Source organism: Pristis pectinata, chromosome 31, assembly GCF_009764475.1.
Source record: "Pristis pectinata isolate sPriPec2 chromosome 31, sPriPec2.1.pri, whole genome shotgun sequence".
In the NCBI taxonomy this organism is placed as follows: Eukaryota; Metazoa; Chordata; class Chondrichthyes; order Rhinopristiformes; family Pristidae; genus Pristis; species Pristis pectinata.
In genome coordinates, this window is record NC_067435.1 from 1091557 (window position 1) to 1225364 (window position 133808).

The 133808-nt window shown below is 44.3% G+C and overlaps 6 protein-coding genes and 1 long non-coding RNA gene across 11 annotated transcripts in view; 5 read left to right on the forward strand and 2 right to left on the reverse strand.

Moving 5' to 3' along the window:
• The window catches only part of LOC127584926 (uncharacterized), a 6920-nt gene extending 1780 nt beyond the window's left edge, over positions 1–5140 (forward strand). The window contains exons 2-3 of the long non-coding RNA XR_007958446.1: positions 1354–1419; positions 5126–5140. This is a non-coding gene — a long non-coding RNA (uncharacterized LOC127584926). The remainder of the gene's footprint in view (positions 1–1353; positions 1420–5125) is intronic.
• The window catches only part of LOC127584859 (uncharacterized), a 51693-nt gene extending 37941 nt beyond the window's left edge, over positions 1–13752 (forward strand). The window contains exons 18-21 of the mRNA XM_052041826.1: positions 6744–6852; positions 8696–8816; positions 9736–9790; positions 11681–13752. Of these exons, the coding sequence (XP_051897786.1) occupies positions 6744–6852; positions 8696–8816; positions 9736–9790; positions 11681–12066 (671 nt within the window). The 3' untranslated portion in view covers positions 12067–13752. The remainder of the gene's footprint in view (positions 1–6743; positions 6853–8695; positions 8817–9735; positions 9791–11680) is intronic.
• Positions 13753–14475: 723 nt separating this feature from the next.
• On the forward strand, positions 14476–38306 carry LOC127584922 (glutaryl-CoA dehydrogenase, mitochondrial-like). Of its 2 annotated transcripts, none has more exons than XM_052041939.1 (11): positions 14476–15404; positions 22153–22191; positions 22457–22600; positions 23804–23866; positions 24069–24239; positions 24338–24467; positions 26353–26569; positions 28144–28247; positions 30018–30143; positions 30240–30400; positions 36043–38306. In XM_052041939.1, the coding sequence occupies exons 1-11, from the start codon at positions 15305–15307 to the stop codon at positions 36114–36116; spliced, it is 1329 nt and encodes a 442-aa protein (XP_051897899.1). In that variant the 5' UTR covers positions 14476–15304; the 3' UTR covers positions 36117–38306. The 2 variants fall into 2 exon arrangements, with proteins under 2 accessions (XP_051897899.1, XP_051897898.1); XM_052041938.1 differs by having other exon boundaries at positions 15116–15404; positions 22454–22600.
• A 1850-nt stretch (positions 38307–40156) lies between these two features.
• LOC127584924 (synaptonemal complex central element protein 2-like) lies at positions 40157–77953 on the reverse strand. 3 transcript variants are annotated; one of them, XM_052041941.1, is made up of 4 exons: positions 77594–77953; positions 47301–47413; positions 41619–41838; positions 40157–41042 (listed from the first exon to the last, which is right to left on the reverse strand). In XM_052041941.1, the coding sequence occupies exons 2-4, from the start codon at positions 47405–47407 to the stop codon at positions 40848–40850; spliced, it is 522 nt and encodes a 173-aa protein (XP_051897901.1). In that variant the 5' UTR covers positions 47408–47413; positions 77594–77953; the 3' UTR covers positions 40157–40847. The 3 variants fall into 3 exon arrangements, with proteins under 3 accessions (XP_051897901.1, XP_051897900.1, XP_051897902.1); XM_052041940.1 differs by lacking the exon at positions 77594–77953 and adding an exon at positions 49489–50030; XM_052041942.1 differs by lacking the exon at positions 77594–77953 and adding an exon at positions 48799–49036.
• Positions 49609–77570, forward strand: LOC127584925 (small integral membrane protein 44-like). 2 transcript variants are annotated; one of them, XM_052041945.1, is made up of 2 exons: positions 49609–49711; positions 76690–77570. In XM_052041945.1, exons 1-2 carry the CDS (start codon positions 49609–49611, stop codon positions 76836–76838), a joined length of 252 nt encoding a protein of 83 aa, XP_051897905.1. In that variant the 3' UTR covers positions 76839–77570. The 2 variants fall into 2 exon arrangements, with proteins under 2 accessions (XP_051897905.1, XP_051897904.1); XM_052041944.1 differs by lacking the exon at positions 49609–49711 and adding an exon at positions 71699–72248.
• On the forward strand, positions 59226–62924 carry LOC127584921 (neurofilament heavy polypeptide-like). Its single transcript, XM_052041937.1, has one exon. It carries the CDS (start codon positions 59663–59665, stop codon positions 61247–61249), a length of 1587 nt encoding a protein of 528 aa, XP_051897897.1. The 5' UTR covers positions 59226–59662; the 3' UTR covers positions 61250–62924.
• A 2682-nt stretch (positions 77954–80635) lies between the features above and the next one.
• farsa (phenylalanyl-tRNA synthetase subunit alpha) lies at positions 80636–120303 on the reverse strand. Its single transcript, XM_052042205.1, has 13 exons — positions 119956–120303; positions 116378–116515; positions 116118–116216; positions 113882–114000; positions 107326–107418; positions 102691–102819; positions 101013–101128; positions 99022–99106; positions 98223–98322; positions 94898–95066; positions 93148–93225; positions 85346–85460; positions 80636–81350 (listed from the first exon to the last, which is right to left on the reverse strand). Exons 1-13 carry the CDS (start codon positions 120100–120102, stop codon positions 81245–81247), a joined length of 1494 nt encoding a protein of 497 aa, XP_051898165.1. The 5' UTR covers positions 120103–120303; the 3' UTR covers positions 80636–81244.
• Positions 120304–133808: the final 13505 nt, after the last annotated feature.

Sequence of the window (133808 nt, forward strand, 5' to 3'; positions counted from 1 at the left end):
CTCACGAAACCCACCTGATGGCCAAGGTCCTCATCTTCTACCTCATCAATAATTTTGGCATGCACTACTATGTTGCCTTTTATCTGAGGGACCTGAAATTGTTGGCAGACGTCCTTTCTGCTCAGCTGCTCATCCACCAGGTTGTGGGACAATTCTTTGATACCGTGCTCCCGTACTGGACAACAAAGTACAGGCTGGTGCACTTAAACAAAAAGCTCCTGCCCCCTGCCAACACTGGCCTTCACCTGATCGAAACTGAGGCCAACCTCAAGGATTCGAAGGACGGCTTGCTGGAAGATTACCTAGAGCTGTTCATAAAGTTTGGCTTTGTGTCCCTTTTCTCAAGTGTTTACCCACTCGCTGGTTCTTTTAGTTTTTTGAACAACCTCCTGGGCATCAAGTTGGAAAGCATGAAGTTCAGCAAGGTATTGCAGAGGCAATTTCCAATTCCTTCTGCAAATATCGGGGCCTGGCGCCTAGCCTTTGAATACCTCACCAGCCTGGCGATAATCACCAACTGCGGGCTCATTAGCATGTCCCCAGAGTTCAGGAACCTCTTTGCTGACCTCCCTGACCTTCACTACTTCCTCCTCGCTGTGGCCTTGGAGCATGGCTTCTTCGGTATCCAGCGGGTGCTACACCTGGCTGTCCCAGAGATACCTGCCGACATGGAGATCAAGCTGAACAAAATTGAGCAGGAGTGCAGAAGAGCTATGTTCTACAATGAATCATGTCGATGAGGCTCCTTCAGAAGTATCTCCCAAATCTCAAAATCATTAAAGCTGTTCCCTTTTAAGCCACCAGCGGTGACTTGTTCACCTGATCACTGTACAGCCTCATCTTTCAAAGTTGGTCTTCACCGGATTCTAAAGGTCCCGTTTCACAGAACAGAAATGTGACTTTCTTTTGCCCCAGTGTCTCTCGCTCCTACCAACAACTTCCAAGCTCAGCCGTTATGGTTTTGTAGGAACACAGCAAGCCTTTCCCTCTAAATCCAAAGGTTGTGGGTTCAAGTTCCATTCCCGAGACATGAGCACACAAACCTGGGCTGACACCACGCGAGGTGTCACCTTTTGTATGAGGCATTAAACCGAAGGCTTGCCTGCTCTGTGGGTGAATGTAACGGTTTCTCTCACACTGTTTGGAAGAAGAGCAGGAACCATATCACTGTTGTCCTGTCAACATTACTAAAAAACAGATTATCTGTTCGTGATCACATTGCTCTTTGTGGGATTTTGCTTTGCTTTAATTGGCTGCCACATTCAAACGGTGACTACATTTCCGAAATGCTTCAATGGCTGTGAAGTGCTTTGGAAAAGGTGCTATGTAAATGTAAGTCTCCTTTCTTTTTAGCCATCCCCAGGAGTGTCTTTCACAAGCTTCGGGGAGTTGGTGGGCGAGAGTGACCTAGCAGTGGAGGTGAGTCCTCTTCTCCCTCACTTCACAACAGGTTGTTCAGTGGGAGAATTCATCAAGTTGCCCTCTGCCCTGGGGTCCATGGAATCCACCAACCCTCCCGCAGCGTCACCCCAACTCCCAGCTCCGACACACCCTCCACTGCCATCTTGGTGGAACTCATTTAACAAAGCACATAGACTTTTTGTTTTTAGCACCCCCTAAAAACAAGGGGGCAGAGGTCTAAGATCAGAAGCGAGAGATTTAAAAGTGACATCAGGGGCAGCTTCTTCACACAAAGGGTGGTGCGTATTTGGAATGAGTTGCCAGGAATCGTGTTTGAGGTGGGAATGTCAGCAACGTTTAAAAGCCATCCAGATAAGCACGTGGATAGGAGAGCTTTAGAGGGCTATGGGCCAAACGTGGGCAGATGGGACCAGCTCGCTGGGCAACACAGTTGGCATGGACGAGTTGGGCCGAAGGGCCTACTTCCAAGCTGTATGACTCTGTGACTCTATCTCATGGTAAGGAACAGAAGCAGCCCTTGGTGCCTGCTTCCCCATTCCATAAAGCCACAGCTGATTTTCTACCTCAGCACCACCATCCTACACTGACCCCATATCCCGAGTCCCTCAATAAATTTCTGTCAGTGGCCGAGCCCCCACAACCTCTGGGCGGAGAATTCCTGAGATTCACCACCCTCTGGGTGAGGAACCTTCTTCTCATCTCAGTCCTCAACGACTGACCCTTATTTTGAAACTGTGACCAGTGGCTCTGGACACCCCAGCCAAGGGAACCTCCAGCTCCATGTCTCCTGTCAAGCCCCCTAAGAACTTGGTATGTTCCAATGAGATCACCTCTCATTCGTCTCATCACTAAAGTGCAGAGGCTGAGTCTGGTGAATCTCTGCTGAACTCAGAATCAGACTTGCAGGTCCCCTGGATCAAATACATGCCAACTGACTGAGTTAGTCCCAAATTATGTTTCCATTAGTTCTTCAGTGATCCTGATGGGCTGCTAAAATGAAGGCAGCTCAGGGCTGACCTGGTGATCTGTGCTGGGTTTGCAGGGATGCTGATGGAGAAGGAGGAACAGACAAGCCTCTCTGGCAGAGACACAGAGACGGCAGATGTTGGAATCTGGAGAAACACACAAGGCGCTGGAGGAACTCAGCGGGTCAGGCTGCGTCTGTGGAGGGAACTGAACAGTCGACGTTTCAGGTCCAGTTGAAGGGCCTCATCCGGAAACGTCGACCGTCCGTTTCCCTCCATAGATGCTGCCTGACCCGCTGAGTTCCTCCAAGACTCTCTGGCAGACCTTTAGTAATGTTCTTGTGCATGGAAAGTCTGCAAAGCTAAATAATGAGCTGAGATTCACCACAATGCCAGAAGAGTTGAACAGTGCAGATACTGCTTAGACTAAGGAGACACAAGAGATGGCAGATGTTGGAATCTGGAGCAACAATCTGCTAGAGAAACTCAGGGGGTTGGGCAGCATCTGCTCCAGATTAGGACTGATGCAGGGTTTTGACCCAAAATGTCGACAATTCCTTTCCTGCCCCAGATGCTGTTCGACCTGCTGATCCCCCAGCAGATTGTTTCTTACTGCTTCGACTAATCCTGAGTGTGGGCCAGCCTGACAGAGGTGTCTACTACTTGGGGATTCTGTAGGGTAGATACAGAGAAACTACTTCCACAAAGAATGTTCCACAAAGGAACAAAAGTATGTCTCATAGCTCCAGAGACCGGGGTTCGATCCTGACCTCTGGTGCTGTCTGTGTGGAGTTTGCATGTTCTCCTTGTGATGGTATGGGTTTCCTTTGGATACTCCAGTTTCCTCCCACATCCCAAAGACATTCGGTAGGTTAATTGACCTCTGTAAATTACCCTTTAATGTAGTTAAGTGGCAAAAGAATAAAAGGGGTGTTGGTGGGCTACAGGGAAATAAGGGGGGGGGAATGGGATTGATGGGATTGCCCTGTTGGGAGCTGGCATGGACCCAATGGGTTGAATGGCCTCCTCCTGTTTTGCATCACCTTGAAGTTACAGCCAGGATATCTGTGGGTGACGTCAGGCAGTGTCCCTTCACACAGGTACTGAAAGCTGCAGTGGCCCTTGTAGAGTATTTGTCTCCAGCCTTCGCTGTGCCTGATTCCAGTGGTTCTGCGTTACCACCGGATAAAAAAAGTTGGAAGCGAGATTCCATTTCTCCAGACTGATATTCCCAGCACAGAAACACATGCCGTCGTCATCACACAGACAGGCCATGTGGTCAACTGGTCCATACCCCACTCAAGCTCGACACAAACCTCCTCCCTTCCCCCTTCACCCAAACCATCTCACCTCCTTGCTTGCTCCCTCTGTACTTGTCTAACTTCCCTTCAGTGAATCCATCCCTGAGCAGCACAAAACTAATCCCTTAAAAGGCAAGTTATAAATGTTTGTTTCAAAGGCACCTCAGCCACTTGAAACAATGTCATTTCTGGAAATGTGAGCTTGGAGTATGTTGCAGATAAAATGAACAAAATTAACACTAAATTAATATGAGTGAGATTGACAGGTTTTTGTGGTAAAGGATAACAAGGGATAGGGAACTGTGGTGGAGTGGGGATTCCAATTCTATCAGCCCTGATCTAACTGAATGGTGGAGGTCGCTTTGGGGGCTGAGTGCCTCTTCCTGCTCCCATATCACCACTGCCTCGCTTCACATCAAAAGCTGACATCATTAGGAATTGCTGTAGCAACTCGGTTCATTCGGCACAGATTAGAAGCCAGTTTGCACTGTTCAGTTTGCACTGTTCCACAGTACATTTGGTGGAAATAAAATTGCTCAGGCAGAGAGGCAAAATGTATTAACCATGCAGCCCAGATTTGGCTACACTATATGGTCCAGTTATAACGAGTACACCCTTCCATTTATTTTCAACAAATGTTTCAACACTTGAGACCCACCTCATCCTACAGTGGGTGCACTGAGGGTGGGACGTGTGACTGTATGTGTGGTGCACAGAGCCACACAGTGAGCTAAGAGATGGCTTCCATTGTACGCACACTGAGAATGTAACGTGATAAATTGATTTTGCTCTTTCCCTTCTGTGTCCAGTTAAAATGAGATGCAAAGGGGACAAAGTGGAGCAGATGGTAGTGTAGGGGCAGGCACAGTAGCGCAGCGGTTAGCATAACACTATTACAGCGCCGGCGACCCAGGTTCAATTCTAGCCACTGTCTGTAAGGAGTTTGTACGTTCTCCCCGCGCCTGCATGGGTTTCCTCCGGGTGCTCCGGTTTCCTCCCACATTCCAAAGACATACGGGATAGGAAGCTGTGGGCATGCTATGTTGGTGCCAGAAGCGTGGCGACACTTGCGGGCTGCCCCAGAACACTCTACACAAAAAGATGTATTTCACTGTGTGTTTTGATGTACGTGTGACTAATAAGGATATCTTAAAGTCTCCTCACTCTGCCAGCACTAAAAATTTACTGCCCTCCCTAATTTCCCTTGTGAAGCTAGTGGCGAGCTGCCTTCTTCAACTGCTGGAGACTTCTGTTGAAGGTGGAGGTCAAGGCCTCCACAACAAAGCTGTCCAGGAACACGTGTGATCCAGTATTTGAGGTCACAGTGCAGACAAAGAAAGTAGAAGCAGCATTGTCCGTCTAAAAGCGTGACTTTAGGGGAGATGAGATTGGGAAAAGCTGCTTGTTCTGTGAGAAAATAATAAAGCTGTTTTTCAGAACAGTGATGTTGAAAATGACACAGAAGACGGACTTTGGGGGATGCACTACTGGTGACCTCAGTCTGAGGAGGATCACATTGGACTAAGGACGATGGCCCAAAAAAATGTGGCAAAGTGAGGAATTAAGTTTCCCAGCGAGTGTTCAGGTAGCCCAAAATAGGAACAATATCCTGTACTCCAGGTATCTGACTGTACAGCATCTTTATACACAGTAGTGCTGAGGAATTTCTGGGCCAATATGTTTCTTGTCATCGGGAAGAAATGGAAACTAGTTTTCCTTAAGTTTTCAAGAGGAATCACCAAGTTCAAGTGCAATAAAGTTTGGAGGCAGGAACAAAAACCGAGCTGCTGGAGGAACTCAGCAGGTCAGGCAGCATCTGTGGAGGGAAATGGTCAGTCGATATTTTGTGCCCTTCATCTGAAGCCTTCCACGTGCTATGCTATCAGTACTAAACTGTTGGGTCAAATTAGGCCAGAGGCAGCTGAGCTGTCTCTCTAAAAACAAAATAATTATACACACAACTAAGCAGCAAATGCCCTGGGAGTGCATTGACTGCAGGTCACTTAACTTGATCAAGAAACAGTAGATGCTTAAATGGGAAGGTAGAGGACTGGTACCCAGGATCAGTTCAATCCAATGTGGTAAAGAGTTGGTTTTCCAGCCGGGGGTTGTCACGGTGAAGTTAGGAGCGCAGTTACAGAACAAATAGCTTTCTGTTTCTTGTTCAGAATCAGAGTGGAGAATGAGGGGGGGAAGGAGTGGTGCCCAGAAATAAACTGTTCTCCTTGAACAAGGTTGCAGCAAAAATATTTTAGGAATTCCTGGCTTATCATATTTCCCATGTTCTATTTCCTAATGACATAAGAGGGGGTCATTTGGCCCATCGAGTCTATTCTAGCTCTCAGAGTGAGCCCATCATTTCCATTCCCCCACTTATTTCTCTGTAACTTAATCTCACTTACATGTCCATCAAATCTCCACCCATCTACACCAGGGGCAACTTACGGCAGTCAATTACCCTGGTGGCCTGCACATATTGGGCTGTGGCAGGAAACTGGAGCACCCTGGGAAACCCACGCAGACACAGGGAGAATGTGCAAACTCCACACAGGCAGCTCCGGAGGTTGGGATTGAACCCGGGGTCACTGGAGCTTGGCTGTCTCAGGATATCTGAGGTGGGGACATTTTCTGTGCATTTGGTTGCTGATATAAATCCTAGAACTTCCCACTCAGCAGTACTGAGGGAGCTCCTTCATCACACCAACTGTGGGGGACAAGAGTATGGCTCACCACCACCCCCTCAATGGCAGGTAGGCATGGACAATAAATGCTGGCCTTGCCAGTAACACCATCATTCTGAAAATGAACTTAAATCACCTGGAAATTTCAACTTGAAAGAGTGCAGTAATGCAGAATCTGGAATAGGTTTTAATAGGTCAGGGAACAGGAGGGGGCTGGGATTAGGTGCTTTACTCTGAAACAGAGAACCATTATAGGCATGATGGGCTGAATGGTCTTGTCCTGTGCTGTAAAGTTTGATGATTATGATTTGAACCATGAAGTTTGAAAGCCTTTCCATGTTTCAGTGCATTTCATGCCTTGGAATGTGCCCTAGGTCCTCCTGGAGACCCATTCAGTGGTTCAAACCTCCACAGAGTGATGATGGGACTGGATGCTGACATTCTCAAGAGTTTTCTGAAGGAAGACATTCTAAATACCTACAGGTTCGTATCTCCTACCTTGCAAGGTCTCTCCTTCAGGGTGGCTGTCCACCATCAATCCAACAACCATTTTCAGAAGGAGAAGCAGTTTAACTGATTCAGACCAGGGAGCTGAGATTGACTTTGATGCTTCCAGCTTCTGGGAGGTGAGGTGTGCTGGGGCAAATCCTGCTCCTCACCACAACTCAGTTGAATTCCTTCTAGAGCTGTATGTGAGCAGATTTCAGTGTTAGACTTGCTCGGCAGGAAACAGCCGAATCCTAGCTTCTGGCTGCACCGTTCCTCTACCCTAAGTGACATTTGCTTTGCAGCAACTTCATTTACCGAGCTTCTTAAATGTACTGCCTTTGTTTTGTTATCCTTGCTCCGAACATAGGCAAGACCAGTATTTCATAGGATCAGCAATGGGAAGTCTTTGGTGGATTAAACCCATGATGGTTCTTTGATCGATCGGATTGAATTTTTCAAAGACATATTGAAGTACGTTGATGAGGGCAGTGCAGTCGTTGTAGTCTACATGGACTTCAATAAGGCCTTTAACATGATCACATACAGACTGGTCCAAAAGGTTAGAGACTTTGGAATCCAGGGCAAACTGGCTTGGTGATAGGAAGCAGAGGGTGATGGGAGGAGAGTTGCTTTAGTGGTTGGATTGGAAGCCTGTGACCAGCGGCGTACCACAGGGACTGGGACTGGCACCCTTACTGTTTGTCATATACATTAACAATGTGGATATAGTTCACAGATGACACGAAAAATCAGTGGCGTTGTTGATGGCAAGGAGGGTAGCTGTATGCTACAGAAAGATCTTGATTAGTTGGCAAAATGTGCATGGCAGATAGGATTTAATCTGAGTAAGTGTGAGGTGATCCATTTTGGGAGGATTAATAAACCAAGGATACACACAAACAATGGGTGGGAACAGAGGGACCTTGGTGTACATGTCCAAGGATCCCCGAAAGTGGCAGCACAGGTAGATACGGGATACCTGTCTTCACAATGGTGCTACCTACTGAAACAGGCTTCTCATCCATTTCTGACAAATTACTAACGAGCGTTTAACCAACTCACAACCCCACTGCAATGTTGCATCACCAATAAAACCAAAACATGTGGAAGGAGGGAGCGAGGGATGAGCTAACTTGAGGATGGCCCAGTGTATTGATAGGGTGGACGTAATAATTCCTCTTGAGGGAAAACCAAAACTATAAGCCCTAAACATAAGATGAAAACAGAAAATGCTGGAAAAACTCAGCAGGTCAGGCTACATCTGTGGGAAGAGAAAAAGAGTTAATGTCTCAGGTCAAACACCCTCTGTCAGAAGTTGTACCATCACCTCCCTGTTCTTACATCCTGTTCCCCAGCAAAGGAAGGCAAGGATCCTGTCCACCTTCTTCACACCATATCACCTGTGCTGCTACCTTCAGGCTTCCTTGGACAGGTGCTCAAAATCCCTCTGTTCCTTAGTATTTTCTCAGGTCCTCCCCAGTGTTAGACCTGAGACGTTAACTCTGCTTCTCTTCCCACAGATGCAGCCTGACCTGCTGAGTGTTTCTAACATTTTCTGTTTTTACTTTAGATTTCCGACATTGGCAGTTTTTTTTAATTTTTAGCTCTACAAATAAAACAGACACCAGCAGGGCAGTGGCAAAAAACATTCCCACCCAGAGAGTAGTGAGATTGTGAAGCTCCCTACCACCAGCAATAGTGTACGATGATGCAGGAAACCCAGGGGGGTGAGGAATGGACGGGCAGGCTGGGGAAGGCAGGTGGGACATCGACACTAGATGGCCTATTGCAGATACTATGTTAAATGTTCTCCTAACACATTTTCTCATCGGTTTAGGTTAGCAGCGTTGAAGTGCTTGATTGGTCCGCGCTATGACATCATCCCAGCATGCTGGCGAATGTTGCACAGCGCGGCCGCTCAGCTCGACTACCTCAACCGACTCAATGAGACCATTCAGGTCAGTCTCATCGGACCTGGGGAGTCTTTCTCCTCAGCCAGAGCAAAACAAAGTCCGTTAGCCCTTTCCTTCCTTAAAAATATCATCAGGAAATAATTTCAGGCCCAGACTCCCTCCCGTTCAATGAGTGAGTTCATGCTGTCGCCACCAGATGGGTCAGTTTTTCTATGATTTATGTGGATTCTGGGACCTCTCAAGTGCCTGATTGTCAATGGTCTCGTCCACCACTGGAGCAGTGTGACTGAGCCCTAAACCGTTCTCACCAGATATTCCATCAGGCAGTAGGGTCTTCACTGACATTTTCTGCTTCCTGATCTTGGGGCCAATTGTGTGATGAGAGTGGGACATTCTCACTGACCCAGTACAGGGAAGAATTCCACCAAAGATCTTCCAAGCCTGTAGAGCCAGCAACATCAGCAATACATTGACTTGCTGGTCCAATGAGCCCAATCAGCATATTTCACTGTGTGCCACACCAGGTAATTAGCAAACCAATGGGAAAATTTCCAGTGTTGTGTTTCAGAACTCTTCACCAGGCTGATGAAGGCAACCTGGCAAGTTTGGAAGGTTTCATTGCAATGTTCTCTCTGGAGAGAGGAAATATTTAGCATTGAGTGGCCTTCTGGTGAAATTGGTGATAGCTCTGTGATGACTGAAGAGGTGCAGAGAGGCACAGAGCTGCCCTGTTGCACATTGGAATGTGAACGCACAGCTGAGCTTCTTCCTGGTGAAGGTCTGCACCATGATAAAGTACCGCAGTATAAGTCTGATGCTGGTAAAGATCCCACACAGCAATTCAGGAACCACTGTGACCACTTTCTACTTCTGATATAAAGGTTTTGTTCCACTTCTATTTATATTGGATGGTGGAACATTAAGGGAGAAGTTGTGCATTGAGCAGATTTCTTTTTACACTCAGGAACTCCTATCAGTTGAAAACATGAATGACCTCGAGACAACTGGAGCAAGTCTGGGTAAGGTTATAGGTGGGTGCTTTTCCCTATTTGGGAACGCTGTTCCCTTTATCCCGCTGTGCATCATGTGACATATGCCTGGCCGGGAATGCCAAGCAACAACCTGTCGCAATGACTTCAGTTGGCAGCCGGTACACAACAACCCAACAGTCACATGATACCAGTTATGAAATGCTGTCACGTCCCAAATATAGGAAGTACAGCGGGCATGTTATGCATGGCAAGATCCCACGAGCAGCAATATGCTCATCTACTTTATTCAGGGTTAAATGACAGGAGAATTCCTCAGTTCCTGAAAATTGTACTGTAGGATCTTATGCATTCACCCGAGAGGATCGATAGAACTAGTGAGAATGCACCTGGAGCACCGCACACACAGTTTTGTCTCCATATTTAGGGAATGATAGACTTACATTGAAGGCAGTCAGAGAAGGTTCACATGGGTTGATTCCTTGGATGAAGGGGTTTACATCTGAACAGTTTGGGTCTGTAATCAATGGAGTTTAGAAGAATGACCGGTGAACTTAATGAAACATAAAAGACTCTGAGGGGGACTGACAGTGTGGATACTGAGAGGATGTTTCCCCAGAGAGGGTATCTAGAAGTAGGGGCCATAGTTTCGGAATAAAGGGTGATCCATTAAAGGTGGCTGTAGGTTCACAAACCTTTGGAGATGTGGAGATGGGCTCACTGAATGTACTCACGGTGGAGACTGACAATATTTAGACCACAAAAGAGTCAAGGGGTACAGGGGAGAGAGTGAGAAAGTGGTGTTGGATGAGAGAAGAATTAAACCACTCTTGACTGAATCAATCTGATGCTATTGAATGGTGGAGCAGGCTTGAGGAGCCAGTGGCCTGCTTGCTCTTGTTTCCTCTGTTCTATAACAACTTTTATAACCTGGACTCCCAAAGTGTTTTACTTCCAGTGAAGTACTTCTAAAATGTGATCATTTTGTAAAAATCAATAGGACAAGAATAGGCAAGGAACACTTAAAAAATTCCAAATATGACTCATTAACAAAAAGGAAAATTTTGTAAACAAACCAATCAATATGTCAGATTTACATTGGGCAAACGATCACAGAGATTTTAATTTCCTCAGACAGTTTCATGGTGGCTGTAGTGCAGAGGTAATGCTCTCACCGTCTGATTCGAAAGCCTCTGATTCCCCTTCCAGAGGTGCAAGGACAAATTCTATGCCAATGTGGGACTGCAGCAGTGGAAGATCGCCGCACGGTTGGAGGTGGTGCCTCTGATTGGGAAGTCCACCTCTCCGCATCTCTCTTACGAGGTTTTTGTGCTCAGTGAGTTCAGTTTTCTAAACTCCAGGGAGTATAGACCCATTCCATCCAAAAACTCCTCACAGCGGAACTCTCCAACTCCCGAATATCTCTGCTGAGTGAGTGGGGGGGGGGGGGGGGGGGGCGGTGGGAAATTGTACTGATCTGTATTCAATCACAGGAGCAAAAAACTGGAATCTGGTGCTAAAAACAAACTGCTGGAGGTATTCCAGTGAAGGGTCTCAACCTGAAACGTCGATAGTCCATTTCCCTCCACAGATGCTACCTGACCTGCTGAGTCCCTCCAGCAGTTAAACTCAGCAGGTCAGGCAGCATTTATGGAGCGAAATGGACCATCGACGTTTGGAGCTGAGACCTTTTATCTGAGGGAAATGGACCATCAACATTTCGGGTTGAGACCCTTCATTGGAATTCCTCCAGCAGTTTGCTTTTTGCTGCAGATCCTATATCTGCGGTCTTTTCTATCTCCAATCACAGGAGTTCAGTTCAGGAGGAAAGTACTTTGCCTCCACTGAGACTGACAGAAGATGTAAAGGGCAGTAACGATTGGTGTCCTTTGGTGAAGCTTTGCTTCTTTCTGATTGCAGATGAGGCTCTGCTGATGTACCAGCAAGAATTACAAACTGCACTAGAGAATCAAAGCTGCCCAGTACCAGCTGGCCTCCTGGACCTTGTCCTGAGTAAGATTCAAGCAGTTGATGCCAGAGCTGGTGGAAGGGGCAACCCCGATCAGTTGAGGGATGTTGCTGTGATGTGCCAGGCCGTGGCTGATGTTGTTGCCTGGGAGATTCATGCTTTGTGCCCTGAAATGGAATCGCTGCTTCATTCCCTCAACAGCAGCATGTTGCAGGCAGCCAAACTGCCACCACCTGCAGAGGGACCTGGTGTAGGAGCAGTGACCCCAGACGACTGGACCAGCCAGGAAACTCCAGTGTTGATTAACACTGGCAGGGAAGCACTGGAAGGCTGGTGATGACGGGAAATGTGCACATTACATTTCTTAAAGAGGCACTATTGCTAGGAATTTGTATTCTGCTGATTTACTTGGAATCACTGGAGAAAATGCAGGGAACTGAAGTAAATTCATTGCTAAAAGTTTTTCTGATGCACATTGTGACTGTTGTATATCATTACACACCTTGCACCAGTTTACTCCTCCTGGAGAGACTAAATCTGGCATTCTTTAGATAACTATACTGTACTTATAGATGCAGCGATGAATTGGATATCCTGTAACAATGCACTTATTCAGTTGCTATTTTACAATGCAGTGACATAGTACGTTATTCTGCTACTTAACAGATGTTGTCCACAGTACGATTAATGCTGTGGTGTTTAAAGGCTATAACTAGACACCTGAACAAAATTAGACCCATCTTGAGATTAAATAGTGCTTTCTTTTCTGTTTCTGAGGAAGTTTCTTCAAACCCCATAGACAAAGGCTAATTGTAAATGACTGACTTTCCTTTCCTGTACCTTACATGTTCATAAAAAAAAATGCAGGTAGTTAGACATCTCTATCCTGAAGGTGCCGAACTGCTCGGTGGGCTGTGACTTTTCTTGTATTAGTTCCTCTCCACTATCAGGCCTAAGTGATTATTCCACAGGTATTTCTCAATAGGCCATTCAACTGGAGGTAAACTGTTCCTGTATGTATACAGAGCAAGAGGGTCACTGGATAACAAGGCAGGAGTAAGGAGGTCTGCCTGGTCTTTTTAATTGTCTCCAGTCCAAGAACGACTGAAGCTAGCTGTAATATTCTGACCACAATGCCCTCGGACAGAAACTAGACAGCAGAACGGATCAGTCTCTGAGCTTTCACCTCTTCCAGTTCAGGGGGATGCCCAGCTTTGTCCTTGGACCAACTGGTGTTATCAAGATTCTTTCCGTCGGAGCCCGTTACCCTGTCTCCATCCACCTTCCTCTGCAGCTGGTATATCCCTCGGTGATTAAGGGATTCATTACGAAATTGAAAGAATTCTTAACCCTCACCACAACCCAAATGAAAAGTTGTTTAAAATTCGTGGAATTTTTCTACCATTTTGTAACAAGTTGACATAATTGTATTTGTTAAATAAACACACTGTTTCCAAAGCTGTAATTAAAACACTTAACTGCCAGAAGAATGGTAAAATCTCTTCTTCTCTTGAGACAGTCCCTCAGGATGGAGGACAAGAAGTGTCCACTCCAGCTCTGTGGCTGCTGAGGCCAATGTGAGAGTTGTAGACAATGTCACGGGCAGGCAGGAGAGAGGACAGGCTGGTGTGTCAATTGAGAGGCGATGTGCTCCTTCTACTGTCTACACGGTGCTTCTGTGCGCTCCTGATGAATACTCTCAAGGTGCTCAAGGATACTCTCATTTGTAAGACTCATTCACTTGTAGATTTCAACTGATGGTGGCTTGCTGCTCAGCCTCCGGACATGCAGACACAAGCGTCATCTGTCCACTGCAGCCCAATGACTGATGTTGGGGTAACCTTGGTTCTGGACTGGAGATGATGTAGGTTGATAAGATCTTTATTAGTCACATGTACATCGAAACACACAGTGAAATGCATCTTCTGCGTAGAGTGTTCTGGGTCCAGCCCGCAACCTCCTATCTATCCTGTAGATTGGTTCCACTCCACTGGGAAGTTTATTGGAGACCAGGTGAATCATTGCGTCAAATATTACAATGAGAACTGAGCTGGGGTGATCACAAAGTCTAGCTTGACCCCAGTCTGCCCCAAGATTGAGCCATTATGGACCTGCTAAGATCTCGGCTAGCATGTCATCATGAAGCCGACAAAAAGTGGGGACAAGTTTCGTCAGACAGCCAAAGTTGAGAAGGTAGCCCACAGTCCCCCTCGCCTGACAGAGCCAAAGGCTTTAGTGAGGGGAAAAAAGGCCGTGCATCGTGGCTGATGCTGCCCCCTGCATTCCTTTGGAGTTGGTGTGCAGTGAAGATTGTGTCCACTTGCCTCTCAGTGGGTGGAATCCACAATGCAACACAGAGAGCACTCCAGCAATGGGAAGGCATTGAGGACCTGAATGTGACTCTCAGCGCGACAGGTCACAGGGAGCCCCCTCTGTAGATACAACTGGATTTGTCTCTTTTCTTGAAGATGGTCACAATTATGTCATCTCAGAGATCCTTCGGCATATGGGACCTGGGAGGTGAGGTGGTGAATTTATGACCAACCTCCTGTCTGCCATGTTTGAGAACTTCATCAGGGAAACTCTCTGCTCCCAAAACCTTGTTGTTTCTCATTGGCCCTTCAACTTCTTGTTGGTTAGCGTATAACGGTGTTGCCGTGGAATGGAGTTAGAGGGTGCTCATCCCGAGGACACAGGCACGGGGGGGAGGTGCTCTGAAGTGCCACTGCCACACTGCCCTTGATACTCTTCCGTTCTCAGCAGGGTGAGTCTGTGTGTCAGAGGGTGCCTGCACTCTGTCCAATCCACCAGCAAATCACTCTGAACTCACCACGTGCTGTGTCCACGACCTCCTCAATCCTTCGGGTGCTAGGCAGCTGTTCATCCCTCACTGGAATACTCCAGTAAGTTTTCCTACCTCCCTGCTTTCAAAAGTCTTGTTAAATTTTCTTTCCCTGCCCTTCACTGTGTTGCATTCTCAGTTAACATCCCAGAGATGTGTCCTCTCTATATGAGAAGCCAATGTGTTGTTAATTATAAATATTGCCAGGGGTGCGGACTTCAACAAACAGGATAATTAGGGCCGGACGATAAACGCCGGCTGGCCCACAACAACTGGCCCTTTCCCCCAAGTAAACCTGCCAAGGCGCGGCTGGCCCACAACAACCGGCCCTTTCCCCCAAGTAAACCTGCCAAGGCGCGGCTGGCTCCCCTCCACCGATTGTGAACAAGCCGTGAGGCACCAAACGCCCCTCACCCAACAACAAACTGATCAATGGGAACCGCGTCCTTCCACGCCGACCAATTGAACGCGGCGTTTCTTCACCCCGCCGCCTCGGGGCGGACAGAAGGAGGGCGCTGATTGGCTCCGGGGAGTTACCTTCGAACGTTCGCAACAGCAATCGGCTACAGTGGTTGCCAGTCAACCCTTTGTGACGTCAGGGCGGCGGACACTTTGTAGCCGCGCCGAGTGTTGGTTACACAATCGTCAGGTGTCTCCTCCTCCGGCCGAGACGCACCAGCCCAGCGCTCTTCCCCCATCCGCCGCTCGGACCCGACTCGCTCCGGTATCTGCCATGGCCCTGATCAAAGCGACTCGGAAGCTCCTGACCACCGCCAGGTTCTCGGCAGCGGTCGGTTCCTTTCGGGCACAGGGCACGGCGAAGGCACTGAGAGGTGAGAGGACGTCTATTTATAGTGAGGTGTCAGCGTCCAGGAATGTTAGTTGTGTAACTTTCTCGGCATGGATGGGGAAGGGGGAGGTTTATGTTCGAAATATGGGTCTTAAACGTAAACAACACGTGAAGGGACGAGAGGAGAGTTAGCTGTGGTTAAATGGGAAAATGCATCAGAAAGTATAGCAGTGGCAAGCAAAGCCTAACATCTAAAGAAATAACGCTTAATTTGCAGGAAAAGAATATATTTCTCTGAGATGCAAAAAAATCCAACAAGAAAAGTGGTCCATTTGTGACTCACATGAGAAATTCAAGAAGTGTTAAAGATGAGGCTCAGAAAGTTGCCAGAAATCGTGGTAGGCCTGAGGATTGGGAAGAGTTGCCTTCGTGTCTTTTCCTCAGAAGTCAGCAGAGGAAGACTGGGAGATTGATCAAGACAGGCAAAGCAAATCCTGGGGAAGCTATCTGGGCCCAGCCCATAGATGCAACCATGAAGCTGGTGTGCCAGCATCTCTACTTTCTGAGAAGTTTAAGGCGATTTGACAGGTCATTGAAGCCTCTGACAAACTCCTACAGATGTACAGTGGAAAGAATTCTGACAGTTTGCACCACGCCCTGATGTGGGAGCTTCACTGCACAGGAACGCAAGAGGCTACAGAGAGTGGTGGGATCAGCCAGTTCCACCACGGGTACAGCTCTCCCCACCGTCAAGGACATCTACAAGAGGCGATGTCTCAGGAAGGTGACATCCATCATCAAGGACCCCCACCATCCGGGCCATGCCCTCTTCTCGATGCTGTCATCAGGCAGGAGGTACAGGAGCCTGAAGACCCACACCTCAAGGTTCAACAACAGCTTCTTCCCCACTGCCCTCAGGATCTTGAACCCACCTGAAAAACCCCAATACTACCTCGGACTGTATATTTTTTCTCTCTCAACTTGCACTAGTGTCGTTATCTTTGTTCTGTTGTTTGTTTTGCACGTGTGTTACGTATAATTTATGTTAACCTATATTCGTCATCCTGTAATGCACTGTACTGCCGCTGCAAAAAGCTACCTTTCACAGCATTTATACCCCGGGTGTGTGTGCCCATGACAACAATAAACTTGAACATTGTAAAGTACGAGTAAAGCAGCAACAAAGACGGACTATAAGAGCTTGAGAAAAGGAAAAGACACGAGGGCAAACGTGGGTCCATTACAGACAGACATGGGACTACATACCGGGAATGAGGAATGGCAGAGGAGGTAAACCACTACTTTGTGACTTTTTTCAAAGGAGAAAACTTAAGTAATCTGCCAGAAATATCAGAGAACCAAGAATCTCAATGAGAAAGAGGAACTGCAATAGAACAACACACATAGTGCTGGAGGAACTCAGCGGGTCAGGCATCATCTATGAAGGAAAATGAACAGTTGACATTTTGGATCAAGACCCTTCATTGGGACTCAGTGACCCGCTGAGCTCCTCCAGCAATTCTTGTGTTGCTCCAGATTTCCAGCATCTGCAGTTGTTCTTGTGACTGCAATGGAACTGAAAGCTTCTGAGGGGAAAGTTGAATCACCAGGGCATAGTAGGTAAGCACTGGTAAATAGGATTAGTATAGATCGGTATGATGGTCAGCATAGACCTGGTGGGCCGAAGGGCCTGTCTCTGTGCTGTATAACTCTGAAACTGAAGAAAATAAGTATTAGTGCAAAAATAGTTCCGGAAGTTGGTGAGAAGTGAGGGGAGGAGGCAGTGAGTAAAGGCTCTTGTGCCTGTGTGTGTGTCTGCGTGCTGGGTGACACTATGTGTGTGTGTCTCTGTGTGAACGTGTGTGTGTCTGCACGTGCCAGGTGGCACTGTGTGTGTGTGTGTGTGTGTGCGCGCGTGCGCACACCTTTATGTGCAAGCATTAATACCCATGTAGCAGAGTGTTGTCTCCGGTTCCAATGGCCATCCCAAGGTAACAAAACCAGGGGCAGCAACTTCCATGGCACAACATGAAGTCTGGGTCCTGAATGTCCAGGCCCCGGCGACAGACCTGAACACTGTTTATTATCGCGGCTCAGGAACTTGGATGCTTTGACATCATCATTGCTGCACTGAGGAAGACAGCAGGCAGGAGACAAGGTGGTGGGCCACCAGAAGAGGAACGCTGTCCACGTGAAGTGAGCTTCACCATCAGGAATGACGCGCACAAAATGCTGGAGGAACTCAGCAGGTCGGCCAGCATCTATGGAGGGAAATAAACCGTGGAGTAGGGAAGGAGGTGGGGGACCAGGGGGAGGGATGATGCCCACCATTGGGCACATCTTTTCAACCCCCCCCCCCCCCAACTTTCCACAGGGATCGGTATCTCTGTGACTCCCTTGTCTACTCATCCCTCCCCACCCATCATCCTCCTGTCACTTACCTACCCACCCCCCACCCCACTTACATCACCCACCCCCCCCCACACCTCCTCCCCTGCCCCTACACCTCCTCCCCCACCACCATTCAGGGCCCCAGACAGTCCTTCCAGGTGAGGCAGCGCTTCACCAGTGAGTCCGAGGGTGTCATTTATTGCATCCGGTGCTCCCGATGCAGCCTCCTCTACATCAGTGAGACCCGACGCTGATTGGGAGACCACTTTGTTGAGCAATTTGCTCTGTCCAATGCAAGAGCCAGGATCTCCCCATGGCCACCCACTTCGATTCCACATCCCACTCCCACACTGACATATCCGTCTATGGCCTCCTCTACTGCCACGTTGAGGCCAGACACAGATTGGAGGAACAACACCTCATGTTTGCCTTGGGGAGTCTCCAAGCTGACGGCCTCAACATCGATTTCTCCAACTTCCAGTAACCCAACGCCTCTGTTTTCCCTTCTTATTCCCCCCTTTGTTCTCCCTCATTCCTGTGGCCCCCTCACCCCTTCTCTTTCCCCTCCCTGCCCTCAAGACCTGCCCATCACCTCCCTCTGGCTCCCCACCTCCTTCCCTTTATTCCAGGGTCCACTGTCCTCTCCCTGTCGGATTCCTCCTTCTTCAGCCCTTTGCCTCTTCTACCTATCACTTCCCAGCTTCTTGCATCTCCCCCCTCCCTCACCCACCTACCCTCCCCCTCCCCCTTTAATTCTGCCTTCTGCCCTCTTCCCCTCCAGTCCTGAAGAAGGGTCTCGACCCAAAACGTCGACTGTTCATTTCCCTCCACAGATGCTGCCTGACCTGCTGATTTCCTCCAGCATTTTGTGTGTTGCTCCAGATTCCATCACGTGCAGAATCTCTTGTGTCACCAGCAGGAATCTAGTCTGGCATCTCAGCAATTCAACCCCTCAATGCCTTATGAAAACCTGGCCCACCACCAAAGTGGAGAAGGAGCTTTTGGGATGGTTTTGAGGATCTCGAGGCCATGCATTGTGCCTGTGTGAGAGGCAGAAGGATGCGCAGCCTCGCGCACTACCCTCCTGTCCTATCTGTGGATGAGTCTATTGTTCCCACATCAGCCACTTAAGGATCCATGAAACCAGAGTGGCAGCAAGTCTTCCTCCATTACGATGGACTGCCTGACAGAGAGAAGGAACCGCAAGGACCTGATGATGTACGTCACAGAGTTGTGAAAGAGGTGGCTGTAGCAATAGTGGATGTTCTGGCTGTCTCCCTCTGAAATTCTACAGATTCCCGTGCAAATCTGATAGTAAATGTGACCCCACTGTTTAAAAGGAAGGGTCTAGGATGGAACAGAGTCAGCATGGTTTTATGAAAGGAAACTCTCTAATCTATGGAGTTCTATGAGGATGTGACTAGTGTAATAGATGAGGGGGAAACCGGTGAATATGGTGTGTTTGGAGTTTCAGGAGGCTTTCAGTGAGGTCCCACAGAGATTGGTTAACAGAGTTGTTGCTCAAGAAAGCAAAGAGCGGGAATAAACTGATCTTTGTCAGAATGGTGGGCAGTGTTCAGTGCGGTACCTTGGGGATCAATGCTTGGACCCTTGGTCAAGGTCTACATCAACAACTTGACTGAGGGAACCAAATGTCATTTTACCAAGTATGCTGTGGAAACAAAAATTGAGATTGTGAGTAGGGAGCAGGATGTGAGGATACGCCAAAGGAATATGGACAAAGTGGGTGGGCAAGAACATGGCATGTGGATAATGTAGAAAAATGTGAAACCGTCCACTTTAGCATGCAAAATGAGAAGAGTTTTTAATTGTTAAGAGATTGAGTAACGTTGATATTCAAAGGGACCTGGGTGTCCTTGTATCCAAGTCACTGAAAGCTAATGTGTAGGTGTAGCAAGCAATTAGGGTGACAGATGGTACGTTAGAGGATTTGAGTACAGGAGTACTTTTGCAATTATATTAGGCCTTGTTGAGACCTTGCCTGGAACATTAGGCACAAATGTGGTCCACTTACCTATGAGATACACTTGCCACAAAGGGAGTGCAGTGAAGATTCACCAGACTGGTTCCAGGGATGGCGGGTTTACTGTCTGAGGAGAGACTGAGTAGCCATCTTAGTGTCACATTTGAATCCAAGTTGATTTTATGGACCTCATCCACACCATCCCTATGACTAGAATGTTTCTATCTCCAGAGCACCATCTGCCCCTGTCCTGCCTCTACATTTGCTGCTGAAGTCCTTTGTTACCCCTGGATTTGATGAACCCACTGCACTCCTGTCTGGCCTCCTTCATTCCAAGATCTGTAAACATGAAGTTATTGGAAACCTTCCTGTCTGTGTGTTGAGCATCCAGTTCACTGATCACAATGTGCTTCCAGTTAACCAAAGTCTTTTTTAAAAACTGTCATCCTTGTTTTTAGACACTTCCTTGTTCTTGCCCCTCCCTACTACTGTGACCTCTTCTAACCCTTCAACCCTCTGAGATACCTCCACTCCTTGTTCTAGGCTCTTGTCTTTCCTTGTGTTTAATTGTTCCATCTTCAGCCTCCAAAGTTCCAAGCTCTGGAATTTCTTCCTGAAATCCATCTTCCTCTGGAAGAAATTCCATAAAACCTGTCTCTTTTAGCAAGACTATGCATCTTTTTGCGTAGAGTGTCCTGGGGGCAGCCCGCAAGTGTTGCCACGCTTCTGGTGCCAACATAGCATGCCCACAACTTCCTAACCTGTCCGTCTTTGGAATGTGGGAGGAAACCGGATCACCCAGAGGAAATCCATGCAGACACAGGGAGAACGTACAAACTCCTTACGGACAGTGGCCGGAATTGAACCAGGGTCGCTGGCGCTGTAATAGTTTTATGCTAACCACTACTCTACCAAGGAAGCATTTTGAATTCTCACAGCTTCGAATTGCGATGAAGTAGGAAGTGCTCCTGTATGACAAGCCAGCGAAAGGATCTGCTTCTGTGAAGTGAGACTGCAGTAGCTCAGCGGTTTCCCATCATGGGTGAGCACCGTGACCAGACACGAGAGGTGCTTTGATTTGGCCTTTTGCTACTTGGGTGTTTCTTTGTGGAAAAGCAAAATCTGTTTTGTAAATGAGTAATCTGACCATTTAGACTTGGCAAGGAGAGATTCTTCTTGCTGGATGTGGGAAGTTTTAAAGTTGCAGCACCCCCCAGAAAGCTGAGGATGGTCTGGACCATTCGGCCCATCTTGCCCACCATTTCATCATCATGGCTGATCTGTGCCCTTCACGGTCACTTCACTGTGTGACACAGAGGTTGCGTGTTCACCCGTGCTGGCACCTGGGAAGGTTGTTAATTCCCACAGACTCCTCGAAACAGCCCTCCGTTCATGCAGGATTAGATCTTTCTGATTCATTTATGAAGCAAGTAGCTATTGATAAACCTCCCAAAATAATGTAGGAATATGGTATTAGAAGGTTCTCAATTTTACTGACCCCTAAATTTTAATTACTAAAGTAAAAGGTTAAATCGGTAAGGTACTTTTTTAAGAAGTGGAATTTCATTTTCTCTTCTCTCAGTCTGAGCTTCAAGGACTGTGGAGGTTTGAGGAACTTCCTAAATCTGCAGAAACTCCCACACAAAAGTCATCTTTCTCGGATTAAAGTGGGGAGATCTCAAGTTACTGTAGATCGGCACTGAGATCTTTTCAAACTCCATGACTGAGAGCAACAGCACGTCAGAGATGGAGGTCTTGGCCTGCTGCTGTGTTCTGAGGTTCAGGCCCTTCACTGAGTCATTCTTCTATAACTGGATACAAAGGGAAGGTTGTGGCTCCAGTGTCAAAGCCAATGGGATTTTCAGTTATGAACTGCATCGTCGCCATTAGGCACTGTCTTTCTGTTTTCACCTAAACCAGGAAGACCTGCTGATGCTTTTTCATCCTGTGGAAGTTTAAGACCAACTTAGTCATTTTTTTCAGATTAAGTTGGGGAGATCTCAGGTTAATGCTAATTGTATACTGCTTTATTGGGAAATCAAATGGTGTTCACACTGGGTAGTGTGGTGGGGGAGTCCTTTCAATCACTGGAATATTAACAACTACCCTTTCATCCATTTTGTTGTCATGAGCAAGCAGATACACCTGGCTCCATTCTCTCCTGCCCTCCACACTCTCAGACTCCCTTTTATTCCCCCCTGCCCCTTTCTCTGCAACTTAACATTCGTTCTGCCTGTAACTTTCCTCACTTCTGACAGAGTTAACATTTCAAGCCAATGAAGTTTCTCTGTAGATACTACCTGACCTGCTGAGTATTTCTGGCATCTGCAGAATTGATGTGCATTGAATTCCTATGACATGAAGTAAATATTAAAATGCAGAAAATTTAAGCTGACTTTTTACCATCTTCCCACAGAGAGAAATGAAAAATTTGAAGAGATGAAAACCTCAAAGTGTAAGTCATGTGATTTAAATCTGATTACACTGCAAGGATATTCTTTCACGAACTTTGTGATTTAATTTTGTCTGTGATCTGTTTTGAGACTATTGTCATTCCAATAAACTTATTTCAGCGATTATTTAACAGATTTAAGACAAGGCACAGATCAGAAGTTAATCAGGCCTGGAAAACCGAGTATGAACCCTGGTGTTACTGTTGCTCTCGGGTCAGGAGGTTTGTTTGGCTGTGTTCTTTTATACTGGTCTCCCTTCCCCAGCAGCGGCCGGTGTCCAGTTTGACTGGCGAGATGCCCTTAACCTGGAGGGCCAGCTGACAGAGGAGGAGATCCTGATCAGAGACACTTTTCGTGCGTATTGCCAGGCAAAGCTGATGCCCAGGATTCTCATGGCAAACCGAAATGAAGGTACAAACTCCGAGCCATGGTACAGTTCAGTTTGTGTTGTGTACGTCCAAGTATTCTTTACAGGCAGAACCCAACTCAATGTCAAAGTCGAGTTTACTGTCATATGGATAAGTACATGTATGCACGGGTACAATGAAAAACTTACTTACAGCAGCATTACAAACACACAGCATCAGATAAGCAGCATTCACAAGAAAAAGCACAATTTAAACACTTTTTTTTTACAAGGAAGAACACAATTAGAACAAAAAATAGTCCATTTTGAGGCAAAGTGATCAAAGTGGTCATAGTGTTGCTAAACTGCAGTGATCAGGGTTGTGCAGGTTGCTTCAAGAACTGGTTGAAGGGAAGTAGCTGTTCCTGTACCTGGTGGTGTGGGACTTCAGGCTTCTGTACCTCCTGCTCGATGGGAGCTGTGAGAAGATGGCACGGCCCGGATGGTGGAGATATTCAATGTTGCCTTCTTGAGGCAGCACCTCCTGTAGATACTCCCGATGGTGTTTCTCCCAATTCAATTCTCAAAACTCAAGCAACTCTGTTCTATTGTCAACTACAAGCTAAAAGTGAGAAACATCTTTAAGCATCACAAATAATATTAGCAAAAAAACAACTTCAAGCCAAAGGATACACAGAGGCAGGTGTTGAGAAGTACCTTCGAAGAGAGGTAGAGAGGCTGAGGTGTGTAAAGCTTCAGGCAGTTGAAGATGTGACCATTAGTGGTGGCTTGAAGGGATTAGCAAGGTTGCGGTTGGGGGAACAGATCCATGTAGTAGGTGGAGAGGGGAAAGGCACGGAAGGATTGAGTACAAGTATAAGAATACTAAAGTCTAGACATTACTAGACAACGAACTGACTGTAAGTCAGTGAGTGCAGTGATTGTGATTTAATGGGAGGTGCTAAATATTTTGCCCAAAGGTTTGGAAGGAATAGTTGAGTCCTGTTTGGTTTGGGTGCTGCAGGGAACTGTACATGCAACTAAAGCTCTAATGATGGGAGCTAATTCGCCCAGAGTGAGGATTTTATGTTCAGGTGACCTACCATTACTCTACCCTGTGCACGTTAGATTGAGCTGTAGACAGTAATGTGAAAACCAACTGTTGTTAATCTAACATTCTGTTTAATTATATTGTCCATATTCAAACAAGTTTCCTATTTTATGACGATATCTATATAACGGTTTCCTTTTTTCTATCCTCCCCCCAGTGTTTCACCGTGAAATTCTACAGGAGATGGGAGAGTTGGGAGTATTGGGCTCCACAATTAAAGGTAACACACATTCAGATCCTGCTTTCTCCCTTTGGGGATCAAAAGAAGATCTAAACCTTGAGCCACTAAACAAATTGTGATGACAACTTCTGCTTCTTGTTTCTCAAGGGAGTGTGAGATGATTGTTTGAAGGCAGTTTGACCTCTGATCTTGACCGCTTCAGTAATGGAATCGGGTGTCTAACAATAGATTTTGTTTGCAGGTTACGGGTGCGCAGGGACCTCGTACGTGTCCTACGGACTGATTGCACGGGAAGTGGAGCGGGTGGACAGCAGCTACCGCTCAGTGATGAGTGTCCAGTCCTCCCTCGTCATGCATCCGATTGCCACTTATGGCACAGAAGCACAGAAGCAACTCTACCTTCCAAAGCTCGGTCAGTCACCGTCCCTGGTGTTGTCGACCCCACAGGTCTGCTCTAACCTGCCTTAATGTAATCACTTGTCTTGTTTTTCTGCCCTTGCTTCTTCGTAGCCAAAGGGGAATTACTCGGTTGCTTTGGTCTAACGGAACCAAACCATGGAAGTGATCCTTCGAGCATGGAAACCAGGGCAAGGTTCAACCCCAGCAGCAACACCTACACCCTGAACGGATCAAAGACCTGGTATGTGCTGCTGTACCAATTACTAATACAGAGGTGGGTGGAGGGTGTACAGACTTACCATTGATTACCTAAAGTGCAAGGGTTCACAACTCATACAGAATACCTCCTGAGATGTGAGGTGATGAGTTTCTGAGTCCCAGACTGGGGGTCCTACGTGGAGTGCTGGTCCAAGGTTCTCGTGTGTCCTGGGTTTCAGTCATGATTTAAATTCTGTTTCCAAGACCCACCCCAACCCTACCGCTCTCAACTCTGTCACCCGATCCCAGGTCCTTCCCTCCTCGTTGCTAGCGTTAGAAGCCTTTGTTCTGGATAAATTGAGACTTGGCCTGTGTCATTTCACAGTGTAAATGGCTTTGGTTCTTTCAAGACTTAACACAACCAACCAGTAGATGCCTTCTCTCTGTTGTTCCCGAGGCTGCAGTGCACAAAGGGGGGTCTTCAAAGAAACTCTCTACCAAGGATGTTATAAAACTGGAGAACTGAGATAGTTTCTGCCTTTGCACAGTTCAGGACGTAGATCAAATCCTAGAGAGGGCGCAGAAGGTGTTGTCAGAGCGGCACCGGGATGAAGGACGGTTAAATGCCGAGTATTTCCAGCACTCCCTGTTGTTATTTCCGATATCCAGCACCGGCAGTTATTTGAGCTCAGTGGGGAATATTCTGATGGGACATGACTTCGCAAAATAGTGGAGCAGGTTCCAGGGTTCTGTAGGGGACACGCCTGCTATTTCTCGTGGTCTAACACCACCACCAGAAGAGGTGTAACAGTTCAGGAAGATGGTTCCCCGCCATCTCGAGGGCACCGAGGGCCTTGCCAGCGATGCCTCACCCTGTGAAGTCAGTAAATTATTGTCCAGCCTCTCAAAGGCCTGGCCGAAAATCAGTCAATGTGGAGACAACTGGAATCCATATATAGCAGTTCCTGGAATTAGTGTAACACTCAGAACAATAGTGACAAGAAGTTATTTGTTTATAAATCAGAATTTTTTGGGGAGTTTCACTTCCAGGTTAAAGCTCTGCTGCTTTTCCCATCAGTAACATGGCCAGAGGCCAGGTGGGTTAATGACACTGTGGAGCCCAGAGAGAGCCCGGATCCTTCAGGTGAAATGTTAAACAAAGGTTTTGTAAAAAGAAAGAGAAATCGCTCTGATCCATTTGTTGGGAGTATAAGTACTGCTGCCAAGGCTGGTACTTGCTGCTCATCCCTAATCACCCCTGTGACCCCATGGATTTCTGTCCAGTGTCTCAGCCAATGTCGATCCCTCCTTTAAAACCGGTCATCGTCATTGTTGCTGACACTGGGTCCTTGCTGTGCTCTGGGATTCCAACGTCACAGCAGTGGTCACACTTCAGAAGGATTTCAATGGCCTAAAGCTCTTGGGATGTTCTAAGGACAGAAATAGATTTTATAAATGCAAAATCTTTTGTTAATCTGATGCAGTGTGGTACTGAGATACGTGCACAAGGCATGTGAGCAGCAATCCAGTTCCGGTAGAGTGGAGACACAGGAGACTGCGGATGCTGGAGTCTGAAGCAAGAAACAATCTGCTGGAGGACTCAGTGGGTTGAGCAGCACCTGGGGGGGGGGGCGGTAAAGGATTCAGCCCTGATGCAGGGTTTCAACCCAAAACATCGACAATTCTCTCTTCCACAACCCCACCACCACCGCAGATGCTGCTCGACCCACTGAGTTCCTCCAGCAGATTGTTTGTTGCTGCAGTTACAGCAGAGTCGAGCGCAGCGTGAGACTGAACCTTGATCTGTGTGGGGTGGGCGCTACGTTTACCCTCTGTGGGACCGGGGACGGAAGGAGCAGGCCGATTGAAAATGTCACCTTGTGAAGTTTATTTTCACCTGAATAAAATGAGCCTGTTTGCCCTGGCAGGATTACCAACTCACCGATGGCTGACATCTGTGTGGTCTGGGCCAAGTGCGACGATGGGAAGGTACGAGGTTTCCTGCTGGAGAAGGGCACGAAGGGTCTGACCACACCCAAAATCGAGGGCAAGTTTTCACTGCGGGCCTCGTCCACTGGGATGATTCTGATGGAGGATGTTGAAGTCCCTGCAGAAAACCTGCTGCCCAATGTGGTGGGACTCAGGGTGAGTTATTTCACAAGAGCAGTGAGATGTTTACGGCGATGGGCATGAGCCCCAGTGAGTACCAAAGAATAATCTGATGGCCTTGGATGGTGGGGTTGGGGAGTGGTATCTCTCTACTGACTAAAACCATGTAAATTCAGTAGCTGAGTGGCAGTTAGCACTGCTGCCTCACGGCTCCAGAGACCCAGGTTCAATCCTGACCTCAGGTGACGTCTGTGTGGAGTTTGCATGTTCTCCCTGTGACTGCGTGGGTTCTCCTAGATGTTCCTCCCACATCCTTGAACCTGCTCTTTGGTGAACTGACTGCTGTAAATGACCCTTTAGTGACAAAAGAATTGAAGGGGATGATGGGCATGTGAGAGAAAATAAGTTGCAGGGGTACAGGGAAACGAGGGCGGATGGGACTGAGGGGACTGCTCTCTTGGGAGCCAGCATGGAAATGATAGACCGAGTGGCCTCCTGTGTCATAGAAGTAAGGAAATCAGGCCACATTCATGTTGGAATTGTGGGAAAAACCCAGAAGTTTGTGTTCAATGTCAGATGCTATAATTTGTGTTTAAAATATTATCTGCACTCTTGTGTGGGGTCCCTTGGCAGCTGGAATCCACCCAGTTTCCATGAATCATAGAGCTGTACAGCACGGAAACAGGCCCTTCAGCTCAACTCATCCACAGGTTCTGTGTTTTGCTGTCAGGTACATTGGCTTCGCCTACACATGCAGGATATTTCAACGTTAAAGTGCTCGCTGAAAATATTCACAGTTCCAGTGGAGTCCCTTCACATTATTGTTGTAAGAGCCCAAACAATGGAATGTCGTATTCCTCAGTCAATGAGCTGAAACAAACCTGGGAGGCAGATCATTCATCTGGTGACTTTCCTTGGGGATCTGATCGCAGTAGCCTTATCTGGTGTGGATCAACAGGCATCCTCTTGGGACATTGTGTTAAGAGGACAATTGTGGATTCAAAGTCGTCTATCCCACCATTAGCCCATGGGAGGTGCTTTGTGTTGCACTTGGGTCCTGTCTCCCCTCGGAGTTGGGCATAAAGGTGCAGATATACTGGAGAAACAAAGGACTGCAGATGCTGGAAATCTGAAATAAAAACAGAAAATGCTGGAAATACTCAGCAGGTCAGGCAGTGTCTGTGGAGGGAGAGACAGAGTTAACCTGTCAGATCTACCTTGCTGTTGTCGTTGGTGTTCTGGCTATATCAATAGCTCAAGGACATTTTGAAGGAGATAATTTGATCTTATCCGACTGTTGTCGTGTACAAATTGGTTGCTACAATTTGTACAATCCAACACTAACCAAATCTCAGTACGCCTTTGATGAAAGCTTCATGCTCTGAAGTCATGAAAGGTGCTCTGGAAATACAACATTGTGCTTTCTTTGCTTTAAATGTTCCTGAAATTATTGTTGCAGAATGTGCACCAGTGACCTGTGCTTTTCTCTTTCTATTCAAACTCCACTAGTATTGAACCTCGGACCAATGTGCAAGTGGACAAGCCCAGGATACATCTGAGCTCTGGACTGTGAATTTTGTAAAGGTTTTGCTTCTCTTTTACTCTTCCAGGGTCCCTTTGGGTGCCTGAACAATGCACGGTATGGAATTGCCTGGGGTGCCCTGGGAGCTGCAGAGTTCTGTCTGGAAACTGCTCGGCAGTATGCCTTGGACAGGTAAATCGGAAGGGAAGGCTGGGGGAATGTGACTATTGAACATTGCAGGGACTTGAACCAGAATATCTCTGTTAAATTCCACCTTCCATTTGCAGCAAGTGCTTGAAAGGAAGAGATGGAAGCTGCTCTGGGCACCCTTGGTCTTGCTTTTGCTTTAGGTGGTTGTGCCCAAGGTCTAACAGTGGGGCAATACACCCACTCTTGATGTTGGCTCCTCCACATTCCCTTGCCCTTGGCCCCCCTCTGGTGCTTTGTGAGATTTTCACGGTGATACACAGCAGTCTATTTCACTACCATTCATCACCGATCCTGAGCCTGCCCAAAAGCAGCATCTATATTATCAGTCAGTGGGCCTGGAAATTCATTCTCCCCTCGTTGAGTCCGTCTGTTGCTGAGAAACTTGGGTCAAACCTGGGCCCTTCCCAGTGCAAGGCCTCTGCTACTTATTTCTTTGTGCGAGCCTTGTCAGCCTGGTGCCTCTCTCTGCAGCGAGCTATTTGTGAAGTATGGATGGGTGTCATCTGGCTCTGTCTCCCTGTGGGACAGAGACTTGGCAAAACCAAATGCTGTAACAGCCTGCTCTCAAAAACCTTCTAGTGGTTTGTTGTAGTTGATGGCCATTTTGCCCATTATCCACATTGGCAAATGTGTGTCAGTGGGCTGGCTGATGTATGGAGAGATCCACGCTTTATCCAGAGTTATTGTGTTTTTAATCTGGACACCAAGGGATTCGGAGAATATGGGGATCGGGCAGGGAAATGGAAGCGGAGAAGGTACCTGGGGCTGGCGTGGCCCACTCCTGCTTGTTTCTTGTATTTTTATGTACTTCTAATGTTCCTGCATTTTTCCATTCAGTTGATGTAGTGTCCCTGTTTGGAATATTCCCCAGTTCCAATTCCACATCCAGGGAACAGGGATGCAAAGTTGTTGATTAGGGATCCCATCACACACTCCTAAACATGAAGTTGATGCTTGAATTTGGCATCCTGCTCGGCACAGACACTGTGGGCCGACGGTCCTGTTCCTGTGCTGTACTGTTCTGTGTTCTCTGACCTACAGCACGAATGAAGCTTTTGGGAAGATATGATTGTAATTAGAAATTGTCCTACAAATAGATGGGAAGGTACCTTCCTTCCACCCGTCACAGAGCAGGGTCAGAGAGTACTACAGCAGAGAAACAGGCCCTTCGGCCCAACTTGTCCATGCCGACCCAGGTGCCCACTGAAGCCAGTCCCATTTGCCTGTGTTTGGCCCATATCCCTCTAAACCTTTCCTATCCATGTACCTATCCAAATGTCTCTTAAATGTTATTGTACGTGCCTCAACCACTTTATCTGGCAGCTCGTTCCATATACTCACCACCCTCTGCATGAAGAAGTTGCTCCTCGGGTCCATTTTAAATCTTTCCCCTCTCACCTTAAACCTATGCCCTCTAGTTTTTGGTTCTGTCTCTAGGGGGGAAAGACTGAGTGCACTCACCCTATCTATGCTCCTCATGATTTTATACACCTCCATAAGGTCACCCCTCAGTTGCCTACGTTCCAACGAATAAAGTCCGAGCCTGCCCAACCTCTCCCTAAAACTCAGGCCGTCAAGTCCTGGCAACATTCTCGTAAATCTTCTCCGCACTCTTTCCAGCCTAGTGATGTCTTCCCTATAACAGGGTGACCATAAGCAACTGTCATAAAGTAGTTACCAGTACCTGCCTGCAGGAGGATTTGTGCTATCCCTTACTGTGATGTTCTTCAGGGCTTTTTTTCACCATTACAGGATTCAGTTTGGGGTTCCTCTTGCTCGTAACCAGCTCATCCAGAAGAAACTGGCAGACATGTTGACGGAGATCACGCTGGGACTCCAAGCCTGTGTTCAGCTGGGCCATTTAAAGGATGAAGATAAGTGTGTACAAATTCCAGCTCCAAACCCCATCAGACTGAGCAAGAGCAGAGTGCATTCACTCACCTGTTGACGTGTTATTTCCTCCTTTCCCCTTAGAGCCACGCCTGAAATGATCTCGATGCTAAAACGAAATTCCTGCGGGAAGGCTCTGGATATTGCTCGGCATGCTCGCGACATACTGGGCGGAAATGGAATTTCCGATGAGTACCACGTGATTCGGCACGTCATGAATCTGGAGGCTGTGAACACGTATGAAGGTGAGGGACCTCAATGTCCAGGCAGGTTTTGTGCACGAAAGCTCCCCGTTTTCCCCCTAATGCTGCTCCTCATACAAAATGACAAAGATTTGATTCTGGGGTACAGTTCAAGGCTAATGACCATAAGTAGGGGCGGTGCAGTCTGCAGCAGGTAGTACTGCTTTTGCAGAGCTCCAGTACCCAGGTTTGATCCCAACCTTGAGTGCTGTCTGTGTGGAGTTTGCCTGCTCTTGGGTGATTACATGGGTTTCACGCTCATGCTCCCATCTCCTCCCACATCCCAAATACATGCTGGGAGCTTAACTGGTTACTATAAATTGCCCCTACAGGAGGTAGGTAGGTGGGTGGCAGGCAGGGAGATGTGAGCACATGAGAGAGAATAGACTACAGGGAAGTAATTGGGGATATGGGATTGATTGGAATTGTCCGAGAACTGGCATTGCCTCGATGGGCGGAATGGCAGACTCCTATGTCGTGGCTTGTATGTGACTCCAGACCCTCTCTCTTGCATGCCCCAGCAGAACACTCGGTTGTACTTTTACTGCTGCATTGAAAGAGAGAAAGAATGAAACCCGATGAACCAGCATAGCTGGTGTTGAGCCAATTGCTTCTCACCTTTATTGTGGCTTCTTCTACTGATGCAGCTGTTTTCCTAAATGGACCATTCATCTGTCCTGCTGCCGTCCCTGGAGTCATGGTCACCTCACCTGACCGTCCCTCTCTGGATTGTCACTTTGCCATGATGGTTTCCTGCATGTCCTGTTGCACTCTGTGCTGGATGGGGCTGACACTAATTCCATGCTTGTTGTAACATCCTTCAGGGGATCTTCAGAGCTCTGGAACTGCCTCCACTGTGCAACCTGATCCTCTCCCACAGCACCTAACTCAACCTCTGCACTTGCTTCAATCCATACAGCAATCTATAAATAGCAAGAGTTTTATAGACATTGAACATTTCCCCAGAACATGTAGTCTCATCTTTGATTGGTATTGACTTTGTCGGATCCAATTGATATCACGTCACTGCAGTACCTTGTGTTAAACCTGTGCATGACACAGCTGTTTTTCCCAAAACTTCTGTGAACAGTTGTGCTGCCTTTTGAGATTTGTGAATTGTTATAAATTCCATCAACTGGAAAATAGAACAGTGCAGCACAGGAACAGGCCCTGTCTGGCCCACGATGTTGTGCCAATCTAATGAAACTAGTCCCTTCTGCCTACACGTCCATATCCCTCCATCCTCTGCATCATTGTGTGCCTATATAAGAGCCTCTTAAATGCCTGTCAGATTTGCCTCCACCACTACCACCCATGGCAGTGCATTCCAGGCACCCACCACTGTGTGTGTGTGTACAAATAAAAATCCACAACAACAACAACAAATGCCCCACACATCTCCTTTGAATGCCCCCTCTCACCTTAAATGCATGCCCTCTAGTATTAGACATTTCAACCCTGGGAAACAGATACCAGCTGTCTACTCTATCTATGCCTCTCATGATCTTCTATCAGGTCTCCCCAGGTTGACCCGATTACCCATAATAGACTTTCTCAAAACATCATCTCCTCTGGGACACCTACCCAAGTCCAATTCTCCAACCAACTTACTACTTTGCACTCCTTGTCTGTCTCTCAGTCTGACGGTCAAAGAATTACTTCAGTGTGCTTGTTGACCCTGAAGGTGTCATTTTTGTTCATCCTGTACCCACTTGCTGTGAACCCACGTGTGGAGCTATTGTGTTCCCATTTCCTGTCATCAGATCTTTCCCCTCACTTCCCTCTGCACTACGTCTCACTAAATTCACTGTCTTGCCTCCTCCCAGGTAGGTACCATGTTCTGGGCCGTCTGTTGTGAAATTCTGTGTTGGTGCTCGTGCTCAATCAACAGGGTGGCCTCAAGTGTACTGTCCTCCTTACTCTCCCTGATCAAGGTCCAACTTCTGCTTCCTTATTGTCTGACTACATGTACAGCTTGCCCAGCAGGACTATTCCATCAACCTGCACCCTTGCATCTGAGATTTATGGGGACCACTATCTTCTTTTTGATTGCAGACTTGCACTCCTGAGCACCGGTAGCATCATATCATCATTACTGGCTCTGTGGGCTTGTTCTCTGCTGGCACCTTCGAATTGTACCCTGAGTGAAAATACTTCATGTTATCAGACACTCTTCTCTGCTGGTGGAAATCTTGCATTATCCCTTGAATGTTAGGTCCACTGAATTAACTAGTAAATCCTTCAGTCAGCACACCAGGCAATCCTGCAATGCCTTGTCTGAAAACTGCATCTTTGTGTCTTTGACCTGACCATTACCTCTGGTCTCTGCTTGTTTGTGCCAAGTTTGTAAATCTGAAAAATTTCTGGTGTCATTTTGAAGAGTCCCATCAAGGTTTTCACTATGTCTTCATCTATGTGTACAGTGCTAACAGACTGAGCAACATTTTATCTGTCTGGCCCTACCACTAGCAGCAATTTTACCTTCCTTCTCTCACATCGCATTTCCCGGGGCTTGTATACGATATTGTTTGCCTTTGGGAATATTACCACTTGTCTCAAAAAGGGCAAATAGTTGGACCAGTCACTCACCTTGCACTGAATCATATTCCAAATGAATATCCTATTGTGTTGTCTGGACATGCTGATTTTGAGTTATACAGCACAGAAACAGGCCCTTTGGCCCACCAGCTCTATGCTGACCATCAAGTACCTATCTATACTAATCCCATTTACCAGTACTTGCCTACTGACGATTCAAATTTCACTTTCAAGCTTTCAATTCTATTGCAGGAATGGATAAGGAGCTTGTGAAATCTTGTCTAGTGGTGAAAGTGGTCAGTGGCAGGTGTGACTGCATCTCACATGATACCATAAATGATGCAGATATGCAGTCACTGCTTTCAGTATTAAATTTTGGTTAGCCTCTCTCATCGTGGGTTTGGATTTATTGAGTAAAGGAATAATAATGGAGGGGGAAGGTCATTCTGCTCAGCTTGAATCATCCAGCCACCTGGAAAGGCCCTACACGTTCTCTGCCACCAACACTGCAGTGTAGTTTAGGAATTTCTCCTTTCCTGTTCTGTTTAGGAATGCATTCTGTATTTTGATCAACATTTATGTGAAGAACATGCTTTCTTTAATCACTTCCAAATACACTATTTACCAGTTTGAACCTGTGGTACTCAGTTCCTGCGGTTTAAAGTAATACAGATTCACCTTCTCTCTCTCTCGCACCTCCTATAAGAACATCTTTTAGGAACCTGAGGGATAGAGGATACGGGCTAAACACAGGCAAATGGGGCAAAAAAACAAACTGATGGAGGAACTCACCAGGTCAAGCAGCATGGGTGAAAGAGAAGGGATAGTCAATGTTTCAGGTCGGGATCCTGCATCAGGACTGAGAGCATAGAGGGTAGATGGCCAGTATAAAGGAGGAGGAGGGGTGAGGCAGGAGCTGGCAGGTGGTAGGTAGAACCAGGTGAGGAGGGGGACAGGCAAATGGGATTTGTTTAGATAGGCATCTTGGTCAGCATGGACAAGTTGGGCCAAATGGCCTATTTCCATCAATATAACTCCATGAATCTAACCTCTTTTCTGAGCAGAAATGCCCAAGATTTAAAGGATAAATTACTCTAAGTGTCACTTCACCTTCAAATGTTTCAAAGGCACTTTGAATTAGATATAATCACAACAAATTGGTTGGGAGAAGAGTAATGATTGATGGATTGTGAGAGTTGTACCAGAGACCTACGTGCCATAGACACTGCTTGTGGACATTGTGCATCCACATTCACTATTTACCAACTAGTTGGGTTTTTATTTGCATCTACTTATGCACAGTTTGAAATGTGCAGCATTTTTCCCCGTAAGATATTGTGCAATCAATGGCCCTACTGCAGATAAGGATAGTACCCTACTATGGGTAGGATAGATAAGTCCCTTGGGTCAGTTAGGATATACCCCAGGTTACTACAGGAAGTGAGGGAAGAGATTGCTGGGGTGCTAGTGATTGCATCCTCCCTGGCCACAGGAGTGGTACCGGAGGATTGGAGGATGGCAAACGAGGATGGCAAATGTTGTTCCATTGTTCAAGAAAGGTAAAAGTGATAATCCTGGGAATTATCGACCAGTTGGTCTTGCATCAGTGGTGGGCAAACTATTGAAAAGGATTCTTAGGGACAGGAATTATGAGCATTTGGAGAAGTGTCGTCTTATAGTCAATGTGGTTTTGTGAAGGGTAGGTCATGCCTCATAAGCCTAAGAGTTTTTCAAGGAAGTGACAAAACAAATTGATGAAGGCAGTGCGGTGGATGTGGTGTACATGGATTTTAGCAAGGCATTTGACAAGGTTCCCCATGGTAGGCTCATCCAGAAAGTCATGAAGTATAGGATCCATGGAGAATTGGCTGCGTGGATTCAGAATTGGCTTGCCCACAGAAGGCAGAGGGTGGTGGTAGAAGGAGAGTATTTGAGCTGGTGGCCAGTGACCAGTGGTGTTCCACAGGGATCAGTTCTGGGACCCTTGCTCTTTGTGAATTTTTTTTTAATATATAAATGACTTGGATGAAGAAGTGGAAGGGTGGGTTGGTAACTTTGCAAATGACACGAAGGTTGGTGGTGTAGTAGATAGTGCAGAAGGTTGTCATAGGTTGCAACGGGATTTAGACAGGATGCAGAGCTGGGCTAAGAAGTGGGAGATGGAGTTCAATCTGGAGAAGTGTGAAGTGATACACTTTGGAAGATCAAACTTGAAGGCAGAGTACAAGGTTAATGGCAGGATTCTTAGCAGTATGAATGAACAGAGAGATCTTTGGGTCCAAGTACATAGATCCCTCAAAGTTGCTACACAAGTTGATAGGGTGGTTAAGACGGCATATGGTGTGCTGGCCTTATTACTGAGGGATTGCGTTCAAGAGCCACGAGGTAATGTTGCAGCTCTATAAGACTTGGGTTAGACCACACTTGGAATATTGTGTTCAGTTCTGGTTGCCGCATTATAGGAAGGATGTGGAAGCTTTAGAGGGTGCAGAAGAGATTTACCAGGATGCTGCCTGGATTAAGGAACATCCTTTATGAGGAAAGGTTGAGCAAGTTGGGTCTTTTCTCTTTGGAGTGATGAAGGATGAGGAGCATTTTGACAGAGCTGTGAGATTATGAGAGGCATAGACAGTGGACAGACTTTCCCCAGGGAGGTAATGGCCAATACTAGAGGTCATCCGTTTAAGGTGCATGGAGGAAAGTTCAGGGGAGATGTCGGGGGTAAGTTTTTTTTCCACACAGAGTGGTGGGTGCCTGGAACGCACTGCTGGGGGTGGTGGTAGGGGCCGATACAATAGGGTCATTTAAGAGACTCTTAGGCACATGGATGAAAGAAAAATAGAGGGTAATGGGAGGTGAAGGAGAGAGGGGAATAGATTGAATGGGGATAAGGTTTTTATAGGTTGGCACAACATCGTGGGCCAAAGGGCCTGTACTGTGCTGTTCTATGTTCTACGTACTAACAGTCAAAGATGGAGCATGAAGTGTAGACTGACAGCAAATTCAGTGAGTGTTGGGGAAAGAATCCTTTTGCAAAGCACAGGACAGCAATGTGGCTGTATTCTACTTAGAGCTAACATTTTCTGCTTCACTGCTTCATTCCTCAGGTACTCATGACATCCACGCGCTGATTCTTGGAAAAGCGATCACAGGCCTGCAGTCTTTCACAGTACAGAAATAATCCCAATTATTCAGCTAAGTGACTAATGGAAAAACAGCACCTTGTCAATTGTTTGTCTAGATTCATATCACTGGTTAAGATGGGTTGTCCATGTGCTGACATCTGTAAGCTTTCTAAACACTACTATAGAACCTTGAGCCCATGGAGCTTGTTTGAAAGAGCTCGGTAATTAATGCTCTTTGCCGTTACCTCATAATTGTCTCTCCTTCAAATATTTATTCAGTTTATTTTTGAAGGTTACTATTGAAAACATTTCCATTGTGCTTTTCCACTTCATAACTAGCTGTGATTTTTAAACAAAAGTCTAATCTCCTCCCTGTTTCTTTTGACATTTAATTTAAATCCAACATTTACTGCATGGAAATATCACAGAGGCAGCCATCTGACAGCTGCGTTGGTTCTTTTACTGGAGCTTTTCAGGACTGCTTCCGCTGTGTTTCCCCATATCCTCCTCTTTCAAAGTGAACAACAAAAGTAGCAGGCATTTGAATTTACTGCTTTTGAGCCAATAATTTGGAAGTTATACCTTGTTATTTACTTGAATCCTGACCCCTTCTTTAAACTCACTTGAGTCTCCTGAATTTGTTTGTGCAGGATGTCATGAGTTTGATCACCAAAGTTAAAATATTCCCAGAGAATGTGAATTTTCACTCTTCTGAGAAAGACTTCACACTATATCAACCGGCTGCTTAAATACCCATTATATGCCTCCATCTGTGCCTTCATTTTTAAATAGACACCTGGCTGCCCTCAAACACAAGTTATAAATTATGTTGGTTCCTCTGACAACAATGCACATCTTTATAACATAATGGGGGAGGTGTCACTTGTATTACTTGTTAACAGATCTTAGATTGCACATTAAAAACTAGAGATTAGTGATCGTATCTTCCAATTCAAAGAATGAATTCTGCCATCCCATGTAACAAACCTAGGTTGTCACACACTACTGGCCCTGATTACAGGAAACGGTTGCCAATGTAAACCTTATTGGTTTGGAGAGTACTGGGGTGGGTGGAGAAGAGGGAACTACATTAATTTCTCCTCTTCCCTCCACCCCCAAATCTCTTAACAGGGGATTTAGTAAAGTTACATATTTCCATCTGATAAATTTCTGAAATGTGAATCATTTGGTGTGTAATCACATTGACAGGAGATCTTGCTGAGCCAGCTTGATTCAATATTAGAATGGGGAAGGGCAGGTTTTTATTTTGGATGTGTAGCTGGCAAGGTCATAATTTGTCATCTATCCCTAACTGCCCTTGAATGTAGTAGCTAGCCACCTCCTTACACTGCAACAGTCCATGTGGTGAAGGTCCTCCCACAGCACTGTTGGGTAAGAAGTTCTAGCATTAAGTTCTAGCATTTAGCTGGTGAAACTCCAGCCATCATACCTTGCACAGTAGGAACATCACTGAGCTCTGTCTCTATGGATCTTTGTTAAATGGAGTCCCTCAACAGATGTACATTCATGTCAGACAAACAAAGACTGCCCATGTGGATTTATGGTTGCTGGACATGGAGACTTCTAAACCTGACAATGGGCGTTTGGTTACGGCAGTCCCCTTGCTTATCAAAGTAAAGCTGCATGTGGAATGCTTTGTGAACACGTTGCCTCTGTGACTGCCTAACCTGACTCCTACCTTTTAGAGATCTGAGAATTGAAGTTCATTGACAATTTTATACAATGTAAAGAAAACACTTCTCTGTGGTTATTCACCAACCAATTAAATTTATCCTTGCCAACCTGCTGCAAAGTCCCTCTTACCTAAGATTTCTCTGTGGTCTGTTTCCACACACAGATGTATAGAAGCTCCACAGTCTCTTTTGTTCTTAAACCTTTTCCTTCTGGGGAAAAATGGCTTGCCTCCAATAGCCACTCCCTTTCTTGGATAACAAGTGCTGACTACATGTAAAGCTGTGCACTGGCTGGCTCACAGCATGTCGGAGCTTGAGCTACTGTTACTTCCCATAAAATTACTTACATCTTCCTTCCAAAATGTTGCTTGTAAAGCTACCTTTGTTTTTATAAGCTATAAAATACAAGCCTAAAATGGGGATAACATGCAGTGTGTGATTTGGAAGAAAATGTTCTTTTGTAAATCTTGTACACATAATACATTTCAGCATGATTTTGTTGATCTGCAGAAGTAATTAATAAAATCCTCTTTTGTAGAAATGTTGCATTCACTGAGTTACCAATGGTCTACTGAATGCTTTTCCCCACCATACCTTCCTTGCTCTTTTTCTCACCCATCCCTATTCACCACCATTTCAGCCCTGAAATTAACACGTTGCACAATTTCGCCTTCAATTCATAAACTGGGGCTGGGACTTTTTCCTTTGCAATCAGGAGTCTTGCCTGCTGGTTGCACGGGTCAGAAATTCATGTAGACCTTTGGACTGTATGGTCAGGGTGTATATTGTTTCTGTGGGCTGAGTTTGGGGAGTGGGGCACGGCAAATGTATAAATGAGGAAATTTATGGATTGACTGGAGGATCTGGGGTGGGAAGGAATCTGAGGTATTTAATCTGATAGAAGGTCCAGAGTGAAACTATTCCCATTGGTGGAAGGGTCAACAATCAGAAGACAAAATGAAAGTGGTTGTTGCGAAAACCAAAAGTAACATGAAGACAGACCTTTCTATGCAGCAACTCAGAATCTGGAATACCCTGCCATGACAAATTTAATTGCGGCATTCAAAATAATTATTTGAAAGAGGGGTGGGGAGAAAAACCCCACAAGGCATAAGGAAGAGGATGGGAAAGTGGTACCAGCTGAACTGCTCTTGTATTGAATCAGCATGGACTTGATGAACCAAATGGGGGCCTCCTATGCTGTAATATTTCAGTGATTTTAAGATTGGGGATTGCTGTCATGGATAAAGCTGACAAGAGATCTGAACTCCACAGGATTGAACTGGGAGAACTGTGCCAGCTACATACACCATTGCACTGTAAAGCACCAGACTATATGCAAAATTCTACTGTTAATCAAGCAGTGCACAAGATAAAGGGGAAATACTAACTCTGCAGAGTTCTGTTTTAATTTTCTTTTGTACATTAACTGTTTTACCTTGTAAATATTGGTCTGATTTGTGTAATAGTTTATACCTTCTGAAGGAATGGGAAGATGTATCCAGCATCACGTATATTGTTAAGATTATAATCAGGTGCAAGTTTATAACTAAGGATGCAGGTGGAGTTATTATTTGCACAAGTTAGCTGGAAGTGCTCCTTTGAATCTGAGGGGAAAATGAGTCGATTGGACCCGCAGGAACAACCCTTAATGTGCATGCAGTCAGCTGTATGTAGCCAATTAAATTTGAATTCATTAAGACAAGACCTAGCCAGAGTTGATGTATCACTACAGAAAATGTTATATTACGAAGATTAGACAAAATAGTGTTGGAAGAGGTTTGTGTGGAGCTTGACACTGGCATTAATCAATTGGAAGAATGGCCTGTTGCTGGGCAGGAATTTCTTCTTAATCTCCTACGTTTTAACAAGTGTTTCTGTAATATCCAACCTTTGCCACTGGATGATGCTAGCAGCAGGTTTACTGATGAAGTCATCCATGATGTTCATCATTACAATGTGACAGTAAATCTGTCACACAGCTTACAATTGTCATCCTGTCAAATGCACAGCTAAAACTTCTAGAGAATGCAGAGTAACTAAGAAAAAGTTTGTTATACTTTTTGATATGTTCTTCCATTTTAGATAGAGAAAAGATATTATTTTAGAAGTTTTTGCTGATGTTTCTTTTATCAAATATCTCACCTGCATGGAGAGCCATCAATGCCTGGTCTAGTCACTACTGGGAAATATCATTTATTATTACCAATAGGAAGAGATCTGAATTGGTTCCATTGATAGCACTGGGAAATGGCTAATCTTCAGAACAGCTGAATGAAACCCATCCAACTCTCAGAAGCTGGACCCAGGCTGGGAATGTAGGAAAAATCAGTTATTTACAGCATCCACATTCCTTCCTCTTTAATGATCCAAGTTAAGGTCCTCATTACAAAATTCTCTGTTTTCTCAGCAATAAAGGGTAAATACAGAGGCTGACTGAATGGATGTGATGTCCATCCATTTGCCCATTGCAAACATAATGCATACTCTTCCCCATCCATTAACTTTTATGAAAAATACACACCAGAATTTATGATCAATAATATATTTTAAAATGAGTTATCTCCTGTATAATCCTTTATTACTACCATAGTGTGTATGTGCTCTAGGGTTGTAAATAAATTTATCTACAAATTCTTTGTGACTGGAAACAGGTAGTGCAGGAAGCGCAGCGATGAGTGTACGTTCACTATGTTACTACACGTTATGCTAATACATCAATACAATGTCCTACCTTTGTACTTCTCTTTTTAAATATCACAAACTCTAATCTAAAGCCATTTCCAAAGCTGTAATTTATTTTACAATTGTTAGAGGCAAACTTTTCCAAACAAAATCCATCATATAAATCTATGTTGAGTATTAATTAAATATAGCTCTAAATTTGAGAAATTGTATCTCAGCAGAGTGTATATTTTGCCACTTTGTGGCCCAAAGCGTAACTGTACTGGACTGCAAAATAAACCATTAAGTCATAGCAAGCCAACTGGCCACAAAGGAATTTACCTACGATACTGAACTTTTTTTTTAAAAAAAAGGAGAAAATAAAATGAATACCGATTCTGCACAGTACCTTATGTCATAAGATACTACTTAGACTTCTGGCTGTGAACACATGTCCTTGTAGACTGTGGCCATGGCATTGCAGGTCTGTTTAAGTTCAGACTCTAAACATCTGATTCTATCCAGGATGTTCAACAGCTCCTGCAGTGTGTCCTCAATCAATTTATTCTCACTGCTGTAGATTTCAAACAATCCTTCTTCTATCTTCTTAGAGAATTCTGAAACCTTAAAAATCACAATGATTATACATCTTTTCCCCACTTTTCTCTCTGTCTTCACACCTATTCCTAAAAGAGATGATCCATGCCAGAGAATAATTTGAGTTGTACCTGCAGTCCCCACCCAAGTCACCCAGTCCTCGCCTTGTTAGAGAATGAATAGGCATCATCAAAACTGATACCAATCACTCAATGATGATCAGGACACAGTAAAGTGATTTTTCTCCCCTCCCTCACCTAGGAATACTAATTATACATCCTCATTGGCTGAATTCACTAAATTCAGCAGTGACCTGGAAATGAAAGGAAAATGCTCCACACATCTAACCACAATCCTCTATCAGGTAAGTGATTGTTCATGAGATTCCCTTTGTCATAACCTTTGCTGCACTTGACACCCACAAGGAACAGCTGGCAAGCAATTTAGGCTCTTCACAGGAGCTACAGAATTCCATGAAGAACAAAGTCTTGTGAAAGAGATAATTCCCTTGACACACAAACACCTAACATTCTTCACACAAAAATCTGCCATACATAAATTATAGCATTGCAATGTTTGGTTACAGGAAAGATGCATAATTACCTTCATAATAAGAGTGTCCTTAAAGTTGCTCATCAACTTGTGATCTTTTATTCTACTTTTATTTATTTCGTTAACTAGCTGTTTTGTTCTTTCACACATCCCTTCTACACTAGAATCTGGTCCCAAAAAACAATTTGAGGGCTTGCCACTGAAATCAAGTGTGGAATCTTCAATATCTGAGGTTGCTGTAACTTCATCCACTAAGCTGCAAGATTCCTCTCTGTTACAAGAGAATGAAAATTAGCATTATAGAAAGTTGGGTGACCATGATACCTACAGCCAAGCCCTTCTAAAAAAACATAGGTGCAGCACCAATATGTGCCACAACTAGAATACAGTAGCAGCAGGATCTTTTAAAGGAAGAAACACACATTCTTTAGTTCTTGTTCTCTGTCAGTGCAAGAAGTAAACTAGGGAGTTTGCTGTAAAATATGGAACTATTTAAAAACTATACGATGAACCAAATAAAGAAGATATTACCTATGACAGAAAGAACTGTTTGGTGAGTAAAAACTCCTTTTTTCATTTGGTACAGTATCCAAACATTGTCACCCAATTTGTTACCTAGGCATTTCTATCAGTTTCAAAAACTACAGAGAGAAAGTTTTTTTTAAAGTGTGTTCAACGCACATGACATTGCATTTGATGGAGACATTTGAACACCAGTTTACCTAGTACAATTAATATATGAATGTGTGTTTAATAAATCATTTTGTTCCTAAATTCAGTGCAATCCAGGACATGCTAATCTGGCATGGAGAACTACGAAGATCGTCATTACTATCAAAGAACATAAAACAGTACAGCACAGGAACAGGCCTTTTGGCCCACAATGTCTGCGCCGAACACCTTGCCAAATTAAACTATATCTCGTCTGCTTGCACATTATCTATATCCCTCCATATTCATGTGTCTCTCTAACAGCCTCTTAAATGTCATTATCGTATGTGCGTCCACCACCACTCCTGGCAGCCCATTCCAGGCACCCACCACTCTCTGTGTAAAAAAAACTTGCCCACACATCTCCTTTAAACTTTTCCCGCCTCACCTTAAATGCATATCCTCTAGTATTTGACATTTCTACCTTAGGAAAAAGATTCTGACCGTCTATCCTATCTTTGCCTAATAATCTTATAAACTTCTATAAGATCTCCCCCAAGCCTCCACCACTCCAGAGAAAACAACCCAAGTTTGTCCAACCTCTCCTTATAGCTCATACCCTCTATCTCCAGGCAGCATCCTGGGAAAACCTCTTTGGTACCCCTTCCAAAGCCTCCACATCCCTCCTGTAATGTGGTGACCAGAACTACACACAATGCTCCAAGTGTGGCCTAACTAAAGTTCTACATAGCTGCAACATGACTTCCTTACTGTTATACTCAGTGCCCCGAACAATGAAGGCAAGCACGCCATAGACCTTCTTTACTACCCTATCTACTTGCAGAGCCACTTTCAGGGAGCTGTGGACTTGGACCCCAAGATCCCTCTGTATGTCAGTGCTGTTAAGAGTCTTGCCATTAACTGTATACTTTCCCCTTATATTTGATCTCCCAAAGTGCAACATCTTCCCCTTTAATGTAAGGTTACCACTTCCATTAAAGTAACAATGGAATTTCTTACTGAACATGGTAAGTATTAGTACAATAATTTTCATGAAGCATTTTTCAGGTCATGGTCAGAATGTCATTTATTTATCAAAATACTAGGTCTTACTGGTTAAGGAAAAAATGCCTTGTATATCAATCATACACCAGGGCAACTAAGTATGAAGCACTTCAAATTTCAAATAATAAGGGGGCAAAAGTATTCAGTACTTAGCCAAATTTTACAAGTGAATGCTGTTTAAAAAGATCAGCATTTAGAGGAATGGCAGATAAATGTGTGCATGCAAAAAGAAAACGCTGGGGTAAAGGGCTACAAAGCCACAGGACGGTTCTGTAATACAAAAGACGGTGCAGATTATAAAGGGCTATAGTGCAGGGATGTACAATTGGTGGGTAGGCCATTTCTCCTGACCTGCCGTGAGTAAAGGCACAGGAAATCTGTTCAAAAATAATGTAAATAAAAATTATTGCAAAAAGCCACACAAGCTACTCCCCATGAAAGTACAGGATCTAGAGTGGTTTAGAGCAGGGACAGAATGAGTGGAAGGTTTGAACCCAAGAGACCCACTTGGATAATGCTGTGGAGGTCATGGTCTGAGCTTCAGCTGGGCAAAAGACAGAAATATAGAGGGGCAATCTTGTAATGGTGGGAGAAATCTGACTTCGGGACAAAGCAAAGAAAGTATCTGCTAAGTTTATTTGTAGATATTTTACTAGGAACCTGTAACTAGTGAGTTGAAAGGCTGGTATTGCAATGAACATCTCTGGTGAAAAGATTCAGAACAAAAATTTATTATTATGCTGAAACAGTGCATTGAGTGCTCTTGATTGTTTACTGGAAAATAAATGATGTGTCATTCCTATTAAATTTGTATTTATTGAACAATACAAGTAGACCTCCTGTACTGCTCATTGCAAGTCAGGCAAAAATGGTCCCCTGCCAAGTTCATAGCTGAGGCTACAGTGCAGGAATACGCAACATGCTGAAAACCTTTGGAGCCTGTGGTGAACAGCTGTAGTTGCAGATACTGCTGGGTGTTTGAGACTGGTGCTATCGAAATACAGAGTGTGGCATACATTCAAACTTTTATATCTCCAGATTTTAGTAATAGCTGTGTTCAATATTTAAAACTTTGCCAAAACAATACCTGTTTTTTAAACAGGTGCAGAAGCTGTTGTTTGGTCTACGTTCTCCTGACTGAGAACTTCCATACACTTTTCAAAGAATCATAGAACAGTACAGCACAATACAGGCCCTTCGGTCCATAATGTTGTGCCGACATTTAAACCTCGCCTAAGACTATCTAACCCCTTCCTCCCACATATCCCTCTATTTTAAATTCCTCCATATGCTTATCTAGCAATCCCTCATTATTGCCCTGTAATAGTCTTATTGTTCCCTTATAACTAAATTTTCCCTCCATTTTTAGCCTTGCATGTTTCAATACAAGATGTTTTGCTCTAACAAAATAATCTAATTTTCAGTCACTCCCAGCTGGCATTATTACACCCAAATGCAAAGTGTCATTGCTAACAAAATCACCACCAGCATGCCCTCCAACAACATGCTCCACTCATAACAGCAGGTATAGCTCTTTAATGGTTATAACTAACGTTAATGCCAAGAAATTCAATTGTTAATGCTATTTTTCAGAATTAGGCAATTGAAAATCATTTTTTTCCTGAGTAAAATGCAACAACAACCTTTCCTGGGTTGATTTACATCACTCTGGAAATTCAGCTGGGCATTGCTGGATTTGAATCACCTCAAACTCCAGTAACATTTCCACATTGGGAGTGTATTCTCATGCAACATTCCATTTGGAGCACTGCAGGGAAACTTAGACCAAGTTCTCCTGGAAGGAACAGTTATTGGGCACTCCCGGGACAACTTGGATTTCTAAGCAGAAGATAAAGCAAATGCTTGAAATTCAAAACAAAAGCAGAGAATGTTAGAAACACCCAGGAGGTCAAGCAGCATCCGTGGGGAGAGAACAGAATCAACAGAACTGGAAAACTGAGAAACCAAAGTGCAAAGAAGTGGAGGGAACCCTGGGACTATCTGTGGTAGGGTGTAGACCAAAGTTGTCCAAGTAACAATTACTTTAAAAAACAGATCGAGACAGAAGAGAAACAGAATGATACAGCCACATCTGTGGAGAGAAAAACAAAAGGTGGTTACATGAAATTGTCAAATTCGCTATTAAATCCCAAGGGCTACAAAGAGGCCAGACAGAGGATGCAATGTGGTTCCTTGAGCTTACATTGGGCATCACTGCATAGAAGCAAAGTGGTCAGAGTGGAAGTGGGACGGAGAATTAAAGTGCCAACCGAACGGAAGCTCAGAGTCACCCTTCTGGACTAAATGGAGGGATTCTGTGAAGCAGGAGACTACATCGGAAACACCAAATGCCAAGGTGAGAGGGGGGAAAGTTCAAAGGAGATGTGTGGGGCAAGTTTTTTTTACACTTGAGTGTGGTGGGTGCCTGGAATGCACTGCCGGGGTGGTGGTACAGGCAGATAAGATAGAAGTCTTTAATAGGCTCTTGGATAGGCACATGAAAATGCAGAATGAAGGGATATGGACCATGTGCAGACAGAAGGGATTAGGTGTGATGATCTTAATTAGTTCGGCACAACATCGTGAGCCAAAGGGCCTGTTCCTTTATTCATCCCTAGCCCACCTGGCTCCATTCCCCTTCTCATCTGGTTCCACATATCACCTACCAGCTGCCCTCCCACCCGTCCCCCCCACTTCTATATACTGGTCATGGTTTCCTTTCCTCCCCAGTCCCAATGCAGGGTCTCGACCTAAAATATCAACACACCCCTTTTGCCTCCACAGATGCTGCTTGACCCACTGAGTTCTTCCAGCAGTTTATTTTTTCATCCCAGTAATACTCCTCAGTTTTAAAGTTATCTTTTTGAATTCCTCTGTCTTCACTCCACACTTCCCTTTAACCTCTTCTAGCCCTCCCACTCCGTCAAATCCCTGTCCTTTAGTTCTGGCCTTTTGCACTTTCCCAATTTTAACCTTTCCACCATTGATGGCCAAGTTTTCTTTTGCTCTGGGAACTCCCTCACTAAACCTCACCACTTACCATATCCATTTTTCTCTTTTATTTCGTTCCTCAAAACCTAGCTCTTTGATAAAATTTTTTGTGCCTTTCTTGACGCTTAATATCAGATTTGGTTGATAGGCACTCATGAGAGGTGCCATGGATATTTTATTGTATTAAATGCACTTTATAATTGCAAGTAGTAGTTATTAAACTACTCCTAGCCTCATACAGCATTCCCCTTGGGAGTTTTCCTTCATTCACAACTCTGTACATCCTGAACATGAGTCCCCCTCATAATAAGAATGGTAGTCCATCACAGTTTATCCTGATCCTGTTCTAGCCAGAAACTCCATACATGCTTTCTTGCAACATTTACTGGCTAGTGATTAGGAATGGCCAATGTAGGGTTCCAACCACTAACATGATTGAACACAGCAACAATAAAGAGAACAAGATTCAAATTTGGTCCATGACATTAACACACTCATTGGGGGTGAGAGATTGGGTAACCAAGTGGATTTTCAGAAACAATAACATTTCAATTTCAGATTGTGGTAGATTTCCAATACACTATGAATTTCATAAATAAACAGGTAATTAGCTGAGCCAAACAATGTCATCAGGGAAATTCACTGCCCTATGCCTCCACCATGTCTTCTAAAAAGTTTGTTTTATTACTAAATATTTAAAGTTAGAACCCAGGGCTAAGCAGCTGTTCAATCTGTGTTTGAATGTGTGGGCCTTAAGGGTATTTAAATGTTAAAGGTCCTCTACCACCAACTGATGAAATGAACATCATGCATTCCTGTCACCAAGGGCTGCATTCATGATAATGACAGAAAATACATCAGGTGCAACTAAAGCAGAAAATCAAGGCATGTGGCCCAAGAACAACCAATCATACTACTACTGTGCTACCAATAAAAATATTCAACATGCTAAGAAAATAGAGCACACAGAGGCTCAGTCCTACATCATCTCCCCAATAAAAAGAAAATAATTCCAGGCCTGCTCACCTTAAATCGACATCTGTGTAGACATTTTTCCTGCAACCACTTGCTTGTGGCTTGTTTTCATTAATGCTTCCTTTGTTTTGTTCACTATCATAATCTTTATCGGCCATCCTGATCTAAAAGCAGGAGAGTTTAACAGCTTGCATCAGATATGATCAGAACAGACTAGTAATTCAATTAGGTTCCATCTTGATTCAGTTTTCTCCTCTCTGCAAAGCACTGTCTGATCATGTGTTACAAAACCATGGGGTCCAGCACAATTTGGAGCTTCACTCAACTGATATCCGTCAGTAAAGATTCTGTGAATTGCATGAACACGAAACCCAAGTTCCACCCACACCCTTTGATGGCAGATTAAGAACAGAACATGGGGCCTCCCTGGTCGATGTAGCTCAGTCAGCTCTAGACCTGAGAATATAAATTGAATCCTTTACCACCTCAGATACAAACTGATTGCCATTTACAAATTTAGCACCATAGCCGTGGGGAAGGAACAAAGAAGTGGATATTTTCCTAAAGAGACAGCATAGGAATGACAGGCTGAATGTACTCCTTCTAAACTGTGATTCTATGGGGGATTTATGAGAGGAATATAAAATTTGCAACTGTATACTCTGCAGAAGTTTGGAACAAAATCAGCCCTCTATGTAAGCTCAGCATCCAGATTCTTGAGTTCTTTGGTATTTCATGCCTTATTGATAAGTGAGCAACCATTCTGTCTCTTTTGATGCAACACGGAAAGGTATATACATCCAGCAAAGCTGGATCTGCTTCCTAATCAGCTTCAAATAATTCTACAAGCTGGTGCCCAACAAGTTGTCCTGGCTGAAAAACAAGCCACTTCCTCCAATTCACTAAGGCACAGACAGAAGTTTTTGTTTTGAAACAGCCTCCCTCAGAGCCCCAATGATGCATCTGGAGATACCACTCTCCTCCAAAATGACAACCAAGCAGGACAAGATGGTGCAATTCTGATGTCTAGGTGGTTTATTTAATTTTATTGTTCATATGCAGGTCCTGGGCACCCCTGGCAAAACTCACATTAATTACCCTACGTGAGCCATTGCAGAAAACATTTAAGAGTCAACCCACATTGCTGTGGCTCCTACATTCAGGCCAGACTGGGGAAGGGAGGCAAATTTCCTTTCCTAAAGGACATTCGTGAACCAGACCCTATTTTTGACAATGTAATAATTTCATAATCGTAAGTGAATAGCTTTTTAATTGATTATTTATGTAATTACCGAACTCAAGATTTATTTGCCTCTTTTACGTAGCGAATATGTTATTATGATAGGGGCTAGGTTAAAATGAAAGGTCATTGACTTGAAATATTCACCCGGCTTACTTCCAGCATTTCTGCTTTATATTAGTGGTTAAATTACTGGACTGGAATCCGAAAGCCCGAACCAATGATCCGGAGACAGGAGCTTCAAATGCACCATGATAGAGAAGGAGTTTAACTTTAAATAAATATACAATAATAATACAGGGTCTCAACCTGAAACGTCAACTATCCCTTTGCCTCCACAGATGCTGCTCGACCCACTGATTTCCTCCAGCAGTTTGTTTTTGCGCTCTGGTGTCAGTACCTGCCATATTCAGATGTCCTCCCCAGGATGGGGCAGTCACTGATCTTTCTGCATGATCTGCCCTTTGTGTGACTCCAGACCACAGTGATGGGGTAAGACTGAACTGCCCCTGAAAGGACCCAGAAAGGCACCTGTACCAACAGGCAACGATCTCTGACTCAATCAATGACCGGCCGGGGCCGGGGTTGGGGCCGGGGCTGGCCGCACCCCGGGGCCGGGGTTGGGGTTGGGGCCGGCCGCACCCCGGGGCCGGGGTTGGGGCCGGCCGCACCCCGGGGCCGGGGTTGGGGTTGGGGTTGGGGCCGGGGTTGGCCGCACCCCGGGGCCGGGGTTGGGGCCGGCCGCACCCCGGGGCCGGGGTTGGGGTTGGGGCCGGCCGCACCCCGGGGCCGGGGTTGGGGTTGGGGCCGGCCGCACCCCGGGGCCGGGGTTGGGGTTGGGGCCGGGGTTGGGGCTGGCCTGGGCCGACACTGCGGTGGTGCGGCTGGAGCCTATGCCAACACATCATGAGCCCAGGTTTCCCGTCACCCTCCCTATCGCCAGGACCCGCCAGGCCATCACTCGTCCTTCCGCGGCACCGCGCTGTGCTGGAACCTCACCGTCGGCCCTCGGCCGGCGTGCGGCAAGGCACGGAGGGGTTCCACCTCCGGCGCCGCCCTCTGCCCTCCAAGGCCCGTTGCTAAGGGCCTGACGTAAAACGTGACGTCCGAGGCCCGCTGATGCGGCTGGAAACCCGCGCTTTCCGCCACGCGCGAGGCCGCGGCCGTCGGTCGGTCGGTCGGTCGGTCGGTCGGTCGGTCGGTCGGTCCGGGGCGGCCTCAGGTACTCTCCCGATCGCGGTTCCAGCAGGAAAGGCCACAGCACTCAGCACACGGACCCACGTCGGGTCTGCTCGACCAGATGAGACGTTGCCATGGCAACATGGCGCCGAGTTCTCCTCATGAACATGTCCTTGGGCCCGGTGGGCACCCTGTGGTCGGGGGGGGGGGGGGTGAAGGCTGGAGCCAACGGGGCTCAGTGAAGCATCTCATCCTGGCCCCCACCTGTCACACCCGTCTCCTCCCCTGCACATCACCCACTCCCAGTTCTGATGGAAGGCTGTCAGCCTGAAACACTGATCCTCCACTGGTGTGGCCTCATTTGTTGGGTACGTTTGATTTGATTTCATTAACAGCCATTTACTTATATATTGATTATCCATAAAAATATCTTGTGTTTAATATACATTATTTCTCCTTAACATTATCTATTCAGAGTGTCCTTGAACTTAGAGATGTCCATGGCCCTGTTTCCTGTGCAGTAACAGGGATTCAAACCTATTGTATTCGCAAAATGTGCCCAAGTCATTGACAACATGCATGGTGTTGCTGCAGCTCTTTGTAAAGCTGTTCACCTCAACTAATCTCATGTGACAGGATACCTTGGGGCTTTGACTAATATCTGCACCTGGGATAATTTGTACTGGGGAAAAGTCTCCATAAGTTATGACGCTGATGTAGTTGAGATGATAGCAAAACAAAATACTTCCAGCCATGGCTCTTTTGATCGTACTCCAAATCAGAAGATTGTAGGTTTGAGTCTCTCTATAAAGACTTAAGCACAAAACTCTACATCAAGAGGTCAGCATTCTATTGCAGAAGCTCAGCAGTGTTGTAGGATGAGATGTTAAACTGAGGACCATGTTTGCTTCCTCAGGATAGATATAAAAGAATCTCCACAGCACTGTTGGAAAATAGGTAAAACAAATATCCCTTGTAGCCTGAACAATATTTAACCCTTTACAACAACTCAGAACAGGTTTTCTTTTTCTGATCAATGTCATGTAACAGAAGCTTGCTGTGCACAAATTGGGTGCTGCAATTACCATCCTTTATTAATGATCACAATTCAAAGGTACTTAATTAGGTGTGAAATCTGTTAGGAGGTACTGAGGTTGTGAAAGGTGTCATTATAGATAAATGAGCAATTAATATAAAGCAATTAAAATAATCAATACTGCAAATAAACAACTTCAGTCCCAGTACTCGTCTCTGCCCCTCAGACTGGGAGCTGCCCATTGGGTTCGGATGTTTTTAATCTTCTCAGAATGGGTATTGGACTGTCTGAAGCAGGTACATACTCTTGGGATCCCTACAACGATCATGGCTGTTGATGGGGATCTTAAGCCAAGTTGCCAGGTCACATTATCTCTGAATGCCCTCAAGAATCTCATCCCACACAAACCCGCCACTGCCAGTACTTTCAAATACCCAAAGTCTTACTAAAGTTGACCATTCTGCCGTCACTGCCTCATATGAGTGTGGCACTATTCACTTCGTCATCATCATCATCACAATACTTCACTAGGCTGTCACTCTGTGATTAACATATTCCAGTACACTTCATAATGTAAAAACCTTTGGTCAGATTCTTCTTCACAAATCAATTTGCAACATTTTATTACAATCTGATCATGTTTTCACACTTACAGCATGAAATGCATCACTGAACCAAAAGGCGTTTTGTTTTCTCCTCTCTGCTGCTTACAGTCTGTGAAGATGCTGTGTCACTCTACTGACTGAAAGCTTCAAGAACAACTTTATGTAAATAATGTGCTGAGTTCTGGCAGTGGCTGCAGCATCAAGCCAGTGGTGTGAGGAATAAGCTATCTAACAATGACCACAAACCCAGTCACAGTCTTTATATAAGAGCCACCTATGTCCTTTACACATGTAATTCAAAAGTAGTTTGGAAAAAATATATAAGGAGGCTACAAAGGGATATAGACCAGTTAAGATATTCGGCAAAGATCGGCAAATGGGGTAGAATGTGGGAAAGTGTCAAATTGTCCACTTTGGCAGGAAAAGTGATAAAGAAGCACATTATCTAAATGGTGAGAAATTGCAGGGCTCAGCGAAGATCTGAGCGTCCTATTGTGTGATTTACAAAAGGCTAACAGGCAGGTATAGAAATAAATTAGGAGAGGGTACATTTATTGCTAGGGAAGTGAATACAAACATAGAGTTTGTGCTTCAGTTATTTAGGCATTGGTGAGGCCAAATCTGAAATACTTTGTCCAACATTAAAAAAAGCCTTCTTTAATTGAGGCTTTAATAATGCCTCAATTAAAGAAGGATGTTGATACATTGGAACCAATTCGGAGAGGGTTTACTTGACCAATACCTGAAACGGGTGGGTAATGTGAAGAAAGGTTGGAAAGGATTGGCTTGCATTTGCTGGAGTTTTGAAGAGTAAGGGGGGGTTGAGTGAAGCTATAAGATCCTGTGGGATTCTGACAGTGTGGATGTGTGTTTCCAATCTAGAACGAGTGATTGCTGTTTAAAAATAAGGGTTGCTCATTTAAGACAGAGGTGAGTACATTTTTTCTTTCTCTCAGAGCATTTTCTTCCTCAGTGAGTGCTGGGCACAGAGTCTTTGAATATTTTTAAAGCAGAGGTAGACAGATTCTTGATAAGTAAAGACTGAGTGGTGACCAGGGGTAGATGGAAATACAAAGTTAAGATTATAATCAGATCAGCCATGATCTTATTAACTGGCAAAGCAGTCACTTCTCTAAATGGCCTGGTTCTAGTAACATTTTTTTCCCCTGCCAGACCCTCAAAGTGTCACAGCTACAGAGAAAATGCAGTGCAGGCAGACAATAAGGTGCAAGGTCATAACAAGGTAGAGTGTGAGGTCAAGAGACCATCTTATCGTACTAGGGAACCGTTTAATAGTCTTATAACAACGGGATAGAAGCTGTCCTTGAGCCTGGTGATATGTGCTTTCAGGCTTTTGTATTTTCTGCCTGATGGGAGAGGGGAGAAGAGAGAATGTCAGGGGTAGGTGGGGTCTTTGATTATGCTAGCTGCTTTACTGAGGCAGTAAAGAGTATAGACAGAGTCCATGGAGGGGAGGCTGGTTTCCGTGATTTGCTGAGTGTGTCCACAACTCTCTGCAGTTTCTTGCAGTCATGGGCAGAGCAGTTGCCATACCAAGCCGTGATGCATCCAGATAGGATGCTTTCTATGGTGCATCAATAAAAGTTGGTGAGTGTCAAAGGGGACACACCAAATTTCTTTAGCCTCCTGAGGAAGTAGAGGCACGGGTGAGCTTTCTTAGCTGTGGCATCTACGTGGTTGGACCAGGACAGACTATTGGTGATGTTCATTCCGAGGAACTTGAAGCTCTCAACCCTCTCACCCTCAGCACCGTTGATGTAGACCCCCTTCCTGAAGTCAATGACCAGCTCTTTTGTTTTGCTGACATTGAGGGGAAGGTTGTTGCCATGACACCATGTCACTAGGCTCTCTATCTTCTTCCTGTACTCCAACTCGTCATTATTTGAGATACGTCCCACTACGGTTGTGTCATCTGCAAACTTGTAGATGGCGTTAGAGCAGAGACTGGCCATGCAGTCACGAGTGTATAGGGAGTAGAGTAGGGGGCTGATGATACAGCCTTGTGGGCCACCAGTGTTGAGAATAATTGTGGTGGAAGTGTTGCTGCCTATCCTCACTAATTGCGGTCTGTTGGTCAGGAATTCAGGGATCCAGTTGCAGAGGGAGGTGTTGAGTACCAGGTCTTGGAGTTTGGTGATGAGTTTGCTTGGAATTATAGTATTGAAGGTAGAGCTGTAGTCAATAAACAATGGTCTAATGTAGATGTCTTTATAGTCCAGGTGCCGCTCATGATTTTATACAGCTCTATAAGATCACCCCTCAGGCTGCTAAGGAATAAAGTCCTAGCCTGCCCAACCTCTTCTCCCCTGAAGGAGATTAATGAACCAGATGGGTTTTTACAACAATCCAGGAGCTGTAGTCAATAAACAATAGTCTAACATGGGTGTCTTTACTGTCCAGATGCTCCAGAGATGAGTGTAGGGCCAGGGAGATGGCATCCACCGTAGACCTATTTCGACAGTAGGTGAATTGCAGTGGGTCGAGGTTTTACGGGAGGCTGGAGTTAATGCGTGCCATTATGGTGGATGTCAGAGCCACCAGGCGGTAGTCATTAAGGCACATTGCCTGGTTTTTCTTAGGTACTGGGATGAGAGTGTTCTTCTTAAAGCAGGTGGGAACCTCAGATTGAAGCAGGCAGTGGTTAAAAATGTCTGCAAATACCCCCACCTGCTGATCTGCACAGGATCTGAGGACACGGCCAGGGACATCATCCGTGCCAGATGCTTTCCACGGGTTCACTCTCTGGAAGACTGATCTTCTGTCCTCAACGGTAACTATAGGTTCAGATTCATTGGAGGCTGTCAGAGTGGGTGGTGACAAACCAATCCCCTTCTGTTCAAAACGAGCACAGAATGCATTAAGCTCATCAGAAGAGGTGCGCTGTTGTCGACGATGCTGCCCAACTTCATTTTGTGACCTGTTATAGCATGTAAGCCCTGCCACAACTGACGGCTGGTCTGGGACTCTATTTTGGACTGGTACTGTCACTTGGCATTCCTGATAGCTTTACGGAGGTCACATCTCGATTTCTTGTAATGGTCAGGGTCACCTGATTTGAATGCTGCAGTCCTGGACTACAGTAGGGAGTAGATCTCCCGGTTCATCTATGGTTTCCAGTTTGGGAACACCCTGATTGTCCTCTGTGGTACACAGTCCTCAACACACTTACTGATGAAGTCCGTGATGCTGGTGACATATTCATCTGGGCTGGTAGTCTTTGAACATGGACCAGTCCACTGACTCAAAGCAGTCACGTGGAAACTCATCTATTTCCTCAGACCTGCACTGTATGACTTTCTGTACTGGATTCTCCTGTTTCTGCTTCTGTTTGTATGTAGGGAGTAGGAACACAGCCTGGTGGTCTGACTTACCAAAGTGAGGGCAGGGGGGTGGCTCGGTAGGCATCTTTAATGGTTGTATAGCAATCGTTAAGGGTGTTTGGGCCCCTGGTGGGACAGGAGATGTGCTGATAGTATTTTGGTAACACACTCTTGAAGTTGGCTTGGTTGAAGTCACCTGCAATGATGAAGAGGGCCTCAGTGTATCCTGTTTCAAGGCTGTTGACCATGTATAGTTCATTGAGTGCAGGCTTCGTGTCCATCTGGGGTGGGATGTAGACTGCTGTCAGGATAGCTGAGATAAACTCCCATGCCAGGTAGTATGCGTGGCACTTCACCATCGGATATTCCAGGCTGGGTGAGGAGGAACTCGCCAGGACCATCATGTCCGAGCACGAGTTATTGATTAAGAAGCAGACCCCTCCACCTCTGACTTTGCCAGAGGATGCTGTATGGTCCATTGGGTGGATTGAGAAGCACTCAGGTTGTATGGTGCAGTCAGGTGAAGCAGGTGTAAGCCACATTTCAGTGAGACATAGCAAACAGCAGTCCCTCAGTTCTCTTTGGTAGGTCAGTCTTGCCCTTCGTTCATCAACTTTGTTCTCAGTGGCCTGGACATTAGCTGGTAGTATGCTTGGGAGGGGGTCTTGAACCCACGCTCTTTCTGTCTCACCTGCAGCCCAGCCCTCTTACCACGTTTTTGAGTTAAGTGGCTGTGTCTGGTCGGTCCTGGTTCCATAACTGATGTGAAAGTATGGGCTATCCATGTGAAGTTGGATCAAAGCCTAGTTTAAGATTAAAACCTAAAATTAATCCAAAACTGTACAGGATTAAACCTGTACGGCTTTGGATTAATCTTAGTATCTACAAAGCTCAATTTTTTTTATCTTACCAGCATCTCAATAGACAACCTTATGCAGATCAAAATAAAGAGGCCTCTTTTATCATTGTGAAGCCCAAATGAGAGATGACATCTTACCGTCTGTCTAGGATACCAGCAAGATTAAAAAGTATAGCAGGGATAAAATAAATGAAAAACTTCTGTTTACATGGCACTTTATCATAACATCTCATTTTATATCTATTGGTTTTTGCAATACCAGAAATGAGTGACTTGTGTTGGAGAGATGAGAGAAGCTGGGATTGTTACTCTTAGAGTAGAGAAGGTTAAGAGGAGATTTATTAGAAGTAGTCAAAATGAATAAGGGTTGAGTAGATATGAGAATTTATTGCCCCTTGCAGAAGGGCCAGTAAATGGAAGACTTGGAAATGGCAAATAAAGTTCAACGAGGAAGGATTTTGTGCAGTATGTTGTTGATTTGTAACCTGGTGTTTGATATTGGCAGATTCAGCAGTAATTCTTGAACAAAGAATTAAATATGTACACAAAAGGGAAAAAGGGATGAGTGGGGAGTAGGGCTAATTTATTAGCTTGTAAATAGCTCTTATGGTAACGTCATGCGAATAGTCTCTTTCATTGCTAAGTGAGTCAAAAGTGTGTAAGATAATAACTTTGGATCATAGCATAGTAAACAGCATTACATTGTTTGTGCATTTGAATCTGGTGGAAGCTGGATATTTATTACTTCCAATTTCAGTGAGAGATCCACAACCACAATGTTATCAGATGGAATCACCTAGCTGGAGCTGACATAATGAAGAAAATAATATCTTCTGAGCAAAATTACTTCCCTGGAATTGCCAATATCCCGATCATAGTGAAAGCTGCTCCTTGATTTGATTTCTTGATGCATTGTGGCTATCAGATTCCGAATCTGTACATCACCCACTCACTCCACCACCAGCATACTGCGGTTGCAGTATGTTCTATCTATAGGATGCAGTATGGCAACTTGCCAAAACTTCTTCAGCAGCACCTCCCAAACACCTGACCTCCGCTACCCAGAAGGGCAAGAAAAACAGATGCATGCAACTATTTTCACCTCCCAATTCCTTTTCAAGGTGCACAAGCCATCCTGATCAGGATATTATTATTACTGTTCCTTCATTGTTGCTGGGGCTAGAGTTTGGAACCCCCATCCAACAGCACTGGGTTTTGCAACAGTTCATGGATGCTTCCTGCTGCCTTTGACAATTAGGGCTGTGCAATAATGTCCACCCTGCTAGGGCCACGCAAGATTGATAATTAAATCAGGCAGCACACAGCATGCAGTAACACTGAATTTTCGGCAGTCATGAAGATTCAAATCATTTTCATCATGACACTAGTTTAACCTCTGCTGCAAGCACCCAGAGATATGTGGAGAAGCTTTCTAGTCAAGTAAATGGAGCAATAATTGTACATATAAATGACGCTACTGGAGAATTAATGTTGCAGGCTTATAAACAATCCTCACTGCCACTGCAGCGGAAAATAATATCCTGTTCTTAAAAAGAATCAGCAGCAAGTGCGTAAGTTAGAGTGTATATGAGCCAATCAGTAATGGCACTATTGGCATTTTCTTTCTCCAGTCCTGTGTAGTACCAATGGTATGCTGCACTGTCAGAAGTGCCATTTATTGAATGAGACATTAAACCAAGGCCCCATTTGCTCCGAACATCCTAAGGCTACACTTAGAAGAGGAGCAGGGGAGTTTTGCATGGAATACCATCAAAATTTTAATCCCTTAATCAACACAACCACAGAACAGATTTATCCAGTTATTATTACATTGCTGTTTTTTGGTTCTTATAGACAGAAATAGGTTACCATATTTGCTGTATTACAACAGTCTCTGCAGTTTGAAGAACACCAGGATGGCAGAAAGACACAGTTTGTAGAGCTGCTGCCTCTCAGCCCCAGCTACCTGGATTCAATCCTGATCTCCAGTGTTGTCTGTATGGAGTTTGCACGTTGTCTCTGTGACCATGTATGTTTCCTTCATGTTCCTCGCACATCCCAAAGATGTGCAGGTTGGTAGGTTAATTCACCGCTGTAAATTGTTATTAATGTTTAGATAAATGGTAGAATCTGTGTGTGTGTGCGCGTGCGTGCGTGCGTGCAGGGAGGGGGAGGGGCAGAGTTCATGGGAATATGCTGGGATAGGATTCAGGTGGTCAGTGTGGACTCGGTGGGCTGAAAGGCCCCTTTCAGTGCTGTATCTCTGACTTTGGCGGTATCGTGATAGGTATACATATGCATGCCTGCATGCGGCAACATTCAAGCAGGGACTAAGAAGTGGTAGGTAAAATTTGCATTGCAAAAGTGCCAGGCATTGACCATTCCCAGTAAGGGATAGTCTAACCACCTACCTTCAACATTCAATTGCCATTGTTAAGTCCCCCAGCAATAATATTCTTGGGTCAGCATTGACCAGAATCTCAGCTGGACCAGCCACATAAACGTTGTGGCTATAAGAGCAGGTTAGAGGCTGGGTATCCTGTGACAAGTGACTCGTTTCTTGAAACGCCAAACCATTCCCACCACCCTACCAGGCACAAGGCAGCAGCGAGATAGAATACTCTCCACATACCACTCAACACTGTGGGAGCTTGCAACCATCTAGGGCAAATCAGCCCACTTGATTGGCACCTCACCCTAGGCATTAATTTCCTCAACTACAAGTACACAGCGGCTGTAGTTTACACTGTCCACAAAATACTCTGCATTTACCCACTTCTTATTGTAACAGCATTTCTTAATCCTGCAACTTCCACCACCGAGAAGGACAAGAGCAGCTGGTGCATGGGAACCCCACTACCTGCAGGTTCTCCTCCGTCACTCACTACCCTGATCTGAAATATATTTGCACTCCTCATCATTGCTGAGTCTAAATCTATAACTCCCCACCCAACAGCACCATAGGAGTACCTTCACCAATGGAACTGCAGCGATCCAAGGCTGGAGCTCACCATCACCTTCTCAAGAACAACTAGGGATGGGCAATAAACATTGGTCTTGCCAGCAACACCTGGCTCCTGAAAAAATGAATAAGAATTTAAAAAGTTTTATTTCATATTTTCTTTCCCTTTCTCTATTACAAAGCACTGCATCTTTTCTCTGATAGGTGAATCCCAGTTGTTTATATGTGGTCCTCTGTAATGATATATTATCACTGTTGATAAAGCTGGTAAATATAGTGAGTGGAGAAAAATCATAAAATGATACAGCAGAGAAGGCAGCCATTTGGTACATTCCAGTGATATCCCGTTACTGTAGTCTCAGTCTCCTGCTCTTTCACTGTGGTGATACTAAGTTTTCCCTTTCTAGTATTTGTTGTCCCCTTCGAAAGACATTACTGAACCAGTTTCCCCGCCGCCACCACCCCACCCTCATCCTTTAGGCTAGTTTACTCAAAGTCACAACTTCCTGTATTAAATCACATTCTCCTTGCCTCTTTCTGATTCTTTACCATTTACCTTAAACCCAGGTTGTCGACAACTGGAAATGTTATCTTCTTTTTCAATCATGTGAGAGCACTTCATGATTTCGAACACTCCCATTAAATCTCCCAATAGCCTTCGCTTTCTCTAGGTTACACAATATTGCAGAATAACAGTAAACAGCCATTAACTTCCTATTGATTTTTCCATTGGTAAGCAGTAGAACAGGCAATATGGAACCAGAAGAAAAGATAATTATAAGTCATATGAAAGTGGGTATCATTGCTCTGTAAATACATCCCAGAATCAGAGTGTCAAGAGAGAAGGTTGCTAAGGAACTAACAATAAAGTCATGTGTGATGCTGCTGTCTTCTTATGACCATCACCAGGGAGGTCAGGTAGGTTCCAATTTTGAGTCTTAACTGGTGTGACTGGTGGAGGCAGGAAGAGGCACTAAAACTGACTTCAATATCCCATAAACAGGAGAGATAAAGCATTTTCTACCCCCCCCCCCCCCCCCATCAACCCTGTAGTCCAAACAAGTGTACATCAGGTGACAAAAGGACGAAGCTTCATTGTGATGCCCCTGGTCCATCAAGCTGCCAGCACTCACTGTCCAGGTGTACACATGAAGGCCTGTGTCAACTGTAAGCCAACTAGCACCTGTGGCAATGGAAAAGGAGCCGGAGCTGGAGCCAGCACCTGTGGAAGGCGAAGAGCAGCCAACAGCTGCTGAAGCAGAGAAAGAGGACCCAGCACCTGCAGAAGCAACAGAAGAGGTGGCAGCGCCTGAGGAAGCAAGAAAAGAGGAGCAAGCACCGGCAGAACAGGAGGCAGCACCGGCAGAACAGGAGGCAGCACCGGCAGAAACAGCAAAAGAAGAGCCAGCACCCGAAGAAGTAGCAAAAGAGGAGAAATCGCCTGCAGAATCACAAAAACAGGAAGTGGAACCGGAGGAAGCAGCGAAAACACCTGTGGAAATACCGAAAGAGGAGGCAGTGCCTGAAGAAGCACCAAAAGAGGAGAAAGCACCCGAGGAAGCAGCAAAAGAGGAGAAAGCACCCGAGGAAGCAGCAAGAGAGGAGAAAGCACCCGAGGAAGCACCAAAAGAGGAGAAAGCACCCGAGGAAGCACCAAAAGAGGAGAAAGCACCCGAGGAAGCAGCAAAAGAGGAGAAAGCACCTGAGGAAGCAGCAAAAGAGGAGAAAGCACCCGAGGAAGCAGCAAAAGAGGAGAAAGCACCCGAGGAAGCAGCAAAAGAGGAGAAAGCACCCGAGGAAGCAGCAAAAGAGGAGAAAGCACCCGAGGAAGCAGCAAAAGAGGAGAAAGCACCCGAGGAAGCAGCAAAAGAGGAGAAAGCACCCGAGGAAGCAGCAAAAGAGGAAGAGGGGCAAACTTGTCCGAAACCAAAGCCACCAGAAGACAGCACTGGTGAGAAAGCAAAGCCAACAGATGAGGGAAAAGATGACAAAACAACATCGGAAGGAGGCACCTGTGCCAAACCCAAACCAGAAGACAGCACTGGTGAGAAAGCAAAGCCAGCAGATGAGGGAAAAGATGACAAAACAACATCGGAAGGAGGCACCTGTGCCAAACCCAAACCAGAAGACAGCACTGGTGAGAAAACAAAGCCAGTAGATGAAGGAAAAGATGATAAAACAACATCGGAAGGAGGTACCTGTGCAAAACCCAAACCAGAAGACAGCACAGATCAAAAAGCAAAACCACCACAAGGTGGCTGTGCAAAAGCAGCAGAAGACAGCGCTGATGCAAAACCAAAACCAGCAGAAGCAAGTACCTGTGGAAAACAACAACCAGAAGAGAGTACGACTGACAAAGGAAAACCAGCACAAGGTGCTTCCTGTGCTAAAGCGGAACCAGAGGTTGGTGGCTGTAAATTCAAACCACCAGTAGATCACTCCTCTAAAAATGCTGAATCGGCACCAGTCAGCTCCTCTAAAAGCAAAGATGCACCAGTCAGTCCCTGTGCAAAACCAAAAGCAGCAGAACCCTGTGGCTGTAAATTCAAATCACCCACAGAAGACAGCGCCCCTAAAAGTTCTGAACCAGCTCCAGCCAATTCCTCTGGAAAATCAAAGCCATCCAAAGGCTGGGGATGTGAGCAGCGGAATGAAGTCTGTGGTTGTGGACGGCCAAAACCAGCTGGAGCCAAAACCTGTGGAAGCCCACCCAAAGTAATCTGTGGCTGTAAAGACTCAAAATCAGGAGGCAAAACTTCTGGGAAATCAAAACAATAGGCAGCAGGACTGTCCTCCCAATGAACTGGTAAAGTTGCAACCCAGGTTTTTTCTGAGATAGACCTACAGCACAGAGCAATCCCCAATTTGATAATATTATTCAAAGATTTAACTTCACTAAGGATGAATAACTGCTATGAACACATGAGACATGTTTGCAACATGAAGCGAGGTTAACACAGAGCAGAGATTCCAATCTGCATTTAACAGCTGAGCTGAGAGTACTTGATGCTGATACAGCCACAAAAATGTTCCTTTCCCCAAACTCTGGAAGCAGAAGAAACTTCTTACCAACTCACCAGAACCATAAGCCCACCAAACATCAATGAAGAATATCCATGGATTAATGGCAGAGGGTGCAGAATGTTTTAACGTTAATGTTTTTAAGAGAACAGTGCAGTAAGTGGAGAGAATTGCATCTAAATACCTAAGCACATGAGGTATATCCTGCATTCGGGTATCTACTGTAACTAGAGGTGTGGTGGAGGGTAGTAGTGGAATATCATGAGTTAGACCCTGGAACAGCTACCAGTCTCACCACTAGAACCCACACGTCTCCCTTTATTGGATTTCGCATTACTTGATCTTATCAGTAACACAAATCTTCCTCAATGCTTCAACAATATAGTAACTTAAAAAGAATCAATCTCACACTGCTTCATAGATTGTTTTCTCACTGGAAGAACTGAACTTGGTCAAATTTAACTGGTATCTAAGGTAACCATGGAAAAATGATATTCAGTATGAAGGGAAAGCACCACCATGAGGGTAAACAGCCTGCCAGCTTGTTTCAGCTCCCACACATCCCATTCATTATTCAATTAGTTTGCTTTGATTGTAATTGCAATACTCATCTGATGGAACAGTGAACTTTCTCCCCTACTCTAGCATTACCCAAGTAGTCACTGGTTAGATATGGGGCACTTGAATGCAAAATAATAGAGGAATTGAGGAACAGGAGCAGGCCAATAAACCCTTTGAGCTTATTCTGCCACTCAATGAAATCCTGGTTCATATGCATCCTCACATCATCCACCTGTACTGGCTCCATATGCTTTAAGATCCTTGCAAATTAAGACTTCTTCAGCAACTGCCTGAGTCCCAACCTTCCCATCACGTGTGACATTTCCCTCTATTGACAGCAGCACCATTCCAAATTGGATTGTCCACGGTGCATCTGGATCATGTGGAGGGCTTTTAGATGTAAAGTTCCCTCTTCTCTGCATCAAACTTTCTGCTCAAACTAGTTCCAAATTAAGATTATTCAACCCATTCCTGTTGAATACTAGTGTCTCATTATAACACCTAGATACTTAAATTAGCCTCAAATGCCCAGCCTCAACAAATCCCTATGTCAAAAAAATGCATCAGTGTCACTTTTCTACCCTCAGTGGCATCAGTGGAAAGAGACCTTAATAAAACATAAAGGAACCTTATTAGCACACGTGCAAAATAAGCAACAGCAGAATATGTTTGGTCGATCATAATTCTAGAGTTTCTTCCATGCTTCTTGGCACTATTCCACCTCTTCAGGATGTCAGGATCAAGACCATTGTTGCTAACTGTGATTATGTTTGAAGAGTGTGATTGCTAATGATGTTGCATGGTAACGACTTCACAGAAAGTGGTCATTCCAAATACAACCTTGAATATGTCAATAAAGAAATGAGTTTTGGCTCGGAGTCTATGTGTCTTGCTGCACTTTTTAAGGGCCACTTGTTGACTCACTGTAATCAACAAAGTAAATAAAAATAATGAACAACATTATTCAATCAGTTGAGCCTAAAGTCGCAAAGCTGAACCTCTGTAGTGCTGTGGTCAAAAGAACATAAGAAGCAGTAGACTGATCAAGCCTGCTTCACCATTCATTAAGAAGCATACATTGTGTTTAGGAGATTGGGAATGAGTGAATCCCTTGATGACTATAAAAAGACTAAGAATACTCTTAAGAGGAAAATCAGGAGGGCAAAGAGAGGGTATGAGGTGGATCTGGCAGGTAAGGTTAAGGAAAATCCCAAGAGGTTCTGTACCGATATTTAAAGGACAGCCAGGGAGAGAGTAGGTCCCCTTACAGATCAGCAGGGCCGCCTATGTGTTGAGCCGCAGATGGATGGGTGTTTACTGAGGAGAAAATCATGGTTGCTCTAGAGATAGTAGTGGAGATGTTTTGGAGAACATTCATATTACAAATGAGGAGGTACTTGCAGCCTTACAGCACATTAAGGTGGATAAATCCCCAGGGCCTGACTGAGTACATCCTAGGACTTTGTGGGAGGCTAGAGAAGAAATTGCAGAGGCTCTTGCGGAGATTTTTGCTTCATCATTAGCCACTGGTGAAGTTCCCAAAGACTGGAAGGTGGCTAATGTTGTTTTAGAACACTACAGCAAAGAAACCAGGCCATTTGGCCCTTCTAGTCTGTGTCAAAACTTTATTCCGCTAGTCCCATTTACCTGCACCCAGTTCATAACCCTCCAGATCTCTCCCATCCATGTATCTATCTAATTTATTCTTAAAACTTAAGAGTGAGCCCACATTTACCACTTCAGATGGCAGCTCATTCCACACTCCCACCACTCTCTGAGTGAAGAAGTTCCTCCTAATGTTCCCCCTAAACCTTTCACCCTAAAGCCATGTCCTCTTGTACTTATCTCTCCTAATCTAGGTGGAAAGAGCCTACTCGCATTTACTCTGTCTATACCCCTCATTATTATTCTTTTGTTAAGAAAAGTAGCGAGAACAAGCCAGGGAACTAAGGGCAGTCAGCCTAACTTCAGAAGTGGGGAAGTTACTGGAGGGAATTCTGAAGGACAGGATCTACCAGCATTTAGATAGACAGAGTCTGATTAGGAGGAGTCAGCATGGCTTTGTACATGGAAAGTCGTGCTTGACGAACCTTTTAGCTTTTTAAAGAAGTAATCAAAAAGGTAAGGTGAGGGTAGGGCAGTGGATGTTGTCTATTTGGACTTTAGCAAGGCCTTCGACAAGATCCTGCATGTTAGGCTGGTCTGGAAGGTTAGGTCCCATGGAATCCAGGGAGAGCTAGTTAGGTGGATTCAAAATTGGCTCGGAGGTAGGAAGCAGAGGGTGGTGGTTAAAGGTTGTTTCTCAGAATGGAGGCTGGTGATTAGCAGTGTGTTGGAGGGGGTGTTGGAAGCTTTGTTATTTATTTATATAAATGATTTGGATGCGAATATACAAGGCTTGATCAGTAAATCTGAGGTCTTTCTGATAGTGAAGAAGGTTATCGTAGATTACGGGGGGATCTTGATCAGTTAGGGAAGTGGGCTGAGGGGTGGCAAATGGATTTCAATACAGGTAAGTGTGAGCTAATGCATTTTGGAAAGTCAAACCAGTGTAGGATGTGTCCTATGAACGATAGGGTACAAGGGAGTGTAATGGAACAGAGGCCTAGGAATACAAGTGCATAGTTCGTTGAAAGTGCCGTCACAGGTAGACATTGTGGTGAAAAAGGCGTTTAGCACACTGGCCTTCATCAGTCAGGGGTTGGGACATTATGTCGCAGTTGTACAAGTTGTTGGTGAGGCTGCATTTGGAGCACTGTGTACAGTTTTGGTCACCGTGTTATAGGAAAGATGTGGTTAAACTGGAGAGAGTGCAGAGAAGATTTACGAGGATGTTGCCAGGATTCGAGGGCCGGAGTTACAGAGAAAGGGTGGCCAGGCTGGGTCTTTATTCCATGGAGCGTAGGAGAATGAGGGGGGATCTTATTGAGGTTTATAAAATCATGAAGGGCAGAGATAAGGTAGATGATAGCAGTCTTTTCCCCAGGGTAAGGGAGTCCAAAACTAGGGAACAGATTTAGGGTGAGGGGGGAAGATTTAAAAGGAATCTGAGGGGCAACTTTTTTCATGCAGAGGGTGGTGGGTATATGGAACGAGCTGCCAGAGGAAGTGGGTGAGGCAGGTACAACATTATACAAGAAGCACTTGGATAGGTACAGGCAGGGGTGGAGCTGAGTGCAGGAAATTGGGACTGGATGGGTGGGCACCGTGGTCTGTTTGAGCCAAAGAGCCTGTATCTGTGCTGTATTGCTCTATGACTCTAAGATCATAGCTGACCCAAACTTGGCCTCAAAACCACAGTCCTGCTCTCTCCTCATTCCCTTCAACATTCCTCTGTAGTCCACATGTCTGTTAGATTATATCAGGAGCCTTCAGCTATGTTTTAGTGACTAAGACATAAAGGGTAGGGAGGAGGCAGGGGTGCTTATCTCCTGAGATACAAGACTAGATGAAGGGAAACAATTTAAAAAGAAACATTAAAAAGATATGTAAGAGAATAAATTTCCTGGATGAGCTAAGTCATAAGAGCAGGACAAGAGGGAAAAGGTTCAGATGATGAAAGAAAAACTAAGGCTAAAGGCAGAAGAAATTCTTCACATGTAGTGCACCCATCACACTGAATATACTTCTGAGGTGTGCAAGGGAGGCAGAAGCCAGAGAGACATTCAGACAGTAGTGCATGCAGAAGGCAGTAACAGAGGAACTGCAGTCTTTTTTGCTGGGTGAGTAAGCTACAATAACTGACTAGTCTTCCTCTCCTCCTGCATATTCTACTCAATAAGGCAATGGACAAGGTAATGGAACACATTGCCAATTTGTCAAGAATTCCAAGATTAGGTCCAGCATTGTTATAAGATTTCATTACTGTAATCCTCATCCCTAATCTTTGGCATTTTAACCATCTGTCGGAGACTTCAAAATCAATGGTGCTATATTAAGCATGCATGACTCTGGTCAGGTGCTGAGTACTTTGCACAGTTCTTATGCCCTATTATAAAAATGATGTAGAAGCACTGGAGAAAGGTCTTAGATCTAAGAGATTACATTGGTTAATAAAGAATAAAAAGTCAAAGTCGAGTTAATTGTCAGATGCACAAGTACATGTGTGCACAGGTGCAATGAAAAGCTTACTTGCAGCAGCATCACAGGCACAGAGCATCATATAAGCACATTCACAAGAAAAACAAATTATATACAATTTTTACAGGTACAAACACAATTAGAACAAAAAAAAGTCCATTGTAGTGCAAAGTGGTCATAGTGTTGCTGGTTTATTTTCTATTTAGGAAAGAGAAGCATGGAGGTGATCTGAAAAAGGGCTTTAAAGTTATGGTTAGGTTGAGCAGGATGGATATGGAAAGAATGTCTTGAAATTGTGAGAATCCAAAACTAGAAGCTTTAATTACAAAACGGTCAATAGTCAGATGGAGAATTAAGCAGAACCTCAAACAGTAGCTAGAGTAAGAACATGTTACCTCAAATTGGTTGAGGCAAATACTTAGATGCTTTCAAAAGAAAACTAGGCACGTAAAGTTTTGAAGATTGAGATATCTTATTGAATATTTAGGATTCTGATGGGGTTTACAAAATGGATATGGAGAAGATATTTCCAGCACTGGGGTAATCTAGAACAGGGCAAGAGGACACCTGTTTAAGAGGACTGAGATGAGGAAAAATTTATTTTCTCAAATTGTTGTGAATCCTTGGAATTCTCCACCCTACAAAGCTGTAGATGCTGTCATTACATCATTATATTTACTCAAGGCTAACATAGATTATCCTGTAGAGGAATCATGGGTTATGGGGAAATCAAACAAAATAGTGGAATTGGAGTCAATCATTAGGACAGCTAAGATGTTGAATGGTGGAGCAGACACAAAAGGCTATATGGCCTGAAATGTTCTATGGTATACTGAAAGGTTGAAAAGAGACAGGTGGAACAAGAGGAAATTTGTGGAGTATAAACCCCAGCACAGACTAGTTGGGCTGAATGGCCTGTATCTGTGCTGTATGTTCTATGTAATTCTGTAACACTGAAATATAGCCAATTTGGGGACTGTCTGGAGTAAGACACCTTGCCCACTGGGAGGCAGCCTAACACTATTCCAACCTTTTTTTATCATTAACTTGGATTCCATTACTCAAAGATAGGACAACCATTAGTTTAGAGAGTTCAATGTGCCAGTGTGTTAAAGCTTCCTTCATATTTGATATCAATTGCCCCTTTTGATTTGTGCCTCTTTATAACACACTCAATTTGACAACAGTACTTCTCAATGATCTTCCTTAAGTAGTTCTGATCTCCATACACTAAAAAAGGGAGGCATCAAAGAATGGCAAAAGGTTTACAGGAGTGAATTCATTAGGTGATTAAACATCAGAAACAATTAAATGGGCTGGAATTTGCTTTTCTAAGTGGTGACGTAGTACTGTAATTTTAAAGATCTCACTGAGTTCCAGGCCCTCCTAACTCTATACAAAAACAACTTTTCCTCACATCCCCTTTGTACCTTTTGCTCAATATTTACAATGTGTGCCCATTCCCCAGCACTAAAGGGAACATTATCTACTATATCTAAACCTATCATGATCTTGACACCTAGATTAAATCTCCTCTCAACCTTCCTTGCTGCTGCTGAGAACAATGCCAGCCTCTCCAGTCTAGCTTCATAGTTGAAATATGACAGTACCACAGAGTAGATATGAAAGTACAGGAGGGAGAAATGAATGGAAGGATACAGTTTGATGATATTGGTTGGGAAGAGGCTTGCATGGGATACAAACACCAGGCTGAATGGTGTGTATCTGTCCATTCCATGGGCCCTAGATTGAGAAGGAATAAAAGCTAGGGTTACTTTGGTCTGTTACTTGTTTAAAGAAAACATCACACACTCATCTCCATGCACCTTATAAATTTCACACAATCTCTTCGTTGCAGGAGTCCTCTACCACTGATTCCAGTCTCTCTGATTTTCTCCTCTCTTCATTTCACACACACACACACTACAATCACACTCGCCTGAGTGACAGCATTCACATGGTGGCATGCTGGCTTGTTGCTCTAGTAACCTAGTCAGCAAGCAGTTTCAACAGTGCTGGAACAGCCAGTGCCTGTGTCACTGATGAAAGATCTGAAGCACTCTTTCAGCACACCTCCTCTCAGCCTGTGGTAATCCAGTGGCAAACAGTTAAGGTGAAGCACCCAGTCACACCGAGATAATAGGAAAAACTTGTAATTATGTTGTGCCTTTCACCACCTCAGTTAGTGTCATTTCCTCTTAGAAATACCCAAGTACGCAAGGCAGGCTGATAATTCAGTGCAGTAATGAGAAAGTCTTTCTAACTCTTGAATTGGATATGAAAGGTATCTTGTCACTATTCAGGAAGGTGCAGCAAGTTCTCCTGTACTGGACAACGTCACTCCCCTCAACCAATTCCTTTACAAAAATTAAATCCAATTATCTCATTGTTTGTGGGACCTTAGTGTGCACAGAATAATTGCTACAACAGTGACCATATCTCAAAGATAACTCATGGATGCAAAGCAGTTAGGGACATTCTGAAGATTCCTTGTTCCATAAAAATGAACTGTCTTTTCCTCGACTTTCAGTTGAGAATCCTAGACCTAGTGGGTTATTAACAGCAAATGTGGAGATCCCAGTTACCATGGCAATTCCTGTATACAAGAGGCAATTAACCCATTGCTAGGTCAGGTCTGCCTCCTGAAAAGATGAAAAATCATTTTATATAATACCTTGCATGACCTTAAGATGCAGTAAAGTTGTTCACCACCCAGTGCAGCAATGGCCATACATCAAAAAAAATAAAAATGTGGCAACCCTTGGCACACAGCAAGTTAACACACACAAACATAACAATGACTGGATTTTTTTTGTGTGTGACAATGGTGAATGATCGATATTAGCCAGGGCAACATGGAGAACTGTCCTCTTCAAAATATCTTCGTGGCATCTCTTTTGTCTGCCTGAGAGTGCAGATGGGGCTGCAGTTGAAGTGAGTCATCCGATAGGTATCACCTCCGATAGTGCAATGCTTCCTCAGTTCTACATTGGAAATGTCAGCCTGGTTAATGTTATATTCTGCAGACAGCACGTGGCTTGGACAGATGGAACTTTTCAGAACAAATTAACTGAATAATAATGAACTATGAGACAGATGGTGTTTGTTTATTATGCAACATGACTGAGGCAGAACTGTACATTTCTGAGCTTTAACTTCAGAACTTAGATTGTATAGCACTTTATACATCCCAAAGAGTGACCAAGATGCAGGTTTGAATGATTATTGTTGTTGGAACCTGCAAGCAGCAAGGGTCCACTAATACCCTAATGACTTCTTAACCTTTCAGTTAAATACTAAATATTGGCCAGGACCTCATGGTCTTTGAACTGTGCCATGGCTTCTCTTACACTTGTCTGGGGTTTACACTTTAGTATCTCACTTTAACGTCAGACTCTGCAACAATGCAGCACTTTCTCTGTATGACTCTAGAGAGTCAGTAGTCAGGCATAGAACACACAGACCTTTCTATCAATGACAATGCTGTTGTCAATTCAGTCAGGCTGACACTTGCAGCCACATTAAGGTTGGTTTTTGTTTTTGATGCTTTAACACTACATTTTAAACATACATTTTAATAGAAGTAAACACTGCAAGATCTGGGAATGCTGCCACGTTACATTAACCAGCTTGAATTACTGAAATAATAATAAAGGTCATCAATCTGTCAGTGAAACTTTTGAACTGGGTTCCAGCTCAATGAATTTCCATGAACAAACCAGTCTAGGCCATTTAGCCCTTAGCCGGTTCCGTGATTCAACCAGTTTGTGACTAAAGTCCATAGATCCTTTTCCCCACATTTCATAGTACTTTGGCTCACCAAATTTGTCACTGAGGTTTAACACATAACCGGCCCAGCAACTGCAGCTTGTGGAAGAGTATTCCAATCTTTTACCACCCTTTTGCTCTGATTTTTAATCTATATGCACTAGTCCTGCATTCTCCAACCATTGGAAGGCGTTTCTATCTTTAATACCTTCAAAACCTCAGTCAAATCACTCCTTGATCTAGGGTACATAACTCCAGTTTCTGAAATTGCTTCTCAATTTAACACTTGAGTCTGGGTGTCATTTTGCAAATTTGCATTGTAACCCTTCCAATGCCAATCTATTTTTCCTGAGATCTTATGCCTCAATTTGATTTTGTCAGATATGGTTGAACTGGGACTTATTACCACTGCTGTATAATTTCTAACTCTTGCATTCTTCTCCTCTAGAGATAAAGGCCAGAATTCCACTGGTCTTTTTAAACTATGTTTATATATATATATATATATATAACATCTTAGTGGCTGATGTGCATGGACACCTTTCTCTGATCTTCTTTTCAGGTCTAAAGTGGATGCCATTCAAATGTCTATACTGAAATTCAATTACCAGTTTTTCTACAGAGTATCATTTTGTAATTTTATGTTTTCAGATGCTGCCACCTATCTTTGTGCGATTGGCAACTTGGTTATGTGGCTCCACAATTCATCTGGGGCATCACCATTCATATGCTGCCAGTGAGACCACCTGCCAAGTATAGCCATAAATGTTAATTTCCTAACCAGGTTAGTAATTTCCTCTGAATTCTATGTCCAGTTTCAGCTAGCACCCTCTAATTGTTCCATTGATATTTTTGTGTTTGTAAACACTTAGTAAGGGTCAATGGCCAAGCACACAAAGTGGTGTGGTACTGTTTTATAGCAATCAGAGAATGAGATCAGATCCCAGGACCCAAGTCAGAGCAGTGGCAGAAACAATGATCATCCTCAGAGGCCCTGGGTAGTGATGGAAAATTCAGTTCAGTGAATGGTTTGGGAGTTTCCTGCCACCAGCCAAGTTTGCCCCTCAATGGTCAAATCTCTCAATGCTGCTCTCCATCAGATGGAAGGGGCAGAGCAGGAGTTCCTGACGGAACACTCTCTCCCTCAGGAGATGGGAGGATATTAGAAACATCTTTGATTTACCTTCTCCCAACGTGTCTAATTTATTGTTATAATTTAATACAATTTATTTAAAATTGTGTATAATTTGTTTTTCTTGTGAATGCTGCTTATCTGATGCTATGTGCCTGCGATGCTGCTGCAAGCAAGTTTTTCATTGCACCTGTGCACACATGGGCTTGAGCATCTGACAATAAACTGGGCTTTAAGAATACCGTTCTGTTGCATCTTCTCCTGCTGTTGCTTGTTTTCTGTATTCTATCGCTGTCCTCTCCTTCCTGTCTGAATCTTCTGCTGCTTTTTAAATTTCATTTTACTTTAGCTGTACTATTGCCATTTCTTATCTTTCCCTGTGGTACGTTCATTTTTTCTGGTCTAATTGTTTTCTCCCCATTCTTTTTAGTTCTCCCTTTTTCATTATTCTCCCTTCTCAACAATCCAAAGGATAAAGGGACCAGCGTGATTTGTCAGCTAACAGCCAATGGTAACCTCATCAGGGGTTGCACAGAGCCCTAGCAAATAGTAATAAGCTCCTGAGCTTTTTAAATCTCCTTCACTTTGAAGCAGGGAGGGACCAAGGAAAGGAATCAGCTCCAGTTAACTGTGGACAGCCAGTCATTGCACAGGCTGCAGCAGAATCCGATGTACGTTCCTGAACAGCAGCTTGCCCAGAGTTATTTGAACAGAGGAGACTTGCTTATTCAGTACCTGGACATGCCAAGGCAGTGGGCCACCCTGCTCATCTTCCTGCAAGTATGAAGCAAAGTGGCATTTGGGCAAATCGCACACAGATTGGCACCTTGTAAAACAGGACCATCAACAGCCTTTGCAATCTGAAACTGGAAATCATCCTTTTCCCCACATCCCACTTTTAGCAAAACAAGGCAAATAATCGTGCAACTTTGAGTTTTAAAGACAACTGTCGTCTGGAAGGATTTTCAGCCATGGACCAAGCATCAACTCAGCTGGCAGGCAATGCAACCAACCTCACAGAGACAGTGGGACACGCGTTGCAGTACTCCGTGTCCTCCAGCGATGTACTCTACAATGACTATACACCCCCCAAGAGAGAGCTGATCCCCTTGCCCAAGGCTGTGCTCTACCTGCTCATGGCTGCCCTGGTGATGGTAGCAGTGGCATATGCCATCGTTGGGCATATCATCAAAGATCTCGCACATGATTTTGCAGGTGAGTTCAGATCAATCATTACAGTAAAAAGTTGAAATGAGTTATTGGAATCTTGATGAAGATGAATTTTGCTTCGTGATTTAGTTTCAGCACAATTTATTTTGTAACATGTCTAAGTGTTATATTGCTTAAAATCGATTAAGGAATTGGAATCAGAAAGCGATTGCCAGTCTGTTTAACTCTTTCCCTTCCATTGTTCTCCATACTGAGGAACTGCTTCACTGTCAGACATCTGGGGCTTTAAACTCAGGTGCCTTTGACTTGCTCAGATGGACCTTAAAGTTCTCCTGACCCTGTCTGGAGACTAAAGAGTTCTTGCTTATGTCTTGGTCAAGATGCCACCCCCAACGGACACTATGAAACATATATAATGCCCTTGAATTATCAGGTACTGTTTGATGGGATCACTATCTCATTTGCCTAAAAATATTTTCTTAAAAAATTGACTGTGTTGACATGACAAGGAGCTGCAAAAATCCCTGGAGTTAACTATTTGCCATCCAGCATGCTCAGGTTTGATTTCCTTATTCTAGATATGCCTGCTAGTCAAACGAATAGACTGAGGACCCCCCCCCAAAGTTGATTGATAATCCATAGACCAACAGCTATATCTGTTATTGACAGTAATATTATAACCTCCATCAATATGGTGGGCTTAGTAACTCCTCCAATCGAGGTTTCTTACGGGGCCAGAATAAAAATCAGATTAGTTCTATAATATAGAGCTTGTGAAGAGTTAAGAGGAGAGCACACCTTGAAAGTATCCTGACTGGATGCATCATGGTCTGGTATGGCAACTCGAAAGCACAGAAATACAAGCTGCAGCAGAGAGTGGTGGATTCAGCCCAATACATCACAGGCACATCCCTCCCCACCATCAAAATTATCTACATGAGACACTACTTCAAGAAGGCAATATCCATCAGCCAAGATCCCCACCATCCGGGCCATGCCATCTTCTCGCAGCTACCATTGGGCAGAAGGTACAGAAGCCTGAAGTTCCACACCACCAGGTTCAGGAACAGCTCCTTCCCTTCAACCATTCAGTTCTTGAACTGACCTGCACAACTTTAATTACTATGATTGCTTTGCACTGCAGTGGATTTTGTATTTTTTTTGTTATAATTGTGTTCTTTCTTGTGTATTTTGTATAATTTGTTTTCCTAGCAAATGTTGCGTCTCTGATGCTATGTGCCTGTGATGCTGCTGCAAGTAAGTTTTTCATTGCACCTGTGAATACATGTACTCGTGCAGATGACAACAAACTCGGCTGACTGAGTAATAGACACGAGTTACCTGAAGTGAGATGCACACATCAGTTTCAGTTGCTTCTTTGTCACCCTGGAGCCATCAGTATAGCTTCAATGGGATGTTAAAATAGTCTGTCTCTCCCACATCCAGGATTCTTGCAGAAGTATAGTTGTGTGGGAGCTAACTTTAAACAGCTATTCTTTGAATATTAGCGGGCCATTTGACCACACAATCCATCAGTTTAGCCTGTGCCAAACTGCTGTTTTGGGAAACACATTTCACTTCCTAGTCTCCTAGGGCCTTGTGAGCAATGGTACCACACTAGCACTGCCTGAGCGGAGCCTGGTCATAACATCATGGACCATGAATCAATTACAATGACACAAAAGGCACCATAGGTTACTTAAGAGACCAACTACTCTTAATCTCTTGTAGTATTGCTCCGAATTATCAAGTGTACATATTTGTACATAGACACTGGAAAACATGGAGAGGTGCATTCACCCATCAATCCCTAGCCTGTGATAGCCATAGCACCAAATAACTCCAGTAGCCACATCATCCTGAGGACAACTGAAGAGGGGCTGTGGTAATATGACCTCCAGCCAAAATACTACAGGTGCTGGGGGAAAAAAAATCACATAAAACAGAAAATGTCAGGAGTACTCCAGCAAGGAGCATCTGTGGAGAGGGAACAGTTACTGTTTCAGTTTTTCAGAAATAATGAAATCCAATTGTACCCTGGGCACTGTAGGCCCCATTCTGAAACATTTTGAGGAGCTTTTAACCATCAAACTGGTGAGGAGGTTATTACTTTAAAAGGGTATTTTAAATTACTTTAACTGCTGAGCATGATTACTCAAACCCACTCTGTTAATGTGCTGTTTGCTGCAAATAGCAGTGACCTATCAAAAGCTGGATGACCCATACTTAATCCATGTCTATTTAAACTAAAAGCTCCTGCATCCCAGTCTGTCTAACAGAAGTGATGGCTTAATCACTTCTCCACTGGGAGTCTATTAACATTTAGTATAACGATTGATGAAAGAAATGACAAGCGTAATACATTTGCACTATGCAGGGACCATTAAGTCCACTTACAAACACGTACAACTGATAATTCAAAGCCATACCATTAGAGATTAAGAGTTGTTAGTCTCCAATTAACCTAAGAATATGTCTACTTATATTAATCAAACAGTGTGCCCTGAAAAGGCCACACAAATTATACACAAATCCACCTGAGTGGAACAACACATGTCGATCACGTATACATTGCTCCACTTGTCACAAGGCACTCTGCCTCCGACTTAGCTTCAGCACCTTCATTCCTAACGGTCACACAACAACAGAATTAGTTTGCTCATGTAACAGTTATTTATTTTAATCTAAAGTGTTATTTTTTAAGATTCAGATATCTTATACAAAAATTAACTCCAATGTGAAAGTAATGTTCAGTATGGAAATAGAGCTACATGTTGTAACTTGTACCAAAGGTTTAACTATTGGAAAAAACCTGGGCATCTGAAGCCAAAGAAGATCCCAATAAACCAGTATGTTGGTGACACTGGTAAAGGCCTCGTTGACTATTTCTAGTTGCCTTGAGACTGGGTTGGACTTCTGCACTAGGAAGAGGGGGATTCACCAGAGTGATTCCTGTGACTAAGAGACCTCAGTTACATGGAGAGAATGGGAAACTAGGGCTGGTCTCAGAACAGAGAAGCTTTAACAGAAGTATTTAAAATCACATGGAGCTGCGATAGAGCAAATAAGGAGAAGCAGTTTTCATTGCCAGGAGGGTTGTAATCAGGACGACAGATTTAATATAATTGATTTTAAAAGAGGGGTTGAGAACAAAGGGGGGAAAATGAGATTATTTTTTGCAAGAAGCTGTAATCTGGAGAGTAATGCCTGAAAATTGCAGTAAAAACAGATTCCAAGGGAGTTAGGTAAATACTTGAAAGAGAAGATATTTGCATGTTCTCAGGGATAGGAGCATTGAGTGAATTAACTACAAATAACAACCATGTTGTTAAACCAGATTTATTGAATTCAACAACTTGCCACTGTGGGATTTGAACCCCTGAACTCTGCAATGCCACTCCAGAATCATAACCAAAACCGCACTTTGTCTCTAGTGAAAGGAACCAAACGAACCCAAGATCCCAGATTAGGCCATGATCAAGATATCCAGGCATCCATCTGTATTTCCTATTGAAATGCAAATTTTAAGTGGGGTGCAGAACTCCAATCTCCCTCCCACTGATGATCTCTCCTTCAAAGTCACTTCCCCAGTACCTCAAAGATAATCATGGTGTGATCGTCTGTGCAGCTCCCCTCGTCCTGTGCTCACGTTAAGCCACACTGTCACCCATGGATTTGAGCTCCAATCCAACAGAGAATCAAAGCTGATGCCACAGTGCAGAGCCAAGGGAGTGCTACACCAGCACCTTCTTTTGAACGTTCTTTCGGTATTATTCAGAGTATAGCAAAGAGTAGCCCTAATCTCTTACCCACCATGATCCCTTAATCAAAACATCCATAAAATATTAACTGGTCATTTATCTCATTGTCCGATGCAAACTTTCTCTGTACACACTGTCTACCACATTCTTATATAATGAATAACATCTTAAAAACAAATTGCATTATGTGCTTTGGGGTATTGAGTATGTTAAAGATGCCAAATAAAAGGCAAGTCACATCTTTTCAAAGAATCCTTCAAACAAGCAGGGAATAAGTATGGCAAATGAATCAGAGGCAAGATGAGATTTATCTTTAAAACAAAAACACAGCAAGTTTTTCCTATCCAAAATGTAGTGGGCGAATTGATTGGTGAAGGAACTACAACAATGACCCAGTTTCCCTTCCAAAATGTAATGTTCCAGGACAATGACTTTTCATCAAACAGGATACTGAATGGAAACTTTAACTGATTCTCTTTCCACAGATGCTGCCTGGTCTAACAATTTCGACTTTTATTTTGGATTTCCATTATCTTCAACATTTTGCTTTTGAAACTTCTGTGATTAGATAAATACTTGAAGGGGAACATTTGCAAAGATGTGGTACTAATTTCCATGATGGTCAAAAGACTTCCTCCTATGATGCAGCATTCTAAACAACATATTGGTTAGAAATACATTGATTAAAGCAAACTACACTCAATTCAAATGTTTCCATCCAACAGATTGTATATTTGGACCGAGACAACAGGCAAGTGAGACTGGCAATGACCTCAAGTGCACCAGACCGGAAACACTCTCGTACCCTCTCCAGAATCGGGAGGAAATCCTAATCCCAGCAGAGGAGACCCTGCATCTACCTCAAGAGACGTGACTCCGGAAGCAGGAACGTGGGGATGGATTTACCAAAGAGGAAGCTTACAACAAAAGCCTCATTCCGTCAGTAATCCCAACCAATCTTATTCAAGTGGCATCACCTTCATGGAGCAATTTTATTCTAATTGATGATTTGAGAACAAATTCGGTCAAATTTACTTATGACATTTTCACTCCTTGAAATACAAATAATCCTTAATGCATTCCCAGAGCTAGAAGAACCCAAATAAATAATTAAATGTGCAGACACTAAAATGACAGTAACCATTATACACATATCGTTTGGCTGCCAGACTTGTGAATACAATAGGACATCAAGGACAAGGACAGATCAAGTCAACAACCTGCCTTTTCACTGCACCCATATTTTATGGAGCCAAACACCCAAGGCACTCCACAAGAGTATTACTGGGCAGATTTACCAGCAAAATCTTAGTCTTTTGGTACTCTAACCACACTAGACTAGAATCCAACCATGTTTGCATTATTACTTCCTGTCTGATTATTCCAAACATTTATCACCTTTTGTAGAAAGATGTTCTTTCACCAAGACATTGGCTTCAATATTCTGCCTCATTTAAAATATTTTATTAACTTCAGTAACACTCCCCCTTTGAATGCCTTCTCACCAGCTTGCAAATTAGCATTAATTTAGGCTCTCTGCTCATCCCCAGAACCATTTCTGGCGACTGGTGCTATTCTCTGCACCCACACAACACTTCAATATGTGAATTACTGCTAAATTCTGCTTACTTTTACATTTTGAGTCTAAAATCGGAACAGTTTTCATCCACGATGCAAGTATCGATGATCCTCAATGCAACTCCACCAGTGGAAACTGCAGCTAAAAGGGCAGAGATTTACCACAAGATTAAAAAGACTGCTGCTGGCAAAGGAAAACTGTACTTAAAAATAGCTGTAACCTATCACTAACTTGGATTAAGTATAGCACAACATCCTGTGAATTCCTCCTTACTGTGCAATGTCCTTCCTGGCTGTTGCAACATCCTGGATACTTCTCCAAAGGTTCTCATTCTGAGATGTCCCTTATTAACCGTTCTTGCTCTGTGATACACTGTATCAGTCTATATAACTTAATATTTTGTGAAGAAAATAAAACATTTAAGTAATTATCCAGACTGAGCAGTCACGAGTATGAACTGTTCCAGTGCAGAAGTCCTTGAATTTAGCCAAGCCATGTTATTCCAATTGCAGCAAGACTAGGATGTCTAGCGTAAAGGTGGGTCCGATTAAGACAAAGGTGGGAGAATGTGCCTGGAGGCGGCAGAAGTGGGAGAAGTTCTCAATGAATACTTCTCTTCGGTATTCACCAAGGAGAGGGGTCTTGATGACGTGGAAGGGAGTGCTGGTAGGGGTAATGTCTCGAGGTTGTAGGTATCAAGAGAGAGGATGTGTTGAAGTTGTTAAATAATATCAAGACGGATAAATCTCTGGGGCTGACGGGATTTTCCCCAGGCTGCTTCGAGAGGCGAGGGAGGAGATTGCTGAAACCGCTGGTAAGGATCTTTGAGTCCTCATTGTCCACAGGGATGGTGCCGGAGGATTGGAGTGTGGCGAATATTGTCCCCTTGTTCAAAAAAGGTAGTAGGGATAGTCCAGGGAACTACAGACCAGTGAGCCTTACGTCTGTGGTGGGTAAGCTGTTAGAAAGGATTCTAAGGGATAGGATCTATGAACACCTGGAGAATCATGGACTGATTAGGGACAGCCAGCACGGATTTGTGAAGGAAAGATCTTGCCTCACAAGCCTGACAGAGTTCTTTGAGGAGGTGACGAGGAAGATTGATGAGGATAGTGCGGTGGATGTGGTCTATATGGATTTTAGTAAGGCGTTTGATAAGGTACCTCATGGTAGGCTTCTTCAGAAGGTCAGAGGCCAAGGGATCCAAGGAGGCTTGGCTGTGTGGATTAGGAATTGGCTTGACTGTAGAAAGCAGAGGGTTGTGGTGGAAGGAGTGCCCTTGGATTGGAGGGCAGTGACTAGTGGTGTCCCGCAGGGATCGGTTCTGGGACCTCTACTTTTTGTGATATTTATAGATGACTTAGATGAGGGGGTGGAAGGCTGGGTTAGTAAGTTTGCAGACGACACTAAGATCGGCGATGTTGTGGATAGTGTGGAGGGCTGTCGGAACTTACAGAGGGATATTGATAGGATGCAGAGCTGGGCTGACAAGTGGCAGATGGAGTTCAATCCGGAGATTTACCCTGTACTCGGCAGTGTAGAGGAGCAGAGGGATCTGGGGGTTCATATTCACAGTTCACTGAAAGTTGCCTCACAGGTGGATAGAGCAGTTAAGAAGGCCAATGGGATGTTGGCTTTCATAAATCATGGGATTGAGTTGAAGAGCCGTGAAAGTGATGATGCAGCTTACAAAACTTAGTTAGACCACACTTAGAGTATTGTGTTCAGTGGTCGCCGCATTATAGGAAGGATGTGGAGGCGTTGAAGAGGTTGCAGAGGAGATTACCAGGATGCTGCCTGGATTAGATCTTATGGAATATGAGGAGAGGCTTAGGTGCTAGGGCTTTATTCACTGGAAAGGAGGAGGATGAGAGGAGACATGATAGAGGTATATAAAATATTGAGAGGAATAGATAGACAGTCAGCGCCTCCTTCCCAGGGCACCAATGCTCAAGACGAGAGGTCATGGCTTTAAGGTTATGGGTGGGAGGTTCAGAGGAGATGTCACGGGGAGGTTTTTCACCCAGAGCATGGTTGGTGCATGGAATGCACTGCCTGGGGTGGTGGTGGAGGCAAATACATTGGACAGGTTCAAGAGTTTGTTGGATAGGCACATGGAGGAATGTGAGATATGCGGGAGGAAAGGTTTAGATAGTGTGAGGGTGGTTTGATGAACAGCACAACATGGTGGGCCGAAGGGCCTGTTTTGTGCTGTATGGTTCTATGGTACTGTACCTTCTGAAAGCGCACCAACTTATCTGATACCACGGATGAAGGGTTGCCCACCAACCCAACCACTGGTAGGTGACCATGAAAGACCGAGGCTGTAGGTGCTAAGTTAACTGATCATTTCACTCCCACGGTAAGGCACGTGAAAGCTACGCAAATAAAATATATCCCTATTGGAAATGGCATCACAAAACACTTGCACAAGGAGCTGGATTGCAATGGATCCCTAACAAGCCACCTTCAGTAACTGCTTAAGCATTCTTACCTCAGCATGAGGGCAAGGGTTGGTTGAATCTGATAACTCATAGCACGTACACGAGGCTGGTCACATATGCATTTGTGGATACCTTAGGCTCCAAAAATTGGCACGTCATCACTGATTTAGTAAGCGCATCAATTAATTGTGGAAATGTTATCCTGAGAAAATGACCAGGTTGACTATGGGTTGGCAGATTTCAAGATACTATAATTGACTACTGTAGCTCTGTGGTAGGCAAGTATTAATCCTTTTTGGGAAGTGTATGTGTGAACCTACATAGAAATGCATAACATCAGGTTCAACTGTGACAACCTCTGACTGAACAGTCTGCTGGCAGGAGAACAGTCAGAGGAGTTTTTTTTAATGCAAAGTTCTGGTTTCCTTCAGCATCAGACAGTTTCTCCCCTCTCCTCAACCCCCAACAAACTGACAGACTGGTACATTTCTGGAAAGCTTGGCATACCAGCAGTAATCTCCCACTGGATACTATAGCCCCGAGTAGCACTGAGACTAAGTCGTAGATGAATCTGCACTGAGTCCATCAATCAAATACAAACCTAAAAGGGGTGATAGTGTGGATGACAGAGAAGCATCAAGGAATACATTTCAGTTTTGCTCCATTTATTGCATTAGATTTACAATTTGTTTTATTTTCTGAAATAAGACAGATGTCATAAGTGGACTCCTTGGAAACCAAGATAATTTAACACATGACAATGACGTGTGTGCTACAGTCATAATCTTCCAATACAATCATCGAAGCAGGCTATAGAAAGGTTTCATTACTTCATACTAAGATTTCTCTACTGCTAATTAAGCAGTGAGGAATGGATAGTTCCAGCACAATGATCCCTATTGACAATAGTCAGTGAAATTTAGAATGCAGATATAACTTTAACAAGGTAACATACTCCAATCAACCTGCAACAGAGTTCCAGCTTCCTTTTCTGGTGCTAACACGTTTTCACAGATGTGCAAACTTGCCAGGCTTCTGGAACATCTTCAAATATTAACATAAAATAATGGAACAAGAGCCCACCACATGTTACAGGAGTTCTGGAGGCAGAGCGATATTGACGTCTGATTGACAGTAAAATATGCTCCGAACTCCAAAGCCAAAAGATGTTTTATCTTTTAAGATCTTATCTTCTTCATCCCCCAGTCCCTGAATTTAAATAAAGAGTCCTGCTGCACGTGCATCTTAGTCTGAATGCTACGAGTCCAGGCGGCACACTGGGCTGTCATATACCATCTGCAAGTTCACCTTGTGCCCCACAAGCTCACGGATGTTGTTGATCCCATACTTGATCATGGTTGGTCTAGGAGGAAATAAAGGAAAAATACTGATCTTGGATCTTCTTTCCTGGTTGTCAACAAAATGATCTAATTAAACAAATACTGGAATGAAACCAATATAGTTTAAACAAGGCGTTACAAAGGTCACAATGGGACTGACACTTTAAAGGCAGAAAAGGTTAAGGACTTACATAGGAAGCCTACATGGCAGAATGCAGAATGTCTAAACATGTAACCCTGTTAATTGAAGACGGATGAATATACAGCAATGACATCTGAAATCCTATGAAATCCTAAACACGAGTATCATGGGGTTAAATATTGGATCCCACACCAGAAGATGCAAAACTACACACATTCTACTTGTTACATTTATACAAGGTATACCAATGTGTATTATGTCAGTGAAGAAAACTTACACTGATATAACGTCGCTGGAAGTTATTTGGTGATCACATTGTGCAAGAATGAAATGTTTCTAGAATCATAAAATCGTACAACATAGAAAGTCATTTGGTCCATAATACCTGTGCTACCCCTCTGAAAGACTTGCCAATCAGTTCCACTTGTCGCTAAGTATTTATCCATTTCCTTTTTGAAGGTTACAGATGAACCTGCTTCCACCATCCTTTTGGACAGTGTATCCCAGACCATAAGAATTCAACACAATAACAAAAAATTCTCATCTCTTCTCTGGTTCTTTTGCCAGTTACACTTACTGCTGGTCTGGCTAAACTAATGATGAGGATCAAGGTAGAACCCAGCAACTTCGGGCCGTGACATACATTAGTTGGGGGTTTTCATTAGTTGCCCTAATTAAACCAAATACCTGTACATACTTTCACCTGAGTCAAGGAAGGGTTGACAATCAAACAATCTCAAATAGTATTTATCCCTCCTCTTTAAAAACACCTGGTCTGTCCACCAACAAGCCAGGAAATGTGGAAATCAGAGAAACCAGCGGCAAAAGAGATTTGTCTTTAGAACACTTCACTTTTAAATCGCACAACATTTCACCTTTTGGCTGAAGGAGAGGGAGATTTCAGGCGACAATGGCAATTACAAGGAATTAAGGACAAACTTCTTTTAATTCACTATATAAGTAAATCAATCAGGCGATGAGATAATCAATTCTGGCCCTTATTTGAAGCCACTGTCGGCACTTATAAAGTTACAAGTCAATGCTGTGGCTTCTTGCCCTGTAGGAAACACAATCAGGTGAATGTATCTGCACTATTTATAAATGGAATTGAAGGACCATTAACAAAGTGTTTAGGGTTGTGCAGACGGCATTCTTTGGACTTGAACTGTGGGCCCAGTGACTGCAAATAGCCCCCAAGGTGCTTCTCGCTGTTGGCCATTTCCCAATGTTTCTCTGTCTTGGCGCCAACTATATTCAGGGATTGCTAATTAGATAAAACCAGACAGACATTGCTGATGCCTCGCTGAATATGCAGAATAGCAACAATGCCAAAGACTCTATCACACAATACTTTCCAAAGATTATCATGAGGTTCCCTGACATGGCTCTTGGCTGGAGGTCACTGGTCAGAAAAAACACACTGAAAGTTCCATACTGTACACTGAATGCATTATGGTTAGGATTTACGTCTGCAGTCTTCTATGTCTTTAAAGACATTTCCTTCTCTGCTTGCCCAAATTAGATGTCTCTCAGTTTTTTCTCAGTATGGAGGAAATTTTAAAATCAAGTGACTTTTAAATGGAGCAAAGCTGGGATTGAAGGCACGTCTGCATAGAAAACTTCCAACTCTCTACAGTTCCCCTTAAAGGTCATCTTATTCATCAAACTTCCCAAACAGAACCTCCATGCTCATTCTTCCTGCTTCTCTTTGGATCTGGATGTCAGTGAGTTACACTGGTGTCCCAGTCAGAAGGTGATGCATTCAGGTCACACTTCGAAGACTTAAGCACACGATCCAGGGCAGTACTGTAGTTAAGGCAATGCTGCAGACTTTTGGTGACCAAGGTTAAATCAAGGCACCAGTTTTTGCTCAGATATCTGTAACAGATCTGATAGCACTATTTCAAAGGAAAGCAAGAGAATTCTCTAGTAGTTTTCTCTTAAAAACACTAATATTTTTCTAAAAAAGCCCACCACCACATTGCTGTCTGTGAGGAAACTGCTGTTTCACACATTCCAACACTGACTACACTTCAAAAAGAGGGTTCTCACCACTGTGGACCTTGGTCAGCACCACTTTCCCCATTGCCTAGGGCGGCACACCCGGGATGATTCACCTCCCTGTTCCACCAAACTCCCATAAACCTTCTACTGAGTGGATGGGGGGAGGGGGGGGGGAGGGGGGGGGGGGGGGGGGAGGGAACTCCTATTCTCTCTCCAGTTGTCACATCCATTCAGAGACAAACCTTCTGCAGCTGAGCTCGGCTGTCCCTACATACACTTTAAAAAGTTGTGTCCCGAGACAAAACACTGGAGAACTCAAAAATACAAGAGGTTTGACCTCAGATATATGGAGTAATTCAGCATGCACCACTTATCTACATGGGGAATGCACAAACGTATACCATTAAAGGTGAGCACGGCAAACATGATTGCTGCATCCAGATACGAGTCCTCAGTTAGTGCATTATACTTTAAAAAACCACATTAGGGGAATTGCTGGGATTTGGTTGTTAGGCAATTTTTAAGCCCTGTGCTACAAAGTGGTCTCCAGCTTTGGGCTCTTTAGTAAGTGGATTAGTGGGACGCTGCTGGTTTGCAGCACAGTCCACGTACACGATGACCAGATGCAGAAAACCTCATCCAATCAGCATTTTACAAAAGGGTGCATAAAAAGCTTTGTATTAAATGAATTTTATTTTCAAAGGTAAACATGCAGAAATGAGGTGACGATCAGACTGAATTGCAAAGAAAGTTAATGTACATCTGCTTATCATGAGGGAAGTGTTGAGTGTTCAGGGCATGTGAAATCCAAAGTTCCATCTCCTGCTGAGAGTTGTTAAGTAAGAGTGATTTGGGTGAGATGAGAGGGACTAAGAGTGAAAATGGAACCTTCCCAATTTCAGGCATTCGGTGTCAGTAACCAGCGTTCCACAGCATGGGTCAGGTTCTTGGGGCTTAGGGCCTGAAGTGCCCATGAAAGCAGTTTGCAAGTTTGGGATCATTGATGGAGGGGGGCAGGGTGAGTGGAAAGAGTAAGTGGGTCACACAATCAGGAACAGGAACCCAACCACATTTCCTCTCCCTATCCAGGCGAGTGCAGAGACTGCAGGAGCCCATCCTATGGACCTCTGGGGTTGCCTGCCACCAGGTAGACAGTGGTACAACGGTGAAGTTGTGGGACTGGCAGCCAGAGGCACCAAACGACATGGGTTTAAATACCTCCATGGCAGCTGGGGAGTTAAACTTCAAGCCATTAAATAAACCAGGAATAAAGTAAGCTAATATCAATAATGACAACCACTAGGATTTTTGTAGAAACCCACTGACAGCCTCAGGGAATAAGGTTTGCCGTCCCTGTATACAGGCACAGTGTGGTCTGGTTGAATTCTTGGCAATTCAAGATGACAATGAATTCCATAAATGGAAAAAACTAACCTGATTATCAGGACAGTCTTCGTCAGGTAACAACTGGAGGTGTGAAAGTGTTCAGGAGAAACCATCAGCTGCTTCAGATCCTCACCAGCCCACTGCTGCTCTGGTGATTCCACAGCTTCACTGCAAGTGCTCATTTAAGTCCGTTTTCACGCAGGTTCCCTGATTACTGAAATAAAACTGCTATTTCCCTTCAAGTTTTAACTTGTTTCTACACCTCCCCTTCCACCTGGCTCCTTCATTACACTTAAGTTCTACATTATAAAAGTGCACTATCCTTCTAACATCCCCAATGATTGTAAATAGTTCTCCAGAATATCTCAAGGTCAAGAGAGACACGATGTGAATCTATGAAGTTGTTGCTTAACCAACAGGGAATGCAGGGTGCTACAAATTCAACCTTACAGTCGGGCAGTTGTGCTGTTACTGGTTACCACTTACCGTTCGAGAGACAGACCCCACGCAATCACACACACCCCTTCCGGCAGACCCATTGGGAGCAGCATTTCCGGGCGGAAGACACCAGAATTTCCGACTTCCACCCATTTCTTCAATCCTGGGGAAAGCAGAACATTCCTGTTTAAATGCAGCAGCAGATCCCAAACAGTAGAAGCAGCAGGCAAAGCACTCGATCCCTCAACTAATGGATCAGATGCTCTGCAGTCCTACACACCAAGTCACAAAGGAAACTTAAACAGCTCACAGATGGAGGCAGCTCCATGGACATCCCCATCCTCAATGACGGCAGAGCTCAACCAACTGATGGCAGAGTGCTTGCTGCCATCTTCAGCCTCAAGTCCCTGCCACAAAAACCAGTCAGTTCAACTCACTCCACATGACACCAAGTTCTGTCGAGGTTCAGCCTGAGCAGGACTGTGTATCTATGTTGACAGGGGCACAAATTGAGACGGACCTCAACTCCTGCTGGAAGATCATCAATCTGGTCAGCCTGAAACTTGTTGGCCTTCCAGTGTAAGTGAATGCTACCGACTGGCACATTCCAGGGTGCCCGCTGAGGGACACACTGTAGCTCAATGCAGCCACAGCAAAGGCTCAGTGGGGAAGGAGCACAGTCTAGGGTCCTGCTGTCAGTGGACTGAGGGGCTGGGCCCTGTGTAACAGCTGCTCAAACTCTCCTCAGGTGCATCAAGGAGGAAACAGAAATGGTGCTGACCCGCCGAAAGGGATTGCACTGAATTGATGAAATAATGAACGTACGGAATAACATGTCCGAGTTGTATTTACTGTATATCAATAAAGTATATTTATTCATAAGGCTGAAATCTCATGGATTGCAGCAGTTCTAAACTGCAGCTCGGCACAGCTCCTCAAACACAATCAGAGAAAGGTAATAAGTACTGGCCTTGTCAGTAACACACAGTGAATAAAAACAGAGCCATCCCTTGCATTTAAACAGTCCCAAATATTGCACCATTGTCCACAGGAATGAAGCCTGCCTACAGCATCATATTCATCAGCTGGCTGTGGATTAAGTGCAAGTCTGTCTGTGTACTAAATCTGACTAAAGCCTTGAACCAATTGTGTTCTGGATTACAGCAGCCAAGCTGAGGGCATGTAGATTAAAGGGGAAAGCCATTTATTTTATAATACTCTATTTCTCATTCAAAAGTTCATTAGCCCATATTACAGCCTTTGGAACCATTTTGCTAAATAAATAAATAAATAAATAAATAAATAAATCGATCGCAGTTAGAAGTAGATGCCGTTAACTGCCGGTGTGTGGGGAAGTGGTGGTGAGGGTGGCAGGAAACTTTTTATTTTTATTAGATTTTCATCAGTACACAAGTCATATTGGATGAACAGTGGCGAGATCTGTGACAGGGGGAAGGGCTCAGCAAAAGCAAAATGTGTCCTTGACACTGAACAGTGGTGTGAATACAGCTGAATCATTGTCCATCTTCCTCTCCAGCGACGAGCTCTTGGTTGTTAATGGTTAGGGTTCAGAACAGCCAAACTTAATGCCATTTAGTTGTTTTAGCTATACTCTGCTTAGGGGCACGTCAATCAAATGGGTTTCAACTCAACTGCTCCCTACACCCAAAACATACAAAATAAACACTTGCTCTCCTTCTCTTTTACAGCTGATCCAATGGGTGTTGCATTCCCCAATCCGAAGCCAAGATTAAATTAATTATTTTTCCAACCCTTTGTACATTTTTGTAGAGTGATCTGCAGTCACCGAGATGCCCAAAATGATCTCCAAGAGTTCCTAAGATAAAGCTGATGAAGGTCCAGGTACACTGCGAGGATTAGCAATCTCGGTTTTATGCAACAAACGAGCTGCTGGAGGAACTCAGTAGGTTAATCTGCAGAGTCCCTCCAACATCTTATTTGTTGCTCCAGATTCCAGCATCTGCAGTCTTGTGTCGACCCCAGTTTTACAAATCTTCTTTAAACATCCACTGTCTAATATCTTCAGCAATGACAATAAAAATGGAAGCAGAGGGATGCTTGAAATATCGATAAGCTTTAAGCTGTGGCTTTTAGAAAAATATCCCGAGGCCAATGCAAGAAAGTGATCACCAGTGGAAATAGCGGTAGACTAAGAAGGGTGACCACAGGGAGAAAGGAGAAGACAGAAGCCACAAGGAAATGGGTTTCAGGAGTGAACTCCAGAGGGATCAGGGCCTGAGTGAACAAAAGTAGAATCAGAAGAGACAGCAGTGGGAGAACAGCATGGAACTATCAATAAGACACGGCCATGTGATCTTAGCACAGCTGTGTTTTAAGACTGGAGAGTGTTGAGGAACCAAGAACCTCTGCAATTTAACAAGAACAGATATAATAGGGGAAGAGGATAGGGCCTGGCCCAAGAGTATTTGAATGAGCTCAGGTCAATTACCTAAACACTACAGTAATGGAATCTGAAGCCAAAAGCCTGTGCCTGGGTTTTAGCTGCAGATGAACTGAGATAGGGATATCTTTACAGGATTTGATTCAGGCAGTCTGGAGCAGGGCTATTGGCAGGAGATGACAGACGTTTTCCCATAGAGAACATTCCCGAACACTTTGTTCCAGAGATTGAGGGTTAGCTCTATTAAATTCAGCTCTTCTTTAGTAGACCTCTGTACTCTTAGGTTAAAGTAATTCTATCACCATCTTTAAGAGAGACTGATGAATTGAGCAAAGGTTAACACAAGATCTTAAGTTTCAGTGGTCAATAAAATATACGGCAATCACTCTGCACAAAGCTGCCTGGGATTTCTCCCTCAAGTACGAGCTGTGAACTTCTCTTATTTCACACATGGCTTTAATCTGATCTCTTCCTTTCATCTTGTTACTTCCAGAAGTGCATCCTTCCTGCACAAACTAACTTTCTTTATTCATTGATGGGATGTTAATGCCACGGCCAAGCCCAGTGTTGATTGCTACCCCCCAGCTATCCTTGAGGTGGTGATCAGTTCCTCTGATGACGGTACTCCACACAGCACTTTTGAGTAGGCAGGTTCCAGGATATGGACCTAGCAATGGAATTCCACGTCAGGAATGTTAGAAGGAAACCTGCAGGTGGTGATATTTTCAATATGGCTGCTGCCACGAGCTTGGAAATAGAGATCCTGCCCTACAACTAATGGATCAGAGTAGCCTTGGCAAGTGCAATGAGTTTTATAGGTGACATACAGTACATGCAGACATGCTGTGCAAATGGCAAAAAATGAATACTTTGGGGTGCCAATTACGTTAATATCTTTGTCCTGGATGCTGTTCAGCCTTTGGAACTGCACTCATCCAGGCACATGTCCTGCTGTGCCATGTAGACAGCAGAAAGGCTTTGGGATGGTGGGAGATGAATTACGCACCACAGGATGCCCATCCCTGATTTGGTCTTGTAGCCACAGTATCTATGTAGTTGGTACAGCTGAGCTCCTGACCAGGATATTAATAAAGTGGGGTGGCGGCAGCAGGGGGGGGGGGGGGGGGGGGGGGAAGAAGTGGTCCAAGGTAATGCCTTGGAATGTCAAAGATAGGAGGTACAATCTCTCGCTGGGCATGATCATTACCAGAAGCACGACCACTGGATGAGAAGGTTGGTGCCCACTGACCTATCCCTCAAGCTGTGCCAGGGTAACTGAAACTGTTCCATTTATCTGTCCTACACCCACAGAGTACACACGTTAATAAACACTCCAGTCGGTTTGATGAAAGGAATTGGCCTACAAGGTTAACTGTTCTTTCCAAAGATCCTGCCTGACCTGCTGAGTATTTATTTCAGCTGTCTAGTCTCTCCAGTTTTGTTTTGCTTTAACCCTCCCAATACTTTCTTCCCTCAGCTGCTAACTCTGGTAGCAGTGGAAATGTTGAACTGTCACTCACCCATTTATTTTGCTGTTTTAATACATACAGGTTACAGGCAACAAGTATGGCGATTACAGATTTAGCTTGCAATACACCATCCATTTCCAAGCAGGACGGGAGGTCCACAAATGGAATCAAGATTTAGATGAATGGCCGCCCCAAAGAATGGCCTCCTTCGGTACAGCAATGAATTAGGAGCAGAGGTTCTGTGCTCAAGGACCTTCACAACATTGTCCTCTGAGGGAATCACTTAACAACTGTGTTCAACTTAAAAGAGGCACATTTGGAAATTGTTAGTTGAAAATTGATTGGTTAATTAGCTAACTGGCAGCAGCCAATAAAAAGTTAGGGTCAAGCAGAGCAGCCATTGTGGGAGTAGGCCAGTGTTAGGGGGAGGAAGCTGAGGCTTTGGCTCAAACGGCTTCCATGTGAAGAGGAGGTGAGTGGAAGCTAAGTGAACAGGGAGTCCTCCAGTGTCCCTGATGACTACACCTGTGAAATGTGCATCTGGCTGCAGCTCCGTGCAGATCACATTAGGGAAATGGAGCTGGATGAACTATAGATCATTTGGGAGGCTGAGGGGTATACAGACAGGAGTTACAAGGAGGCAGTCACACCTAAGGTGCAGGTAGCTGGGTGACTGTCAGGAAAAGGAAATGTGATTGGCAGTCAGTGCAGAGTACCCCTGTGGCTGTTCCCCTCAATAACAAGTATACCGCTTTAGATACTGTTTGGGGGGAGGGAACAACCTACCAGTAGAAAGCCACAGTGGCCAGGTCTCTGGTACTGAGTCTAGCTCTGTGGCTCAGAAGGGGTGGGGGGGTGCGGAAGTGCAGTAGTAATAGGGGATTCATTAGTTAGGGGGACAGACAGGAAGTTCTGTGGATGAGAACAGGACTCCTAGATGGTATGTTGCCTCCCAGGTGCCAGGGTCAGAGACACCACAGATCGAGCCCATAGCATTCTTAAGGGGGAGGATGAGCAGTCAGAAGTCATGGTCCACATCGGTACCAATGACATAGGCATGAAGGGTGATGAGGTCCTGCAAAGTGAGTTCAGGGAGTTAGGTGCTAAGTTAAAAGATTTTGGTGCTAAAGGCCAGACTGACCTACCAAAGAAAACTGAGGAACTGCTGTGTGCTATGTCTCACTGAAATGTGGCTTACATCTGCTTCACCTGACTGCACCATACAAACTGAGGGCTTCTCAATTCACTGAATGGACTGTACAGCATCCTCGGGCAGAGGAGGAGAGGTCTGCTTCTTAATAACTAACTTGTGGTGCTCGGACGTGACAGTCCTGGCATGTTCCTGCTCACTCAGCCTGGAATATCTAATGGTGAAGTGCCACACATACTACATGCCACAAGAGTTCACTTCAGCTATCTTGACAGCACTCTACATCCCACCATAGACGGACATGAAGCCTACACTCAACGAACTATACTCTGCGGTCAACAGCCTTGAAACAAGATACTGAGGTCCTCTCATCATTGCAGGTGACTTCAACCAGGCCTGGTAGTACTTTGGTAACACGCTCTTGATACAGCCAGCATGTCTCCTGGCTCAACAGGGGTCCAAACATCCTTGACCATTGCTATACAACCATTAAAGATGCCTAGTGAGCCACCCCTCACCTTGGCAAGTCAGACCACCAGGCTATGTTCCTTCCCCCTGCGTACAAACAGAAGCTGAAATGGGAGGATCCAGTACAGAAAGTCATACAGCACTGGTCTGAGGAAATAGATGAGCTTCTACGCAACTGCTTTGAGTCAGTGGACTAGTCCATGTTCAAAGACTCAGCTGCCAGCCCAGATGTCACCACCAACACGGACTTTATCAGCAAGTGTATGGAGGACTATGTACCAAAGAGGACAATCAGGGTGTTCCCAAATCAGAAACCATGGATGAGCCAGGAGATCCACTCCCTACTGAAGTCTAAGACTGCAGCATTCAAATCAGGTGACCCTGACCTTTACAAGAAATTGAGATATGACCTCCAGAAAGCTAGCAGAGATGCCAAGAGACAATATCAATCCAAAATAGAGTCCCAGACCAGCTGTCAGTTGTGGCAGGGTTTACATGCAGTAACGGACTACAAAACTAAGTCGGGCAGCATTGCTAACAACAGCACAGCCCTTCTTGATGAGCTTAATGCATTCTATGCATCTTTTGAACAGAAGCGGAGTGGAAAGTCACCACCCACCCTTACAGCCTCCAATGCACCTGAACCCACAGTCACCGTTGCAGATGTAAGATCAGTCTTCCAGAGAGTGAACCCGTGGAAAGCATCTGGCCCAGATGGTGTCCTGGCCATATCCTCAGATCCTGTGCAGATCAGCAGGTGGAGGTATATGCAGACATTTTTAACCTCTCCCTGAATCAGAGGTTTCCACCTGCTTTATGAAGACTACTATCATCCCAATACATAAACTCAAGGTTATGTGCCTCAATGACTACCACCTGGTGGTTCTGACATCCACCATCATGAAGTGCTTTGAGACTCGTCATGGCACACCAACTCCAGCCTCCCAGAAAACCTTGACCCAATGCAATTTGCCTACTGCCAAAACAGGTCTACAGAACATGCCATCTCCCTGGCCCTATGCTCATCTCTGGAGCATCTGGACAATAAATACACCCACGTTAGACTATTGTTTATTGAATACAGCTCTGCCTTCAGTACTAAAATTCCAAGCAAACTCATCACCAAACTCCAAGACCTGGGACTCAAAACCTCCCTTTGCAATTGGATCCTCAACTTCCTGACCAACAGACCACAATCAGTGAGGATAGGCAGCAACACCTCCACCACAATTCTCAACACCGGTGCCCCACAAGACTCTACTCCCGATACACTCATGACTGCGTGGCCAGATTCTGCTCTAACTCCATCTACAAGTTTGCAGATGATACCATCGTAGTGGGCTGTATCAACACTCACCAACTTCCATCGATGCACCATAGAAAGCATCCTATCCGGATGCATCACGGCTTGGTATGGCAACTGTTCTGCCTGGGACTGCAGAGATTTGTGGACACAGCTCAGTACATCATGGAAACCAGCCTCCCCTGCATGGACTCTGTCTATACCTCTCGCTGCCTTGGTGAAGCAGCCAACATAATCAGAGACCCCACCCACCCTGGACATTCTCTCTTCTCCCCTCTCCCATCAAGCAGAATCATGAATAGGTACAATTCATTTCAGATTTTAAACTGCTAACTGCTCAAGCAGATATGAAATATACACTTGCACTCTGGAACCAGCTGTACACATCCCTCTTCTACCTGTTTATGGGATCATATTGTGCACAAAATTGCTGCCACATAATGGTATTGAACAGCATTTCAAAAGTAAATCTACTGGCTGCAAAGGGCTTTGGAATGTCCTGCTAGGCCATTATATAAATACAATTTTTTTTCTTTCTTGGTGTAAATTTTGTGCTTGTATCTGGAGCTATTTACTGCACCAAACAAAAGGTGTCTCATTGTCCCCTCATCAAGGAAGAGCACTACTGTTCTTGGTTCAAGAGCTACTGTTGCAGTTCTATTATCCATGACCGCTGCTGGTAGGGGGTAATGAAACTGTAAGCAGTGACGATTCCCCTTACACATACAACCTGCCAACAGTGTCTAGATTGCAACACAAGCTTAAATGAGGTGTTGCGTGGAGATGCAAGGACTTCTGAAACCCCACTGATAAATTAGCAGCTTAAGGGAGCCAAAAGGGCCACAATAATTCAACCTGTGCAAGTGAAATGTAGACTTTGAAATAATGAAATGGAGGTTTTCAGGTTTGAACAAAAGGGTTTTTTTTTCCCGAAGAGTACAAATAAGGGTTCATTACCAGTCCATGTTAAACCACTGCTCATGACAACTACATCATGCTTTCAACAGTCTTAACACCCAGTTCTCATTTCAATTGTACCTTCATGATAGCTGAAGATCTCCATACTTGGCTCAGTGTAGGGGTTGAAAGCTGGCTTATAACGCAGTTTGGTTATACCTATCAAATAAGAAAATTTATATTTCAGAAGTTAATAAGATAATTACAATGCTTGAGCAACAAACAATCTGCTGGAGGAATTGTAATCCATTCACACATTATTAAATAAAGATTTTCAGTGGGAAGGTGAGAAAAGCAAGTGAAAAGAGATCATCTCTCATAGCTTTGTGATTCTGTTACTGGATTTACAATTTGTTCTAATCCCTGTTAAACTGGATGTGTTCAAAGCTGCATCAAACCATTGCTTTAACAAAAATGTGTAAATAAAGTTTAATAAGTGACTATTTGACATAATGCCCCACCAATGTCTTAAAAGATTCAAGGATGTTCTCAAAGGCTCCTTGAAGAAGTCCCCACTGACTCCTGGGAGCTCTGAGTGTTCGAAATGAAGAAGGGGAACTTAAGCCTCAACATTGCCGCCCTAACATCATGCATTAGGAGCACACAGAAGTCCTGAACCAATGACAAAGGAGGAGCATACCGCCTCACAGTCTCTGTCCCAGGGTAGAAATGACAAATACTGGAGCGCATAGCTTTAAGGCGAGAGGGGGAAAGATAAGATCTTTATTAGCCACATGTACATCGAAACACACCGTGAAGTACACCTTTTGCGTTGTGATTTTGGGGGCAGCCCACAAGTGTCGCCACGCTTCCGGCGCCAACATAACATGCCCATAACTTCCTAACCTGTACGTCTTTGGAATGTGGGAGGAAACCGGAGCACCCGGAGGAAACCTACACAGACACAGGGAGAACGTACAAACTCCTTACAGACAGTGGCCGGATTTGAACTCGGGTCTCTGGCGCTGTAAAGTATCATGCTAACCACTATGCTAACGTGCAAGTTTTTTTTTGCACACAAAGAGGTGGGTGCCTAGAATGCACTGCCAGAGCTGGTGATGGAAGCAGACATGACAGTGGCATTTAGACAGGCAGTTGAATATGCAGGGAACAGAGGGATATGGACCACGTGCAGGCAGATGGCATTTGGCATCCTGGTCAGCACAGACACATCGGGCCAAAGGGGCTGTACTGCTCCACATTCTAAACTACCTGCCATCACCAGTCCCAGCCGTGGAAGAGTCTGCAGTTCTCACGTTGGACTCATTAGCCACCTCAAAACCAGAGTTGAAGCAAGTCATCCTTGATCATGAGGGACTGCCTAAGAAGTTAGAAAATTAATTTATCAGGTCTTTGCATTCAAAGCCAAAGTAGTGGGGACAGGAAGGAACATTTACCTCAGTTAAGTTTTTGGCACAGACAGATTACATTAAATTGAAGCAGGAGAATGGTATTCCGTAAGATCATGGTTGATCTTGTACCTCAGCCAATTTCCAGCATCAACCCTAGATCCCTTGGTTCCCAAAATATCCCCAAAAACAAAAATCAACTGATTGTTGTCTTAAGTGCATTGACTGAGCCTCTACAGCCTGCCTCCAAAGATTCTCTTTCACCTCCGCTCAGTCCTAAATGGCTGACCCCTTATTTTGAGAATGTGATACTGGCTCCCAGCCAGGAGAAGAATCGCCCCAACATTTATCCTGTCAAGCAACAGCACCAAACAACCTCTCTGTGCTGCAGTGATTCTATGGTTCTCACACATGGGCAGCACTGATTACTTCCTTGTGTTGGTACAGAAGAGAACAGAAGAACCACGGAGATGTACTCTCACCTAATTTGGTAAAAAACTGCTGAAGAACTCCCATCAGGTCACCCAGGGTAAGATCGTAATCTGCTACCACCCCTTCAATCTGGTGAAACTCTGCTAAGTGAGTGGCATCCAGTGTTTCATTACGGAAGACGCGATCGATGGAGAAATACTTCGCTGGTGTGAAGGCTTCCTGTATAGGGAGGAAGACATTACTGCATTGGTTAAGCTGCAGAGGAACTGTGAACAGTGCTTTAGACATAGTTTAGATTTAAATTATGCACAGACTATTCAACTGAATTGTGAAAACTGCAGAACTGCTTGGAGGTAGATTAAAGTTTAAATGTAGAAATTGTACCTTTTAATTGTTTTTGTGGTTTGTATCTTCCTCTTTTCCCATCCTGCCTCAAACCACAGACAGCCTCCAGAAAGACCCGTTTAACCAGATCTTCCTGCAGACCTTCCCAACTGCAGCCAAACTATTAGCATTAGACAGGGGTGGAAGTTACTTAAATTTCTTACTGATTTAGTGATATCACAAACATACCTTTGGCCATGTTCTTACCAGTTGCTGTACTGGCCTATACTGGCTTACTCTGATCAATGGCATTATGTTTAGAAGCAGTCAGAGCTCGGCTGCAGCTGAAAGAGATACTGGAACACCACTCACTAAACCCAGTGTCCAGGGATGCCCCACTGCACCTCTGTTGCAAGTACATTTATACTCTAACTTTTGTTTTTTTTTAAAAAAGGTAACTCCCTATCATTATCAAGCCACCCAATATTAAAACCTAGCTGGCATTCAGAAGGTGGCAAGTGGAGTCTGCTAAACACTGAACTGCAAGACTACAAAGTACAAAGGGTGGTTCACCTTGGAAAGAGCCACATGTATAAATCTGCATGGAAAAACAAGATGCTGGAGGAACACAGAGTAACCATACTGACACAGTGTTGTAATGAATGGTGTTGATGAGGGCCAATTAACATGAACATTGAGTTATGCTCTTCCCCTGCCTAGTTACAGTGGTAAAGAACCAAGATGTCCCACGCTCAATGGCTGGTTTCAACGGGTTTCAAGTATCAGTGGCTGTTACAGTGTTTAATAGAGAATCACTGGACGTGATGGCTTGTTAATTTCCAAAGCAACTCTCTTAAGTGGCCTCCCATGGTGAAACTGGCAGCCTGTGTTCTTGAGGGACAATAGTGTCTAATTATTGTGGTGCAGTTACATGGAAATAGGTCCCTTCCCCACACCCACCTTCCCCCCCCCCCCACCCCAAAGACTGATTCTCATTTGAATTTAATAATATTTATGGGAGCTCACTGCTGGGTGTCCATAAATTGGGTATTTGTAACCTGGGGAGGGCCTGTAAACCTTTCTCAAGACAAAACCCCTAATCCAACTGTCCTCTTATATTTTTCTCTTATTAACAACCTAATGATGATTATGTAGGTCCATCTAATTATCCACTTAAACGGAGAAGGGTTCTCTCTGCTCTGTGCAATAACCAACAAGATCAACAAGATCAGTGAGCTTCTTGTGCTTACAACTTTATATTGTGAGCAAATGAGAAAGGCAGGACAACACCACCTTAATTTATTAGAAGTGAAAACTTAATCACTTCTGTTTAGAAGATACAAGTTATTTTAATATATTGTACTCAAAACAGCATAAAAGAGTGGTGTTGCCAAATAATCACTTGTCAATCCTCAACATGTTATCCTCAACATAATTTTTGGTTCCAGATTCCAGCATCTGCAGTCTCTTTTGTATTCACAAGAAAACAAATCCTTTATACATATAGTTGAAGTATTGAAAGGCGATTGATGAAGGCAGGGTAGTAGGTATTTAATAAGGGTTTCGACAAGGTCCTGCCTGGTAGGCTGGTCCAGAAGTTTAAAGCACAATGGATCAGAGGCACATTGGTGAACTGGATCCAAAATTGGCCGAGTGAAAGGAGGCAGAGTAGTGGTGGTCGGTTGTTTTCCTGACTGGAAGTTTGTAACAAATTGTGTACTGCAGGGATCAGTGCTGGGACCTGTGTTGTTTGTAGTATGTTTTGAGAATGTAGAGGGTATGATCATTAAGTCTGCAGACAACACAAAAAATTGGTGGAGTTGTAGAAATCAAAGTAATTGTTTAAAGATCTAGCGGGATATAGATCAGCTGGAACATTGGGTGGTGCAGTGGCAGATGGAATTTAGTCCAGACAAGTGCAAAGTAATGTATCTTGAGAGTTCAAATTCTATTAGGACATTAAGGAGTAAATGACAGGGACCCAAGGAGCACTGATGTACAGGGAGACCTTGGGGTACCAGTTCATAGCTCCCAGAATGTGGCAACACGGGTGGATAGGGTAGTGAAAAACGTATTTGGTGCACTTGCCTTCATAGTCCAAGGCATTGTGTATAAGAGTTAGGATGTCATGTGGCAGTTGTACAAAACATTGGTTGCACTGCACTTACAGTACTGTGTACAGTTCTGGTTGTTACTCTACAGGAAGGATGTGGTAGCAATAGTGAGTACAGAAGAGATTCACCAAGATGTTGCCTGGAATAAAGGCTTTACTTACAAGGAGAAACTGGACAGGTTGGGTTCATTCTCACTGGAACAGAGGAGGCAACTTTATAGAGGTTTACACAATTACGAATAGAGATAGAATACAAAGTCAGAATCTTTTTCCCAGAGCAGGAGAGTCTAGTACTGAAGGGCACAGGCTGGAGGGGAGAAATTTAAAGGAGATCTGAGTGGTATCTCCCCCCGCACCCCAACAGAGTGTGGTGAATACCTGGAATGAGCTGCCAGAGGACGTAGATATTATGAGAATGGAATGTTTAAAAGGTATTGGGACAGATACTTAGATAGGAAAGGAGCAGAGGGATACAGGCCTAATGCAGGCAAATGGGAGTAGAGTGGATAGCCATCAAGGTCAGTATGAACAAGATGGGCCATAAGGGCCTGTTTCTGTGCTGTTTCTTTCTGTACGGTCTTATGATTAATACTTTGGAATCAGCACTGCCAAGATTAAGGCACACTGTGCTGTCTGTTCCTTTGATGGTTACAATCACACTTGAAGGTGCTGTCCCGATGACCTACCTGGTTTAAGCAGTGGATAGACAAAGTACACAAACTCTTATGTTTAATCACCGACCTGTGCTGAATTTCCAGAGAGGAACACTAACAGCTTAACACCCAGAGAAGTGGAAGGGGGAGAAAATACAAATCTTCATCCAGATTACTGCTGTAATTTGAGATCAGGGAGGAGGACTCACCCATGGAGAGCAGCCACTCACTTGTGGCACTGGGATCTTTACCAGCAGGCAATGGAACAAAAACTAATCATCTCACCTGTTGGGCAAGCTTGTACAGCATCCGTGCACTGACAGCCGTTGTGTGTGTTCGCAAAACGTTCTTTTGCGCTTCTTCAATCTTCCAATCATACTTGTACCTGAATACGCACATAAACATTGAACATTACCAAAGCATGCTGATATAAAGGGTGCAACTTTACACGTGGCAACTTCTTGTCCAAATGAAAGGCTCAAGATGCATTTACCAGAATATCCAACTGCTGAGATACTATTATAATTTCAGGGAATTGCTAAATCCAACATACAAATTGCACTTTTCTTTGCCGCTATAGTATGAGATACACAAGTTTGTTTTAAATCCGAGACAAACACAGGAAATGCTGTAAACGCACAACTGATTAGCATCCATCTGTGGAGAACACTGACTCATCACTGCTCAGTTCCAAACAGAAGCTGCTCCTCGAACATAAAACGACTTTCTCCCCAGATGCTGACAAAACTGCATTTCTCTCATAACCTCCCACATCACCTTACAGGCAATGAAGTAGTTTTGAGACATAGTCAATGTTGCAATATAGAAACTGCAGGAACCAACTTGTGCCCAGCAAACCACAAACAGAAAAGTGGTAACGATCAGATATTCTCTTTTCCCTGGTGTTAGTTGATAATGTCAAAGCTCTTCACGTTATTGCTCCATACCTTAATGAAGGTTTCTTTAATATTGACTGCACAGGCACAATAATGCACGTTGAACAATTTGACAAGTCCGAGACGTGCAATAATGAAGATACAGAAAACACACAATTCTTAATAACAAGTAATTTGATCAGACTCACCCTTGGGATCCATACCCTCCCTCTGAGTGTACCTTCTTTACTCTTTCTAGATAATCCATTGGAAATTCCGTGGCAATGGCAGGCTCTGGGAGCAGACAAGAGGAAAAACAGTTAATGGGCAATACTCCCAAAAGGAAATTTGTTGCTATTCTTCTCACACAAAAACATGTGGACACAACCTAGTGACTCCTGTTCAGGTGCAGTCATCATCAGTCCACTAAATCACTACAGGTTGACTTAGTCGAGTCAATTCATTGTATACAGAACAGACACAGGAGACTGTAGTCGCTGGAATCTGGAGCAACAATCAATCTGCTGGAGGAACTCAGCGGGTCGAGCAGCATCTGTTGGGGGGGGGGGGGGGGGTGGGGAGGGGGGGGGAAAACTGTCGACATTTCCGGTCCTGATGCAGGGTTTCAACCCAAAACATTCCTCCCACCAACCCCCTCACAGATGCTGCTCAAACCACTATGTTCATCCAGCAAAGTGTTTGTTACATTATACAGAGATAGAATTAAAAAAAACTTACAATTATCAAGTACATTATTACATGTCTGAGACTTCCCAAATTATTCAACCTGGATTACTCTGCAGTCACTGTTAAATAAGTATAGAGCATCTTGCTCACTACACAATTCCATGAATGAACTAAATAACGAGAATAATCTACCCTTTAGCTGAAGGAATGTTAGTACACAAATAGTGAGATTCTATGATTACAGGGCTACCAGACAGTCTGAGAAAGAGAGAGATAGACAGACAGACATACAACATAGAAAGGGTAGTACTGCTGCAACTGATGAAATCTATAGTAACTCTTGTGTGCCACCTGGCTGTGGATTGAAGAAAGACGACAAAGTTGCTGGTCAGCCCTTGATAGTGTGTGCCGAATAGGAAAGGAACCAAATATGGCCACATTTGGAATGACTCTGACTTTCACCACAGCCACCGAAACATCCCTACCAACCCGCCCCCATCCTCTTACTCCTCTTCTCACAATATCTTGGCTTTCCAAGTGCAGATACATCAATGAAACGCCATTACCTACAGATGACCCAAGGCAACATGGCAGGCTGTGCTCCTCTCCAGTCAGCAGCTCTGTAGAAACGCACTGACTGACAGCAGCATGTTCCTGATATTCAGCCCCATCTACTTCAGCACGGAGGTACGTAACACACTGGAAGTCAGAGACCAGTACGTCTGATCCCCACTGTAGGATTTAACACTGAACCCAGGCATGGAACTCTGCTGTGCGGAGCTGAGAGGCCATGAGCCTTTTTAGCTGGACTTTCAGCTTTATGCCAGCTGGTGCAATCCACAATCCGAATGGGGTGACTGACCTGCAGGCTAAGTGGAGGTGGAATGGCTTTGTTTTATATTCTTAATTTTAATTGATATTAACATCTTCAATTAATTTATCGGTTAAATTAAGAATATATTTTTTAATAAATTTATTTAATTCTATTTTAACTGTTTTTAAATGTTGACCTGACAGCACAATTTGTCCATAGGCTCTGCTGGAGATCAGAGGGAGGGACCTCAGGAACTGAAGCCCAGACCCATTTGCTGTGCACCACAGGACCACTGGGGCAGTCAGTCCTCCTGTTCAACTGCAACTGTGTCAGGCTAGAGTGGCTCACCCACCTTGTGGGGAAAGGGTGGGGCCAAAAGAGGCCCCTTTAAGACAAAGATCACGTCAAACACCACTGTGTATCAATAAGATATTAGATTGTGCTGGATGCCACTGACAAGCCGAGTCCTATTGTCACACCACAGACTTCCCAGTGGGCAACAACCATGCCAAAGTCCTTCTGAACTTTCCTTCTCTGTTCCCAATCTTCAGCTCCCAGAGAGACCCAAGATTCATCACTGACCAGGGAATAAACCTGTCTGGCTCGTTACTATGTCATCGCTCTCAATTGTCAGGAAGCCCACAAGATGATACTTTAAATCATTCTCCTGTCTCCACTAAACCAGGAGACAGACCCTACCAGACAGGAAGAAGGTGTCCTGTTCGTCTCGGGCAGGGTGCTGCTGTGGTTGGAAAAGCGAGTCAAAGTTCCAGAACGAACTCTCAATGAAGTTGTTGGTTGGCATCTCTGTGAAACTAGAGTTTGGGGAAAAAATTATAAATCTCTTGAAAAAGAACAAGAAATTTCTTTATCATTACATCATCAGATGCAACATCTTTCTGCACGTGGACATAACGCAACCATACAATAGTATTTTCAAATAAAGATAACTGGAAATTCACCAACACGATACAATGAATGTTCCATGTTCCTATGAGCCTGCACTTCAAGAATTGGCTAGAAATGTTTCCAAAATAAAGAGAAGTAACACTAGCTGGAAATGGCAAACTTCTCTGCCCAGTGATGAGCCGCCTTCAGCTCTGATCACTTGCATCTTTAACACAGGGAGAGCACCATACAGGTGCTTTCAAGTAAAAGGGAGCTCCAGAATGAACTGAAAAGATGCCGAGGCACTTCTTGAAGCACAGCAAGGAAGTGGAATTTATAACCACATTTCTCCAGATGCTGCTTCAGTGTAAGCCCTTGTATAATTAGTCATCATTTTCTCACTTTTTCATGTCAGATGCGACCTTGCTGAAGCACCTCTGCAAATCTTCTAGAAAGCTTACCATGAGTAGCTTTCGAGTTCACCCAGTAATGCCATAAGTTAAGACAGGAAGTCTGCACTTTGATAATAGATGTGTGCATAGTTCCATGTTTGGAATGGAAGGTTACAAGTCATATGTTTCAGGGAACACTTGCACCAGCTACAGAAAAGCCTGGGCAGGTTGGGAGAAGGGAAAGATGTACATTAATATGGAATAATACTGTCGTAAAGATGAGGTAAAGAATCAAAAAAAAAGATACACCAGATATCTGGAGGCTTTTCTGGAAACCATAAACAGTCACTCCAATGCACACAGTGGTGTAAAACAAAGGTTCCAGCCCTGAAGTGAAAAGTACAACTAAAAGTGTTGCAGGTAGTGCAGGGACACCAGGCGCACATGCACAAACATTGGAAGGTGCCAGAACATATTGCAAAGGATGTTGATTAAAAAAAAAGCACATGGGATTCCTGGCTTTATAAACAGAAACATACAGTTCAAAAACAAGAAAGTTAGATTTACCATTACAAAATAACTGGTTAGGCAAAATAACTGATTTATGTAGCAAATTTTGACCACCACACTTTCAGATGGTTATCAAGACCTTAGAGTGGATATACAGGGAACAATTGTAAAGTGTTTTGACAGTTACTCCTTATTTACTCAGTTTCCAGTTCCAAAATGGTTGGTAACTCAGGGCACAGATATATGATAATTGTCGAAAGAACCAGAGGGATATCAGGAGATTTTTTTTTAAACAACTGTTATAACAATCTGAAAGGCACTGCCTCCAAGGGCACGAGAAGTACTTACAAGTGGAATTGATAAATACTTTAAGGCTGCAACACAACAGAATAGAGAAGAGGGACAGTTTTCAGAGGCAGACGGGTCAAATGGGCATCTTCCATGCAGCACATTATCCAATCATTACAACAGACCATAAGCACCCACTCTTCATAGTTAAATTCAGCTGGTTAATCAGTGCCATTATTTGGTGGCCCTGAAATGCTAAAAAGGCTAATGGCAAGCCAATTAAGGTATTCAAAGCTTACCCCATTTCCAGGAATATCTGTCGGAATTCTGTTCGGACTTTCATCAAGGGGTGCAGGTGGCCACATTCTGGAATAATACCCAGGGCATCAAAGTTGTATGGCTTGAACTTCCTTCCTTGCCATGAACCACTGTGAACAGATTTTACACAGATATAACTGTAATATTTCAGCATTGCTTTCGGCATAGTGAGAGTCATGATCAGGTAGGGCAGCTCATTTTATTTAAGGAAATTTAAATCACAATTTCTGTTTTGCTCTCTCTCTAAAGAAGAGTGCACAGTCCAGATCAAGAAGAAAACTGGACAATTTAGATCGAGAGGGAAATACAAGTCACAAATATTGACAGCTCTTTGGAAGTGCACTGTATAGCATGGTATAATGGCAGGTTTCAATAACACTAACAAGTCTGCACAGCTGGCTGATCCCCCCAGGATATTAGATGGTGTATTATAATTGGATTCAACACTAAGGGTAGAGGACCTAACAAAGTCAAGGGTTTTCCAAGAGAAGCAAAGGACTGCAGATGCTGGAATCTAGATGAAAAACACGATGATGCAGGAGGAACTCAGCAGGCCAGGCAGCATCCATGGAGAAAAGCAGGTGGTCAACATTTCAGGTCAAAACCCTTCTTCAGAAGTGAAGATAGGAAAAGGGGAAGCCCAATATATAACTAGGATATTAGGTTACAAGATGCTAAGGTAAGGGAGGAAGTTTATAGAAACAAGTCCAATGAGGATGGCAAGAAGGACAGGTAGGTGAGAAGTCAGGATAATTTGCTGAATAATAGAAGTACAACAAATCAGGATGTTAGGATACAGAATGTTAGGATAGGGGATGAGGTATATAGGAACATGTCTAAGATAGTATGTAGTGAAGATGGTAAGAAGGATAGACAGGTGAAAAGTCAGGATAATCTGCTGAACAACAGAAGTACAACAAAATCAATAGCAGATACCGGACTAAACGTACTATATTTAAATGCACATAGCATTAGGAATAAAGTAGATGACCTAGTGGCACAACTACAGGTTAATGAATACGACATTGTGGCAATCACCGAGTCATGGCTTTATGACGGATGTGATTGGGAACTGAATGTCCAGGGGTACACAGTGTATAGGAAGGATAGGCGGGTAGGCAGAGGGGGAGGTGTGGCCATGATGGTTAGTAGCAATATAAAATCAATAGAAAGGAAGGACATTGGGTCAGAGGAGGTGGAATCCTTATGGGTGGAGCTCAGAAATAGCAAGGGTAAAAGGACAATAGTAGCAGTCATATACAGGCCCCCTAATAGCAGTCAGGAAGTGGACGATAAGTTGCAGTCTGAGATAGAAAAAGCATGCCAGAGTGACAATGTGAAGATAATTATGGGGGATTTTAACATGAAGGTGGACTGGGAAATCCAGCAAGGCAGTAGAACTCAGGAGAGTGAGTTTGTGAAATGTCTAAGGGACGTTTTTCTGGAGCAACTTGTTGATGAGCCCACCAGGGGATCGGCTGTTTTGGATTGGGTGCTGTGTAATGAACTGGAGGTGATTAGGGAACTAAAGGTAAAGGAACCACTGGGAACCAGTGATCATAATATGATTGAGTTCAGTTTCAAGTTTGAGAAGGAGAAGCTGATAACTGGTGTATCGACATTTCAGTGGAACAAAGGAAATTACAGTGGTATGAGAGAAGAGTTGGCCCAAATTGATTGGAAGAGTAAGCTAGCTGGAGGGACGGCAGAAGAGAAATGGAAGGAATTTCTACAGGAAATAAGGAAAATGCAGGATAGATATATTCCAAGAAAAAAGGTTTTGAATGGAAAAAAGGCACAAATGTGGATAACGAGAGAGGTGAAGGCTAAAATAAAAGCAAAAGGGGCGGCATACAAAGAAGCAAAAATTAGTGGGAAAACAGAAGACTGGGAAACTTTTAAAAACCTGCAGAGAGAAACTAAGAAGGTCATTAAGAAAGAAAAGATGAATTATGAAAGGAAGTTGGCAGATAACATTCGAAAGGGTACTAAGAGTTTTTTTTTAAATACATAAGGAGTAACAGAGAGACGCAGGTTGATATAGGACCAATTGATAACGGTGCAGGAGATATTATAATGGACGATAGAGAGATGGCAGAGGAATTGAATGAATATTTTGCATCGGTCTTCTCCGTGGAGGACATCAGCAATGTGCCGGTTAGTCAGGAGTCTCACAAAATGGAACCGAGTTCAGTTAAGATTACTAGGGAGAAGGTGCTAGGAAAACTAAATGGGCTAAAGACTGACAAGTTTCCCGGACCGGATGAGGTGCATCCCCGGGTTCTGAAGGAGGTGGCTTTAGACATAGCAGAGGCATTGGCGATAATTTTCCAGGAATCGATAGATTCCGGCATGGTTCCGGAGGACTGGAGGGTTGCAAATGTAGTTCCACTGTATAAGAAAGGAGGGAGGCAGCATAAAGGAAATTACAGACCTATTAGTCTGACGTCAGTGGTGGGAAAGTCATTGGAATCTATCCTCGAGGATGGGGTTACGGAATACCTAGAGGCGCAAGGCAAGATAGCCTAGCCAACATGGTTTTGTGAAGGGAAGATCCTGCCTGACCAACCTATTGGAGTTTTTTTGAAGAAAATCACAGGTAGGGTGGATAAGGGAGAGGCGGTAGATGTTATGTATTTAGACTTTCAAAAGGCCTTCGATAAGGTGCCTCATAAGAGACTGATTAATAAGATGAGAGGTCATGGAATTACGGGTCGGATAATAAAAGGATCTCGTTCTGGTTGGCTACCGGTTACTAGAGGTGTGCCGCAGCGGTCGGTGTTAGGGCCGCTCCTCTTTTACCCCGTACATTAACAATTTGGATGATGGAATAAATGGTTTCGTGGCTAAGTTTGCGGATGACACCAAGATAGGTGGAGGAATAGAGAGTATTGAGGAGATAGGAAGGTTGCAGAGAGACCTAGACAGTTTAGGAGAATGGGCAAGGAAATGGCAGATGAGATTCAATGTTGAGAAATGTGCAGTTGTACACTTCGGAAGCAGAAATAAGCGGGCAGATTATTATCTAGAAGGAGAGAAAATTCAAAGTACGGAAGTACAAAGGGACTTGGGGGTACTCGTGCAGGATACCTTAAAGGTTAACCACCAGGTCGGATGCTATGTTGGCATTCATTTCGAGAGGTATAGTGTATAAAAGTAAGGAAGTGTTGATGAGGCTCTACGGGACACCAGTGAGGCCTCATTTGGAGTACTGTGCGCAGTTTTGGGCCCCACATCTTAGGAAGGATGTGCTGACGTTGGAGAGGGTTCAGAGGAGATTTACGAGGATGATTCCAGGAATGAAAGGGCTTACGTATGATGAGCGTTTGTCGGCTCTTGGACTGTACTCACTGGAGTACAGAAGAATGAGAGGGGACCTCATAGCGACATTTAAAATGTTGATAGGAAAGGACAGAGTAGATGTGGCTAGGCTGTTTCCCTTGGTGGGTGAGTCCAGTACCAGAGGGCACAATCTTAGAATTAGAGGGTACAGTTTCAAAACAGAGATGAGGAAAAATTTCTTTAGCCAGAGGGTGGTGAATTTGTGGAACTCCTTACCACGTACAGCAGTGGAGGCCAGATCAGTGGGGGCGTTCAAGGAGGAGATAGATAGATATCTAAATAGTCAGGGTATAAGGGATATGGGGATAAGGCTGGAAATTTGGATTAGAATAGGTTTTTTTTCTCCCCCCCCCCCCATTCCCCATTTCTTTTTTTCCCCCTTTTCCTTGGAGCAGACTCAATGGGCCAAATGGCCTGCTTCTGCTCCCTTGTCTTGTGAATATATAGGAGGGAAAAGCAGAGCAGTGATAGGTGAACACCTATCACTACCCTGCTCTTCCCTGTCCACCTATCACTGCCCTGCCCTTCCCTTCTATATACTGGGCTTCCCCTTTTCCTATCTTCAGTCCTGAAGAAGAGTCCTGACCAGAAACATTGACCATCTGCTTTTCTCCACGGATGCTGCCTGGCCTGCTGAGTTCCTCCAGCATCATAGTGTTTTTCATCAAAGATTTTCCTCCCTGTTATTGATTATACTACTGTAAAATAAGCAAGACAAAAAAACTGAATGCAAACAGCGTCAACTAAACCTGTGCAATATTTCCGAATGTGAGTAGCATATTAATACTCCCTACCCCCTTTGTGAAAAGTCACCGTGATCATCCACTGAACACCTGGTGTCTCCCTCTCCAACACAAAGTAGTTTCCAGTAAGGCACAACGTCAATACTTTCAGTAACATATACCCGCAGAAAACCAATCAAGTGGATATGTTCAATTCATTTAAGGGTACTTGGGTCTCAGGGGAAGAGAATGACAGAAAGGGAAAGTGAAAGAAAACTCTTCAAATATGGTCCAGTACTTGTCACATGCAAGTTTTGTAACTGTGCAGTTTATCAGTAACCATGTTGGAGCCTGTCACAACATGACCCCATTTGCCAAATTCATTATGGCTGAGAACTTCCAGGTGTGTAGATCTATGTAACATTCTTACCACAAGAGCCTTAACCACTGCTGACGATCTGAAACAAAATATGATTCTGCTTAAGTTGCAATGTTCTGAATGCTTATTTACTGCGAAGTGAAGCAGCTTATTTGACATTTCTGAACTCTTACTTGGCTATCATCTCTGGGGTGAGGTCAGTGTCCTGTCTGACCACTGTGGTGCTGAATGAACTTCCTTTAGTGATCCAATAGGTCTTCAGAGTTCTTCAAAAAAAAAGTGGAAATAGTCAAAACACAGGAATGTAGGTGAACCCCAACATTGCACGAGCCAAGCTAAAGAGCAGGAACAAATAAAAAAGGAAAAAGAGAATTTGCATTTATATCTCACTTTCACTTAAACTTTTCAATGAACTTGAGCTCATGACCTCAAATGTGTCCTACAGACAATGAGTTACTTTCCTACATCATTGTAGTAGAAAATATTTATTCACATAAAACTCCTAACCATAATACTACAACAAGAAAATCTACTCCAAGTTTTTTTTTAAAAACAAGTACTGGTCAAATCCCCTGACAAAGCACCATGGGATCTTTTACCACCACCCAAAAGGTCAAATGGCACTTCAGTTAATGCCTCATCCAAAAGTAGCATCTCTAATAATCTGAGCATCAGCCTTATGTCCTCATCATCAGAGCAGCATGTGAACTAACAACCCTGTGACTCAGACACAAAAGTGCCACTTCCAAAGCACCCTGTGCAAATGATATCTCAGCTTTTCCATTTAGAATTGGGACTTAGGGGTTGGGATGTCACTGCTGAGGAAACCATTCTCACTGGCTCCATGTATTACGAAGTTATTATTCTGTGGCCCTTACCTGCTTGACTCACAGCTTCTTTATGCATCTACGAGTAGTCTCTTGGGTGTATAATTGAAACATTATAGGGTTGTTCTATTATCGTGCAAAGCTCATTTATCATGTCAGAAAGCTTTGATCATGCAAGAACTGTTTAAAACATTCAGCATGCAAGACATACATCCCCAAAGCCAACAAGCTCAGAAGGGAAACATGAGAATTCAAGGAGTAACAAGTTAAAAGATAAAGAGGAAAAGCATCAGCTAATCCTACAGAAAGTACATGAGGCATGCTGAGACGAACACAAAACTGGAAAAGTGCTAAAGTTCATACAGTTTGGGCCGTACAGAACAGAAATGGGCCCTTTGGCCCATCGTGTCTATGCCAACCTTTTTGCCCATCTACACTAATCCCAGTTACCCACATTAGAACTGTGTCCTATTCCTTGCCTATTTAAGTGCTTGTCTAAGTGTCTTTTATACATAATAATTGTATCTGTCCAGCACCACCTCTTCTGTCAGTGTGTTCCAGCTATCAACCACTATATAAAAAAATCACCCCTCAAACCCCCTTTAAATCTCCTTCCTCTCACCTTAAACCTATGCCCCCTCGTTTTTTTATATCCCTTCCATGGGACAAAGAGTCTGATCATCCTACCTATGCTTCTTTAATTTTATGTACCTCTACTACGTCACTCCTCAGCCTCCTTCAATCCAAGGAAAACAAGTCCAGCCTATCCAATCGCTCCCGGTAACCAAAGTCCTCCAATCCAGGCAACATCTGGTGAATCTCCTCTGCACTCCAGTGCCACCACATTCTTCCTACAGTGTGGCGACTAGGATAGCACACAATACTCCAAGTGCAGTCTGACCAGGGTTTTGTAAAGTTATAACATTATGCCCTAACTTTTATATTCTATGCCCCGACCTATGAAGGCAAGCCCACCACACACCTTCTTCCCCACCCTATCCACCTGTGTTGCCAGTTTCAGGGAACTATAGACTTGAACCCCAAGGCCCCTCTGACCATTAACATTCTTTAATTCCCTACCATTTACTGTACATGTCCTATTCATGTCTGACCTCAAAATGCATCACATTGCACTCAAGATTAAATTTCATCTGCCAATGCAATGCCCAAATTTCCATCTGATCTATATCATGTAGCATTAGACAACCTTCCTCACTATCCACAACATCAACTTCTGCGTCATCTGCAAACTTACAAATCATACCTCCTACATTCACATCCAAGTCATTAACGTACCACAACCAGGGGTCCCAGCATAGATCCCTGCGGTACAACACTGGCCACAGACTTCCAATCAGGAAAGCATCCCTCCACCACCACCCTCTGCCTCCCATCACTGAGCCGTTTCTGGATCCAATCAGCCAGCTCACCTTCGATCCTTGTGGCTTGGACCAAAATTTTGTTCCAACATTTTGCTATTTAAGTCACCAAATAAATGCAAATTGCTAAGACACAAGAATAAATCAACTGTTTAAGTAACTTCTCTCAGTCTGTCCAGCACAGAGAAAGAGCCGCAAGGCTCATTATAGATGCGAGTACATGCAATTCCACAAACTGCTGATATTGGGAATCTAAAATAAATTAAAATCAGATGCTGCCAGATGTGCTGAGTATTTCCAACAATTTCTGCTCTGTACGTCGGTTGACATGCCCATTCCCCCAGCAGGGAAATAACAGTGAAGATACTGCACTCTTTCAATAAACCCATATGAAGTTTTGAAAGTTCCCAGGCCGCGTACACAACTTAAATCATGATTCAGAAGGTGGTTGCCTTGAGTCAATCATGACTTCAGTCCACTTCGATATCAGTGTGAGTGGGCTAAAACCACAATGCTTTTACAGAAGATTAAACCACCCAGTATGCACGTCCTGGGTGAGTATCTTCCCACCACAATAAAACTTTTCACTCACTCATGAGGAGGCCACTTCGCTCATTGTGTCCAGACTACCTCTTTTAAAGAAAAAAAATCTAATTCCCCACTGCCCTGCAATTTGTCCCATTAAATCACTTATCCTGTTCCCTTTTGAAAGAACTAGTTTCCAACACCCTTTCTGACAATGCATTTCCAGTGATATTTTTCTTTCCCATGTAATTTTCTACATTTTTTTTCCCAAAAAATTTTTTTTGATCGAGGAAAGGAACAAAGAGGTAGTACCTGTGTCTTTTGCTAATCGATTGGTACAGATGCAGCAAGGCTACAATGTGCCCATTGCTATCTCAAGAAAACAGCTTGCCATTACAGCTTCCCTCTCTCTATTCCCCCATCCCTCCATTCTTCTCTTCTTTCTCCAGCCTTGCAGAGCTCCCCATCAAGATATTCCAATCTCTCTCCTCTCTCTCTACCCACGATCAATGCAGCTTATTTAACATGCTCTTGTGTCAGGGAATGGAGTCCCCCCTACTGGAGGGATGCTCAAGGTGCACAGACAAATATTATGGAAATGTCTAATCCCTTTCCTGACCCTGGGACGTTTCAAAGCTTTTTACAGCCATGAAGCACATCTTGAAACGTAGTCAGCGCTACAACATAGGATACACGGTAGCAATTTGCTCAGCAAGCTCCAATAAATAGCAACGTGCTGTTAATCAGGAATCAGATAATCTGCTGTAGTAATGTCAGTCAAGGGATAAATATTTGCCACAGATTTTGCACTTTGATTTTTTTATGCTTACCTGAAAGGGGAGATGGGGACTCAAGTGGCATCACATTTTGTAAGATAACACTTCACAGCCCTTGTTCAGTACAGCAATGGAACGTAGGCTAGGGAGTGTGCTCAAAACCTATTAATCCTGGGTGTTGTGTGTGCAATGAGAAGCTATCAGAAATGTGGCAAAGAATAGAAAAGCAAAACATCTTTTAAAAGCTCATAAACTGCTTTTTCTTTTATATATAAAAAAAGGATCTTGATGCCTTGGTTCATAAAATGTGGGGAGTTAACATGCAGCTACAAGTACGAGAAGAAATTGTGTGTTTGCCTTTTTTGCAAAGATAATTGATGTACAAAAGTAAGGAAATCTTGTTGCAAGCGTTCAGGGCTTTGATCCGACCTCACAACCAGTAGTGTGTGTGGTTTTGATCTCCAAAGATAAACAGAGATACATATGCCATGAGGGCAGTACAAGACAGATTGACCAATTGGTTCCTGAGATCAGGAAGTTGTCTTCCGAAGAGAGATTCAATAAGACTGGCCTAACTCACTGATCAAGAAGAATAAGCAGGGATTTCATTGAAACTTGCAAAGTTCTGCGAAGGAATGACAGGGCAAGTACTGAGAAGTTTCCTCACTTCGAAGAATCTGAAGGACAGTCTCAGGTTAAAGCATCTTTTCTGACATGAGAATTTTCTTTATTTGAAGGATTCCAAACTTTTGGATTTTCAGTACCACAAAGTACAAGTCAGTGCAGGGCGGACATGGTAGCGTAGCAGTTAGCGTCACATTATTACAGCGGCAGCAAGCCGGGTTCAATTCCGGCTGCTGTCTGTAAGGAGTTTGTACGTCCTCCCCGTGTCTGAGTGGGTTTCCTCCGGGTGCTCCGGTTTCCCGCCACATTCCAAAGACGTACAGGTTAGGAAGTTGTGGGCATGCTATGTCAGTGGCAGAAATGTGGCACCCAGAACACTCTACACAAAAGATGCATTTCACTGTGTGTTTCGGTGTACATGTGACTAATAAATACAACATAACTTATCAATAAATTTTTGTACGTTAGGGGAATCAAGGGATATAGGGATGGGGCAGGATAGTGGATGAAGTAGGGAATGAACCAGAATTTATTAAATGGCAGAGTAAGTTCGAGGGGCAATTTGACCTACTTCTCTTCTTGTGCTCAGACGTAAGGAATCTTGGTGCAAATGATAATGGAAAGTCTGGCAGGCTTCAAGTACTCACCAGCCAATCTTCATCCCCTCCCCCTCTCCAAGATACCATTGTCAGATTTTTGCTGCCCAGGTGACCACTTTCATGCACGAGCCACAGTAAAGGCAACAGAAAGCTTTAATGCACAGCCCGCTTTCGATTTGGAATAGGATTGGACTCTGCTCTAAAGTATCCCCCACCCCACTGATGCCACATGGTAGACATGATGTTGCTAGTAACCAGGAGATAGTTCTTTACCAAAGATTACCGAGTTCCACACACTTACTATAACGGAGGGTAGTCAAGACAAATGACATAGATGCATTTACAGGGAAAGAATCACACAGCACAGAAAAAGGCCCTTCAGCCCACCACATCTACGCTGACCAGTGAGCACCCATCCATCTTGGCCCAAAGCCTCCAGTGGTGACTCAAGTGCTCATCTAGACTCTTCTTAAATTCTGTCAGTGACTCTGCTTTCACCACACTCTCAAGCAGTGCATTCCAGGTACTCACCGCTCTCTGGGTGAAAAATGTGCCCCTCAAATCACTTCTAAATCCCTTTACCCTAAATCCATGTCCCCTAGTTTTATCTACCGCTGATATGGGGAGAAGTTTCCTGCAGTCTTACTCTATCTGTATCCCTCATAATTTTATGCATCTCAATCATGTCCCCTCTTAACCTCCTCCACTTCAAAGAAAACAGACTCAGCGTCTCAAGTCTCTCCTCATAACTGAACTGCAATATCCTGGCGAATCTCCTCTGCACCCTCTCCGGTACTATCACATCCTTTCTATAGTATGATGACCAGAACTGCACGCAGTACTCCAGCTGAAGTCTGACCAAGGTTTTATAAATTTGGAACATAACTTCCCTGCTCTGGCATTCAGCGCCGCAACAAATGGATGGCAGCATGCCACATGCCTTCTTAACCATGTTATCTGCTTGCACTGTCACCTTCAAGGATCTTTGGACTTGTACACCAAGGTCCCTCAATACCAACAAGGACCTTACCATGATGTATGTACTAGCCTCATTTGTACTCCCAAAATGTATCACCTCACATTTATCTGGATTAAAATCTGACATTTCTCAGCCCTTTTCACTAACAAATCGATATCACCCTTCAGCCGAAGACTGCCCTCCACACCATCAACAACTCCACCAATCTTGGTGTCATCTGCGAACGTACTGATCATGCCTCCTACATCTGCATCCAAAGCTAGGAAGGATAGATGAAGAAGGAAGAGTGTGCTGATGAGGGTTAGAAAAAGTAGGATGGAAGGAAACTTGCATGGAGTGCAAAAAACCTATGTACATCTGTTGCATCAGGTGGATCGTTTCTCCCCTACACATTAAACGTAAAGTGTACCAACATCAAACAGTTTCTTCAGTGGTCATCTCAGCTTGGCACAAATCTGCAGTGGATTTTCCTCTGGTAAAATCCTGATGGCCACTGCAGCCACTGTGTGTGAAAGGACCACAACCTCCGGCCCTGCTTCCACTGGACACAGAGGAACTGGGCCTTGTGTAACAGCCTCTCAAGCACTTCACAGATGGATTGTTAGAGGGAACGAGTCACATTGACACATTGCAAGAGAATGTATCACACTGATGTACAATGAATGTAGGGAAAGGCACCTCCCAATTGTTCTTACTATGAATATTATGCCTAAAGGATATCTTTGGAAAAAAACATTTCAGCACAGTTAAATGGTCTATTTAAAGCACATGACATCCCTCTGAATATTACCTCTTATCTACTAGATGGGATTGAACCCCCACCCCACCTGCACTGGCTCCTATTGCTGTTTGCCGATGCTGGTCAGGCAAAGGCTCTTCTCACTGTAGCTGCTGATGTCTCCCTTATTCAAATAATTTATTGACATTTCAGAAAGTTTGCAGAGCGGGAAGGCGTAACTAACATTGAAAGTAAGTAAGGAGAAAAAAAACTAAAGGCGAGAAATGGTTTGTAAGACTTACACCTCATTGAGCAGCTTCCTCTTTTTCAGTTCACTCTTCTCCTTGTCCTCCAAGTCGCTGTCCTTTCCCTGCTGGATCAGCAGCAACTTGGTTTTGACGGCGTCTTCAATGTGATCCACCTGTCCAGGAGAGGCGAGTTACACACGAGCATTAGATCTCAAGAAAGAAGGACACAGTACTTAAAGAATTAACTCAGTGGGACATGAGTGGGTACAATTACAACAATGAAGACATTTGGACTGGTACATGGATAGGGAAGGTTTAATGGGACAAATGCGGGGAAATGGGACTAGGTCAGGTTGGCAACTTGGGCAGCATGGACAAGTTGGGCCAAATGGCCTGTTTCCATGCTGTATGGATCTATGAGAACAGGATTGGTTATTCAAAGCAATTACTTATACCCCCCTTGCCACTGAATCAATAAAATCATAGTTACCGGCAGGCTGATTAGCACCTTTGAAAGGCAACTGAGTGACCAGCCGCTGTGAAATAGATCAATGGCTCTGCGGCATTATTGGATTTAAATGAATCTCAACATGGTTTAGGAAGTAAATATGGAGATCTGCCTGGGGTGTGCCTGGTAAGAAACCCTGACAAGAGATAATCATGAATAGAACAGTACAGAACAGTGTGGGCCCTTCAGCCCACAATGTTGTGCTGACCTATATAAACACCAACTCTATGATCAATCTAACCCTTCCCTCCTACACAGCTGCTAACCCTCTATTTTTCGTACATCCAATAGATTGTGGCTTGAACAGTCCATTTGTGCAATAGAGAGAAAAAATGGCTTTGAGGGGAAAGCTCTCGCCTTTTGGTTTTGAACTTACTTGCTATTCCACTTCCCCAGTTAAGAGGATAAATGTCTACTTATCAAGTTCACTATCAAGCCATCTGCCAGGAAGACTCAAGATGTCCCAGAGTTGGTACAACATTCCTCCCAGTCTTTGGACAAGGTCTGCTTGCGTACAAATCTGTTCATGGCATAGCTACCCAAAGTAGTTGAATAGTTTAATTAATGGACAAATACATTTCATAGTGCAAATTCTAGCAAGGTTAGAAGTCACATTTGATCTTGTGTAGTGATCATGTTATTAAGCACAATAGGTGCACACAAGACAAACAAGTCAGTAAGGGGCGAGAAACGAACTGCTGGCGGAACTCAGCTGGTCAGGTAGCATCTGGAGAGAAATGGACAGCTGACGTTTCAGTTGAAACCCTTCATCTAGACTGCCAGGTGCAGATGAAGTCAGTCAACTGGCTAGGGAGCACCAGCAAAAGCAGCGACCTGGTCAGCAGAGCTTATTGTTGGTGATATGCATTACATGCTGCAGTTGTACAAAACATTGGTGAGGCTGTGTACAGTTTTGGTCACCCTGTTATAGAAGAGACTTCATTAAGCTGGAAAGAGTGCAAAGAAGATTTACAAGGATGTTACCAGGACTCGAGGGACTGAGTTATAGGGAGAGGTTGCGCAGGCTAAGACTTCATTCCTTGGAGCGTCAGAGACTGAGGGTGATCATATAAAATCATGAGGAGCATAGATAAGGTGAATGCACAAAGTCTTTTTCCCAGCAAAAGGAAACCAAAAACCAAAGGCATGGGTTTAAGGTTGGGGTGGAGATTTAAAAGGGACCTGAAGGAAAATTACTTCATGCAGAGGATGGTGCGTATATGGAACACGCTGCCAGAGAAAATAGTTGAGATGGGTACAGTAGCGACATTTGTAAGACATTTGGACAAGTATATGGATAGGAAAGGCTTAGACGGATACGGGCCAAACGGGACTAACTTTGGTAGGCACCTTGATCAGCATGGACGAGTTGGGCCAAAGGGCCTGTTTCCATGCTGTGTTACTCTATGATCAATGGAATGCATCAAAAGAAGTGATACACCATAAGAAGATGGCAGGCAATTAGGTTGAAACATAAAAAAGGGCAAAAACCTTCTGGACACATACTAAGAAAAAAAACTGAAATTGGGGCAAATTTTAAATAGAACACGCACTGGTGGAGGGCCTGAGCGGTTAATCAGCATTTGGAAGGACAGTTAGGCGGCGAGATAATAAATCAAAGGACAATTCATTGTTTGGTAGACATCCCAGAAATATCTCCATGCCTTACTTCCTCGACAGGCCTAGTTGGCATCCCATTTCTAAAAGGAACATTACTCTGAACTGATAAAATCAGGGATAACCCTGCATTGGAAACCTGTTGGATATCTGGAGTCCACTTACAGCCTTATAGATCCGAGGTCCTCCTTCAGCTTTCTTGTCAATGCGGATCCATTTATTAGACATGGCCTTGCTGAATCCCACTTTTCCACTTGGGAGTTTCTATGCAAAAGGAGGAAAATATTGTCATGGAAGTGGTGTTTAGTTCTTTGTGAACACTACTACTGAGAGTGTATTTGCTATAGATCTAGAGAACATGAGAGACTGGCCCGATGTTACTCAAGACAGACCAAAATGTACAGAAACCAGGAGAACACGCTCACCATTAGTTCACTCTGAGTAATTCCATTTGGTGGAATGGCATCAAAGACTCGTGCTTCATGGCTGCCATTCCCCACAATATCTTTCCCTTCATCAGTCAGTTCCCAATGCTTGTGGGATCGCTGCTCGGCCTCAATCATCTGCAGGGGAATAACCATACAACATTTTTGCAGCATTAGTATTCATCGAGCACCACCACTCGCTCCAGTTGGAAGAGCAGCTTCTGATGGAGCCTCTGGTATGACACTTGGCCTGTACAAGGTTTCCACCACCAGACACATACTTCCCTTCCCTCACATTTCAAAAGGACCATACCTAGGTTGGACAAACTAGGGCTGTTTTCTCTGGAATAGCGAAGCCTGAGAGGAGACCTGATAGAAATTTATAAAATTATGAGAGGCATAGATAGACAGGCGATATCTTTTTCCAGCATCGTAATGTCTAACACTAGAGGGCACGCATTTAAAGTGAGAAGGGGAAAGTTCAAAGGAGATGTGCAGGGCAAGTTTTTTTTAAAAAATACACAAATAGTGGTAGGTGCCTGGAATGCGCTGCCAGGGTTGGTGGTGGAGGTGAATATGACAGAGGTGTTTAAAAGGCTCTTAGGTAGGCACGTGAATATTCTGAATATGGAGGGCTATGGGATTAGTGTTATTAGGCATCATTAGCTTAATTAGTTCGGTACAATATTGTGGGCTGAAGGGCCTGTTCCGTACTGTTCTATGTACTTCTCCCTTTGTTGTTCTGCCCCCATCAATCACTCCTCTTCTCAATGACACTTTCCCATCTGTACTTTTAATTCTGCCCTCCCCACTATACAGGGATCCAAACACTCCAAGTGTCATTGATTCATAGAGCTGTACACCAATGAAACAGGCCCTTCAGCCCAACTTATTCACACCAACCAAGAATGCCAATACAAGCTAATCTCATTTGCCCACGTTTGGCCCATTTCCCTCTGAACCTTTCCCATCCTGTCCAACTGTTTTCTTTAAATGCTATTATTATACATGCCTCAACCACTTTCTTTGGCAGCTCGTTCCACATACGCACCACACTATGCGTGAAGAAGTTGCCCCTCAGGTCCCTTCTGAATTTTTCCCCTCGCACCCTAAACCCATAGTGAAGCAGAGGTTCATTTGCATTTCTTCCAGTCTAGTGCAGTGCATTCAGTGTTCACAATGTGTTCCCCTCTACATTACAGAAGCTAAACATAGACTGGGTGACCACTTTGTGAAGCATCTGTATTCAGGCAACTCTGAGCTCTCTGTTGTCTGTCACTTTAATTCCCCATCCCACTCTGACCCATGTGTCTGTGCTCTCTGCACTGCATTCAAGAGGTTTTTAGATAGACATGCGAATATGCAGGGAATGGAAGGATATGGATCACATGCAAGCAGAAGGGACGAGTTTAACTTGGCCTCATGGGCCAAAGGCCCTCTTCCTGTGCTTTACTGTTCCACATTATAGAAAAGCCCAATATAAGCTCAAAGAACAACAACTCATCATCCATCTGGGCACTTCCTGAACTCGATAATGAGTTCTAAAACTTCAGGTAACTCGCTTTTCTTGTTTGTATCAGGACTGACCAGTTCTGCTCTACATCATCCACCTAGAAGACCAGCTCAGCTTCCCTCTCTGCATTAACGTTGGCTTGAACCGCTGACCCTGCATTTCACAAACACTTAGGTTCCTTTATCTGTGTTCTCACTCTCTAACTGTCCTCATTTCGTAGCTTTGGTTCAATTTCTCTCTAACTACCCCTGTTAAACTATCAGTGGGATGACCTGTAACTTATCCCCAATGCAACCCCGGCCTCACCCCATCAGACATACTCCCTTTGCCCTATCCATTCCTCCCCCCTTCTTTGCAACTTAAAACTCATTGGTTTCCCTAATTTCCCAGTTCTAATGACAGATCTTCAACCCAAACCATTAACTGTTTTTCTTTCCAGTCTGACCCAAGTGCTTCCAGTATTTTCAGTTTTTATTTCAGATTTTATTTCAGCATCTGCAGTTTTTTTTAATTTCCATTTTCTGTGCTGAGTACTATCTAAGGGTGTCATGAGGAGGTGGGGCAGGGAAGCAGGATTGGCACAGTTCTTGTCTGTGATCATTAACCAGCTGACCAACTGAAATTTCTTCCAATTAAATACTGGGAAGACCAAAGCTACCATCTTCGACTAATCACAAACTTCATTACATAGCCACTAATTCCATACCTCTCCCCAACAAATCTCTGAAACTGAACCAGATTGTACACATTTGATTTGATCCGGAGTTGAGTTTTAGATGTCAAATCCATGCCAGCACCTATTTCCAAGTTTAACATCACCTGATTCTGCCCCATCTTAGCTAGGCTGCATCTGAAACCTGAATTCATATCTCCAGAGCTGAATATTCCAACAAATTTCTAGTTAGATTTCCTTGTGCTATTTCATGTAAAGCTGAGGTCATGCAAATCTGTGTCCTAATTCACACCATGACATTTACCTGACAGTCCCCTGCACCAGTCATTTACTTTAATTCCTAGTTGGACAATGCCTGTGGTATCTAACATCTCTCCCTGCTATATCTTGCAGTATCCGCATGAACAAGTCAAGGTGTTCTCTGCCTTGTCTGAAAGATCTGCAGCACTCCATCTACATCCTACCTGGATCCTTGGGATACAAGATCTGTGCCCTGTCTGAACAGTTTGGCATACCCCACTCTTGTTCTATCTCATTTGTATTATGTTTCCCTTAATAATCTATGGGATCCACTCAATCAGAAATAATGGGGCTCCCTTTTCTTGTAACTGTCCAAGTCTGTGCCAAACCCCAGCTCTTTCCAACCACCCCCATCCTGCCACAGCTGCCTGATGCCCCTCACTAGAGCAGCCAATGAAGTAGCGACACATTGCCACACTGGTACTAGCCAACCACCCACACCACCAGAACAGGGTGTCGCACCAGGAGTGATGCCTTCCCAGACGGCCCCTCACCCCATCCCACATAGAACAGGATACCCTCCACCCCTGCCAAAGTAGCCACCCAATGCAATCCCCCCCCCAACACACACTAGCCACCACCCACCTTACCTACCCAGCACCAACCACCGAGAGCAGGGGGGGGGAGGGAGTGGTCCCGTCTCCCACCCTCACCCTCACCCAGAGCCGGGGGGAGGGGTCCCATCTCCCACCCTCACCCAGAGCCGGGGGGGGAGGGGTCCCGTCTCCCACCCTCACCCTCACCCAGAGCCGGGGGGGGGGGGAGGGGAGGGGAGGGGAGGGAGGGTCCCGTCTCCCACCCTCACCCTCACCCAGAGCCGGGGGGGGGGAGGGGAGGGGTCCCGTCTCCCACCCTCACCCTCACCCAGAGCCGGGGGGGGGGGAGGGGAGGGGAGGGGAGGGGTCCCGTCTCCCACCCTCCCCCAGGGCCGGGGGGGGGGGGGGGGGGGCCCCGTCTCCCACCCTCACCCTCACCCAGAGCGGCGGGGCGGGGGGGGTGTCCCGTCCCGTCCCGTCCCTCACCGTCACCAGGCCCGTCCCTCCCTCGTGGGTGCCCGGCCGAGCTCCGGGCTCCCCTCCCAGACCCACTCACATCGCCCAGGGTCTGCAGGCTTTTGACGGCCCCCACCACCAGCTGGTGGTCGACGCCGAGCCCGCGGGCCAGCTCGGCGGTGTCGGCCCCGCCGTCCGCCGCCTGCAGCCGCCGCAGCAGCGCCTCCAGCAGCGCCCGCTCCGCCATCTTCCCGCCGCAGCCTCGCCCAGGCCTCGCCTCGCCGCCGCTCACAGCAGCCGCGCCCGCCCGCCGCGCTGGGGTCACTGCACTGGGGTCACTGCACTGGAGTCACTGTAACTGGGTCACTGCGCTGGGGTCACGGTGACAGCAGCCGCACTGCCCACTGCGCTGGGGTCACTGCAACTCACGGCCATTTCATACACCCCATTTCTCATTGTCTACGTCTGGTCACGTGTCATAGTTACCGGAATAGTTTAACGTCGACCAAACTGGTTCAGATTCTTTTATCTTAGTTACAACTTAGTTTCATTCATTACTAATTGCCACACACCGTATACTTTTAAATAACTTTATTACAAAGGCATTTAATGATCCAGTTGTTGGTGGTTCATTTGCCCCCACTGGGAATTGAACGCACAACTTGCTCTGGAGACACGAGGAATGAGAGGGAAAAACAAAGGGCTGGAGTAACTCAGCGGGTCGGGCAGCTTCTGAGGAGGGAAATGGATAGTTGGCGGTCATTTCCTTCCACAGATGTTTTATGAGGATAGGTTGAGCGAGCTCGGGCTTTTCTCTTTGGAGAGGAGGAGGATGAGAGGGGACTTGATAGAGGTGTACAAGATGATAAGAGGCATAGATCGAGTGGACAGTCAGAGACTTTTTCCCAGGGCGACAATGGCTAACACGAGGGGACATAATTTTAAGGTGATTGGAGGAAGGTGTAAGGGGGATGTCAGGGGTAAGTTTTTTACACAGAGAGTGGTGGGTGTGTGGGAACGCACTGCCGGCAGAGGTTGTGGGGGCAGATACATTAGGGACATTTAAGAGACTCTCAGATAGACACATGAATGATAGAGAAATGGAGGGTTATGTGGGAGGGAAGGGTTAGATAGATCTTAGAGCAGGAATAAAATGTCAGCACAACGTTGTGGGCCGAAGGGCCTCTACTGTGCTATAGTGTTCTATGTTCTAGATACTGCCTGACCTGCTGAGTTCCTCCAGCAGCTGATTTTCCGCAGGAACTCCTGGTGCAGTGCAAGGGGTGGTGCTGCACTCTCAGAGGTGCCATCTCTCAGAGGAGATGTTAAACTGAGGCCCTGTCTACGAATGCACGTTTAATAAGTCTATGGTACCATATCAAACCAGAATGGGAAAGTTACTCTTGCTGTCCTGGCCTCAAGTTATCCCTGAACCAGAGTCATACAGTGCAGAATCAGGCCCTTCAGCCCACCAACCCAAAGGCACCCATTTACACTAATCCTTATTTTTCCCACAGATTCTACCACTTATCTATGCAATACGGACAATTTACAGCAGCCAATTAAACCTAGAAACCTGCACATCTTTGGGATGTGGAAGGAAACTGGAGAACCTGGAGGAATCCCACCCGGTCACTAGAAGAACATGCAAACTCCATGTTGATAGCCCTGGAGGCTGGGACTGAATCCAAGTCATTGGAGTTGTGAGGCAGTAGAACTACCAGCTGTGCCAACATCACTCAGTCAGATTGTGTTTATGTTGAATCATGCAGATTCTGAGAGTAACTGATGCAGATAGGGTGCTTCCTTTAGCCAGAGAATTCAGAACTAAGAAACATAATCATAGTATAAAGGAGTAAGCCATTTAGGGTCAAGATGCAGGGAAATTTCTTCACCCAGTGATATGAATCTTTGGAATTCTCCTCCAGAGAGCTTGTGGACTGTCAGTATTTGAGTACATTCAGTACATTCAGATTTTAGGGCACTAAAGGGATCAGGGGATCTGGTAATCAGCGGGGCAAGTGGACAAGACTCAGAATTGGCCATAATTTATTGAATGAAGGAGCAGGTTGGAACAGCAGTACAGCCTCAATGCATCATTTCTTCAATATCTGGTCTTAGATTATCTGACCGTCGTTGCTGTTTGTGGAAGCTTGTGTTTTCCTTGGTACAACAGTAATTATGCTCAAAAGTACTGTACTTCTTGTCTGTAACGCGCTATATGGTGAGTTTATTTTAACTATGTAGAAATTTCATTCACACATGGATTCACATTCATCAAGGTGCCCAGACCTCCAAGATTTTACTGGAAGATGTATATAGCCAATAATGAAAACTTGAGTACTTATGCTTTATTTTCCCTTAATGCTTTCATTTATCGGTTGAGTTAACAACTCCAGTTGGAAGTATTTGTAGCGGCTAGATCACATCACATTTGATCCCATAGTGCTTATCCTGTCTTTAACCATACTGTTAAATTTAAGGTTTGGTTTGCAATTTCTCTTCTGGTGAAATGAGTCAGAACTTGAAGCTCATTATCAGCAAACACACTGCAATGTTGCCCCTTCAATAAAAGACACTTCCTTCGTGTAAGAAACAAAGAATAGAATTAATATCTTTGACAGTTTTCACCCAACATCTGACTAGATTTATTGCAAATTGTAACCAGAATATTGGAAGGACCGCAATTGTTTTGGTATAATTCTAGAAATAGTTTACAACAGGTGAGACAGGATATGTGGAATGAAAAAAGACAGTTTAATGCAGGTCAATGAAGGCTTATCGGTGTTTTGAATTTTCAGCAACCACAATATATTGCTTTTGGAATAGTTTTATATACAATAACCAAACCCACCTGGCCTTGACAGAACATGCATCGAAGAGTAATGCACAGGTGTTGCAAGGTTGGAGGGTGGGAAATAATTGGGCCCGAGTTCAGCTCCTATCTTAAAGTCACATAGTCTCCTGTCACTTTTATATTCCTGTACCCACTGACAGGAGGCGGTATTAATGTGTGGCACACTAATCTCCATTGTAAACTGAGATGTAAACATGAAAGCAGGATTTCATTTCAAATTGGCAGGATTTTCTTCTTTTGATTCACATTGTGCAGCTTCACTTACAGTTCGGACTAAGCAGGGAACCACGTGTTTCCATCCTGAAAGAGTTGTAGAGAATGTATCAGGTTTTTTTCAACATTTGGTAGTTTTGTGGTCATTGTGTTACTGATCCAAAATCTTTTTAAAAAATTCCAGATCTGTTAATTAACTGAATTTTAAGTACCACAACTACCATGATACCCTTGAATCCACAAGGTTTCTCATTCATTGGTCCGGTCCTCTGAATATTCGTTCAGTAAATGCATGCTATCAGACCTTGGTAGCACACATCACTATTACCAGTGTTATCAAGATATGCTCCACTGAAATAACATGATTAAATCTGTGAATTTCATGGATTTATGGAGTCATAGATTGTACAACACAGAAACAGGACCTTCGGCCACCCATGTCCGTGCTGACCATCAGTACCGATCAAAACATTGATTCAGTTTCTCTCTCCACAGAGTCATAGAGTGTACAGCACAGAAACAGGCCCTTCGGCCCAACACCTCCATGCCGACTTTGTCGCCCCTCTACACTAAGCCCATTTGCCTTCATTAATTCAATATACTTCTCTGCCTTGCCTGTTTTCAGTGCCTGTCTAAATGCCTCCTAAACATAGTGATTGCCCTGATTCCACCACAGAACAGAAAGTAATTGGATCTCATAATTATCTATAGTATTGCTTTTATCTCCCTTGAAAGTTTCTGTACAATCAACTCTTACTGTATCGTAGAAAACTTACAACAGAGAAGGAGGCCATTCAGCCCATCATGCTGGTGCCTATTCAAAAGAACAAATTTTGCTGCCGCAAAATGACAAATTTCACCCCATATGTCAGTGATAATAAACCTGATTCTGATTCTGATTCTGCTGACCCTAATCCCAGCTACCAGAATGAGATCTGTATCCCCACAGGTACAAACTCTTCAAGCACACAAACAATTACATTAAATCTGATGAGGGTTCCTGCCTCTGCCACCCTTTCAGACTCTGAGTACCAGACCCCCACTGCTCTCTGGGTGAAAACATTTCCCTATGACTAATTATTTTAAATCTATGCCTCCCTGTTTGTGACACCTCTGCTAAGGCAAAATAGATCCTTCATATTTACTTTATCTGTCCAGATGAAGCATCTTGACTTGAAATGTCGACTGTCCATTCCCCTCCACAGATGCTGCTCGACCTGCTGAGTTCCTCCATCAGTTTGTATCTTGCTGCAGATTCCAGCATCTACAGTCTCTTTTGCTTCCGTCATAACTTTATACTTCTCAGTAAGTTTTCTCCCAGCCTGATCCAAAGACAACAACCCTTCCTTATCCATTTCCGACATACTGGGCCTGAAAACATTGACTCTGTTTCTCTCTCCACAGATGCTGCCTGACCTGCTGAGTGTTTCCAGCACTTTCTGTTTTATCTCAGATTTTCCAGCATCTGTAGTTCTTTTGTATTTTTTTAACATTTAAACCAAGACTACTCTATTTGTATAGTCCTGGAGTGAAATTAGTAATTCTATCTCTTCCGTTATTGTCACTTTAGCATTCCATTTTACACTACCTCAGTTGTACTCGTACTTTGCACCATTCCGTTGCTTTTGCACTCATCACTGTAGTTATTGTTGGATTTATTACTTACTTCCACATACACCGTTTACTCTGTGAGTTCCTGCAAGCGAGGAATTTCACTGCACCCTGCTGTATATGACAATAAACTGATCTGAATGATACAAGGGAGGCTTTTCAGCCCATTGTCCCTGAAAGAGCAATCTCTTATCACAGCCAGCAATTTTTCTTTCCAATTCTTTACCTATCTTCCCTTTTGAAAGTGACTATTCAGCTCAGCTATGATCTTATAACTGCAGGACAGGCTCAGAATTCAGAATTAGATTTATCATCACCGACTTATACGATGTGAAATGTGTTGTTTTGTGGCAGCAGCACAGTGCAAAGGCATAAAATTACTATAAATTGCAAAAATAAATAAATAGTGCAAATAAAAGGAACAATGAGGCAGTGATCATGGGTTATGGAACCGTTGAGAATCTGATGGTGGAGGGGAAGAAGCTGTTCCTGAATCATTGAGTGTGGGTCTTCAGGCTCCTGTACCTCCTCCCTGGCGGTTGTGGAGCCTCGTGGTTTATTGCCACTGCTTTCAATGTTCAGTCTGCTTCCATCATTCTTCCAGGCAGAAAATTTTATAACACTTGTGCAAAAATCTTTTTTTCTCTCATACCACCTCTGGTTCTTTGCCAATGGCCATAAATCAGCCCCGCTGCCACCGGAAATAGTTTCTCCTTATTTACTTCACAAGAGTATATAAATCTTTTTAACAAATCTTGGGTCAAAGGAGAAACATTCTCAGCTTTTCAAGTTTCTAGGTAGCCTTAGACTTTCACCCTGAAACCAGATCAGTAAATCCCCTCTGAACCTTACCTGATGGAGCCAGCTTACAGTACCTGACCATTCTAAGTCATGCCCTGGTAGTACAGGTTAAATAGTACTCCACTGGCTGGTGTGCTGGGCAACGGTTATGTTTCATTAATTATTACCTCCTTGTCCCAAGGCTTATCTCTGTCAACTAACAAACAGCAGCACATTTTAATTTTGAATTTCAAGTAAAGTTACTACTCATCCAATATATCACACAGCTTTTCACTACAGTAGTAGTGCTCACGGTGGTGAAATCTAGTGTTGATAACAGTGTATATATTTAATTGTGATAAAGTATATTTTAATATTATTGGTTATTTGTAAATCCAGTATAAAATTTCACATCTTTAATTACTTGGTTTGCTGCTGTCTGTTTCCACTACTTGACAATTAGCCCCTTTATCACCTCTCATACAACATAATGAAAAAGGCCATTTGGCCCATCGGATCCATGCTAGCTCTTTGTAATGTGATCCTGTCAGGTTGCAGTCCCTACAATTATTTCACTTCAGATGCTAATCCAATTTCCTTTTAAAAGCAACAAATAATCTGCTGGAGGAACTCAGCAGGCTGAGCAGCGTCTGTGGGTAGAAGTGAATTGTCGACGTTTTGGGTCAAAACCCTGCATCAGGACAGGTCCAGCTGTCACTCCAGTCTCCAGCATCTGCAGTCTGTCATGTCTTCTTTTTAAAATCCCTGATTGTCTCTTCAACCAGCACTCGAAGAGGCAATGAATTCCTAATCATAACCACCCCACATAAAAATGACCTCCTCTTCCTCCTTGTGGCTTTTGCTCAGCACTTTGAATCTGTGTCCTCTGCTTCTTGAACCATTTCTAATGGGACCAGCGTCTCACTGCTTGCCCTGTCTAATCCCACCATTCTTTAGTCCACTGAAGACACAAGAGACTAAAGGTGCTGGAATCTGGAGCAAAAAAACAAGATGCTGGAGGAACTCAGTGGGTCAGGCACCATCCGTGGAGGGAAAGGAATTGTCAACGTTTCAGGTCAATACCCTTCAAGTCGACTGTTCACTTCCTTCCACAGATGCCAAGTTCCTCCTGCATCTTATTCTTTAGTCCACCTCTGTCAAATTTCCTCTCAACCTTCTTTGCCACTGGTAGAACAGCCCCAGCTTCTCCAGTCTAATCTTGCAGCTGAAGCTCCTCTTCCTGGGCACCAAGTCAAGTCGGGTTTATTGTCCTGCGCACAAGTACAATGAAGTACGGGTACAACGAAAAACTTGCTTGCAGCAGCATCACAGGCATGTAGGTTCAGACAACGCACAGAACATAAATATACATAAATTATACCCAAATTATAAGAGACAATGAAGAAAAAAGAGACTGTGCAAAACAAAAGAGTACTGCAAAAAACAGTCTAATAAACCCCTTCTGCAGCCCCCGCTGGAACTATATTGGTGACTACATTAGGACCACTATTCCACTTGTGGCCTACGAAGCATTTAATACATCCCTCTGCTTGTTCTCTGTCTACGTCCTCATCTTCTTGTCCTTTTTCCTCTGTTTTACTCCCACTATCAGCCAGGTCTGCTTTATACATGATATCTTTGTTTACCAGTCCACTTATTGCATCATAACTACAATGTGCATGCCATGCATACCATTCCTCCACTGAAATGTCCCAAGAAGCTTCACAGGAGTAGAATCACACCTACAATTTGATCCTGAGAAGACATTCAAATGTGCACCCAAAAGCTGATGAAAATCAGCATTTTAACAAAGGGTGGGTGGAAATAATTAAAAGGGAATTTTGAAGCTGCCCCACAATGGGGCAAAGGAAGCAGAAGATACCAGAAGTGGAAGGTGTGAGGCTGGAGACTGGAAATTCTCCACCTCCTCACAGAGCTGCAGATGCACTGTTGTTCAGTAATCTCAAACTGAGATCAAAGGATTTTTAGACAACGTGAATCCAGACAACATGGAGATCAGGTGGAAAAACACACTTGAGTCACAGAATCAGCCATTAATCGGCAAAGACTTGAGGGGTTGTACAAGCTGCTCCTTCCTCTCCTACGTTTTTGTATGTTTCTGAGAATTGTGCTGTAGAATTACACCAGAGAAAAGGCCATTCAGCACATCTGGGCTAGGCTTGTGCTCGTGCTGCACATAAGCCTCCTCTTCATCTTTACCACCTCTCCGTTCAACACTGACGTATTCCTTTATACTTCACGTCCCTTAATCCATCCTAACGACATCCTGCATTCTCACTATTCTCAGGGTTTCAGATTTTCTCCTAATTCTTACCTGATTTAATAATAGCTATTAAATATTTACAAATGGAAAGACTTCTACAATGCATTCAGAAAATCCCAAAGCACTTTACAGCCAATGAACTATTTTTGAAATGTGGGCACTATTGTAATGTAGGAAATGTAGCAGCCAATTTTTGGATAGCTAGATCCCAAAACAAGCAATGTGAAAAGACCAGAAAATCCTTCGGACAACGTTGACTGAGGAGATACTGGCGGCAACAACAAGGCAATTTGCTCACTCTTTCACAAAGTAATGCTGTGGAATCTCTCACGGACACCTGTGAGTGCAGATGGATGTTACGCAGCATCCCCTTGATTCAGCACCCCCTCAGTAGTAGCCTACACCTTCCGCTGAAGTCTCTGGAGTGGTACTCATACCCAAAACCTATTGGAGACAAATGTGTTACCCACTAAGCCATAACTGATGTGGAGATTCTTCATAGAAATATCTGTATCCACCTTATCAAACCCCTATATAATTTTAAAACCCTTCATTTAAGCACCTTTAATGGCATAAAACATCCCATAGCACTTCACAGGAGGATTATCAAACAAAAAAAATCAAAGGTGAAATCACCTAGAGTGAAATTAGAGCAAGTGACCAGTAATTTAGTTAAAGAGGTGAGCTTTAGGAGCTGTCACCAAAGTCAATCCGGTTAAACCACTTTTAGAGTTCAAAGAACATTCCTGGTCTCTGCAAGAGAGTAAAGATAAACAGGCAACGAGAGAAAGGGTAAAAAACTTTCTTTAACAAGGATATACTGGAACTGGCAGGGTGTAACTACTAAACAGCTGTGAACAGGCCTTCCATGGGATTGCAAATTAACGTTCAAAGTCTGACATTCAAACAAGCAAATGAGATAACTTCATCCGTGGAAAAAGCCTTTATGAAGGTGAAAGAATTTTGGGCGACACAGGTAATTACAATATCTAAATATGGAAATAAATTAGAAGTTTAAGGAGATTTGGCATGTCACTAAACACCTGACTTCGACAAATGCACTGTTGAGTGTATTCTGATTGGTTGCATCGTGGCCTGGTACAGCAATTCCAACACACAGAAATGCAAGAGAGCAGTGGACACAGCCCGGTCCATCACGGGCACAGCCCTCCCCACCACTGACAGCAGCTACAGGAGCTGCTGCCTCAAGAAGGCAGCATCCATCATCAGGGACCCCCACCATCCAAGTCATGCCCTCTTCTCACAGCTACCATCGGGCAAGAGGTCCAGAAGCCTGAAGTCCCACACCACCAGGTTCAGGAATAGTTACTTCCCTACAACCATCAGGTCCTTGAACCAACCTGCACAACCCTAACCCTACCTCAGCAACGGAACACTATGGACCACCTCTTGCACTCCCGTGGAACTGTCTTTGATTATGTCTTTTTTTCTTGCACTGGGTGACAATGGCTAACACGAGGGGACATAATTTTAAGGTGATTGGAGGAAGGTGTAAGGGGGATGTCAGGGGTAAGTTTTTTACACAGAGAGTGGTGGGTGTGTGGAACTCACTGCCGGTAGAGGTGGTGGGGGCAGATACATTAGGGACATTTAAGAGACTCTTAGATAGACACATGAATGGTAGGGAAATAGGGGGCTATGTGGGAGGGAAGGTTTAGATAGATCTTAGAGCAGGATAAAATGTCAGCACAACTTTGTGGGCCGAAGGGCTTGTACTGTGCTGTAGTCTATGTTCTATGTTCTGTCCTACTTTTGCAGTACTTTTTTTGCTGCATGATATAATTTTATGTATAATTTATGTTCTGTGTGTTGTCTGTACCTACGTGCCTGTGATGCCGCTGCTAGTAAGTTTTTCATTGTACCTGTCCATCACTGTACTAGTGCACATGACGATAAACTAGACTTGGCTTGACTTGGTACTGGGACAATCGGCAGGTCACATGACTGTGTGGTGTGAAAAGTGAGCGTGTTGGGAAGCTCGTCACCATTGCGTTAGGAATTATTCAGCACAAGTGTATCGGCTCAGAATAACGAGATGCTTCAATTGTAGAAGACAGAAGCACATGGACTCTGTATGCAGGACTAAGCGGCGAGTCCAAAAGAGCTGGTCAAGTAGTGTCCAACGTAAGGAAAACAGCCGCAGTGAAGCCCACAGAAGGAGGTTGCCACAACATTGAGGTGAATGATCAATGATCAACTTACCTAGCACCGGTGATGATAAAAAGAACAACAGCTTTAAAGTTAGAGTACAAGTTAATATTCAAGACATCAATATCAATGTTACAGAGCCACAGCCCCACCAAGGGAAGAGACATACCTAGCTAGGAGTAAGGTGTCATTAGACAGATGCACAGTGGATGTGAGAACATCGCCTGCAGATGCTCTGAGAAGATTGGGGCAGATAGAATCAATACTCATGTATAACGGAGAGACGGCAGGCTGCAGATGCTGGAATCTGGAGCAAAATCCAGATGAAGGATCTCGACTCTAAATGTTGGCTGTCCGTTCCCCACCCCCCCCCCCCCCCCCGCAGATGCAGCCTGACCCACTGAGCTCCTCCAGCAGTTTGTTTTATAGTCCTCTATAATGGTTCAAAGACGAGGCTGTGTCAATAGATGGATTATCCACGGAGAACTGGTTGAAAGACTTGAGAAAGGATTGGGAAAATGTATTCAGTGTGAATGTATCACAACTATGTTTAAGCAAGCTTCTAGAGCAACATGAAGAAATGTTTAAGGATTTGTACACAGGCATCAAGTGGCACAAAACTCACCAATGCATATGACTGAGTGCCAAGCTGTCCTACTGAAAACCCAGGTCAGCAACCGATGCACTGAAAATTCAGGGAGAAAAGCTAACAAACTTGAGTGTTGTAGCGCATTGTTGCAAGTGGCAGTGAGTGATTGTCTGACAGTGCTGTATACTGTGGAGATTATAATGATATCCTTGATAGAGCAGTAAATGATGAACAATACCTGCCTCTAGTGTCTCAAGGTTTATAGGCTGAGCTGGCAGGAGCAAAAGTCTTCGGTAAAGAGGTGTTGTTCCATGCTTCTGCTCAGTTTAGTGTGACAAAGAGTGTTTTATATTTTATGACATTTAACTCAAAGTGGATGGATAGATTCAGATACATCTAAATGAAAACATGACACCATTTCATCACCGAAACTATGAATTGCCTACTAACCTGGACTGTATAAAGTGGGGACACAGAGTTACGACATCAGATTGTGGGGAGAATAAAAATGGAATGAACGTTGGATCAGTGTCGGATACTGAAAGGCCTGGATAGAGTGGATGTGGAGAGGATGTTTCCATCAGTGGGGGAGTCCAGGGTGTGAGGGACGTCCCTTTAGAACCGAGATGAGGAGGAATTTCTTCAGCCAGAGGGTGGTGAATCTGTGGAATTTGTTGCCACAGAGGGCGGTGGAAGCCAAATCACTGGGTGAATTTAAGGCAGAGATTGATGGGTTCTTGATTGGTGAGGGGGTTAAGGGTTACGGGGAGAAGGCAGGACAATGGGGTTGAGAAAAAAAAATCAGCTCTGATTGAATGGTGGAGCAGACCCGATGGGCCGAATGGCTCTTATACCTTACGGCCTTATGCTCTTATTGTAACGTGGGAAGTTGACGGTTGACGTGGACAAGATGGGTTGAACGGCCTGTTTCCTTGCTGTGTGACTTCATGAGAGGAATTGAATTGGAATGTCATGGAAGAATTCTAGCAGAGCATTTGGTCGTGGATTTATCTATTGGCCCGGTGTCAACGTTTGGGTGTGATCAATGGGTCGTGGATTTATCTATTGGCCCGACGTCAACAAAGGTGCCCACCCAGCCAGTAGATGCATGGTATGTATGAAATGCAGAACCCAGCCTCCCAAAGCACCACTCCAGGCATGTGAGTGATCTGCAAGGCTGTTCCACCAATGACCACAAACAGAAGTGAAGAATTCTCAGTGTCAAATAATAACCATTTGAAATAGCTGAGGGGTAATGCAGGATCACAGAATGCACGCCAGAGGAGATAAGATCTATCTTTGTCACACACACACTTCCTGATGAAGTATCAGACAACAGTCCACTGTTTAGATAATTTCAGTTTGAAGTATTAATGGACCAATGCAAGAAAGCACCGTTTCACTTCTCCTTATCACCCAGCGACCGATGGGCCAGTGGAAACGTCAGTTTCTAGAAGGTCAATTGAACTTCAACTTCCAGCATTTCCCCAGAACAATAGGGCAGTGGCACAGCTCCACAGCCGTAACAGCCCGGGTTCGATCCTGACCTCCAGCACTGTCTGTGTGGATTTTGCACGTTCTCCCTGTGACCATGTGGGTTTTCCCAGATGCTCCCGTTTCCTCTCCATCTCAAAGACATGCGGGTTGATAGGTTAAATGGCTACTGTAAATTTTCCCTAGTGTAGGTAGTGGGGGAACCAGGGCTAAGTTAATGGACATGAGGTAGAATTGGCTACAGGGAAACATGGAGGATTGGGACTGATGGGATTGCTCTGAGAGCCAGCATAGACTGAATGGGCTGAAGGGCCTCCTTCTAGCTTGTAAGAAAATATGAGGAATATGAGATCATGTTACACTCCACAACACAATTCACTTCTGCTGAAAATGTAATAACTAGGAGGGTCAGAACATGGTGGAATTTCATCCGGTGTGGATTGGATGGGAGGGTGGGAGAGAAGCAAGTAAAACTGGGAAAGCATCATGACACAACAGCAGGGATAAAGGGTTCAGGGTCTGTGTACTGAGAGCCCTCCTCAGCTGTTCAGAGGTGAAGAGGTGGGTATTGGGGAGATAGTTGAGGGATGTGGGCCCAAGAATTATCTTCTGTAAACTGGAGGGAAATTCCATAAAGTCCAGATTGACCACTGTAACCGAATGGATGTCACCTGAGAAACGAACAAAGAAGAGTGCGAGATCTGAAGTGAGTCGACACGTGACATTTCCAGCAAAGGTCACGGTGAGGCAGTGTCAGTAAGTCCCGAGGGAGCTGAAGATGAGGTCCAAAGAGGGTGGTTTGATGGACGGCACAACATGGTGGGCCGAAGGGCCTGTTTTGTGCTGTATGGTTCTATGGTAACAACAACTGAAGGTTTTACGACTTTGACACAACTGCTGTAAAGATCGTGGAGAGTACAAAACTGGTGACTCGGGATCAATTTGTAAAATTTGCAAAAATGTTAAAATCAATTTATTTTTGTTGAAAGAGAAGAAGCAGTTTAATCCAGTGTACGTAGTACTGGCTGTGAACAGTGACGTAAGGAGCAGGAGCAGGAGTGGGACAGTAAACCCCTGGAGATCCTCTGCCATTCAGTACGATCACGGTTGGTCCAGTCTTGCCCTCTAAACAGCTCTCCTGCTCTCTCCCCGTGCCCCTTGATTCCTTTGTAATTTAGATACTGGTCAGTGTCTGTAATATTCAATGACTCTGCCTTTCTCAGGTAGAGAATTTCAAAAGATTTCTTTTCCCGAGAGAAGAAATTTCCAGTCAGCTTTGTGTACTCTGAATTTTTTTATTTTAAAAATAGACTTTATTCCTAATAAAAAATCTATACAAAGGAAGAAACAGCCTTTTACATTCATGGTTGTTGCATTCAGTAGTGTAAACTTATACAGAAAAAAACACAAACAAACATAGCACCATTGCCACTCACGTGGCTCCCTGAGGTGACGTGGCTCCCCGAGGTGATGATACCCGTTTCAGTGATCGAGGGATTCCCTACCCATCTCCATGTGCGGTAGCGGAAAGAGCCTATACTCTGGTCCTTTGCCACCGAGCTTCAGTGCGTCCTTCAGCGCGTACTCCCGCAGCCTGGACTGCGCCAGTCGGCAGCATTCCCTTACAGACATCTCTGAATCTATACCTCCAACGTAAGCGACTAAAACTGTATGCAAATCCCCAGATCTTACTTCTCACTTTAAGGTTGTTACCCCTTTAAGAATTCCCTCATGTGACTTAACTGCTCTCTGGGTTGCAGCAATAGTTGTGGTAAGTGCTATAGAGGCAGCCGGTGAAGTGTCCTTGAATAAACAACACATTCCTCAGTTAAGCTACACGTATAGCTAAACCTATGCACTCTGCAATGGACTTTGTTGAAGTTAAGGACCTACTGAGCAGGTATACTGTGCAGTGTCAGAGGCTGCAGAATGGCCCAGGAGGACACACAGGGATAA

Bases quoted from the DNA above. Each gene is read 5' to 3' on its own strand.
- LOC127584922 (XM_052041938.1), top strand. From the start codon at position 15,305: ATGGCCCTGATCAAAGCGACTCGGAAGCTCCTGACCACCGCCAGGTTC. The intron at 23,867-24,068 runs GTAACACACATT...TTTTGTTTGCAG, and splicing joins ATTGGGCTCCACAATTAAAG to GTTACGGGTGCGCAGGGACC. The intron at 24,240-24,337 runs GTCAGTCACCGT...GCTTCTTCGTAG, and splicing joins ACTCTACCTTCCAAAGCTCG to CCAAAGGGGAATTACTCGGT.
- LOC127584924 (XM_052041941.1), bottom strand. From the start codon at position 47,407: ATGGCCGATAAAGATTATGATAGTGAACAAAACAAAGGAAGCATTAAT. The intron at 41,839-47,300 runs GTGAGCAGGCCT...CTCTTGTAACAG, and splicing joins TACACAGATGTCGATTTAAG to AGAGGAATCTTGCAGCTTAG. The intron at 41,043-41,618 runs GTAATTATGCAT...GTGATTTTTAAG, and splicing joins AGGACACTCTTATTATGAAG to GTTTCAGAATTCTCTAAGAA.
- LOC127584921 (XM_052041937.1), top strand. From the start codon at position 59,663: ATGGAAAAGGAGCCGGAGCTGGAGCCAGCACCTGTGGAAGGCGAAGAG.
- LOC127584925 (XM_052041944.1), top strand. From the start codon at position 72,005: ATGGACCAAGCATCAACTCAGCTGGCAGGCAATGCAACCAACCTCACA. The intron at 72,249-76,689 runs GTGAGTTCAGAT...TCCATCCAACAG, and splicing joins TCTCGCACATGATTTTGCAG to ATTGTATATTTGGACCGAGA.
- farsa (XM_052042205.1), bottom strand. From the start codon at position 120,102: ATGGCGGAGCGGGCGCTGCTGGAGGCGCTGCTGCGGCGGCTGCAGGCG. The intron at 93,226-94,897 runs GTGAGAGTACAT...CTTATTTGATAG, and splicing joins GCAGTTTTTTACCAAATTAG to GTATAACCAAACTGCGTTAT. The intron at 81,351-85,345 runs GTAAGTGGTAAC...ATTTCCTCCTAG, and splicing joins TGGGGTCTGTCTCTCGAACG to ACCAACCATGATCAAGTATG.